The 144179-nt window shown below is 38.5% G+C and overlaps 6 protein-coding genes across 12 annotated transcripts in view; 5 read left to right on the top strand and 1 right to left on the bottom strand.

Annotated features, from left to right (window-relative positions):
- clcn7 (chloride channel 7) overlaps positions 1–15780 on the top strand; it is a 19364-nt gene extending 3584 nt beyond the window's left edge. For 2 of the 3 annotated variants that reach the window (XM_017458057.3, XM_017458048.3), the window contains exons 5-25: positions 21–153; positions 1816–1925; positions 2201–2281; positions 3266–3328; positions 3674–3757; positions 3858–3951; positions 4872–4936; positions 5536–5652; positions 6731–6785; positions 6884–6944; positions 7037–7175; positions 7309–7402; positions 7952–8127; positions 9105–9156; positions 9292–9419; positions 9539–9624; positions 10308–10440; positions 10573–10632; positions 11657–11833; positions 11933–12013; positions 14497–15780. In XM_017458057.3, the coding sequence (XP_017313546.1) occupies positions 21–153; positions 1816–1925; positions 2201–2281; positions 3266–3328; positions 3674–3757; positions 3858–3951; positions 4872–4936; positions 5536–5652; positions 6731–6785; positions 6884–6944; positions 7037–7175; positions 7309–7402; positions 7952–8127; positions 9105–9156; positions 9292–9419; positions 9539–9624; positions 10308–10440; positions 10573–10632; positions 11657–11833; positions 11933–12013; positions 14497–14586 (2079 nt within the window). In that variant the 3' untranslated portion in view covers positions 14587–15780. Of the gene's footprint in view, positions 1–20; positions 154–1815; positions 1926–2200; positions 2282–3265; positions 3329–3673; positions 3758–3857; positions 3952–4871; positions 4937–5535; positions 5653–6730; positions 6786–6883; positions 6945–7036; positions 7176–7308; positions 7403–7951; positions 8128–9104; positions 9157–9291; positions 9420–9538; positions 9625–10307; positions 10441–10572; positions 10633–11656; positions 11834–11932; positions 12014–13016; positions 13122–14496 lie in introns of all 3 variants that reach the window. The other variant, XR_008393058.1, reaches the window with a different exon arrangement.
- A 5288-nt stretch (positions 15781–21068) lies between these two features.
- Positions 21069–46769, top strand: arhgdig (Rho GDP dissociation inhibitor (GDI) gamma). Of its 2 annotated transcripts, none has more exons than NM_001200990.1 (6): positions 21069–21088; positions 32412–32588; positions 36836–36919; positions 41295–41371; positions 42549–42612; positions 43950–44518. In NM_001200990.1, exons 2-6 carry the CDS (start codon positions 32417–32419, stop codon positions 44153–44155), a joined length of 603 nt encoding a protein of 200 aa, NP_001187919.1. In that variant the 5' UTR covers positions 21069–21088; positions 32412–32416; the 3' UTR covers positions 44156–44518. The 2 variants fall into 2 exon arrangements, with proteins under 2 accessions (NP_001187919.1, XP_047015258.1); XM_047159302.2 differs by lacking the exon at positions 21069–21088 and adding an exon at positions 25437–25584 and having other exon boundaries at positions 43950–46769.
- Positions 46770–47250: 481 nt separating this feature from the next.
- Positions 47251–54043, top strand: eci1 (enoyl-CoA delta isomerase 1). Its single transcript, XM_017450876.2, has 7 exons — positions 47251–47380; positions 47875–48000; positions 49653–49780; positions 49947–50093; positions 50244–50365; positions 51344–51522; positions 53750–54043. The coding sequence occupies exons 1-7, from the start codon at positions 47338–47340 to the stop codon at positions 53914–53916; spliced, it is 912 nt and encodes a 303-aa protein (XP_017306365.1). The 5' UTR covers positions 47251–47337; the 3' UTR covers positions 53917–54043.
- A 7541-nt stretch (positions 54044–61584) lies between these two features.
- nat15 (N-acetyltransferase 15 (GCN5-related, putative)) lies at positions 61585–75563 on the top strand. 3 transcript variants are annotated; one of them, XM_017450890.3, is made up of 7 exons: positions 61586–61809; positions 63798–63913; positions 64050–64179; positions 70623–70719; positions 71325–71559; positions 72129–72281; positions 73349–75563. In XM_017450890.3, exons 2-7 carry the CDS (start codon positions 63804–63806, stop codon positions 73350–73352), a joined length of 729 nt encoding a protein of 242 aa, XP_017306379.1. In that variant the 5' UTR covers positions 61586–61809; positions 63798–63803; the 3' UTR covers positions 73353–75563. The 3 variants fall into 3 exon arrangements, with proteins under 3 accessions (XP_017306388.1, XP_017306379.1, XP_053529535.1); XM_053673560.1 differs by lacking the exon at positions 61586–61809 and adding an exon at positions 61826–61951; XM_017450899.3 differs by lacking the exon at positions 73349–75563 and having other exon boundaries at positions 61585–61809; positions 72129–72285.
- Positions 75564–76502: 939 nt separating this feature from the next.
- On the top strand, positions 76503–106381 carry carhsp1 (calcium regulated heat stable protein 1). Of its 2 annotated transcripts, none has more exons than XM_017450922.2 (4): positions 76503–76747; positions 100180–100410; positions 102329–102451; positions 105885–106381. In XM_017450922.2, exons 2-4 carry the CDS (start codon positions 100220–100222, stop codon positions 106045–106047), a joined length of 477 nt encoding a protein of 158 aa, XP_017306411.1. In that variant the 5' UTR covers positions 76503–76747; positions 100180–100219; the 3' UTR covers positions 106048–106381. The 2 variants fall into 2 exon arrangements, with proteins under 2 accessions (XP_017306411.1, XP_017306419.1); XM_017450930.3 differs by lacking the exon at positions 76503–76747 and adding an exon at positions 91292–91464.
- Positions 106382–109185: 2804 nt separating this feature from the next.
- Positions 109186–142786, bottom strand: abat (4-aminobutyrate aminotransferase). The gene is made up of 16 exons (XM_017491760.3): positions 142626–142786; positions 132305–132454; positions 131953–132050; positions 131701–131730; positions 128947–129064; positions 123850–123899; positions 123648–123728; positions 120745–120837; positions 120062–120124; positions 118369–118432; positions 118070–118218; positions 117541–117678; positions 116231–116398; positions 115538–115684; positions 114717–114828; positions 109186–114219 (listed from the first exon to the last, which is right to left on the bottom strand). The coding sequence occupies exons 2-16, from the start codon at positions 132366–132368 to the stop codon at positions 114098–114100; spliced, it is 1497 nt and encodes a 498-aa protein (XP_017347249.1). The 5' UTR covers positions 132369–132454; positions 142626–142786; the 3' UTR covers positions 109186–114097.
- Between the last annotated feature and the right edge of the window lie 1393 nt (positions 142787–144179).

Below are 144179 nucleotides of genomic sequence, written 5' to 3'. Positions count from 1 at the left end.
CATGATCTGTATGTGTTCAGAGCTTTAGATGTCTGGAGATCAGTCGCTGGTTCATTTGCGGGCTCATCGGCATCCTGACGGGACTCATCGCTTGCTTCATCGATGTCGTGGTGGAGAAACTGGCTGGATTGAAGTACGACGTGGTCAAGGAGAGTATCCTTATTCCTACAACATGCAGAGCAAAATAATCTAATACATATAATATAAACTAAATCAAGGCACCACGATCAAGTGGATCATTTAAATGCTAAAAACTTTGTGATTTAAAGAAGCAGTCTATGAACATTTCATAACATCATAAATTAGCGTTAATGAATTAGTACCTAATGTGAGATGAACTCTGCTGGTGATGTGAAGTATGATCACATTTGTAAATGGCTGCAGTTATTTAAGCTGCAACCAAAAGGCAGTGCTCACTTGGACTCGTATTATTTTATAGTATTTATGCCTTATTTTTTTAATGGATGTTTACTTTTGATCATAGAGTTTTAATTAGATATTACAGATCTTACTCGCACTCTATCAGCGCGTCTATGCTGCACGTGATCAGCAACGTGGCCTCTTTACTAACAGATCACTTCAATTCAATTTTATTTGTATAGCGCTTTTTACAATAGACATTGTCTCAAAGCAGCTTTACAGAAACACTTCCGTTATAATAAACGACAGAATTTACACTGCAAGCACGCAAATACAACGTATAATGACAACAAACTGGAATTAAACCAAACTTTTTAGCCACTCGCACCAGTTTCCCCTGACCCTTACACACAGTGGAGCATTTTGGATATAAACATGAGTTTTTGCTCGTGCAGCACAGAGATCTCCGCAATATTTAATATAAAATGCTGTCCTGCCTTAGAGGACTTGCTTCCTCAGTCACTTGATGATTTCTACTCCGTCTGATGGAGACTGAGGTCGTGTTGGGAATAAAAGGTAAAGCTGACAGAAACAGTAAACTGAATAAAGTCATTGTTGGTGACTCGGGTGTCTGCTAATGCTAGCGTGTGTATGACTTCATGCACCGTCATCTGCGAAGCGGCTTATAATTCATTTATATTCGTTATAATAATATAGTTAGTAAAAAAAAAAACCCGCTAGTGATAAATTTGAGATGATATTACCTTTCTAAAATCCACACACTAGACAGTAGAGTACATAATGTACATAGTGTAAGTGTATAGTACTTCATTTGGGACACAACTTTAGTATTTACTCTCCGAAGCTAGTTTTTGGAAGAGAAGTAACGTAATGAGTAAACGCAGACCAACTAATCGATAATGAGATTCGTTGACAACGATTTTCATAATCGATTATTATCGATTAGTTGTTGCAGCTCTACTTGCAATAATAAATTTCTAACAGAGAGGTTTCCAAAAGTTTCGTACTGCCACTCTAATGCTGTATTGTTTAACACAAACAAATTAAAAATAACCCTAGGCAAAAAATACTAGATGCTCAACTCTATCTGTCTATCCATTTATTAACTCCTTCATTCATTCTTGCTTTAGGTTCATATGCAATTGGTAGAGCTGGTATAAATCTACGTTTGTATGTTTAATAGTTTAAGCAAAAAAAAAAAAATCATAATATGGTTAATTGTTTAGCTGAGATTTTAAATCTTGAGTAAAATGTTTCTTCAGCAAATATGGCACCCTGGTGCTTTAATAAATATTTACTAGCCTCTGTGGAGTAATTAGTGAATAAATGAACAAATAAATAAAATAGTCTGAGAGTCAGCTTTCTGAATCTGGATTCTGGGCGTCTTTTTTCAGTGATTATGCATATAAATGTTGTCATTAACTGAACAACCAGACATTGAGAAATTCACCGAAGATGGAGGTCTGTCCGTCTCTCTGATCCTGTGGGTGGTCCTCAACTCGGCCTTCGTCATGTTCGGAGCAATCATCGTCGCTTTCATTGAGGTCTGTGTTTATCTGTGGTTCAGCTAAATTTTCTCATGGTGGGAAAAAAAAAGAAAGCAAAATGACCTCAGTTCAAACAGTTGCAATGATATTTCAATATTCTTAAATAACTTCTATGTCCACTGTTTACCTTTGTAACAGCTGATATCTTCTGAACAGCTTTTGTATCATTCAGAATCTGATGTTAGAATATTTTCTACTTTTTAATCCATTGTTTTTACTTGTAGATTGCGTTTGTGTTTCGCTGCGTGTGACGTGGTTTTGTGTGTTTTTAGCCCATCGCTGCAGGAAGCGGGATTCCACAGATCAAGTGTTACCTAAACGGAGTCAAGGTCCCACGAGTCGTCCGGCTTAAGGTGATCACTAACTGTAACTACGGTTACATCCAGAATTATTGGCACCCCTCGGTTATGTTTACTCATCTATGACATGCTGTGTAGTTTAAAATGTAACCCCCACCCACCCACCCCCCAAATCTCTCAGCATCTTCCTGACTGCCTGGGGGAGCAGTATAATCACTTGTATAATTTCTGGCAAATTTACAACTGCATGAACCAAAAAAAAAATTGATGATGATCCTAATTGTGCTAATTTAACTGCTTATGTATTTTCAAATTCATTGCCTGGCTTGTTCAGATCACACTCCTAAACGATGCCAATACTTTTGCAGTAAGTATACAAGCAGGGTACTGTTCAAAAACCCAATTTGTTTCCTCCCATAATCATGGAAGGTGAAGGGATTTTTCATCATTGTAACATCATGTTTGGTCAAAGAAGTCAATACAAACAAATTCCCCAAATACAGATAATAACAAATAAAATCTAGGTGTTTTTAAGAACATTCTGTAAGGGTGTCAATATTTTTGCTAATATATTTTTTAGGTAAAATAATAGAACAAAAAATACAATTTATCATTTATCACTGTTGTTCTTCAGGGGAGTCAATAATTTTAGCACGTACTTTTTAAGTGAAGATAAATCTATAAAAACAAAAATTCATATAAGAATTGTTTTTAGTTTGAGAAAAGATGAGTAGTTTTTGTTTGCGTGAAATTGATTTATTATTATCCTATATTTTATACAGTCCAACAACATTTTTTTTGGTGGCTCACCTAAAGGGTGCCAATATTTTTGCAGGAAGTATACAAAGAGAGCACTGTTCAAAACTCTAATTTGTTCCTGTAAATAAGATTGTGCCTGAAAAGAGGAAGTGAAAAAGACATACAGTTTCCGTCTCAGACATTGTATTACAGTGGTCTTGGAGTAATACAATATCTGACAGGAATTATTTGGTCATGCCAGCTGTGTGTGTGTTCGTGTATTTGCATGTTTTCTTGCAGACTCTGCTGGTGAAAGTGTGTGGTGTGATCTGCTCAGTGGCTGGAGGTCTCGCTGTGGGGAAGGTAAGACAAAAAGCAGGTCACATTTCCACTGCAAGTGAAAGTATCACGTTGTGTTGGCATTGTTTGTCTATATTATATTATATATAAATGAAAATTATTGTATAAATTGTTGTCATTGGCTTCTCATGATCTAATACGGTTTGTTTTCATCCTACAATTTTATCAAAATATTATCCCAGGCTACGACTGCTTGCTCGGTCTCATGATCCTGCTCATGAGTGGCACCAGTCTGAACCATGCCATTTCTCTTTCTATAATAAAGACTGGGAAAATATCTGCAAATATTATGACAGTTGCATGGGAATGCCTGAAACTTAATTTTTCCGGTCATCTTTTTCTCACCAGGAAGGGCCAATGATTCACTCGGGAGCCGTTGTAGCAGCCGGAGTGTCCCAGGGCAGGAGCACGTCTCTCAAAAGAGACTTAAAGGTAAAAACATAATGCGCAATCTAAAATTTTTGGGTTCATGTACAATATTCGTACGTCGTCCATATTGCTTGTGATGTCATAATCGTCTGACTGTGTGCAGATCTTCGAGTATTTCCGCAGGGACACGGAGAAAAGGGATTTTGTCTCCGCCGGAGCTGCTGCTGGAGTTTCTGCTGCCTTCGGAGCTCCTGTCGGTGAGACGCCTTACACACTTCGGGTCTCATTTATACAAATAAATTTACTCGTAAATTGTTCGCAGGAGCATTGACACAGGAAGTGAAGTATTTATGAAAATCCGGTTAGTTTGGAAAAACGTTCGCTTCTGAGTTTGTGTAAGTTTACATAGGGACACTATTAATGTGAACCTTGATCGGATTCAAATCGTATAATTGGTGATGAGTTTCTGCGATTTTATAGTACGCTGTCTAGTTTAAATCACACACACAGATCTAATGCAAATTTTGCAAAACTCATATTTGTCGGTTGATATGAATGACTTGAAAGAAAGAAATCCATAATTTAAGACAAGCCATTCAATTAGGACAAAATTAATGGAACCCTATAAAAGGAGGAAGCGTTAGTGTGTGTCTATGGTAGCTGACACACTGCAGTGGCTCAGCTGCATTGCTGGAAGATTTGGCACATTCTGCGCTTACAGTGAGCTCTTTCTTTGTTTAGTTGTCATTTTGTCATTTCTAGCTGTTTACCTTTTATGGAGCTAAATGGTTATCAGCTGTGCCATGAACTTTTGGTTATTTATTGATGATTTTTTTTGTTCAGTTTGGCTGCTGAAAACATTTACACAACTTTAATCACAACTTTTTAACCTGATTGAGCAGGTTGATATTTACATTGTCCTAAAGGACCTCTATGATATATGATTAGAAGTTTTCCTCTCAGACAGATATAAGAGAAAGAGATCACAGTTTTTTGCCGTCAGTAACAAAGCTAATTTAAAGACGAAGTTATTGGTCTAAAGCCGCATCACTCCATAGACTTATGCTGGCTTGCAGTAGAATCTGGACCTTCCGATATGGCACATCACCAGCAGTAAATGCGATATCAACTGTTTCCTTATATCTCTGGTCAACATGTTTTGTCCTCTTTTATACAGGTGGAGTCCTGTTCAGTTTAGAGGAAGGGGCATCTTTCTGGAATCAGATGCTCACCTGGAGGATTGTGAGTGATGTGCTGATCATTTATGATTAATAATGTAGATGATAATTGTTTATAATCTCAATTAGTCTTCTATACTGTGTCTGTATAGCGTACTGTATTATCCACATAAACCTGCCGAATTTGTCAACACAGCAGTTGCATTTAAAACAGACTTAAATCCAATCAACACTCAAACCACTTTGAACGAATATTAGGCACCAGTTATACAACGCAAATGTAACTCGATCCACACACTGGACCTCACATGTCAGTGATGCAGCGGTCATCTTTAGCATAGCTCATAATCCTTGACGAGAAGAACAACACTGAAAGTTAGTTAGTAGGAAGTCAGACTTTATGATCTAATTTGCATTTTTACAGTAATCAGATTTCTAGCCACTTAACCAGTGACACATAGTTATTATATTCTCATGATCCAATCCAGATACAAGATGCAAACAATATCCAGGTATAAATGAGGTTTTATTATGCCGACCCTTGTGACCTGCACAGAAAGACATGTAAAAGTCATGTATTTAATGTGTCAGATTTTCAGTATTGACCGAGTAGGCCTCCAGCAGGGATATCTTCAGATTCTTAATTTTCTTTTTTGAAACTAGTTCTTTGCATCGATGATCTCCACCTTTACCTTGAACTTCTTCATGAGTTGCTACAAAGGGAAACTCGGCGAGCTCTCCAACCCTGGTCTCATCAACTTTGGCGGGTTTACCTTGGAAGTAAGTTCTCAAATTACTTTATTCTAACAGCTATTAACTTGAATATCTCTAACAATTCAAATAACTGACATAACTCTAACAATTCAAATACCTCATAGAATTAACAACTCAAATGACCCTAACTCTACTCTAACAGCTTAAATAACTAATAACTCTAACCATTTAAATAACTGTAATATCTAACAGCTCAACCCTAACCTCTAACAAGTGACAAAACTCGGATAACTAACAACTCAAACCTATATTAAGTAACTAACAATTCATATACCACTAAAAACTCTAATAACCAACAACTCAAATAACTAATAATTTTAATAATCTAATAACTCTAACTCATAACTGTATTAACTTTAATAACACTTCAGCATGTGGAGTCATGTCATGTGGGCCGGGAATCGAACCGCCAACCCTACAATTAGTGGACAACTCGCTCTACCACCTGAGCCACAGCCGACTCAATAACTAATGTATAATAACTAATAATACAATAACTAATAACTCTAAAATTCAAATAACTCTGAAAACAATGATCCAAATAACTCATAACAACTAATAACTAACAACTCAAATATGAAAAAGTCAATAACTAATCGCTCTAACTGAAACAAATCATAACTGACATCTTTAATATCTCTAAAAACTCAGTCCTCACAAATCAATTAACATATACAACTTGATTCTAATAATGCAGCCAACTCTAATAACTTGAACTCTAATAATGGTAATGCCTTTGTTTTGGTTTGGGGTTTTTTTTTACATTTGAAAGGTTAAGTCGTATCTTCCAGATCTGAGAGTGCACATCAGTTTCCCTAAAGCTTAAAGTTAGGTCATGTTTTTAAAAATGTATTTATTTATTTATTGTTTAGTTAAGTGATATTATGGCCAAAAAAAAGATGTTTTTGTACACATTGTTTTTTTCCCTTTACCCCAAATGGAGCTGATGTTTGATTACCGTACCAAACAAGTGAGGGATGTTTATGATGCCCAGTTTAGGATTAAATTGTGAACTTTTTTAAACAGTGCTGACAGATAACGTTTTGTTTTTTGGGGTGTACTTTTTTCTTTTTCTTTTTTGCAGAGTGTGCAGTATAGTATCTATGAGATTCCTCTGTTCATAATAATGGGAGCCATCGGTAAGCTAAAGCTATCCTATTGTTTAATTAATAGCGCTATTATTAAAAACGTGTGATCACTGACAGATTTTTCCAATTTCTCTGCCTTCTCTTGTCAGGTGGCCTTCTGGGAGCGCTGTTCAATGTCCTCAATTACTGGCTGACTATTTTCCGAATCAGGTAAAGCCTCAGGTAAAGGCGTCGCAAGCTGGAGATGTCAAAATTCATTCAAATGTAGACTTACGAACCATAAACCGAACGGTGTTTCTCAGGTACGTGCACCGCCGGTGTCTGCAGGTGATGGAGGCCATGCTGGTGGCTGCTGTTTCGGCCACCGTGTCCTTCACCATGATTTATTTCTCCACCGACTGCCAGCCACTGAAGGACTCATCGCAGGAATATTCTCTACAGGTGGATATATTATTTCAGATTAAAAATAATAATATTCAAATGCTCTGTTAATGGTGGTGCGAGATTAGAAGTAATAGTTTAATTTTAGTGAAAATCCAGAGTTCACAGTTTAGAGAATGCCTTTACTTTTTAGCTCTTTTGTGCTGATGGAGAATATAACGCAATGGCAACGGCGTTCTTCAACACACCTGAGAAGAGTGTGAGGAGTCTGTTTCATAGTCCACCAGGTGCGTGCGTGTGTGTATGTGTGTGCGTGTATGTGCGTGCGTGTGTGTATGTGTGTGCGTGCGTTTATGTGTGTGCGTGTGTGTGCGCGCGTGTATGCATGTGTGTGATTGCTCCTAGTGTAATGCAGTTAATGCAGCTTGTTACTGATTAACCACAAAGCGTCTTTCCTGAAATCCTCAAGTTACAGCTTTACCTCTGACACTGGAGACTCCTTCCGTAAATCTTAAATAAATGTTGCCATACAGAAAGCAGCACCCTGTGAATGAGTCGTTACTATAGAAACAGTAATGTTTGTCAATATAGAATGAGCGCTTTAATTTAAGCCTATGATTTGTAGCTGCACTATTGTCAGAGCTGCTGTTCTAGAAAATGAATCAACATTGTCTGACCAATCACTTGGTACAGCCCACGGAAAACATTTTTATTCCTTTTAAACATTCTCACTGAAAGCAGTGATGCATGAAATATTAAAACGTCATTCCTTTTTTATGTAATAATTCTGCTTCTCTGTCACTATTTTTAATGTGTATTTTTCCTCCTCCTCACAGGCACTTATAACGTGCAGACTCTGGGACTCTTCACCCTGACCTATTTCTTCCTGGCGTGCTGGACGTATGGCCTGGCCGTGTCAGCGGGGGTCTTCATTCCCTCGCTTCTCATCGGGGCGGCATGGGGGCGACTCTTTGGCATCCTTCTCTCCTTAGTGTTCCCCAGTAAAATTACAGTGAGTTTAAGCACTACATAAAGAGCCACTTTATTTATAATCATTCGTCCAAACGGAACCCACATCAAGGCATCTACAACTGACCTTTTTATAATGGAATATGAAATGAGGATGATTTTGTGTTGGAAATGTTACTTTTATACAGAAAGTATATCATGCTTCACGTTTCTGCAAGAAAAAAATTCAACATCTTGACTGATATTTGTTGTCAAATTGCCTTTGGAGGCATTATATCAGCTTGGAGCGTTGCCATAAAATGATGCAAGTACAAAAATAAAAATAAACTATATAGCGGAACGCTATAATCAACTAGATAGAAGTGTTTTGAAGTGTACCAATGCACAGCAAATCTTATTGTTCAGAAGGTATTGATTAATTTTCCATAACAGCAGCTGTGAGAGTAGTGCAGCAGCAAATGTGCTCGTTCTGATCTCTTATCGTTTCTTTAGCAGCAGCTCATTCACAGGGACTTTTACAGAGGACACTTCACATAAACAGGTTTTTAAAAAATGTATGTAATTGTTGATTTGTTGAAGTTTTCTATAAGGAGGAGTTTATTTAACGGAATCTCCAGTGTCAGCGCCTTGGCATAGGATGGAGGAGTTTCCACTTTGCGGTTTCTTTGTAACATGATAAGCTGTGGTTTGTCTTTTCTTTTGTCTTATTAACTTTGAGAGAGTATAAAAGAGGCCAGTAACAGAAGTGCTGTTTATAGCTGCTATAACATAAGTGAGAACAGGAACGAATTTGTTTCATGAATGTTCCACACATTAAATAACTATATATGGATCAAAAGTATGACTTTTTTTGGTTGATTATAAAAACCTGAATTTGTTTCTGTTCTGTGCTTTTTAATCACGTTATTTAAGCCTTCCTTTGTTCTTTCTAAGTGGATCCTGTTTTGTGGGTAAGATCTATGACTGCTCTGTAAGATCAGCTGAGCCTTGTTGTGTGACTGTAATCTGTTGTTTGTTAAGATTTGGACAGATCCAGGAAAGTACGCCCTAATGGGAGCCGCGGCCCAACTAGGTGAGTCAGAGATGTTTCAGTGACGTGTGACCTTCATGACAGCTTCTTTGTGCTAAGCTTCCTTGTGTTGTCTTATTGCCTTACAGTATCACATGAACATATGAAATGAAAGCTTTTTTTCATGGGGTTTTGCAGGAGGCATCGTCAGAATGACCCTGAGCCTCACGGTCATCTTGGTGGAAGCTACCGGTAACGTGACCTACGGCCTGCCCATCATGCTGGTGCTGATGACTGCCAAGATCGTGGGGGATTATTTCATAGAAGTGCATATTGTTAATCATGTCCTTCATACACATTTTGACTAAAATTTTGAATCCAAACTTTAGTTTATTCTAGTCCAAATGCGCATATTTCCATATCATTGTGGTTTTATCATTCACAGGGCCTTTATGACGTACACATTAAGCTGCAGAGTGTTCCATTCCTCCACTGGGAAGCCCCTGCTACTTCTCACTGGCTGACTGCCAGGTAGTGTACATTATTAGCCTCACTAAACCGGACTGTTTTGACGATCAGACCAAGAAAAACAAGCTTGCTTTTATATCTTCCTGTAATGCAACATTGCTTCAGGGTCCTCTTGGTCATTTATTTACTGATTAATTCACTTGCAGCCTTTAATGTCAGTATTCTGAACACGAGGACGAGATGCAATCCGTAGATGTTTTCTCTCTGTGCAAATGGGAGGGTTTTGAGTGAAATGCCATTTTAATGTTGCTTAGATATCTAATATAACCATAGTGTACTGTTTGTCCTGTGTAAAACCATGCTATTTCATATGTATTAATATTCCGAAACACTTCAGTATTCCGAGTACTTGAGTGTTCTGAACAATTGAGTATTCCCTACACATCAGTGTTCAGTGTTCCGTGTTCCCTACACATCAGTGTTCAGTGTTCCGTACTCACGAGTGTTCCCTACACATGAGTATTGCCTACACTCGAGTACTGCCTACACATTAGCATTCTGTAAACTTCAGTGGTTTGTGTCAGACAAGTGTTTTTACATTTTTTTGGCCATATTATTGATTTCTGGTTTCAAGTTTCTGAGACGCTGTACTTGGTCAAAGTACTCTACTTTATCAAAGTGAAAATGATGTCGTAAGACAATAAACAGGGCTGATGACATTTTTCATGTTCTTTTCTGTCCAATAGAGAAGTCATGAGCTCTCCGGTCACATGCTTTAGGAGAGTGGAGAAGGTGGGCACCATAGTGGACGTTCTCAGCGCCATGTCCACTAATCACAACGGTTTTCCTGTAATCATGCAGGCTGGCACAGATGATGAGGTACCTACCATTTCCTATGTATGCTCAGGATGGTTTGGGGACGGCAAACTGACTTTCCTCTATATTTGGCCACTTTGGATTGCTGTAATGTGTCCATCTGGAGCTGGAGTTTTTTTCTGTTTGTTTGTGCAGCCTGGGAAGCTCTGCGGCCTCATCCTCCGCTCTCAGCTCATCGTCCTGCTCAAACATAAGGTCAGCATGGCTGTTCAGCATACTTGCATGACACTTTGGAGTATATAACCTCAATAAAATCACAAGTTTAATTACTATATTATTATAAACCTGCAATTTTAAGCTGCACTACTATCAGAGCTGCTGTTCTGGAAAATGATTCAACATTGATCAGTGATCTTCTGACTAATCAGAAACAAGGATTCTGAGAACATCTGGAAAAAAGATTTTATATATATATAAAAAAAAAAAAATTAACTAAAAGCTCAGAGCAAGGTTTTACATTTGGTTACTGGTTTTAAGGTTTGGAGGAGGTGTATCATTATTTAGTAATACAAATGTCAATCAGTACGTTTACATGGACAACAATAATCCGATATTAACCTGATTAAGACAATACTCTGATTAAGAAACTACCATGTAAACAGCGATTATTGATTACCTTAATCTGACTTAATCCAATTAACACGTGGAGTAATTGCATTACATGCATTATAGACATGTAAACACCTTAATCACAATATTAACCTCGTGTGGGAGTTTTCGCCGCATTTTGCGACAGGACACGTACACACAAGGCAGTGCTCAACCGTTTGACGGTAAACAAGAGAGCACGCTGCGTCCGAAACCGTGTACTTACCTACTATATAGTAGGTGAAATGCATGTATCTCGGCTACTATATAGTAGGTAAGTACGCGATTTTGGACCCAGCCCATGGCTTCAAGCAGTCGTCTATTTGCATGTACAGCATGACAAATAACTGCAGTTGAAGCGTTCGTAAACTTAAAAATAACGAACTGTATATTGATACGTGAAATTCTGGAGGGAACGTTGGATGGCATGGCGTGGGGACGTAATTATGTGTGCTGTTAATCGATCTATGTTCTATAACATGTAAAACGGGAACATGAAAGAAGTATTGTTAACACCTTAATCAGAATATTGTCTTACTCAGAATAAGCTCAATAATTAGATTATTGCTGTCCATGTAAACATAGTCAGTTAAATGACCTTGTGTGTGTGTGTGTGTGTGTGTGTGTGTAGGTGTTTGTGGAGAGGGCGCACTCTCAATTGGGCCGGCGCAGACTGCGGCTAAAGGACTTCAGGGACGCGTATCCCCGTTTCCCCCCCATACAGTCTATCCACGTCTCCCAGGATGAGCGAGAGTGCATGATGGACCTGACGGAGTTTATGAACCCCACCCCCTACACCGTACTTCAGGTCTGCTCTGTGATTCTGCTTTCACTATCATCAGTGTAGTTCTGTTTTAAATAAGCTCATGCTAACCGTTTATTTATTTATCTATCTATATCTATCTAGGAGACATCCCTCCCTCGTGTGTTTAAGTTATTCCGGGCGTTGGGGCTGAGGCACTTGGTGGTGATTGATGAAGGGAACACGGTAAGGAACGAATGCCCTAGTTTATAAAAATGTTGAAGTGCTATGTTGGAAATGCTGCTTTTGTTTTTGTTTTTCTCCAAATCTTCTATTTGTATTATTTTGAGTAAGTGGCCACAAATTTCCTTTGGGATCTTCTACCATCATTTTGCAGTTTTCTCCATACATAACTGCTATTTCAACTTTAATGTTTATTATAAATCATTATAATTAAGTAATTACAATTATAAATAGTTATAAAAAAAATTATGAATTTAAATAAAGCTTCAACTAACAAATATTATTCCTAACTAGTACTATAAACCTTATTTAAGTATGAAAAATCTTGCGATTAAGGGCAAATTAATAAAAGAATCAATTGTAATTAAACATATCACATCACAGCATTAGATTTGCTGTTTTTGGCAACAATATTGAGGTTGGATAAGAACACACTTAGGTTTTGGATATATGTAAATCATGTATATTCTTCCTTATTTATTCATTCACAACCTGCACAAACTGAACAAAAAAATTAAATTATGAACACATACACTAGTTGCTCAGAATGTCAGTTTTACACATGTTCAGCGCCATTCTTTTTATATATATTAATTTGTGCTCGTTTTCACGATGGGTTCCAATTATTCTGGACCGCATTGTATCTACAAGCTGTATACCAGATTACCACACAGTTAAGCACTGGGTACATGTCACATTGTAAACCAAACATTGTACTTTATCATTACAAATACATTTACATTTACATTACATTTATTCATTTAGCAGATGCTTTTATGCTAAGCGACTTACAAATGAGGAAATACAAGCAAAGCAATATATCAAGCAGAGAACAATAAAATTATTGTATTAGTGCTATTATACAAGATCTTTAATTGAGTTAGAAGAAACAAAGTGTGCAGAGTAGAGGTGTAAGAGCCAGCATAAGGTGGTTATTTATTTATTTATTTATCTATCTATCTATCTATTTATTTATTATTTCTTTTTCTTTCTTTTTTTTTTATAGGGTTTAGTTAGGTGTTCACAGAAGAGCTGTGTCTTTAGCTGTTTTTGAAGATAGTGACAGATTCTGCGGTCCGGATTGAGGTTGGAAGTTCATTCCATCACTGAGGTACAGATAGTGTGAAGGTTCTGGAAAGGGACCTTGAGCCATGCTGAGTAGGCACTACTAAGCATCGGTCATTAATCGATCGCGAATTGCGTGAGGGAATGTAAGCCTTCAGGAGAGTGTTGAGGTAGGGGGGTGCTGTTCCAGACAAGGTCTTGTAGGTGAGCATCAAGGCCTTGAATTTGATGCGGGCGGCTACAGGAAGCTAGTGGAGGGAGATGAAGAAGGGTGTGACATGGGTCCTTTTGGACTGGTTGAAGACGAGGCGTGCTGCTGCATTCTGAATTATCTGAAGGGGTTTGATGGAGCTGGCTGGGAGGCCCGAGAGTAGTGCATTGCATTAGTCCAGTTTTGAGATGACAAGGGCCTGTATTAGTAGCTGTGTAGCCTGTTCAGTGAGATAGGGTCTGATTTTCTTGATGTACAGAATGAACGTACAGGACCGTGCAGTTGTTGAAATGTGGTCTGTAAAGGTCAAGCTGTCATCAAGAATCACCCCAAGGTTCCTGGCTGTCCTGGTTCGCTTGAGTGTAGTTGAGCCAAGCCGAATACTTACTTATGAAGTAAGTATTCACAGCCAGAAAATCTGAACATGGTATGACAGAAACTAGTACAGATTTATTTTTGCGTTCCTTTCTCAAACACCTCAGCGCATTAAATTTGACAAAGTATTTCGGCAGATTGAACCCAGCACAACCGAAAAATACTGTAACAGAACAGATAAACGTGTGAAAAGATAGGGACATTTTGTAGATGTAAACCATCATGGAACCACCATCAAAAACAATTCACTGAAAGGGAAAGGACATGGGATGTGAAAGAGACACATTTGCTTCTGATAGTGCTTACCTTCACTTTGTGCTGACTGTGTACTGACTTTAAAAATTTAACTCTAGGTTAACTTTGAACTTTCACAAAGTTTTGTGAGCCATTAGGAAACAAGACGGCGGGGCTGTGGTCTCTGGTCAGTAAAAGCACAGTGTAGAATGTGCTGCTTATCGTTTATGCTGTTTGCATGGAACTGCTGACCTCCGCTTGGGTTTTTGTGTGTAACAGTGGTTTCTTTTTTCTCTGTGTTCTAGGATTGTAAAACTTGTTTACAAAACTTTTATCACAGACTTTCACTGATTTATCCACTCTTCATTAATTAATGAAGTGTGTACGTGATTTTGTAAAGCTGTTACTACATTTTTCGAACATGACAAGCTGCAGGGTTTTTTCTTCAAGAGAGGAAAAAAAAGTGATGTACAAGTATAATGTTTTTTAATAAATAAACATTTGAATTATCAGGGAATTGAGAGGAATAAAACACTTTGTTGTTAAAGGACTGTGTGGAATGTGTAATTTTCTTACCATGTGCCGTGTATTTGTGTTAAAGGTCATGGGTCTGGTGACCAGGAAAGATCTGGCGCGTTACCACCTGGGCAAGCACGGCCTGCTGGAGGAGATGGACCTGGCTCATCCGTGATCTTCACCTTCTTTCGAGTGGGAAAGCAGCTCCATCACGTCGACTGGGTCTCAACAGTCGCAGTACAAATACTCCAAGTTCTGTTCCAGACTTGGAACGATCTCAGATGTGACCAGTAGTCACAATGTATTTTAGGATTTGGTGAAGGAAATCAGCACATTGTCACATCTCCTGGGAGTATCTTCATCTCTCGCATCATTATGAAAACTACGGCTCAGGTGGAATTGTGAAATATATGCTTGTCCGTTTACCAGAAAAGCACACGTTTGGTTTACGTTTATGCTTGTCTTTATTTATTATGTTCTTTTCAAAATCTAGACATGATGGTAGTGTGCCGTTTAATGGATGTAGACATGTTTTTCGTGTTTTATGTCTTTCCTTAATTTCAGTGTGCCTTCTAGGTTGCTCCGCGGCGTTAACACTGGATCTTTGTTAAGGGTTCGGATTCAGGTAGCTCTCAAAGCCTTAAGATTTATTAGATGTCAAATTGCTGCTTTTTGTTTTAAGAAGTTGTAGATTAAAATGCCAATCATTTTGAGCGTGAATGTAGTCGATATCTACTGTATCCTAAATCCTTTCTGTTCATTAGAAAGCTTCACATGATAAAAAAAAATCTTATTCATTCCGGCCCATAGTGTGCCAATCAAAATACACACTTTTTAAAATATATTTTAAATAAGGTACAAAGTTTAATAATAATTCCACTTGTTCTTAACAGTTATTTTGCACATGTTGCGGCCTGGTTTTTAAATTTCACCATTGTGAACTTTTGCACTAAAATAAATAAATGAACCAAATTTAATAAAAGCGAAATTGCTGCTTTGAGGTCTTTGATGTATCATGAAAATTTTATCTTGATATTGAACAGATATATTTCAAGCAGTGTTGAATTATAGACCTACCCTTTCAAATACTTATTATTATTATTATTATTATTATTATTGTTATTATTATTATTATTATTATTATTTATATTGTTATTATTTTCATATGTTGACATAAATGTGACTAGCAAGTAGTGCATAATTATTTTCCATTTTGTACAACAAACCAAAGGACAATTAACACAATTTTCATCATGTACAGCATATGTTTTAAACATAATATCATTTCCTTGGTTCATTGACAAGTTTTTACAGTATTGAAATATATTTGTGGACTAATAATTTGTTGCAAATAAAATGTTGCAAATCAGATGTGTAATTTCTTGCTGATCCTCGTTATTAGGTAGCATTAAATAATTACCGTCATATCTGGTGTGTCCTAGATGGTTGATTAGTTTTCTGTAACAGCAGCTCTGGCAGTAGTGCAGCTGCAAATCACAGGTTCATATTAATGCACACATTTTATAGCAACAGCTCATTTGCAGATGCGTCGCACAACCGGATTAAAGGTTTGAAAAGGTTATGCTTTTTATGAAGGAGTCTCCAGTGTCAGCGCTTTGTAACAGTCAGAGGTAAAGCTGTAACTTCCACATGGTCAGGACAGTGTTTGGGCCTTAGTAACCAGGCTAGTGAAGAAAAGTAGGACTGAAGTATGATGTGTGATTCTTTTAATAAAAAAAAAAAAAGCAGTAATCAAAGGAAAATTGCTGTGGTATAAGATAAATAAAACACTTGGTCCTTGGTTATTTTCCTATAACAGAACAACACAGTGTTTTATTTCTTACATGGTTACTTGAGGTTATGGGTTTAGACCTTCGCCATCACACATGGAGGTAATAGTGGAATGACTCACTTTCATGACCCACAAATGCATTTATTTTTTAATTTTATAATACTGAGAAGAGGATGAGGCTGAACTCAAGACACCCTTTTACACCTACACACACACAAGCAAAAAAAATGTGACACTATAAAGATATTTATGATGAGATTTTCTGTGGAGAAATGGATAACAATGCTAATAGCGCTTCCGCCTATGGCTAGTTGGCTAGCATAATCTATTTACATTTATTAACAAAGATTAGATTTGTTTTTGCGTGTGTTGTGAGTTGAAATATCTTTCTATGTCTACAGGTAACTCTACTGAGGATGTATGCACTGTTAATGTCGTGAATCTATAAGTACATTTTATGTAAATACACTTTACATAAAACATACATTTCGGTTTTGCCTCATGTATAACTACGACACAGGAGCTATTATTTTTAAATAACTGTCAAAGAAAATAGTACGTTTTTCCAAATAAATACAATTTTAAAGAGAAATATGCCTGAAAATTACAGCCTAATATTAATTTATAGCTCCAGATAAAAACATAACGGAGACTGTTCCCCCCTTTTCTTTTCACGCAGAACCAGACGCGAGTGAAGTCTCCAGAAGGTTCTCTAAGATGGAGGAAAAAAGGAAGCAGACGATGTACCTGATGCAGTATTGAAGGCAAACGCCTTTTTTTTTTTTTTATGTTTTCTACTCTTTTTTCATATGTATTATTAGGAATTGTTTTTCAAGGCATCTTTGCTTTACATAATTTCCTCACGATCTTACTCGTTATAGTTCTACATTATGAGTGTCACTACAACATATAAGACAAAATGGACATTTTTAAACTTTAAACATGTGTGAGGACACTTGGTGCGATATTAAAGTGCACCTATTATGCTTTTTAGATATTATCTAAATGTAGTGTGTTATATAGCTGTGTGTGATTGTAACAAGTCTGCAAAGTTTCAAAAATCAAAGTGCACCACAAATGGAGTCATTGACTCCCAAAAGAAAGAACCGATTCTGAACAGCTGAAATGAGTCCTCAGTAATAGAGTGGCGTAGGGATGATGTCATTTTGTGCAGGAACTAGGAAGTTAGCATTACACCGGTTCCAACGACAAAAACCCAACAGGATTTTCCCATAGGCTTTTGGATTAGCGCAAAAAATAAGCTCAGTGATCAACAAAAGTTTACAATAGTAACACGTTTTGCCATCAAGATAATTTTCACAAATGAATACAAGTTTTATGTAGTTTGAAGTCTAAATACAATCGCCAGAAATAAAAAGCTAACCGTATGCTATAAACAAACTACACCACGGTCGCTCGACTTCAAATCACCATCACCAAGCTTCCGACAACTATTCCAAACTTGATTTAAAACATTTTCCATAATACAGATTTATTCTGTGGATGAATCTTCATCCAGTTTTTTTTTTTTTTTGGGGGGGGGGGGGGGGGGGGTTGTGCACAGCACATAGGAACCAGTTTATCTGCAAAGTGTTTTCCTGTTCGACATGATGACGTTTAACGTCTGTAGTGCCATTTAGCAACCTGTTAGCAATCGCCTTTTTCAATATACGTAAAAGCTTTTACAAAATCATGAGTGGGGTATTTTATGTTGTAGAATAAAATGTGAAAATATTTTGAGCTTGTGTTCACCACAGACCTTTTAACCAAATCCCACTGACTTCAGGACGATGGAACCGGAAGGGCTAAAATGCTAACTCGTTTCCGGGGTTTGGCATAGAAAATGATGTCATCCCTGCGCCACTCTACTATAAACTTACTTCCTGTACAACCCTACGTAGGTTTGTAACAAAAACCCACCTCTGGTCTTCATCGCGAACAACGTGTATTTTGACCCACCCTCAAACACTACAGTTGAGGTTGCGTCCTGAAAGATTTAGGTTCATGTTATGAAGACGTTGTTTTCTGCGCTGCTAAAACAAAACCACTTTGCATGGATTCCCAATGGATGAGGATATAAAGCGTCAGTGGTTAAAATTCATTTTTAAAACGATACCAAAGCAGTTCAACTTCGACCTTCGCTTGTGTTCCCGTCATTTCATATCTAGCTGAAGTCAACGCTGGATTTGAGAAAAGATTATTCATTAAAGATTCGGCCGTACCTACTTAATTTGAACCATCTTGCGCCTCTGGATCACAACCTGTAAGTATGATTAATTATTTATGTATATATTTTCTACCAAGTGTTCCAAATATGTAGTTTTGTGTTGTATACGTGTACAGCCACTGCACAGCTGTTAGTCTGTTAACTGTTAGCCTCTGCTAACTGGCTAACTCACGTTATTGTCAAACTACATATAAACTTTCCACTGAGAAACGTCCTGTTCTCGTCGTGCTTGCGAAGTATCATTATCAGACTCAGGCTCAAACTGATAAGGTAAAACCGACATTCAGTGTGTTTACATCGACAACAATAATCCACTATTAACCCGATTAAGACAAAACTGTGATTAAGAAACTACCATGTAAACAGTAATTTTTAATTACTTTAATCTGATTAAGGTCATACTCGAAGTAAACACTAATCGAATTAAGACGTGTAGAGTACTCCTTTTTTAGTCATGGACGTGTATTACAGATATGTAAACATCTTAATCACATTATTTACGTTGTGTGAGAGTTTTCACCGCATTTTGCAACAGGACATGATCACACATGGCAGTGCTCAACATTTTACGGCGAGCCAGAGAGTTCGGCTGCATCCCTAAACGCGTACTTGCCTACTATAGGCCTGTAGTGGGGAAAAATACATACATCTCTGCTACTATATAGACGGTAAGTACGCGGTTTGGGACACAGCCTACGGCTTCAAGCGGTTGTCTATTTGCACGTACAGCATGACAAATAATTAACTGCACTTAAAGCGTTCGTAAAAAAAAATTAATAAAAACACCCAAAACTGTATGTTGATGCGTGAAATTCTGGAGGGACGTCGGACGGCGTGGCACGGTGACGTAATGACGAGTGCCGTTAATTTAATTATGTTCTATAACATGTAAATCGGGTACATGAAAGGAGTATTCTAAAATCAAATCATGTAAACACCTTAATCACATTATTATCTTACTCAGAGTGAGGTCAATAATTAGATTACTGCTGTCTATGTAAATGTAGTCATTATTACTGAGCTGAAATTCAGATACGGTAGTGGGCGGTTCCTTTCCGACACGCACTGTAAGCGGTAGACCAGTCACAACAGACTGGGACATCTGACCAATCAGAGCAGAGTAGGCTCTCTGAAGGGAGGAGTTTAAGTGAATGGATCATGGAGTGAGTCGTTTGTGAGAAAAAGAGGTGATGCTGTAGTGTAAATTAAGAGAAAATTAAAGTGTTTTTGACCTTGGATGAATGTAAAGCTATTGTATGAGACCTCTAAAACAAAATTAGGCACGTTTATATAGCATAATAGATGCTCTTGGATCACATTTGGTTGTACTGTATAATACTGTAGTGTATACAGTACAATACTGTACAATTTGAGATGTTTAATAATGTGACCCCTAGATGGCAGCAGCACAGAAAGCACCTGCTCAGAAACCTGCTGTTAAACAGTAGACCAGGGGTGTTCAAGCTTATACACAAAGGTCTGGTGTGGGTGTAGGTTTTCATTCCAATCAAGCAGGAACCACACCTGATTCCACCTGTTTAATCAGTTGAGATTGGCTTTCAATAGATTCAGTTGTGGCTTCTGCTTAGTTGGAATGAAAACCTGCACCCACACCGAACCTTTCTGGATAATATTGGACACCCTTGTGCTAGCTAGCTAGCTAGCTAGATCTCTCACTCACTCACTCAGTCACTTTTCATAAGCTGTTTATTCTGGTCAGGGTCATGGAGAATCTGTAGTCTATCCCAGAAACGCTGTGCATGTGGTGGGAATACACCCTGGATAGGACACCAGTTCATGCATACACACAACTAGGGGCAATTTATCATAGCCATTCCACCTACTGGCATGTTGTTGTTTTTTGCGAGGTCAGAGAGAACATGAGAACCCAGAGGAAACCCCATGTGAACACAGACAGGAACCTGAGCTCAGGTTCGAACCCGGGATACTGGAGCTGTGTGGAAGCACCGTTCCCTGCTGTCTCACTGCATAGTTAAATAAATGCATTTTATCTGATCATGGCTGAATCAGAGGTGTTTTCTGTGAAGCTCTGCACTACTGGATGTTCGATTCCATGAAACTGTGATAAATAATTTGTGGTGAAATTGTATCAGGAAAGTATGAGCACATTGCTATATAAAATGAATAAATATATAAACATATATATTTACATTTACATTTATATTTACATACATATACATTATTATTATTATTAATTTGCCAGATTTCAATATTGTATCAGTAGGTGCTTTGATCTGAGGAGGTTAGAGTGGAATATGTACAATAAATGAAAATTACAAAATGAAAATAAAATGTAGTTTAAAAAACCCACCAAAAAAACCAATCAATACATGAGTAAAAATACATCAAATAAAATAAACAAACACATGAGATTTGCAAAAAGACTGAAAATTAAAATCAAATAAAAACCATGAAATCTGCATGCGTGATCTGATTAAGATCAGAGCTAAATGAAAACCTGTCTTGCATTAATTGCAGTCTTAAATTCAAATCTGTCACTTGGTCTTGCAACAGGAACAGAAGTTGTTCAGCAGTGTCGTTCCGCCCTGTTACAGAAAGCACTACTTCCTGCTGTGTACAGACCCATCGCTCTGCTATTCGAGCTATTTGAGATCTGCAAGTCTCAACAGGACGAAGGTAAGAGATTTTTGGTCGAATTATATGCAAAGATGTATCAAAAATCTATGTATATAAAATACTTATTATATGCTGTGTGCATTAAATGTTATGCAAATTTATTTAGGACTGAAGAGGGGAAGTTTTTATTTTTATTTATATGGTCATTCAAAGCCAGTGTATGACAGTGACTTCAAAGTTTGAGCGTAGAGAATTATCCTCATAGTTTTTGCATGGATGCATGCTTCTACACGTTTAATAATCATACCTATTTTATTTATTTATTTTTTTGCTGTGTTAAACTTTAGTTTTTAATTTCTATCTTGAATTATAACAGATTTATAATAATTATTTTTGACATGTATAATATGAATGTGACTTGATTATGATGCAGTAACAAAGTTCTACTACTGACTGTTAATATTATTGGTAACATATCTGTATATTTTTACAGTGTTTAAAGTCTTAAAGTCTTTTTTAATCAGCAGGATGAAACTGTCTTTGCTGAATGCCAGATCAAACCACATCCGCTTTAAACTTTTGAAACTGCTAGACTGAGATCCTGTTTTGACACCCCACCGTAATTTCTACATAAAGTTTAATGCAGAGGGATAAAAGTAAACTTAAATAAAAACACTTCAGTTGCTGAGACTAAGACGGTTTTTAGCTATTCGAAAAATCCTAAGCAGGAAAACACTCTATGTGGTGCTGTTATAGTAAAATTGAAAATTGAAGCAGATTATTGATTATTTGGCTGATTATTAACAGCACAACCTGAGGTGCTTTATTCCTCTTCCACCAAAGCCATATCAACATGTTATAGTTTTTGTCCATGTATAGTTACATTAAATGCTGTGAAACATCTGAAAAACAATTTAGTTTCGGAAAACTTACAAAGCTCCGACACTGGAGACTCCTTCCAGGAAATGTTAAATAAACATCTCCTTGGTGAAGAAATACTTCTCCATATCATTTTTAAAAATATATGTTTATACAGAGCGTCCTTTTGGACTTGATTCTGTTTCCTAATAGAAGAACAGATTTCATTACGATACTTTCTCTTCTTGAATTTGAGGCTTAAAACCAAACTCCAGGATTGCTCAAAGTCTTGCATAATGTATGTCTTGTATAATAGTTTTATTGTTTAGAACCTCACTTTTACTATCATTAATAAAATGTTTAAGATGTCAAAATTTCCAAGTAATATAATTAAAACTTGTAAATACAATATAACTATGTAATACAGTTCTGTTGCATGGCATGACTTTGCATATATTTGCATATATTTTAAGATGCAATATCACTTGCCTTTCACAGTGAGATATTCAGCTTTGCTTGTTTCTTTAATCCATTTAAAAAATGTCAACTGATCATAATTTGGTGTTAATTTTCATTAATTATGAAACCAAAATCCAGTCTTTTATAGCATGCTCCTTGACAGTTTTGGTGGCATCTCTGCTCACTGACCTTTTTGCCGATTGTCGAAATTCGAATCTGTAGTGCTTCTGCTATCCTTCTTCATTTCATTGTACTACAAATGTCTACAGTTTAAATGCGTTCATGATGAAGCACCAACATTAATGCAACACCAGCTGGTTTGTTTATTCAAGCAGAGATGACACATTTGTGATTGTCTGAATCACATTTCAATATGTTGGCAACATCGTATTTTTGAGATCTAAATGAAATGTAATATTCTGTCAGAAGCCATCCTGTGTGTGAGAGGCGTTTACGGCTTTATTACAGCCTCGTAATACAACGTTTTATGAAAGCTCATTTAACACCCGATGTGGTTTAAAGGGCTGGGAGAAGATATTGTCTTTTGTAGTGTTATATTCATGAGCTGGTCATGGTTCATTACATTAACAAGCCTCAACCTCATCCTCAGCCTCAGCCTCAACCTGCTGTTCATGTTGACCTCTGGACTTGCAGATAACTAATTCAACTCAAGTTCCTCTCTGAACACTCTGAAACTTCTCCTTTGAGCATTTTTTCACAAAGCCTGACTGCCTCTAAACAGGAAGCAGTTGCGTACCAAACAGGTTTATGGTTGTGCAGGATCTCTTAAAAACAGAAGGGGCGTGGCTACATAAACCTCACCATCCCGGTCGAGTTACTTTGCACGTCTAGCCCATCCAAGTCAAATACACACACATTACTGTATTGAAAAAGATATCACCAGTGTTATCAGCAAAGTTATCAGCAAAGCGTACAGCCAGAATCGATGTAGCTCTACAGTGTGACAATTTCATTTGCAGCACGAGTCATCTGACTTTTCACTGCACTGCTACAGGATGTGGTGTCAACATTGGTAGAAGCTCATGTACACCCCCCCGCCCACACACATGCACACACACGCACACACACACGCACACACACGCACACACACGTACACACACACACACATGACTGTGCGCATCCTTAACTGCCGTTAAATTTTTCAGGCTGTGTGATGGTAATGTTTTTCATCTCTACAGGCAAATACATGTCTAATGGTATGTGAAAGAAATACACCCGAAGGAATAAAAAACAAAAACCCTGATGCTCTGTTCAGCTCAAAATGACCAATTTATTTATATATATATATATATATATATATATATATATATATATATATATATATATATATATATATATATATATATATATTTTAATTTATTGCCAAAAATCCTGTTTGTATTTGTTTTAGGAACAAGATGTTTAATTGGTACCAAATCAGGGGTGGAGATTTCATTAATGAATTCACTATATATTGAATTTGAGAGAGAGAGAGAGCGAGAGAGACTATAATTCTATGTCACCCGACATCCTTATTTTCTGTAAATATACACCCACAACACAATAAATATCCGTCCCTGATTGCATCCAGTTCTTCAGAACCCATGTGGTTTAGGATACAATGTGTATAAACATGAACGTGGGCTCGTTATCAGGGCGGCCATTTTGGAGCATTACCTTAGCGCTGTTTTATATCACGTATCACTCGTTCACACTAGCAAGTGACAATCTCTTCTGGGTGTGACCTGTCCTGCTTTTTTTTGTTCTGATGAGAAACAGTAGTAGCTGTATATTCAGTAATATATATCTCCTATATAAGCTCCTAAATAATTTGTTGCAAAAAATTTGTTTTTGATATACACACTCGGCTACATAGTAGCTTCATTCTCAGATTAGATTAGCAAAATAAGGTTTGAGCTCTGCTACTTCTTTCCAAGCTTTATTTTGCTTCGTAACATCTCTAAACATATTTAATGAGAGGTTGTATATGACAGGATAAGACAATGTTTTTTTAAAACAGTAAATTGGAACTAGTTGCGGGTAAGAACTAAAGTTGTGAGCAGGGAACTGAAGAAACCTTGGACCACATGCGCCATAGGATGTGCCATGAATTTTCTGCTTGCCGTTATCGCTGCTCCATCCCCTGCCGCTCGCGTTAAATTGTTAAAGTAGGTTTAAAATAAAAGGTTCCATAGATTCAACCTTAACCGTTCTTTGGCTAGTTCCTCTTAGGAACCCTTAAAGGTAGACTCTTACAACAGAGGGTTCCAGAAATTGTTCCAAGGAAACCAGAACCTTTAACCACCCAAAGTAGGTTATTAAGGTCATGTCAAAAGGAGGGGCGTTTCCATGGTTCCCCCAGTAGGCGGTTCTGACAGGTTGATAATCCCAGAATGACAGACGACACAGGCGGGGCTTAAGAAGAAGAAGGAGAAGTCAGTTTTATATTCCGCACAGTGCCTCAGGGAGGGAGAGAGAGATAGAGAGGAAAAGGAGAGCAGAGATGGCAAGATAGAAAAAACAGGGAAAACACATAAAGGAGGAAAGGACCAGAAGTGGACATGCAAAGCAATGAGAAATGAATAAAGAGAGAATGAAAAGAGGCAATAGGAAGCAGAAATGGATGAATAGGTGGAAATATGATCAAATATGAGAGAGTGCAGACGGCATACAGAGGCTCTGGAGAATAGAGATGTGCAGGCAGGGTGGAGCAGACCTGAGGCTAAAGAATGTCAGAGAGAGGAGGAGTGTGTGTGTGTGTGTGAGAGAGGGAGAGAAAGGGAGGGAGGGAGGGAGAGAAAAAGGATGAGATCATCGCAGTCTAATGAGTGATGTGGCGGAGGGTTTGCTGGTGAATCGATAGAGTCTGCAGACGGGAATAGCATTAGCACGTTTGCCGTTTGCTTTTCCTCTTGAACCAACCAAGCAGATCATTTGTGTAGCTGTGCATCTGTTCACTTTGTCTTCCTCCTCTTTTTCCTCTTTCTTTCTCACTCTCTCCTCCACACCCAAAGCAAGGAGTCTCTTACGCTCAGGTTCAGTGGCACTACCCAGGGATGCTTGCTTGATTTTTTTTTCTTCCACCTTTCTCGATCACTTTTTTCACTTTTCTTGCGATCGTTGCTCTCGTTTGTGGGGGAAACCTTGCGAGACATTCATTGGCGAGATGTTGGGCTTGGACGTCTGCGAGTTTGGTGGACAGTTTCTCGAACTGCTCTGGTTAACGGTGTGCTACAGAGGTGAGCATCTGTTATTTCTTGGGCATGTCCAGAATGCTTTAATATCTTGTGTTTCCTTGTGTGATCTTTGGGTGAATGTGCAAACGCCTGATTTTTCCTCTTGCTGAGCAAATGAAAAGTGCACCTGATGACCCATGGTCACACCTGTTTTCTTAGGCAACCTGGTGGTAAAAGTCTTGGCACGCTTCGATCGAGTGTGACCACTTCCCCTGTGTGTCGAGACCCTTCCCTTTTCCTCTCAAAAAGTGGTTAAGGCAAGCAAAAGTGTCCTGATCGATAGTTTATTGATCTAGTAGCAGCCGGTGACATCACCGTCATGTCTCTTGCTTGCTTATAATCACATGTTAGATCAGATCTTTGCTCCGCTGAGCTTCTTCTGCTTGCTCTAAAAGCTCAGACTCGTATCGTTAGATACATCTCCCTCTTCTCTCTCTATCTCTCCTCTTGGTCTCATTTTCATGCCTGCAGTGTAAAACGACTGTGCGTGGGAGGTAATGATGCGCAAAAAATCACCGCCTGCATGCATTAGGGTGTAAGTAGCCGTGTATTTGATTGTCTATTAGACAGCTGGCGTGAGTGTGTATGTGGAAGAGCGCTGCAGGTGGCAGAAGGGCGATTCCCCCCCAACACCCCTGTTCTTGGTGACACAGCCGTTGATGGATGACTGAGCCTCCGAAGCCTGACACATGTTCAAGAGACTAAATCAATTAAATGGCATGTCGGAGGGCAAGGGCGCTTGAAAATACGGTGCGTCCTTCCTCCCAGAGGGGAAAGCGCTATAAGCGTACGAACTGACGTCGCCATTTGATTTGATGGACGTGCCTCAACCTCGATTCAAATCCTAGAGTTGCTCTGAAATTTGTGCTTAGTGTTGCAGAATCCATTTTCCTTGAAAAGTTGAAGACATTCTACAAATATAGACTCGCAAAGAAGTGATATGGCTTTCCTGCCTGCTTGGTTTTTTTAAAGTCCATTCTTCTCTTTTTGACTGACAGCTCCAGATTCAGTGAAACCCTCCAAAGCAGTCCAGAATGCTTTGTTCATTCATCAATAATGCAGCATATTAAACGTTTATCTGGTCTGATGGATTGCTGGAGCTGATGGGAATTGCATCCTGGACGGGAAGTAGTAAGGGATCGTTCACCATACCGTAGCACTTGATATGATATCAGGATTATAGAGGAAATGCTTCCAGTCAGACCAGGCTTATTTGCTTTATCCGGGGTCATACCTACTCATCTATTTGAAATGCACACTGAACTGCAGACATTTAGACTTTTATAAGATATGATTCTGCAACAAATGTAGAAGAGCAAATACTATATGTATCAGACTCTCTATTAGCAAACTCAGAACTTTGGGTCACTAATTGCTTTGGAAAAATTCTGGTTCCTAGCAATAAATGAAGCCTTGATTTAATGTGATCACAATGTAAAAAGCCTAATTCATGCTAAGTTGTGAACACAGTTAGTGGACATGTTGCAGATGTTGGGCAAATTTTTCAAATGATGTTTAAATGAGGTGCTCATTCCTCTCGATAGCTCGTTAGAGTTTGTGTCCCAAAGACGCTACAGTACATGTATGTGCAATTATGCATCAGGTATAAAAGCAGCTTTAAACAGGCTCCTTAAATGCTGTTGCTATGGAAGGTGTAAATTTGCAGCGGATATCTAATAGAAAACCGACATTACAGCTGTCATATTAACTAATAATGTTAAGAAAATAAAATAAACTGGTTTCTACAAATTTAATACCTGCCCTTCGGTCGTATTAATTTACACATCATATCTGTTCTGGAAGTAATTTTTTTTCCATGTTGAAACTATTTCCATTGTCTCTTATACACTTTTACTTAGAAATACACCAATTTGCATATTATTTATGGGAAACACTCAAAATGGATAAGATGTGTTATTGGACGCAGGTGAAAGATGCAAATCCTCAATAGACTTTTTTTGTCTTTTTTTTGTTTGTTTTTTTGCAAGTGTTATCAAATTTGCACATATTTTGAAACATAACACTTTAGGAAACCAATGTGTGAGTGTGCTACCTTTCAAAGATAGAACAAAAATAGTCAAATCGTGGCTGAGAAGCTATTTGCAAAACCCCATTTCCAATTATTTATCTGTTGATTTTGCTTCATGCTTTTGATTGTGGTTGTTACAACACAGACTCGGAGCGGGATGCAAGTGCAGGTAAAGTGGCAGTTTATTAGGAACACAGCCAAATCCAAAATGAAAGGCAATAATCAGTGTGAGTAAACAGTCCAGATCACCAAACAATAAGGGAATAATCAGATACATAGGCAAAGGCAAAGATCAAAACTAGGAAGCAGAAAACAATAACAATGACTTGGTAATGAGAGAACACTAGGGAAACTGAGAAAATACTTCGCAATGAGTGAGTGAACTGGATGTCCTTATATACAGTGAAGGTGATTGAGTCCATGTGTGTGTAATCAGCAATCAGGTGAGTGTGACCGTGACAGTGTATGTGTGCTGTGGGAAGTGGAGTCTGGGGCGGCCATGTTTGTAGGCCGCTGTGTATGCTGGGAAATGGAGCCCGAGTTGCTGTTTAACCTAACAGTGGTACTTTTGCCTGACACGAACATCTTTCATTTTCAACATTTCGACATTATATTTATTGGTCGATCATTTGTAAAATAGAGGCATATTTCATCTTATCCATTAAAAAAACACAGACACAGGGGTGCAAACTTTTGTACACTGCTTGTTCATCATTAATGCAAAACCTCTGCAACACTGCTATTGCAGAACGCTGCGCTATGCAAATGATTTCACTTAGGAATCTCTGAATGTTTTATTATTTGTCGTCGTCTTGCTGAGTCTCAGTAGCTTCCAGTTAAAGGATTCTTAAAACATTTTACATGAAGATTTGGTTATGAAACTGTACTATATCATAATAAACTCAATCTCCAGATTTTTTATTTTATCACGTTTGATCAAAGACTCCTTTGAAGATCATGGTCCAAATATTCAAAGTGAGCTGATTTTAAATGCTGTGCAGATTCTCAAATGTATTTGCTTTGTTATTTAACTTGGCAGCCACTGCATAATTTATGTTGCTGTACTTCCTCATTAATAAAGATGATGCTTGCAGTGTGTGTGTGTGTGTGTGTGTGTGTGTGTGTGTGTGTGTGTGTGTGTGTGAGCATGCCAGGCTTTGCTAGCGCCAGTTACATCTCTCTGGAAGACTTCAAACAGTTTGTACACTATCTAGCGAGCGACAATACAGTCCAGCATCACTGTTACTACAAACATCCACATTTTCACTGTGCAGAAGTGACAGTTTCTCTCCGTAAATTTGCACAGCCTGTCCTGCGCTTTGTAATTTGTGACAGTCTGCCTTGTTAGGAGCTCATGAGGGGGGTAAAAAATGGTTTCGACTTTCCTCCAAATTGTCCAATTATCCCAATAGTCTACTCAAGAGGACATGAAGCGGTTCATCTCAAACAGTTCACATCTGCAGGGGATTTTATTTTATTTATATAAGAGAAGCTGTTTCATTGCTTTGGTTTGGCTTTGGCTGAATGATGTGTTACGTCCCTGTGCTTAATCCACGTCCTTGTGGGTCTTTGAGAAGTGATCGATAGCAAATTTTCTAACAGTTCTCCAAGCTCGGACGCCCATCACTTCCCTCATTAGGATGTTTCGGTAATGAGCACTGTGCTTTAGGATTATTCAATCAGCAATTTTCTGGACATTTAAACATCAAATCGTGAAGAATTTCCTATGTATAGGTGTAATTTAACATCTTGATTTACACCACAACGCTGTTGAATTCTGGACTCTGACTGGTCAGGAAGGAAGGTGTTCATGAATTTTCTATAGCATCAGCTCTAACAATAGTGCGTCTTGTTCTAATATGCAACAGCTAAGGAGTTTCCAATGTCAGTGCTTTGTAACAGTCAGAGATAAAGCTGTAACTTTTTTTCAACATCTTCAGGACAGAGGAGTTTGCATTTTTTTTGTAGGTTTCTTTGTAACACAACAAGCTGCATTTTTTTCCTCTTGTTTAATTCAAGAGAAAGAAAACAGAGAGGCTGGTGAGGAAACAACTGTTTAAAGTTTATCACTGCTATAACATAAGCGATAAGAGGAACTAACTTGTTTCCTGGATGTTCCACAACATTAAATGTAACCATAAATGGATAAAATGTACAATGTGTCATTCTTTAATTAATTTAAAAAATATACAGATTGTCATGGTATAAGGGGAGTAAACCACTTCAGGAGGTGCTGATATAGTAAAATGATCAACTTCAAGGTGGTAGTGATAACTCTGTTATAGTAATCACACCACCCTGTTGTTTTTTCATATTAAAACATTTTTTAATATATTAATATATATTTTTGATAATAACCTTAACAACCTTCACTCCTGTTCCAAAAACCCAAAATGGCACCACGTTCTTTGCAATTTAAACAGAACCCACAAGTTTTTCCTCTTTCACTTAAAGTATATTAACTTCTCTGGTTTCAGTTAAGATACTTTCCGACATTTGTATGATATTTTCAAGCTGACTTGACTCTGCAGCAGTGTGTGTACGCAGGAGTTTGTAAGCGCTATCAAACCCAGAGGAAGGAAGTTGAGGTTGAGAATGAGATTCGTGTCTGCCAGTATCGATTCAGGCAGATCATATTTTATAACGTTGGCCTTCCATTACTACATTTGGCTTTCCATTACCGAGCTCGGATTTTCTCCCCTTGCACACTCGGTCTTAATGTAGAGAGACTCTCTCATCTTAGGACACAGAGGAAGGACAAAGCTTTTTTTAAATTATTATTATTTTTATGAATTATTTTCAGTTGACAAAAAAAAGAATCATTGAATATAGACAAATGTATCTATCTTATTAAGATATTACGTATTTATAGACGTTTTATATTTGTAACATTTTTGTGCTAATTACAAGTGCTTAAAAATGACAAAAATGTCTAAACACAAGTTTAATAATAGTATTTATTTTATAATTATACCTTAATAAGAACTATCACATAAATTTACCTACAGTATATTCAAGATATTTTTATTTAATATCAAGAGTAAGTTCAACAGTGGGTGTGGTTTACCCCGTTACCATGGTGACAGGCACCGATGTCCTTTTTCACGGTGGTAAAGTTTCTGTATTCTTCATCAAGACAAAAGAGTCAAAGCAAGACCAGGCTGTCTACTTCCTTTTTTTTCTTCTTCCGTTTTTATAGTAAGACTTTACTTAAGAGCAATGATCTTAGTGACACTTACACAAGCCCTTTAAGACTAAGTAAAGTCTTATTCCAAAGAATTTTGATGTTGAGTTATGTGTCATACACTTTGTTAATATAATGTAGTGTTATTACACTTTCTGGGCTGACAAATGCTATAACACGTTACGTTATAACACATAAGGGTTATGATGTGACATAGCTCACCATGTGAGGGTTAATTAGAAAATTTTACATATGTAAATTTGTATATATACAAATAATGTACTTTAGAGTCAGGGAAAATATATTATGAATCCTACATTATGAACTCATCATCGGTTAACTCTTATAGCAAAGTCCTAGCATTGCCATAGGTTTTCATAAGAATGTTATAAATTGACGAATAAAATTTGTTAATTAAGAGCTAGAGAAAGAGATCACATATATATATATATAACCCTGTTATTTCAATGTCATGGGGTTGTCATGGGTGCTCCAGGAAATATGCATATCTCATATCTCATGAGATATATGCACATCATATATGTTAGAACAGTGCCATGATTGTTAGTGTTCACAGCTCTACTATGTCATGGTGTTATAAAGCAGGTTTTAATATCATTAATTCCACCACATGCTGAGTTCAGGAGTGTAACCTTCATTCCAATGAACATTCCTTTGACATGCTATGTCACTTCATAACAATTATATGACTTTAACATACCAGAAGTGCACTGAGCTGCAAAGTCAGTCATAATGAACATGCCATAACCTTATGTCAACAAGAATCACTTGAAATCGAAAAAGACAAAAACAGGCTGTATGACAGGTACGATTGCTTGAATACAACTTTATACAGTAAAAGTTTATGTAGACTTGCATTGGTTGTTATGAAGGGCTTATGAAGCATTATGAACATTTCTGAAGTAAATCAGTGCTACAGTTTTTATGTTTTTGGTTATTTTGTCTTCATGTGGCAAGGACTACATTTTAAGAGGTATTTCCATTGTCCTTGTTTTGAAAATTATAACGTCATATTAATATAACTTTAGCAATTTTTATCAAAATGTCATACATATCCTGAAGTCCATTTTTTCCAAAAATTACATATTGTTGTGCTCGTTAATCGACAGTGTTAGCCCCTTCTGACTTTTTAAAATTAACAATTCAAAACAGATTTACTATGGTATGTAATTACGTAACTCCTGGTCCTTCAAATCAAATGGAAATCTGGAATGAGCGATGCGCTGAGTGTGCAGCTGTTATCCAGAATGTCATGCACCCGGATTTGTATTAATTGCTATGACAAATGAACGCTGTTCTGCACCATTACGCCGGAAGCAGTTTGCTGCGTCTTCATTCCTGTCTTCCTCTAGAGAACAATGTAAACTGTCATAGCGTAACATGATTACCAGAACTCTTAGCCGTTACATCCAGCAGCTGGGGATTGTTCACAGTAATAGTTAGCTGTGTCTCACACCACAGTATTAATAAAGCCACTCACTCATAATGAGTGAGTTTAGTGAAATTGAATTAGTTTAGAAAATTGGGCAGAAAAGTCCACCATATCAACAATTACACAGTTTTTTTTCTGTTAAATAACATGTTGGTTTCTTTCAGGCCTCATGGCAGATAAGGAGAGCACGGTTCCTGTGACTGAGGAGGAGGACGAGCGTGATCTGAACTACCAGCCTCCAGCTCAGAAGAGCCTGCAGGAGATCCAGGAGCTCGATAAGGATGACGAAAGCCTGAACAAGTACAAGCAGACTCTGCTGGGATCAGGACCTGTGGTGTTAGGTTAGTGTGAGAGCTACTGTAAAAGACTTATCTATCCATCCATCCATTCATTCATACATCTATCCATCCATCCGTCTATCCAATGATCCCTTCATCCATCCATCCATCCATCCCCCAATGCATCCATACATTCATCAATGAATCATTCCATACTCCCATTCATCCATCCATCCACCCATCAATGCATCCATCCATCTATCCAACTTTCCATACAGCTATCATCCATCCATCCACCCATTCACCCATCCACCCATCTATCCAACTATCTGTTCAACTATCCACCCATCCATCCATCCAGCTCTCTATCCAGCTATCCATAAAACTATCCATCCAGTCACCTATCTATCTATCCATCCATCCATCCATCAATGTGTCCATACATTCATCAACTTGTCCATCCATCCATCCAACGATCTGTTCATCCATCCGTCCTCCATACATTCATACACTCTACATACATGCATTAATTTATTCCCCCATTTATTTTATCCAATTTCCCTCCATTCTGTATATATATATATATATATATATATATATATATATATATATATATATATATATATATATATATACTCCAATCTGTATATTAATAATTCCCTTCCACCAGTTCATCCTAGCATCCATTCATCCATCCATCGGTCCATCCATCCATGCATCCACCATCCATCTATCTATGTATCTATCTAGCTATCTATTTATTTATTTATTTATCCAGCCATCCTGTCATCTCTGCTGTCATGCTTTCATTGATCGATCCATCCATTTCATTCAATTATCTTCCATCTGTCTGCACATTGATTCATGTTATTTTTATTCATTCAACTATTACATCCTACAATCATCCACCCATCCCTCTATCCCTCCATCCACCCATCTTATATTTATTACACAATAAGCATTCTATTTCTATCTCTAGCTCAGACCACACTTAATCCCTTCCTGATGCTTCTTTTTTTCACTCTCTCCTGCATTCTGTCTCTGATCACTCGTTCACCGCCTACATTTATGCAATAGACGTGATGTTCTTTACAGAGGAAGGCAGCCAGTGTTCTCTGTTCTGACTGCATATCAGATGATGTATGTTCTGTTTAAGAGGAGCAGCAGGAGTACCACTCTCCAGAGACTGTTTCCTAACATAGAGAGAGAGAGAGAGAGAGGGGGGAGAGAGAGAGAGAGAGAGAGAGAGAGAGAAAGGATGAAGTTCTGCTTGCTAAAATGAATATTAATATTTTTCCCAATCTAAAAAATAAAGAGTGTGGGTAGAGGGACATACTGTATTTCAATTTCTACAAGGAAAACTGAGAGCCTGCTTTTATCTATTGCCTAAAGCCACAATATAAATACTTTAACCGTATATTCTTGTTGGCACGAGACATCCATCTCACTTGATTAAGTCCCCATAATTTTTTCAGGCTATCAATTGGTGCACAATGTGTTTTCTCAATTGCAGCTTGTGCATCAAGGGCATTTACGCAGCAACTCCACTGATTCATAAATGATTCACTCGTTTATTCTTGGCCAGGTTAATTATAGCGCTCGTTCAGTGAAATGACCTGCGGCATACGGTGATGCTCGTCTCTGTTTGATGGTTCACTGTTTTGCATGTTCGCTCTGGAAAAGCTCATTATAATGACCAATCACGCTAAAGATGATTGAAGTGTGGACTGAATCAATCCTTTCCTCACGTCATGATTGAGCATTTCAGTTGTACCCCAAGGATGCCCTTCATGTAGTATTGTGAAAATGGTGTGTGGGATTTTTATTTGATTCTTTTAAAGCTCAAGTACAGAACGTTTTGGGGTAATTGGAACAGTCTTAAGACTGGAAGTCTGGAAGACTGGGGAAAAAAAGTTAAAATTGACTCCAATAGACAACCAGATCACAGAATAATCTTGGTTTTAATCTTGTCTCTGGCCAGAGTGGGACTTAATTCAGTCTCGGAGTTATAAGAGGCAGATTGTCCCATACCAATTTAGGAACAGTAAACATCTGAACAATAAACCCAGTATTGGATACAGCTTAACAAACTTAACAAAAAATGGGATTACAAAATTGATGAAAAAACAGCTTTCCCAAAGTGAGGTGGAAAACCTTCATGGTGTCCGAAGGACATTTGTGAGAGTCTAACAGAGATATGCAGGAATAGGTTATTATCGGTCTTTTTATTTAATTAATTTTCCCTTTTCATTCATTCCAATTTATTACTGTTTTACAGAGAGAGGGACTAAATCTGACAGGGAATATTTGCCATTTTTATCTATTTAAAAAAAAAAATTCAAGCATCTTTGCACCTTTAGTGAACCAGCTAGGAGTAGACATTCAAAATGAATGGGAAGGCCAAGACATCAAAAGATGACAATTATAAGACGTTCACAAAGATGTTAATAATATGTTAAATGTGATTCAGCGACAACCAGTTCACTGAATAATCCTGCTTTTAATCTTGTCCATGGACAGAGTAGGACTTGTTTCATTCTTGGAGTTTGGTCTTTTTTTTTTCTTTTCCATTTCTGGTTGTTTTAGCTAATGTCTGTTTTCACCCTGTGTGTAATTTTGTTTTACTTTTAAGAGACCTTGGGTATGAAAAGCTTTATAGTATCCAACAAATAGTGCCTAAAGTTGTTGCATCAGTATATTGACATATGCAACATATGCAAGTATAAAACTTGCACCAAAGAGCTCAAACGCTCTTAGTTTGCTCTCAGTCATTTCCCTGACGAGTGACAAGTCCCTGCAAATTCACCACATCTCTTTTTGAAGTCTATTAATTTGTCACCCGAATTTCCTAGGAGTAATATATGGACTGTGACAGAGCAATAAATCATCGTGGGTGGCCGATGCCATGTGCTTTTGCGTATGAACATGTCTGTAGCTAGGTCTAAATATCGCTCACATCAATAATGCAGCATTAGTGTGAGCCTAGACATTCATTATGAGGGATTTAAACCTCCTGGAGGTCATATTGGCTAAACCGTACCACAGGTCCCTGTAGAAAACAAAATAGAAATAATCCAATAGCTGGAAAGTAAGCGTTGCAAAGTGCCCAATTAAAGCGACACACCAGCTCTGCAGGCTCAGGATGCTCTTTACAAGGAACGGGTCCAGATTTAAAGATTTGACTTTTCCTAAGAGTGGAATGATTCTAAAATAAAAACAATAATGCAAATTTATTAATTTTTTTATTTATTTACTAAACAGAGCTTGAGTGAAGGGCAGGTATTAAATTTGTGGAAGCCTGTTTTTGCCATTTAAGCACACAATTGTACTTTATTTCAACAGAAATTTATTGATCTATCTCATCTCATGGTCTTCAATGTTGACTACATCTCTTTCCAAATCACTGTGTGTATAAATCAGTTCCCATTTATTTCCCGTATTGTGCTCCACACACAATTTGAGGCTTATCACAGCTGCCAGGACATTGTGATGAATGTATGGAGGAGTTTAGGGAACTCCCATTGCAGCAAAATCACACCCGAGTGAGCTGCGTTACAGCTCTGTGTGCTTGGTTGTTTTATCACTATTCCTGCTCAATCTGAGCTGATTTGGTGATTTCTAAGAACATTAAAGGAATACTCTGGCCCTACCTTTTTCCTACCTGAACAATATCTACTGTATCTGCAGTGTGTGTGTGTGTGTGTGTGTGTGTGTGTGTGTGTGTGTGTGTGTGTGTGAGATAGACCAGAATCTCAGCATGTTTCTCTGCACGGAAAAAAACCCAGAACACTCCAAACGTACTAATAATGGAAGTCTAAGGGGAGTGGTTGAATTTTGATGGTAAACCTTATATGAATTATGCGACTATTCAAAACTACAGCTGTTAAACCGGAAACAATAAAAGGTGTGAGGATGAGACAGACTTATGGAAATTTGTCCTTACTGACTTTTATACAGCGTTCCAGCATTGGAGCGATATAGTTAAAAACTACACATAAATTCGTTCTTTCCATAGGATAACTTTATAAAGAGTAATAATTTCACTTATATACATATACATTTGACTAAAGCATTCAGGAAACTGCTCTGAGCAAATGTTTTAACAGAATTCAACAGCTGCTCTTAGACTTCCATTGTTAGTGATGTTTGGAGTAAACAGCTTTAATTTTTTTTGCACATGCTACATATGCTGTGGATAGAGAGAAGGTTAAAAATTGCTGGAGTGTTCCTTTAATATGAGTCGTTAATGTTGATGATCAGAAGATGAAGAGTGATTCACTATCTGACATGATCTTTTCTTTCCAACGCAGACCCCAGTGTTCCTAATGTTCAGGTGACGAGGCTGACGCTGATGTGTGATCAAGCTCCTGGACCCATCACTATGGATTTAACAGGTAAGAAAGTCTTGATTATGTAATGAACTCTGTGTTTTTTTAAATACAAGTCAAAAGTCTTATTCTTATTGACTGAACGTGACAAGAGATATATGTGTTACTTTTTGAATAGAAAAATATGGCAAATTGTCAGAACTATTTGAAAAATGGATATTTATGATAAATAAATGAAATCACAATCCTGGAATTATACAGTTACAGAACTATTATATTTTTTTTTGGCTAAAATAAGTGGAATTTAAATAAATTCAAATATGTATTTAAAGGAATTATGTTGACACTAAATATATCTGAGACTATTTACACTAAAATATCATCAGTGGCATATAATACACATACAGTATGGAGTTGTGTTTATCTTAATTATAAACAATAAATCATTGGATCAATTACTCCAAGATCGTATTATATATATATATATATATATATATATATATATATATATATATATATATATATATATATATATATATATTACAATTTTGTTTATTGCTATATAATATTGCTAACAATTTTAAATAATTCTTTTTTCGTATCAGCTGAATAAAATCTTGTCTTAGTATTTGATAACTGTCCTGGTGGTGAACCTATAATAATAATTTTTATTTCAAAATATCTATATGATGATTTGATTCCATTACCCACCCTGATTTGCATCAGCACACACACATACCAGACGTCTTGGGGTGGCTCAGGGCCTTACCTTAGTCCATTTGATCAACCGGCACTATCGACAGAACCCAGCAGCTCGACAGGGCATTTTAATGAGAACTCTGGAGGGATGAGGTCATTCCTCAGGAGACCAATCCCAAACCTGTAAGTCATGTGTGGGCGGAGTCATGCACCACAAATCAATCACACACCCCTGTGGACTGCTTTGTACCTGAGGTATAGCAGGGGGCAGATAAAGGATTGCTGACGCCCTTCAGATTTAGTTTTTGGCCCCCTCAAGGGAGTCCTCGGCAGGTGAAAGGTCATCTGGTTGCTAGGCAGTCATGTTCAGGAAAGACAAGCACTATACCATCTATACCAGCAGAAAAAATTACGGCGAGGATTTGAGATTTCAGCTGTCAGTGAAAACAAGAAGTGAAGCTATGCCTGGCGCAACACTTACGCCGGAAACACAGTAACACTCATCTGACTTCCTCTTCAGCTTAACTGTCACTGCTACACTAGAAATGAAGGTCATAAAATTTACCTTCTGCATACAGATGTGAGAAAAACAACAACACAGTTTTTACTTTATAACGTGTCACTTTGCCCAAGGATGGATCTGTTTACACAGGGATGGGCAATATGACAATATAATATTTACAGTATATCATGATAAATTATGTTCAGTACTTTCAGTACTCATAGTAACAAGTAGCTGATTGGGTGTAAACAATATATTTTTGTATCAAATGTTTTTTAATGGCATTAAATAAAAATTTCACAGATTGTGACACAATGACATATACTGTGTTAAGGAAATCTACAATATTTATACCATTAATTCATTTTTAAGTTATAATATTTGGTGAAATTTCTCATTACATTCTGGCTGGTACAAACAATTATCTGGATATTGCAGAAAACTTGACTCTAAAGACTTTTAAATGAATTACCCATCGTTAGATGTATAAGTGTCAATTGAATAATGCTAACACAATGTATAATCTCTTTCCATTGAGTCATGGGCATGTCAGAAAAGTGCACTGTAATATAATTTATGACAGTATGGATTATATAGGTTGGTGTTGCTTTTTTAAAAGCAAATGCCAGAGGGCAGAGTGAAAAATAAGCAGTATTGTGAAGTGAGCACTGACACACGCTCGGCTGCTTGTCACACATTAAACCCTCCGTGTGGGATTTCCATCTCTAGAAGACGGACTACATTAGTAAGCCGTGATCCGATGCAGTCAGACACACTGAGAGCGTTGCTCTAAGTGACAGCCGATGAAGGGGGCAGCTGGTAGAATGGAAAACAACCGCAGGCATTCTGACAGATGTGGCTGAACTGATAGTCGGAGTGTGTGTCCACAGACGAGGTGTGTGTAGCTGTGTGTGTCTGTGTGTGTAGACAGCGCCACAGGCTTCACGGACCCTCACCGCTGCGATATGGCCTTGGCTCAGCTGATGTACGGATTACAGCAGCTGGAAGCATGTCCTTATCTCACGGCCCTTAATTGAATCCTTGGAGCGAGTCCACGTCTGAACACCTGAATATTTCACGAGAATAAGGGCAGGAAAATCCACTGTGACGACGCTCAGTGCTCCAGGAGTACTGTTTTTATCATTCACATCTTAGGACTCCTGAGGACACATGGCAAAACTCTGGATATTTGCATGTGTATCTTATTTTGCAACGAGTTCCTGCTTTTCACTTAACTCCCTACATTTCATGTGGTTCTGTTTTGCACAAGTTCCTGCTTTTCACGAGTTCCTGCTTTTCACAAGTCTCAACTATTCACGAGTCTCTGCTTTTCACGATTCTCTACTTTTCACGAGTTCCTGCTTTTCACGAGTCTCTACTTTTCACGAGTCTGTGCTTTGCACGATTCTCTACTTTTCACGAGTTCCTGCTTTTCACGATTCTCTACTTTTCACGAGTCTGTGCTTTGCACGATTCTCTACTTTTCACGAGTTCCTGCTTTTCACGATTCTCTACTTTTCACGAGTTCCTGCTTTTCACGTGTTGCTACTTTTCACGAGTTCCTGCTTTTCATGAGTCTGTGCTTTTCACGATTCTCTACTTTTCACGAGTCCCTGCTTTTCACAAGTCCCTGCTTTTCACAAGTTCCTGCTTTTCACGAGTCCCTGCTTTTGACGAGTCTCTGGTTTTGACGAGTTCCTGCTTTTGACGAGTCCCCGCTTTTGACGAGTCTCTAGTTTTGATGAGTTCCTGCTTTTCACGAGTTCCTGCTTTTCCCGAGTCTCTACTTTTCCCGAGTCTCTACTTTTCACGAGTCCCTGCTTTTCATGAGTCTCTGCTTTTCACGGGTTCCTGCTTTTCACAAGTCCCTGCTTTTGACGAGTCTCTGGTTTTGACGAGTTCCTGCTTTTCACGAGTCCCTGCTTTTCACAAGTCCCTGCTTTTCACGAGTCTCTACTTTTATGAGTCTCTGCTTTTCACGAGTCCCTGCTTTTCAGGAGTCCCTGCTTTTCACGAGTCTCTGCTTTTCACAGGTCCCTGCTTTTCACGAGTCCCTGCTTTTCACAAGTCCCTGCTTTTCACGAGTCTCTACTTTTATGAGTCTCTGCTTTTCACGAGTCCCTGCTTTTCACGAGTCCTTGCTTTTCACGAGTCCCTGCTTTTGACGAGTTTCTAGTTTTGACGAGTCCCTGCTTTTCACAAGTTCCTGCTTTTGACGAGTCTCTGCTTTTGACGATTCTCTGCTTTTCACAAATCTTTGCTTTTTGAAAATTCTTGCTTTTCACGAGTCTGTGCTTTTCACGACTTCTTGCTTTTCACAAGTCTCTGCTTTTTATGAGTCCCTGCATTTTATGTGTTTCTGTTTTTCATGAGTTCCTGCTTTTCACGAGTCCCTGCTTTTGATGAGTCTCTGCTTGTCATGGGTCTCTGCTTTTCACGAGTCTCTACTTTTCACGAGTCTTTGCTTTTCACGAGTCCCTGCATTTCATGTGTTCTCTGTTTTCCATAAGAGTTCCTCCTTTTCTTAAGAATCTTATAAACAGAAAAAAAGAATTGTCACTGTAAAAAATGTTAAAAGAAAACAGGTTTTCATGTCATTGTTCCCAATAAGTGCAGAGTTCTGGATGTTATGTCACATCATCACCATTACAAAGTCACGTGTTACGGTGTTCTAATGTAGATCAGCCTCGAAAGCATCATAACATATGACACTATTGTCTTAACAAGTGTCCTTATGTCACCTGACTCAGGTGTTGATAGCAAAATTGAAGAAAACAGGCTTTATGTAACGTAGCTTCATGTCAGTCGTCATTAAGGGTTTAAATATGTGTCATGTAGCCCTATGAACACTCCCCATAAGTACAATGTTACCATGTTTTTTTTTTAAATAAATAACATTACTAGATCGTCTTCCATGATATCCTCATTGTTTCGCTTGCAATCTCTTTATCATTCCTCTGCCTCTATTTTCCAGTCCATCTCAGCTCTCTCAGAATCCATTATAAAGCACTTAGAGGCAAATTTGAGTGATAAATTGATAACAGCAGTCGCTCTGTTGGAAGGAGGCTTTTTACTCTGAACCCGACTGAACCCTGAGACACACTCACAAAGTCGAAGCCTAGCGTTTTTTATAAAGCTATCGATCTCTGATCTCTGTTCTTTTCGGCTTAAGTTACTACAGATGGAGTTGGACTGATGGCACTTATAATCTGTTTTTGTTTTTTTTCTTTTTTAATTCAGGTGACCTTGAGGCTTTGAAGAAACAGAACTTCACTATGAAGGAGGGCGTGGATTACAGAGTGAAGATCCACTTTAAGGTGAACTAGAATGTTGCTTAAATCCTCCTCAGTCCTTAAAGGAAAAATCCACCCTGAGCGACTTGCATATTAATCTTTATAATTAACGTGATCATTAATGGCATACAAGATTTATTCTTTATTTAATTAAATTCTGCCTTTTTTAGCTTAAAACTCTTTCATGAACAAGTCTATTATCAATTCAGTCAACAATTTTCTTCATTACCCGCAATGCCCTTCTACCACAGTGAGATTTAGCCCTCGATTCATTTCTACCTAAAGAGATTGATGCAGGGGCACTTTAGCCATATAGTCTGTTCAGCTCTTTCACTTCCTCCTCATCTGTAAACGCTGCTCCAACAAATCAACTTCCAAAGCTTCAACTTTCACACTAACACCTCAGGGCAGGATACTGCTGATAACTTCTCACAGGAACAACAAAAACACAGCACCAGTCACTAAACACAATCGAAATATTTTGCTATAAACATATTAAATGTGTTTCAAGGATTCCTTTAAAACTTCTCCTGTCCAAAAATCACATTACATAAAAATTTCAGGTTGCAAAATTAGACACAAATCCTGAACATACAGTATCTCCGAAATAGAGAAAAAATTTATTAAATTAATTTGAGAGATATTAAAGTGAACAAGAAGAGCCTTGGTTTGCCAGATTGGAAATATTTATCATCAATTTCCAACCTGAGCATAAATAATATATACACTATATTATATTAACCAACACATTGTCCTATACTAGATTAATAATTTAAAAAAGGGACCAAACACCAAAATAAAGGTTGCCACCCTTATGTTAACATCACCTCACAGTCGTTTTGGGAGACAATCCTTTTACTAAGGGTTTATATCACTGGACAAGGGTAGCACTGGTTTACCCAATTGGATTTTTTTTGTCATCTTTTTTCAGCCTAGTCTCAGAATGAACATGAATAGTATCTATACAAAATGATATCTATCATCACAAGCCCATCTCCAATTTCAGTTTGAAAATTGGTGGGAGGGAAAATAGACACTACATTTGGCAACCCTGGAGCATTAGGATAACTGTGATTGAGGCCCCCTGGTGGCTCATCTGCAATAGAGTGTGACTGGTAAAGTCTTTTCACCACAACTAGCAGCGTCGAATAACCATAAATAAGTGTCAATAGTTCATGTTACTTTGTATTTGCCCCATCAGGTCAACAAGGAGATCGTGTCTGGGCTGAAATACGTGCATCTAACCTACAGGAAAGGAATTCGAGGTAGGAGCATGAACATGGATTCCTGCAACAGGAAGATTTTAGTTGGAGCCGAATTGTTAGTGTACGGAAAGGGCTATAATTGTACAAGTATAACGTTTATTAATCAAGTGCTATTATTCTTTTGACTTTAAATATGCCAAGGCAAACACATATTGTAATAATAATTATTATTATACTTTTTTATTGTATTTTGCATATCTGGTGAATATTCTAATCGTTCATCCTTGCATAAATGTCATTAGACAATGGAAAAAGGCACAAAAAGCTGCTCACACTTTTACCCTCACCAAGAAACCCAGATGCTGTGAACACACAAATTCCAAATGCCCCCAAAGCTATATGCCCTGCCCTAGTCCTTCATTTTACTAAGCTGAAGTTATAACAGGTGGAATACATTTACATTTTTGTTCTTATATTTTGTGATGCGATAAATCTTGTGTAATAACACACTAACTGAGAATTTTCCTGAAAGTCTTTGTTTTGTTTCTTAAAAAATGTGGGGAAAGTTTTTGCACTTTCTATATTTTGCATATTCAAATATATTTCCTTAAAATGTTATAAATAAATCTTTTAAAAAAATCTTACAAAGTTTACATAGACTCCCACATATGGACCAAAAAAACACCACCCACGTTTCCATTTTAAGACACACCCACTCTGAGGTGCTAACTACACTATTTCTCTGCCAGAGCACACATACACAGAGGTGCTCCAATTTTCCATATATGGATTTGATGACACGCCCACATTCCCACCCCAAGGCACATTCACTAAGAGCTGCTCTAATTTCCCTATATGGACTAAAAAGACAAGTCCCCATTTCCACCCCAAGTCACACCTATTCAGAGCTGCTATCAGAGGTGCTATCATTTACATATATGGCCTCTATGACACACCCCATTCCCAACCCAAATTACACCCACTTGGTGGTGCTCTAAATACCATATATGGATTCAATGACAGGCCCCCATTCCCATTCCAAGCCACACCCATGACCATGCTAAAGTTCATATTAGGATTCAAAATGCCCACATTCCTATCCCAAAGCACACACACATACACACACACACACACACACACACACACACACACACACACACACACACATACACACACACACACACACACACACACAGAGGTGCACTAATTTCCATATATAGATTCCAAGCAACACCCACTCATAGAGACTCTAAGTACCATATATGTACCCATAGACACGCCCACATTTTTGTACAGGGCCTTACTGGCACTGACCACCCCCTTTAATTATACAGTTGTGTACACCATAAATAGGAATTTTACAATACTTTTAAAAATAATTTTTCTTTTCCTCACAGTGGATAAAGCCGTGTACATGGTGGGCAGCTATGGGCCGCGGGTCGAGGAGCACGAGTTCATCACTCCGGTGGAGGAGGCTCCCAAAGGCATGATCGTCCGAGGTACCTACCACATCAAGTCCTACTTCACGGACGACGACAAGACGGACCACCTGTCCTGGGAGTGGAATCTGCAGATCAAGAAGGATTGGGACAGCACCGAGTAAAAGGGCTACGTCCCAAACGCACCTGCGCCACACGCACAGGGCCTAGCGCATGTAGGAAAGGCGCACGGAGAATGGGGGTTGGATTAGGGTTGGGTTCAAAAAATGACCAAGAGTCAAATCAGTGCAAACATACAGTACTTCAAAGGGATGTTCATGAAATACAACACAACACAAAGCAAGACATTAATGGAGGCTCATTTGCTAAAGAACACGCCGTATAAACGACAGAGATAAATTCCTTGTGCCCGTACGTACGCTCAGGTTAGTCCGTGTCTCTTTTGAACTGTAAAATGTGTGTAATTATGATGTCTGTAATTCTTGCAATGCATTTAATAAAGTTCCTGCCGGAGCTTGAGAGCAGAACCATGCATGCCTCAGTGTGAAGCGATTGTGCAAGTGGCTAGAATTCTGTCCTGACGCTGTAATCAGACATTCGTGAAAACCTGCTGGGTCCAGACTTGCGTTCCAATACTGGCTTTAACACGCCCATGGCGACTTCCCCTAGCATGTAGGGGGGAGCGGAATTTTAAAAGCAAAATGCACTTGACCTTGAAGCACAATCTAACTGAACTATGACCTCTATATGTACTGCTAAAGGGACTTGCTAGTAAATTTACGTCAGGTGTCAGGTATAGATGGAATATTGCGCTACATAAAACACAATTTGTGCGGAAATCTGATATATGGCCGTAAATGAACATTCACTCTGAGGAAAAAAGTTAAATCTAGAGAGAAACAAATGCCTAAAGTGACCCGACACGCGAGCGTCTACGTTTTAAGAATTCCTTTAGAAATCAAGAAGCATTAATAATTCATAGAACCCTTAGTACATCATAAAGTATGGGACATTTTACATACGAGTTATGTCCAAGTGATAGTGATGTGTCATTTGCGAACAAGTCAATCCAAAGAATCGACCCTTTTAGCTGAAGATCGAGAGTCGACCCAAACATATGAGCCATTTTTTCTTCTGTTTTTGTATATGAAGCCACGACATTACTTTTGCGGCGCAATGAAATTTCTTGGTAACATCTGAGCCAATTGTTAGCGTGTATTCATCTTCAGGAATGTGGTGGATTTGTTAATTAGATCAGGTATAACTTCCATGCATGTCACATACCATGTGAGTGTTCGCTCAGCTACATCATTTCCAACGTCATCATTATGTTTTATTTAAAAAACTTGTTCTGAGTGGCCAAAATATTTAGGGAGCTGAAAGAGTCAACTCTTTTTTCAAATGATCAAACTATCTGACTTGCTAAAAAGAGACAGAATTTGCATCACTAAACTTTGAATCCCTCGAAGGGAAAACCTCATTGATGTTATTACATAGTGGTACATAGAACCTACTGGAAAATTCCATTGGAATTTTTCCCCCCCAAAATAGTGTACATACAATAAATGTTGTTAACATAAATGTAGATACAATTCATGTATACTGTATATATGAATAATATAAGGATAATATATAGATGAATACAGTTTATACATATTACTCATCTTCCTTTTTTATTAAAATCATTAGACATAAGGGGGTGCGGGGGTGGGGTGCAAACGTTTGCACTCCACTGTATGTGTCATATAGTGGAACTCCATATATGGCCATAGATCAGGTTTCCATGAGAGGCATCAGATATTATATATTTTAAATATTATATACTCTATTGCTCCAGTTTATATTCATAACCAACTTCATCCTCATATTTTACATGACATCATGTCTCAGTGCGTTCTGGGTAAATTCTGTTCCTGAATCCGACACCGACGACCCCTCGGCTTTCAACAGTTGAGAGTTCATCGGACAAAGTATTAAATGTGAGGAAGTCTCCGAGGGCACATTAGAAACAATATTGGAACGCAGCCTAAATTTCACTTGTGCCAGAGTTTTTCCAGGTTTGCGTGCAAATAATTAACGCTATAATTAAATCCACACAAAATCATTTGTTAAAATTCAAAGCTTTTGTCTGCCTTCTTTGCTCATGCAGCATCTAGGAGCTTCTTATAAATCTTCACCTTGATGATATTGTTTAATAAAAAAAAAAAACAACATCCCATTATTCATTAAAGTGATCATGTACCTCTATGTGGCCTCTTCATGTAATAAATCATTAAACCCACTATGAATATAAATGGTCATGTGCCAAGCTGTGAAATATTACATGCAAAATCAATCACATGGCTCCAGAGGACGACATTTTAAAAAGAGAAATGTTAAAGAATATATATAATGTGTAATGATATGAATCACACTTTTTTGTAATTGTATCCACAGTCAAAAAGTAAATATCTCTTCAATTAAAAAAAAAAAAAACAACTCAGATTGTTCCTCACATGCTTTTCTAAAATGGCTGTAATTACTTCACTATTTTCATAACTAGATGTAATCCTGAATATCTGTAAACTGCATGTTCATTTTTTAATGCAACTTTAAACATTTTCCCCCCATTCTCATCTGTAGAAATATTGAAAGCAGGTATTAAGTGATGGTATGAGTCTGGTCTTTGGCTTGTGATTTTGTGGCTAAAAGATCAACATTCAAGATTTACTGTACTTCTTTTCATGCATCTTGCATTTTTACAATAAAGTCAACAAATAAAGCTTGGCTTCATCCATGCATGTTGTATTTTTATTTTTAGCATGGATAGATAAAAACAAAATTTGACAGCCATGTGTTAGAAGAGGATTGCAATGTCTAAGAAATAATAATAATAAATAAAATTATCTAAGAGTTTTTCATTTTTAAGAAATTGTAAGAAATTATTATTATTATTAGTAGTAGTAGTAATAGTATTTTTCTTACAGAAAAAATATATATTTTCAATACAAATTAGGTATAAATGTTTTATTATTATTATTATTATTATTATTATTATTATTATTATTGTAGCACTTAGTGCTTTAATACTATAGTGAGAGGCCGTATTCCAAATAACTCCGTAGTCCCTATATAAATGCCCTACAATAACAGCGCCTACGATTCATCTACTGCCTTTTATGGACAATCTGAAGCTGTTGAAGACTGAACCAGATACTTCGATAACGACAGTCCCCTCTCACTGCGATTGGTTATTTTGAAAAAACGGGTTTTTTTGTCCAATCGGATTAGGAGTAAACATACGGGCACGCCCACTTTACAGAAGTTAGAAACGTCAGATTTGTGGGTTCGTTATAAAGAAAAGAAAATGGCCGCTGTGCTGAGGCGGGGAATCAAGTTCATCTCCTTTGGTACTGGTGGTTGTTGTTGTTGTTTTTTTTTGCAGCGTGGGATTTAGCTGGTCTGTTTTCACGTGTCTTTTGGTTACAAAGTCTGTTTGCTAACATTTAATATGGATTTTAAAATTCGAGGAAAGGAAATTGTCCGTAGTGTTTGCAGGAGAATTGGAACAGAGGGCATGAGACTTTTAGCAAACAAGCGAATGTGCGACAGCTATAAATAATTTTATACTGTCACGAAATGTAATGAAATTAATTCCTGAATATTTTTTTTTAGATAGACCTGCTAAGAATACATTGAATTTATATTTACTTTCCCAAAGTCACTGCAACGACAGTGGCTCAGTCCCAAATGCCCTTCCTTAGACATCTAGTGCATTACATAGGGTATAGAGGTTATTAGTTCACGCCCAATGGAGCATAGTGATTCCTGTTTCAGAACTATGTCAAAAAATATTAAGTCTGTGTTCATATTCACGTCATTCCCTTTCTCCTGAATTTCTCAGGATCTTCTCAGCTCTTTTCTGGAGGTTGTAAACATGGCAGAACCTCCACTCTGTCCTTCTTCAGCTCCAGCAATAGAAATTCATCATCTTCATCCAAAATTAAAGTGGACCTGGACAGCAGCACTGGTACGAATCACTGCCCAGGGTTGTAGTAATAATAATAAATAATACTATATATATAATTTCGTATTGCACTTTTCATATGTTTAAAATGGAGCACCGTGTACTTTGCTGTGTGAATGAGGAAAAACCCAACAATAAATAAATAACCAAAAGGCAGTTAAAGATAAAATAGTAATAGCAGTGACAGGAAGGAAAAAAATATGTACTACAAAATGTAATAAAAATTGCAGTGAAAAATGCAATTATTCAAATAATATAAACTAATGTAGTATGAAGTTTAAAAAAAGACAGTTAAAACAAGAGTAAAATGTGTTGTTGATAAAATAGCAGTGACAGAAGAAAGTACTAACAATACAAAGTAAAGTAATTAAAATAATCTAAAAGTAATCATGTAAACGTATAGCAAAAGATATTTATAAGCTAAAGTGGAATATAATATGAAAATTATATATCAATTCTTCGTTTCTAACTAATGTTAGAAATGTTAGATAAGTAATAATTATTTATCTAATTAATATTGAAGGATTTATGTCAAAACCTTTGAAAACCTGGCAGTCGTTTATGAGTCTTGTAGTAAAGTTCGTACGTTTGGGTAAGCCAAACAAACATAAAGAGGTTTCTGAAATGCTGATTTTCTGCATACTCCCATGTGCATGCTGATCGTCTGTAAAGTGCAAACCACGTTCCCCACACAGCTCATTTGCATGCTGTGACGCCCACAAAACTCCATAAAAGTGCAAGTGCACAGACAGCTGGGAGCACGAAATGAGCAATCAGGGTGAAGGCTGAAAAACAGAAGTGGAAGTTATTTTGACTCACTTCTATGCCAGTAAAATGTTTAATAATATATATGATAATAATAATAATAATAATAAGCAAGCATTAAATCCTCTGTCAGCTGAGGTGTTTGTTTGAGACAGACCGGCCCGTCCTCTTGTTTAAATGCCTCCATTTCTTTTGTCATAATTGAACAATTAGTTTTATTTGTCTTAATTTATGGGCATGTCAACTTTCTTTATTTTTTATTTTCTTTAATTAATGGCTATAAACTAAAATGACTGGTTTACACTAAATGTTCTGGATGGAGCTCTGAGTCCCTGAGCGAGTGATCTAGCACGAGGATGTGTTTTTATTCGAGACTCCAAAGCTCTTCTGTAAGTGGCTCTAGATAAGAACATCTGCTAAACGCTATAAACGTAATAATCTTTTAAACAATTTAAACTCGACAGTATATCTCAGTTATAAATGTGCAGTAATTCAATCAAATTATATTATTTGAAGTCGATCAAGGTGAAGCTTACTTTAGTTAGTTTTCCTGTGCATAATTGTACACACACTCAGGAGCATGAGTAGATAGATGATCACTGTATTCATCCCAGAGTTAAATTCACCTGTTACAGCAGCACAGAGATTTAGAAGTATACTATAACTGATTTAACATTATAGATGAAACAAATAAGAATAAATATACATGTGTATACATAGAAAGTTTTTCCTATTTGACAGTATTTTCATGAGAACCAAACTCGGCGTGTAAACGCTTTACGAATAAATGAGGCCTAACAATCGCAAAAATAAGTTTTAAAAAAGTATATTTTGCATGTTAGCATTTTTATATTTCTTCTTATTACTGATATTTGAATGTTTTTTTGCAGGTATTGCTGTGATGAAGTTCCAGAACCCACCGGTGAACAGCATGAATCTGGACTTTCTAACCGAATTCTCCATCGGTTTAGAGAAGCTTGAGCTGGACAAGAGCTGCAGAGGAGTGATTCTCACCTCGGTTGGTACATGACTGCACACAGGATTTCAGTAGTCATGATGATTAGAAGAAATTATGGGAAAAAATAGGGCGGGAAGTGTTTTTAAACATTCATTAAGAATGTTCAAGATAACAGTGTACTGTTACGAGTTTTGCAAAAACAGTAAATCAGCCTGCCTCTTTCTAGGCTCAGCCGAAGATTTTCTCCGCAGGCCTGGACATCCTGGACATGTACGGTAAGACTCCGGAGCACTACGCCGAGTTTTGGAGAGCGGTGCAGGACATGTGGCTCAAACTGTACAGCTACAGTAAGATCACCATCGCTGCCATCAACGTGAGTCTCCTTTAACTTTCCCCAGACTCTGTGTGTGTGTGTGTGTGTGTGTGTGTGTGTGTGTGTGTGTGTGTGTGTGTGTGTGTGTGTGCGTGCGCGCGCGCTTGTTTTTTTTTTTTTTTTTTTTTTTAATGTTTATTTTATTTTTAGGGTTCCAGTCCTGCAGGAGGTTGTTTGATGTCCTTGTCAAGTGACTACAGGATCATGGCGGACAATCCTCGTTACAGAATCGGCCTCAACGAGACGCAGCTTGGCATCGTCGCTCCCTTCTGGTGCGTGAGTGGATACACAGCGAGACACTATTGTTTTTGTTATTTAAAGGTGCAATAGTCAATATTTTTCATTTCTTACTAGTACAAATAATTTGTTAATGTTTATGAATATATAGATTTTTGTATAAATGTGCAAAGCCAAAAAAAATTGTATGTAAATTTGAAGTAGATCTACTGTACTGAAAGTATATTAAACAACAAAGCTGTGAATACTTATTTCCTTTCACTGTACACATTATATATATATATATATATATATACATAATATATATATATATATTGTGATTAGATGCAGCAGCAAATAAGATTAAATTCTTGACCATAAATCTGTCAATAGAGCCATACCTGTATCAGCGGTTACTAAGAAGTATTATAATACTTCTCTTTATATTTCCATATGTTATATATATAATTTCCAAATTAATTAATTTTATGTCTTACTCTTTCTCTCTGTCTCTGCCTATGTTTGTCTCTCACTCTTTCTCTTTGTCTCTCTGTCTGCTTCTCTCTCTCTCTGTCTGACTTTGCCTATGTCTTTCTTGCTCTTTCTCACTGTCTGTCTCTCTCTCACATCTTTCTCTCTGTCTCTCTCTCACTGTCTGTCTGTCTCTGCCCATGTGTCTCTCTCACCCTTTCTCTTTGTCTCTCTCTCTCACTGTCTGTCTCTCTCTCACTCTTTCTCTCTGTGTCTCTCACTCTTTCTTTCTCTTTCTCCCCGTCTGACTGCACTTGCTCGGTCTATCGCTATATCTCTCTCTTTCTGTCTCTCTTGCGCTCTTGCTGTCTATTATATAAAAAAAATTGTAAATAATTTTTGCTGAGTTTCTTACCTTATTAGTTACTATTCTATCTTATCAAGTTTTTATTATCTATTGTTTGTTAAACATAAATATAATGAGCAGTACGCTTTATAAGGCTCAGTTTTGCATGGTGTTGTGACATTTAAACATGCAGAGCTGAAATCTGTGTGGGTATCAGGTTTAAGGACACGATGGTGAACACAGTGGGTCACAGAACAGCAGAACTTTCTCTCCAGTTCGGTCTGATGTACAGTCCCTCTGATGCCCTGAAGATCGGCCTTGTGGACCAGCTGGTTCCTGAGGAGAACGTTCTCAGCACGGCTACTGACACCATGACCAAGTGGCTGGACGTTCCGGGTCAGAACCTTCCTTTATTCTGATCTTCACTGAGTACAGACTGCCTTTCTGTTTTCATCCCACTCTTTAAAAAAGAGAGCCAATATTTAGCTGTATATATCACGATACACACATGTTTACTGAAATGCAGCTTAAAAATGACTACTGAAATGAAATCAGACAATTTAGAAGAATCTTTTAGTCAACTCCAGAATTATTGGCACATTTCATAAAAATAAGCAGAGATCAGTGTATGAAATACACACAATAAATACAGTGGATATAAAAAGTCTCCACACCCCTGGTAAAATGGCAGGGTTTTATGATGTACTTTTTTTCCCTACCTATTATTGAGACATTTTAACATAGAAATTAAGGTGAAAAACAATCATTTTAGGGAGAAAAAAAAGACAAATAAAAAACTTCCAATACCCAGCTTGCATAAGTGTGCACACCCTTTTATAATCGGAAATATGGCAGTGTTCAGAATCAACTCAATTAACATTCAAACACGTTAAATACTAATTAGTTTACACCTGCCATCAATTAAAGTGACTAATTACCCCCTAATAAAGCTGTTGCTTTAGGATTTTCCTGACTAGGTACTTGATAACATCCAACTGGAAAAGCCATGGGCTGCAAAGAGCTTAGAAAACAGGTACGAGATCTCATTTTTGAAAAATATCAATCAAGAGAGGGTTACAAATTTTTTACAAGGCATTGGGTCTACCATTGAACACTGTAAAGACAATAATCAAGAAGTGGAGAAAATATGGCACGGCAGTGACACTACTAAGAACAGGACAGCCCTCTAACATTGATGAGAAGATCAGGAGAAAACTGGTGAGAGAGGCTGACAAGAGGCCTACAGCAGCATTAAAAGAACTGCAGCAATTTCTGACAAGTTCTGGTTGCTTCCTACACGTGACAACAGTCTCCCGAATTCCTCATATCTCTGAGCTATGAGGCAGGGTGGCTAGACAGAATCCTCCTTTAATCAAAAAATAAGTAATAAAAAGCCATCCAGTCTCTCCAAACCATGTGTAATAATGTGTTTATGATCTGATGAGACCACATCACCTCACCAAAAGACACGATGAAGCATGGTGGAGGTAACATAATACTCTGGAGCTGTTTTTTTTCAGCTGGAACCGAGGCTTTATTCTGGGTGGAGGGAATAATGAATAGCTCCAAATACCCGTCAGTTTTTTCACAAAACCTTAAGTCTTCTGGTAAAACAATTAAGATGAAGAGAGAGTTTTTAAGATGAATTTCAGCTTTAAGAGAAATGACTCGAAGCAATCCTCCAGATCAACAAAGGAATTTCTTCACCAAAACAAGTTCAAGGTTTTGAGTCCAGACCTAAATCCAATCAAAAATCTTTGTGGTGACCTGAAGAGGGCTGTGCACAGGAGATGCTCACCCAATCTGAGAGAGTTCGAATGATTTTGCAAGGAAAAATGGCAAAATATTGCTAAGTCAGGATGTACCAAACTGATTGACTCTTACCCAAAAAGACTGATAAAATCTAAAGCTGTTTCAACTAAGTAATTCACCTATGCAACTAGGTTAGGGTCAGCATAAAGGTATTGGTTTGTTTTTCACTTTTGTCCCCCAAAAATGATTCTTATTGTTTTTCACATTAATTAATAGGTTAAAAATTCACAATAAAGGTAGAAAAGGTTCTGATATCATTTATCACAAAAACCTGCCATTAACAGGGGTGTGTAGACTTTTTATATCCACTGTATATACTTTAAAATATATATATATATATATATATATATATATATATATATATATATATATATATATATATATATATATATATATATATAATATATATAATATATATATATATATATATATATATATATATATATATTTTTTTTTTTTTTAACCTTAAACAGTGTAGAAGATATGTAGTTTTATTCTAACAAAATATTGTTAGGGGTGATTTTTTTTACCCTATAATTTCACCAATAATTTTTGAGGATACAGATCATGTAAAGACTTATGTTTTATTTATGTATTATTAATTATTTAAGCAGTCGTCTAAACTCAACTGCATTTGAACAAATCAGAAAATAAAGATCCAAAAAATAAGGTCTATAGCGAACAACCTGATTTTGAAAAACCGTGTAAACTGAAATGTTTTTAATATCATGTGTGTGTGTATAAAGCTGTTAAAATGCAAAATAGATGTATAATGCTGCATAATTAAGCTCTGATGTGTTTTGATCCACAGATCACGCCCGCGAGATTAGCAAATCCATGCTGAGGAAGCCGACAGTGGACCGACTGCTGGCCAGCCGAGACGCCGACATTAAAAACTTTGTGAGCTTCATCGCTAAAGACTCGATCCAGAAGTCTCTGGGCCTGTACCTGACCATGCTGAAGCAGAGGAAGGCGTGAACACGGGACTGACTCACTTCAATGTCTTCTGTTCTCTTTACGTGTTAGGGTTCGATTACCTCGTTCAGTTTTGCCTGTGATTCTCTTCTTGCAGTTGTTTGTAAATTAAACACGAACAGCACTGTGATATCAGCGTGTGTGTTTCCAATGCTAATAACATCGTAACGCTCCATGTGATGGAGAACTGCCTGTTTATTTATCTTTGAAAAATAATGGCATATCTTCATTCATCTAAAAAAAATAAATTCACATAAGGTTTTTTTTTTCATTATATAAATAGTAATTTATTTAAATAAAAATATTATTTTAAGTAATAATAAATTATTGAAACAGTAGTATTATTAATCTTTGAAATAGAATTTTATGGAAATACAGTGCCCTCCACTAATATTGGCACACTTGTTAAATATGAGCAAAAAAGGCTGTGAAAAATGTCTTTATTGTTTAACCTTTTGTTCTTTTGTTCAATACATTCACAAAAATACTCTGCTCTCATGGGTCAAAAAATTGCAAACAAGACAGGTTTATTAAAAAATTTAGCTTTGTTAAATATAATTGTGCAACAGTTATTGGCACCCCCATGAATTCATATGAGAAAAATATATCCGAAGTATATTCCCATTGATATTTTACTTTTTTTTTTATTTTAAATACACCTGGGTGACTAGGAACGGGAAATTGTTCGACCATGACTTTCACAGCCTTCTTTGTTCATATTTACCAAGGGTTCCAATATTAGTGGAGGACACTAGCTATAGTAATTACAACAAAGAAGAAAGGAGCTTTATAAAGTTTTATTTTAATGAATAAGCAGGACAGCAGTTATCCATGTGACTTTAGGTCGGGCGTTTCTGTGTTTCCGTCTGAGAGAGAGCGTCGATGCCAGAGCATCTTGTTTGAGCTTGTCTGGACCTCAGCTGAGACTGAAATCATTGATGATTGGTACAAGACATGACTTTGCTAGCACAATGCTGCTTCGACTACTTTGAGGGCGGTGGTAGCTCGATGGTTAAGATGTTGGTCTACTGATCAGAAGGTCGTGAATTCAAATGCCAGCAAAACCAAGCTGCCACTGCTTGGCCCTTGAGCAAGGCCCTTAACCTTCAACTGCTCAGTTGTATAAATGAAGTAAATGTAAGTCGCTCTGGATAAGGGCGTCTGCCACATATATAAATGTAAATGACTCACTTTCTCTCTCTCTCTCACACACACACATACTGTTTGTAGGTTGCAGAAGCAATTAATTGTCAGTGCTGTGAAAAATCAGCTGCAGGGTTTAAGTGTCAGGACTATATATGTGTGTGTGTGTGTGTGTGTGAGAGATGCTGTGATTCAGTCGTTGTCCGTGATGTGGATGAAACCTGGACAGGGTTCATACAGAGTGCAGGAATTCAATGTTTTATTAAAAATACGCAAGTGATAGAAAACCTGGAAAATATCCCGAATGTTCAAACCTTTTTTTTTTTTTTTTTTTTTAACTTTTTTTGTTTGTTTTTAATTTTAGAAAACTCTTCCAGGTGATGCAAATATGACTATGTACATTTGCTTCACACCGCTAGGGTTATGGGTTCGAATCCTGCACTCACCTACTGTTGGAAAGTTCATGTAGAGTCCTGGAATTTGAGTACTGATTATGTTTTTTTAATGGCTAACATTTCCATATTAACTCTTACATGTAGAATAAAGAGGTTTGAAACCTTGATTGATTTTGTCTGTGTTACCTGATATTTATACCCCTGTGACCTTTGATTCAGTACACAAACTGACTAGAAACATTTACAGCTTTAATCTTTAAATCTTTGATTCGAAGATCAGAGCTGAGAAGCAAATACATCACAAAGCCAACATCATATATGCAGGATGCATCTGTTCACTATTTGTCCATATCCATTTTATTCTATACATCCTGAGAGTATCACTGGAGTATATTTCACACCGTTTCACACGACTACGAATGACTGTTTGAATTCCTTCTTTTATTTCCATTCACGCATGACCTGAGACTGCATTAAGTAAGGAATAAAACATGATGAGGTGTGCTGTTATAGGAAAAATAATCAACAACAGACAACTGTTTCATTAAAATCTGCTTATAAAAGTTTTGCAGTTAATGTACAAATGAATGTTAGGAATCTTTATGCAATGTTTACGTGATATATTCTGAATTTTATGTAGACAACCTTCAAATGAAACATCAGTTCAGCTGTAAGTTTGAGCTTGGCGATACACAGGAATATATCATCACAATGAATTCTGGACTGTTATGTCATAAAGAGGTGAACCAAAAAATACATTCTGACAGATCGCAGCAAGATTTCACAGCGACAACCAGCGAGAAAGAGACGGACAGCGAAGGAAGAAGATTGAGGACTAAACTAAGGACTGATTTCAGTGAATAAAAGAGATTTATCCTGCTTGGAGAAAGGTCAATTGAAATTAATATCCTCTTTATGATTCAAAAATTATTAAACTTGATTCCAGTGGTTACAGAACGTTAACATGTTATTTTTGTTAGCTCCCGTACTACTAGCATATCTCTAAATAGCCTCAGGCGTTTACCAATTAGCATACTATTAGGATTTGTAAATCTATATTCTGGAACGAGACCCCAGAAAACTGTTAGGATTTGTGAATCTATATCCCGGGACAGGTCCCCAGAAAACTGTTAGGATTTGAAACTAGAGAATCTCCGGGTTATGATCCTTAAGAAGAGAGAAAGTGGAAATACAAGAAGGAGGTGCCCTCGCCTTGCTACACACTTCCCACACCAAGGCCTTGGGAGAGTTTGCCAAATGACACACAGACACACAAATTATCAATGCCATCTTAGGTACCAACAGGACCTGCACACATTCTCTCCATAAGCGGCGAGGAACGCCCAGGGATCCTTGAGCCTATGACAGCTCCCACCATTCCCATGCTCCCTCCAGACAGGGCATGAGACGTTGTTTATACATGTATGTGTTAACACGACTAATACAATAAAATCTATATGGGTATGTGTTAAGGTGAGATGCGACGAGGCCCCCTAAGGGCTGTTTGATTGTGAATTTTCTCCTTTCTTGAGTGAGCTGTTTCTGGTAAGACACTGTTTCCATCTACTAGCGTGAATCCACTGGGGTTGTGAACAACGGCTATCACTGATGTGTGAGGTCCAAAGGCGGATTTTCCCTACTTCCTGGGGTTGAGGCTTTTCTAGTATTGTATCACCTGGGAAAATGGGGAGTAGGTTTCTCTGCAGATAAAGGGAGAGAAGCAAATACATTACCATGCATATTTTCAATTAACACTTGAGTGCAATTGCTGACAATCATGTCCAGGTCTCCTGTAAAAGAAACACCAGGGTTAGCTTTAGTCCACAGGGTTGGAATTGGTCTGCCCATTATGATTTCAAAAGGAGTTAACTGAGACTCGGCATGAGCAGTTATAAGAGTTAGAGGGTCTGACGGTAGTGGAGTCAGCTGTACTTCATGAATAATTGTCAGTTTGAGATCACTGATTTAGACTGACCACTTCCACCCACGCCTAATGATTTACATACAGAACAAATGACGCACAACAAGGACAACATACAATAAAGGCAGTATGAAGGTGCAGCGTGGTGGTAAAGTATGTTCAAACAGAAGGGGGAACAGAGGGGGAAAAAAGAAAACAATATAGCGCACGACTGAGACGGACTCATGTTATCCTCCTATTTCAAAATTCTTTGACAATAGGGTAATACAATAATGCAGAGAGAAACTCTACTCAGCAGCCGGAGCCAAATAACTACATATATTTACAATAATGCTGAGAGAAACACTACTCAGTGGCCGTAGCCAAAATAAAGGTTCAACTTACAGCTACAATTGCTTCCATAGAACACCATGGAATATCCATGTAGTACAATTGGGATACATGAGATATCTACTTCAAGGCAGAGGAAACAAATTAAAATTATTCCTCACCCTCAATACTTATCCCGTAACGAGCCCCCAGAAAACTGTTAGGATTTGAAACTAGAGTGGGCGTGGCAGGGGAGGAAGATGGGGCGAGCCTTCAGAACACTCACAATAAAGGCAAAGAGGCAGAGGACTTCTCTCCTCCTGAATCTCCAGGGCTAAATAAAGACACAATAGATAATGGTGCAGATCCTCTGCCCTGTTTATTTGAGCCATTAGCCCCTGGTATGACTATGGAGGAAAAGAAAAATAAAACCGGAGGCAGCGAGGATGAGAGAAGTGTCAGAATGGTAGCTGGCTAATAGGCTCCAGCTTTTCACGATTAAAAAGGCGAAGGCTTTTCCCTTCAACACGGACTCTCATTGTACAATTTTACGGCCTGTGGAGCTTTAAAATAATATATATGTTATTATATTATATATTATATGTACAGTTTTTTATAATATTTTATTATATTGTTTTCCTTGAGCCTGACTCAGCGTGGATGGGAGAAGTGTTGGAATGGTAGCTAGCTAATAGACTCTAGCTTTTCATGAATAAAAGGCGAAGGCTTCAACACAGACTCTCGTTGTATAGTTTTGCATGTGATGGCCTGCAGAGCTTTAAGTGGTTTAATTAGCTCAAAAGGCAAGTAAAACTGTTGGTTAAAATTAGACACATGGCTCACTTGAAGGGATGGAAAAGTCCTTGGGACTGAGTACCATGTCACCGTGTAGACGCAAACTACTTTCATGAGCAAGTCCGAAGTCCACCTTCCTATAATTCTCATAGCGCTCCAGAATAAACACACTCAAACTCTTACACCACTGAAACAAACACTTCTGACCCATTTGAACAACTCTCTCATCTACTACATCTGTAGGAAAGCACAGTGCTGTCATGAATAATTAACAGACAGCATCTTCTCATAGGATAAGAACACGCAGGCTCATGAATAATTATGAGACACCGATGCATCATCGAACTATAGTATGTTGCCACGTCACTACCTGTGACGTGTGAGACGACGAGATTTTAAACTCGGAAGACGAAATAGCAGAGAAATGGTTCAAATTAACCAGTTCTCTCCTACAATTAAAATGAATGGATACTAAGATTGTCTTTTATGATGTGTGACATGAACACCTCTGTTAAAATATCAGAACATGTAGTTTAGTGTTTCACGATGCTTTAATAACTGTCTGATTACTGAATGATTTATCACTGGAAAGTGTTAAAGCCCACAGTTCTAACTTAGTTGCAGAAGTTTTAGTGCTGTTGCTTGCACTATTACTTTATTTTAATGTAGAAACATTATGATGAGTTTGTTCTCTCTTAAACGTGATCATAGAAGGCAGGCTCAGCTTCCTTTCTGCATTCTGCCAGTGGAGGAAGACCAGCAGAAGACCGAGAAAGCTAACACGCTGGTGAAGAAAAGCCAAGCCTCAGAACAGGAAGCATTCACTTTCATAAACGAGTCCATTTCTGCCTCACTACAACCGACAAAGAACAGGAGGAGGCAGAGACACCATGCAAGCTGACGGGGTTTGTAGAACCTGCCTCAACATCTCTGCAGTAACTAATCCTGACACTATCTCAAATAAACATTGCATTGCACTCTAAAACATGTCATTTATTTTATTTATACGTACTCTACTTACATACGTATATCCCATTGAATGTACATTAAATAATGCTTTAAAAATGGGACAAACCATAATTTTTGATCAATATTAATATAGCTTTAATTAATAAGCTTTAACACTCTTTGCTCTGTGGGAAGATGCATTATCATCCTGAAAAATGACTTCATCATCTTCATTTTTTTTCTTTCTTTTTTTTTTGCGCTTTCTTTCTTCTTTCTCCTCCTTATTCTCTTCATACTCTCTATGCCATGAATAGATTTTATTTTAATTTGTATTTTGTTCCTATTTTTTTTAAAACAATAAATAAATTTAAAAAATGAAACCTTGTCTCATATCCATCTTTTGATCTCAATGCCAAATGTCTTTGGTGCAACAAATGAACTGGCCTTGCGGATCCAATAGTTTCAGAGGGGACTGTACAGCATATGAAGTGCAAGGCTGTATATCAGCCGTAGCCATCATCAAAATGGCCAATTAAATCCTGCAGGATCGCACACCTTACTCTCTAACCTATTTTCTATCGATGGAATCAGAAAAGTGTCCAAAATTTGAGAGTACATCTGTGCATTGACTGTTGAGGTCTCCGCTGGTCCTTTACCTGACATGCAACCCCATATCATGAATGAGTGAGAAATTTGATTGTTTTCCAATGTTTGTTGGCCAATGCAGGTTTGTGATTCGTCACTGAATATCACTTTCACTCAATCATCCACACTCCGTGATTGTTTATCTTTAGCCCACTGTAACCTTGTTTTCTTCTGTTTAATAAGAAGAAGCCTTTATTTGTCACATACATTACAGCACAGTGAAATTCTTTCTTTGATATCCCAGCTTGTTAGGAAGTTGGGGTCAGAGCACAGGGTCAGCCATGATACGGTGCTGCAGAGCAGAGCGCGTTAAGGGCCTTGCTAAGGGGCCCAACAGAGGCAGCTTGGCTGTGCTGTGGCTTGAACCCCTGACCTTCTGACCAGTAACCCAGAGCCGTAACTGCTGAATTTAGTTGTTAGTGCTGGTTTTCATTTGGCTTTTCTATCCTATTTCATTCAACCGATTTCTTACAATTCTGTCACAAACATTGACTCCTGTTTCCGCCCATTTGTTTTTCATTTGTTTTGTTGTGCATTTTCTATTTTCAAGGCATATAGCTTTGAGTTTTCTATCCTGATGCTTTGACGTCTTGCTTGGTGTACCCGTATATCTTCCTTTTAAAACCGTCCCATTTTGTTTATACTTGCACCAAATTTTAGACACAGCTGACTGGAACAACCAACATCTTTTGCCACACTCCGTGTCAGATTTCATTATTGAAGGTATTTAATAATCCTTTCCATTGTTTCAATTGACAACTCTCTTGTTGGTGCATGATTTCCTTTCAATTAGCCGAGTGGAACAGCTCGTTAAGGTCTGTAAGCACTATTTTAAGGTATTTAAGCACCATTTTAAAGTCTGTAAGCACTATATTAAGGTCTATAAGCACTATTTTAAGGTTTGTAAGCGCTACCTTTTAACTGCAGACTAATTTGCATTTTTAGACTTGTGCTGGTATTTGTTTTAAAAATGCAAATTACAAGGTGACTCCTTAATTTTTTTCCTCTACTCGATTTGGGAAAAAAATATAATAATTTAATTTGTTTGAGATATGTTTCATGAAGCCAGAATGCTCAGCTATTAAACAAAAATTGTTTTGTGTTATATCTGTGATTTGCTACGAAGTGAAAAATAAAATAAAATAAAAAACCGGGTGAAAATCTAAATGTGGTGACTCCATACTTTTTGCCAGGGGTTGTAATAAGCAGGTAAACAATGTATTGCACCCTAAAATTCTTATTTTCTTTTTCTTTTACTTAAATACGTAATCTAGTTGAAAGTACATTAAAACAATTAATCATAATAGGATTTTTTCTGATAGATTTATGTATTGTACTAAACGGCGTAAATCCTATTCGCTTTGGCTCACTCCCAAATTCCGCCCATTATCATATATAGTGCACTAAATAGCACATAACGATTATATTTTGTAGTGCGCCTATAAAGGGAGTAAGTTGCCATTTCGGACGCAGCCACAAAGAGCGTAATTAATACACATGAAGCCCCTCCTCCCGGAAGAGGCCGAGCTGTTGCTAGCGTTTGTGGACGCGCTAGCCTCGGAAGCTAACTTGCCAAGACGCTAACAGAGCAAAACCGAAGTCACTAACCGAATGTCTCATCTCCGTTCTGGGGGCAAGTCTTCTCTCTGTCGCTACCATGATTCCGCCGCTGTGAATATTTTGCGCGGACGCCGAGCCGAGTATTCGTCAAGACTTCCGCTTTTCCGACCGCCAAATAAGGCAGGTTTAAAACAAAAACAACAACATCAACAACTACAACAACCAAATCTTATTCTTATTGTCTAGCCGGCCTGTTAGCGTGCTAGCTAGGTTGGCTAGTTAGGTTGCTGCTGTCTAAACAGACAACTTCTCATCTGTCCTGGTACTAATTATACACATATCGAATGTTTATTATCCGAGTTTACTTAAAAGTTTTAGTCTTTTCTTTAACGTGAAACATAAACGGGAGCTAGCTAGGTGTCTTTAGCTAGTCATTTAATTGACATTATTGCTAATTAGCTATCTTTGTGTTGTCAGTTCTTGGGTATTTACATTTTCTTTTAAAGCTATTTTTTTTTATTAAGAATAAGCAGCATAGCTTTGATCCTAGTTCTTTATCATTAATACTGATCAGTAGGTGGTTATGGCAGCTGTCATATCTGTTGTTGAGGTGATTGGAAGGTAATAAGACGGTTATAATGCTTGTGTGCTGTTTTAATTAGTAAAGCCATGGCTTGGGTGGGTGATGGCTGTCACTGAGAATTTATCTTGAGTTATGACTGAAGCTGCTCGCTCCAGATAAATGCATTTTTCATGTGTATTTGCGTACATCATATTGAATGTCAAAAATTTCCACTAAGTTTAAATTTGATAAAATAATACAGTAGAACATCTAATCCTGCATTTTTATCTTCAGTAAAATGGCGAGCTCATGAGGTAGCTACGGATCGAAAGTTATGAAAACAATCACGACTGAACCTTGTTATGGTATTAATTGACCATGTAAAAACGCAGAAGTTGGTCATAATCTCCCATATCTCACTGAGCATGCCCTTGTATACACCGATCAGCCATAACATTAAAACCAGCTGCCTAATATTGTGTAGGTTCCCCTTGTGCCTCCAAAACAGCTCTGACCCATCCAGGCATGGATCCTTTAAGTCCTGTGAGTTGTGATTTGGGGCCTCCATGGATCAGACTTGTTTGTCCACATCCCACAGATGCTTGATAGGATTGAGATCTGGGGAATTTGGAGGTCAAGTCAACACCTTGTACTTTTTGTTCCTCAAACCATTCCTGAACAGTTTTTGCAGTGTGGCAGGGGCATTATCTTGCTGAAAGAGGCCACTACCATTAGGCAATACTGTTGCCATGAAGGGGTGTACTTGGTCTGCAGCAATGTTTAGGTAGGTGGTACGTGTCAAAGTAACGTCTACATGAATGCCAGGACCCATGGTTTCCCAGCAGAACATTGCCCAGAGCATCACACTTCCTCCACAAGCTTGCCTTGTTCTCATAGTGCATCCTGGTACCATCTCTTCCCCAGGTAAGCGATGCACACGCACCTGTCCCTCCACATGATGTTAAAGAAAACATGATTCATCAGACTAGGCCACCTTCTTCCATTGCTCCATGGTTTAGTTTGTAGGAGCTTTCGTTTGCAGACAGGGCTCAGCATGGGCGCTCTGACCAGTCTGTGGCTATGCAGCCCCATATGCAGCAAGCTGTGATGCGCTATGTGTTCTGACTCCTTTCTATCAGAGCCAGCTACAGTAGCTCTTCTGTGGGATCAGACCAGAAGGGCAAGTCTTCGTTCCCCATGTGCACCAATGAGCCTTAGGTGCAGGTTCATCGGTTCTCCTTCCTTGGATCACTTTTGGTAGGTACTAACCACTGCATACTGGAAACACTCCACAAGACCTGCTGTTGTGGAGATGCTCTGACCCAGTCATCTAGCCATCACAATTTAGCCCTTGTCAAAGGGGCTCAGAACCTCAACCTCGAGAACTGACTGTTCACTTGACGCCTAATATATCCCACCCCTCGACGGGTGCCACTGTAACGAGATAATCAGTGTTATTCACTTCACCTGTCAGTGGTTTTATTGTTATGGCCGATCTGTGTTTATTAAGAGTGTAATGTATTAATAACGTATCAAATAAGTGTGTCCTAATAACAGCATGAACGTGCGTTCGCATATGAAACTGAAGCCGTTTATTTGTTTTTAGGTGTGAATGACTGACGTGGTGCCGCCCACTGCGCTCAGCGAAATCAAACTCCGCCTCCTGTGCCAAGATGACATAGACAGTGTTAAAGTGCTGTGTGGTGATTGGTTCCCCATCGAGTAAGTACGCACTATTTTTATCATGGAATCTGCAAAAGTGATCCCCAAGTGCTCCATTTGTGACAGGGAGACCAATATTGCCTTTTTTGTTTTTCCAATGTTTCCTATAAACAGCATCTCTTCTGCACCTCCTCAGGTATCCCGACTCGTGGTATCATGACATCACGTCGAACAAGAAGTTCTTTTCCCTGGCCGCTACCTTCAAGGGTGGCATCGTGGGGATGATTGTGGCTGAAATAAAGGGCAGAACAAAAGTGCACAAAGAGGTTGGAAAGCTTTTGTCGATGTCTGAGCACGTTTAGGTCCTCGCATTAAAACAGCGGTTTGTAATGAAGCATTGTCGAGCCTTATTTTTCTGACCCATACTGCATTGAAAACATGTACACTGTGAACGTTAAGCAATAGGCGGTGAGATAAACATTTCTGTTCCAAGATCAAGATTCTCTTCTCTTTTTATTTTTAGTAAATCAGTGAGTCTTTTGGACAAGACTGAAACACTGAGCGATTCACTTCTTTCTTCTTCACCAGACTATTGTTTAAATCTTTAACTCAAGACTGAAATTCATTCTTCCGTTATTCAGCAGGTCAGTGTTCAGTGAGTTAGGACGATGATTCTCTCCAATTGGAACAGTGTGTCAGTGAATAATTTCAGTCAACACTGAGATTCACTCCTCTCTCATTCAAGGAATCAGAATTTGAGTCAGTGACTCATATGGTCAAGCGCAAGAACCATTCCTCTGTTTTTCTGCAGATCCAGTGTTTGAATCAGTGAATCTTTCAGTCAAGACTAACAGTCAATCCTCTCTCATTCAGTGAATCAGTGAACTGTTTGATCAAGACGGGGATTTGCTCCTGTCTTGTTCAGCGAGTCAGTGTTTGAAACTGTGACTCTTTCAGTGAAGAGAATGATTCATGCCTCAATGATTCAGCAGATCAGTGTTCGAATCGGTGAGTCTTTGACTAAAAACTGGGATTCACCACTTTCACGTTCAGTCAATCAGTGACTCAATTGGTCAAGGTCTAGAATCGCTCCTGTCTTGTTCAGTGAATCAGCGATTGAATCAGTGAATCTTTTGTCAAGAGGTAGCTTCACAGCACTCTCATTCAGCACATCAGTGTTTGAATCGGTGAATCCTTTCCATCATGACTGAGATTTTCTCTTCTCTCATTCAGAGAATCAGAATTTGAGTCAGTGAACCATTTGGTTAAGAGCAAGATCCATTCCTCTCTTTTTTTATCAGATCCAGTGTTTGAATCAGTGAATCTTTCAGTTAATACTGTAATTCAAGCTTCTCTTGTCAAGCACAGAGAGTTGTGTTTGAATTGTTTGGTAAAGTGAGAGATTTGCTCCTCTGTCTTTCAGGGAATCATGTGATCAAAAGAATCAACAGAATCTTTCAGTCAAGACCCAAGATTCGATTCTCGTCAAAACGTATATATATTCACTACTCTCTCATTCAGCAGATCACCATTTGAATTGGTGAATCATTTTGCTGAATCAAAACTGAGATTTGCTCCTCTCGCCTTCAGTTAGAGCTCAGACTGTTTGAACTGAAGATTGCCAGTGTTTCGGTGCCTACAGTAGTAGTCAAAAATGTGACAAATAATTATTTTTGCACTACTACTTACTAGGGATGCACCGAAATTAAAATTCTTGGCCGAAGCCGAAACTGAATATTATGAAAAACTTGGCCGAACGTTTTTTTCGCGTTTTTTCCATTTATTTTGCCATATTTTTCACTATCGCATAAATTAAATAGTCAGAATGTGCTTTTTACTATTTTGTCTTGCTTTTCAAAGAAAAAAAATCAATTACAAAAACTACAATTTCAAAATATTTATTTAACACTGGACTTTTTTTTTTTCATTTCACCAGACATAGGCTACCAACAAGGTACAATATAACTTTAAATTAGTAAAATAAAAACATTTTTATGTGGTCATCTTTGAGCCCCCCTTGAATAGCCTATGTTAGGCCTATAAGTGACTGCTGAAAGAATGTAACACTCTGTAGCCTACAATAAAAAAGTGCATTAAAAAATGTATTGACAAGAGTGCAAAAAATATTTCTATTCGGTTCTATATGGCTGATTATATTGGGGATATATACCGCTCGTGTCCCTGTACACCTCGCAGAGTATTATAGTAGATATAGTATAGTTAGATTTACATTTACATTTATTCACTTAGCAGACGCTTTTATCCAAAGCGACTTACAAATGAGAAAGATACAAGCAAAGCGAGATCAAGCAGAGAACAATACAAGAAGTGCTACCATACGAGATCTATTAATTGAATTCCAGAAGAAGCAAAGTGCAGAGTAGAGGTGTAAGTGCATTTTTTTTATTTTTTTTATTTATTTATTTTTATTTTTAAATGAGTTTGTTAGGTGTTCATAGAAGAGGAGGGTCTTTAGTTGTTTTTTGAAGATGGTGAGAGATTCTGCGGTCCGGATTGAGATTGGAAATGCATTCCACCACTGAGGAACAGTTAGTGTGAAGGTTTTGGAAAGGGACCTTGTGCCACGCTGAGTTGGAACTGCTAAACGTCGGTCGCTAATCGATTGCAGAGTGCGAGAGGGAACGTAGGCCTTCAGGAGAGAGTTGAGGTAGGAGGTGCTGTTCTTGACAAGGTCTTGTAGGTGAGCATCAAGGCCTTGAACTTGATGCGGATATGTTGTTAATCTTATGTTCCTTGATAGATTTAGTTAGTTTAAACTATAGATTAGTTCATTTAGTCCCCGCTGGTTTTTCAGCTCCCAGTCCATAGTACTAGTGCATGTTTCTTGTTTTGTGTTGTGACCCTGTTTTCTGTGACCGCGACTTTGATTCCTGGTTTTCCTCCGTTTATACCTGTTTGCCGATCGCCCGAAACCTTTGCCTGTCTTGACTAAGTTTTTTGGATTACGATTTGGATTTGTCTGCCTGCCCTTAAATAAATACGTCTTTACCTGCTTTCGTACTCTACTCCCTTACGTCTCGCGACGTGACAGAAAACTCCGGAACAGAAACAAAAAAAGAAAACATCCGAAGAGCATGTAGCTCGTGCACGCACGCACCCCCTCATCGAGGTCATGACATTCGCGCGTCTCACTCTGGTTGCTAGGCTATTTGGTTCGCGTCATCAAACACCCTTACGTCTCGCGACGTGACAGAAAACTCCGGAACAGAAACAAAAAAAGAAAACATCCGAAGAGCATGTAGCTCGTGCACGCACGCACCCCCTCATCGAGGTCATGACATTCGCGCGTCTCACTCTGGTTGCTAGGCTATTTGGTTCGCGTCATCAAACACCCTTACGTCTCGCGACGTGACAGAAAACTCCGGAACAGAAACAAAAAAAGAAAACATCCGAAGAGCATGTAGCTCGTGCACGCACGCACCCCCTCATCGAGGTCATGACATTCGCGCGTCTCACTCTGGTTGCTAGGCTATTTGGTTCGCGTCATCGGTCAAATTAATTCGGCATATTCACTTATTCGGCCGAACACCGAAAATGCTTTTTTTGCTATTTTCGGCCGAATAATTTCGGTTGCCGAACATTCGGTGCATCCCTACTAGTTACCAAACTCCTGCATGTTTGATGACACATGCAATGAATCATTTAAATATACAATCTCAAATGACTCAAAAAACCTAAAATTATATATAGTCAGCAAACAAAGAAACAGAGACTGTAGTTTAAAGATAATTTTATAAAATCCAAATATGTTTGGATTTTATAAAAAAACGATGTTTTTCATGCTTGTGCAGTGAACCATAAACAATTATTGCACATGCACCTTTTAAATGGTGTTTGAACATAAATGTCTTTTGGCAGTTTGTGTATACAACCACCCTACAATGGTAAAAATCCACCCACTCCTTTTTTAAAATTTATTTAAATATTCCCAATAAATCATAAATAGTCAGTACGTTTACATGGACAATAATAATCCACTCTTAACCCGATTAAGACCATACTACGATTAAGAAACTACCGTGTAAACAGGACATGTTGAGACAGGACACGTACACACACGGCAGTGCTCAACCGTTTTACGGCAAACGAGAGCACGGCTGCGTCCCAAACCGCGTACTTACCTGCTATATAGTGGGTGAAAAACATGTATCTCGGCTACTATATAGTGGGTAAGTACGCGGTTTGGGACGCAGCCCATGGCTTCACGCAGTTGTCTATTTGCACGTATAGCATGACAAATAATTAACCACACTTGAAATAAAAACACCGAAAACTGTATGTCAATACATGAAATTCTGGTGGGGACGGCGTGGCACGGTGACATAATGACGTGTGCCGTTAATCGATCCATGTTCTATAACATGTAACACGGGAACATGAAAGGTGTATTCTAAAAACGACTAATGTAAACACCTTAATCACAATATTGTCTTATTCAGAGGTGGTCACTAATTAGATTACTGCTATCCATGTAAACGTAGTCAGTGTCTCAAAATTAGCCGTTTTCATTTTCGCCCTATCGTGACGTGACGTTGGAACAAGCTCCGCCGAGGGACTCTACCCTATTAGTATAGCTCCTCCCCTGAGTGAGCTGCACACAGTCCGCCATATTCTCTGCGCTGAGGCAGCTACAGTAACCATGTTTCCGTCCACCTATTTTTATACGCATTTTGGAATATGGCATGAAAAAACGTTGGATGTAAACTCCAAGATGCGCATAAAAAATCTTTATGTGCTCAGTTGAGTCAGATAAATTCTTTATCTGATAAGATGTTGCGCATAAATTACAATGGAAACACATTTACCAAATAAATTTTTCGATGCGCATCAAAAAATTCCTGTGATTTTGCCTCAGAAAATCATGTCATTGAATAATCGACTGACGTGATTGGATATTCAGCGCATGTGGCCAACTGCATGTGGCCATGTGGCCAAAGAGAGCGGACTGATCTCTTTGCACAACATCTGAAATGTTGTTTTTGTCATTCTAAAATGTCTTAGCCAAAGTCTGTCGTCACGACTGCATTCTCAAAGAGCAGACTCGAGCCTCTGAACGCAAGATAACATGAATGCGTTTATTGCTTTTCTTCTGCGCGCTCTGAGACGCAGGTAATTTATTATATTTGAAAAAGGCCCACAGGGGCTTCTCCTACTGCAGCAAATTCCATTTTTCTTTTTGATATTTGGCGGTAGTTTATCAGGAAGTGATGCATTTGCTCTTTGGGAAACGGTGCTTTATTTGCGAATGTTTTGTGCGACGTTCCAGTTTTGCGCACAAGGTAAATTCGCAACTTTGGATGGAAACATAACGAGTGATGAGAAGAATGTCTCAGATTCATTAGCTTTAAGTTTCTGTTGTTGGCTTTAAGAATGAACATAAGAGTCTTCATGTACTCCTGGCATCAGAGCCACTGAAGACGCAGTGGAGTAGTTTTATTTTTGAAGGAAATGTGCCCCCCAAAAATACCGTAAATCATTTTACACCAGACTGCTTTGTGATTGAGCTTGTCAACAGATACCACGGCTAATGCAGCTCAGATTACCATGGTCTCCGATTGTATTCACAGAGACCATTTTTATTTTTAACCCGAAAATGCTTACTGGCTGCTGGTTTGCAGTTAAAGAAAAGCACACAAAAACAGCGTGTTTTTGTCTCCACCCAAAAAGGGGCATTTTTTTCAGTATAATAAATGATCTGTCAGGTATTTTGAGCTCAAACTTCAGACATATTCTGGGGATACCTGAGACTTATATTACATTTTATAAAAATAGGTCTCCTTTAAGATGCTAACAGTTTACAGGCGGTAGGCAATTAAGGTCACAGTTACAATAACTTAGGACACTAAAGAGACCCTTCTACTGACTCTGAAAAACACCAGAAGAAAGATATCTAGGGTTCCTGCTCACCTGCGTGAACATGCCATAGGCCTGCTGCAGGGAGGCATAAGGACTGCAGATGTGGCCAGAGCAATAAACTGCAATGTCTGTAATGTAAGATTCCTAAGACAGTGCTACAGGGAGACAGGAAGGACAGCTGATTGTCCTTGCAGTGGAAAATTACATGTAACCGTGTGTCCCCCTAGTCGTGATCGAGAAGAGTGGAGTAACATCTCACAGCAAGAAATGACAAATCTGGTGCAGTCCATGAGGATGAGATGCATTGTAGTACTTAAAGCAGCTGGAGGACACCACATACTGACTGTTACTTTTGATATTGACCCCACCATTGTTCAGGGACTCATTATTCCATTATTTCCATTATTTCTCATTATTTCTGTTCCTCAAATGTCTGTGAAACTTGTTCAGTTTATGTCTCAGTTGTTGAATGTTTTTATGTTCATACAAATATTAATGCGTTAAGAAATTTGCTGGAAATAAAAACGTGAGAGGACGTTTTTTTTTTGGCTGAGATTATATTTTAAACTAAGTGTTTATCATTCTGAGAACATTTTGAAACATTGCAATATTCACATTTAGGACTTAATTCCTGTGCTTTGATGCAATTTAAATGGAGCACTGAGATGTCAAGAGGCTTTTTATAGCATCTGAGTAATTAGACTGCACACTCCATGTGTCCTTGATTGACTTTTGACTTCAGGACGAGATGTGTCTTCTGTCACAGAGGCTTCGGTGAAGCTGGTATATGATGGTAGAAAGATTTATGTAAACTGTTGTGTCAGTCTTTCTCCGTGTTATGATGTGGTGATGTAAATTTTCCTGATTTTGTGCTATATCTGTTTCCTGTCAGGATGGGGACATTCTGGCCTCCAGCTTTCCTGTTGACACTCAGGTTGCGTACATTCTGAGCTTAGGAGTGGTGAAGGAGTTTCGAAAACATGGAATAGGTAAGATGTGAAATAAAAACATGCTTCACAAGGTAGTGGTGTCATGTTCTGAACCCTACCTCTGAAATCCACTCGTGCTGATCAGATCACACCCAGAAAATACTTCACCTCTCATTAAGAGTCATTAAGAACACTTTAGCATGATCTCACGCTAAACGATATGACTTAAAGCTGCCGTATTCAAATAAGATCATTGAATGCATCGTGAATGTTTTATTGTTTGTAATTATGATGTTGAGTCTGAATCAAGTCTTGGATCAGCAGGTCCAAAAGTCCAAGACCGTTTTTTTCACTGCACATTCAAAAACAGGAACTGGCCCAAAGCGGAACCAGTAGATCTTGGAGGTCTAGTTATGTTTCCATCAACTTGATGAGGAAACCAAGATGATGATGATAAATGTCTGAATTGCATTTCAAGTGTGTCAACTATATCATTATTTTAACTACACCGCACTGTTGATGACAATTTAACAAATCCAAAATAACTCGAGGGAAATTATTACTGCAATCAAAACCTCATAGAATCAGACATCAAAAGTATTTCTGTTCATTTGTTTTTATTTGTGAGTTTGAGATTAAATGTTAATATCTTTCACACCTGGAAGGCTCCCTGTTGCTGGACAGTCTGAAGGAGCACATCTCCACTACGGCGCAGGACCACTGCAAGGCCATCTACCTGCACGTGCTCACCACCAACCTCACGGCTATTCACTTCTACGAGAACAGAGACTTTAAGCAGCATCACTATTTGCCCTATTATTACTCCATCCGAGGGGTGCTGAAGGACGGCTTCACCTACGTCCTGTACATCAACGGGGGACATCCGCCTTGGACCATCTTATATCCTTTTGTGAATGCATATATATACGTGTGTGTGTGTGTGTGTGTGTGTGTGTGTGTGTCTTAGTCTTAGAAGCAGGGGCTGTGCAGTGTGTCCTCAATTTCATCTTGATTATTCCACCTCAGAATCTAAACATACAGCTCGTCTCTTTAATGTTACCTCCAAAGCCACGCCCCTATTGCACATCCGTTTGAATGTTAACGCAAGATACTGAGCGTTTTGAATTGACAGACGAGTAGAAAAGCCTTCTCGTCTGGATTGGTCGAACGCTGCATGCATCAATTTCAAAATAACTGTTTACCTTCACAAAACTATGCAGTTGATTAGGTAAAACATCAAATACCTTGTGTTTATACTTTTTTGTTTAAATATAAGTCAAAATACATTTATAAATCACTCCTCTTTGTTTTTATTAGCATTTTCCATACCGTCCCGACTTTTTCGGAAATGGGGTTGTACTTTGCTAAATATTACACACAGTGTTCTGACTTTAAACAGACTTCACACTGTAATTCTTTAAAAAAAAATTCCTTCTGATTTGTTTAGTTCTCCTTAACGCGCTCCTCACTGATTATATTCATCATATAGGATCAGCGCTGGCCAGCTTAAGCCCCTGTTCCATTCCACAGAGGATCTACCGGCAAGCACAGAGTCTCCTGCGCAGCTTCCTGCCGTGGTCCAGCATCTCATCCAAGAGTGGCATCGAGTACAGCAGAACCATGTGAGAGGCTTGCTTTAATACAGCCTTACAGGAACACTCCATTAGTGTTTCAACGTAATCTGTATGTATTGTGTTTGTCATCTGTGTGCGTGCGTGCGTGGGTGTGTGATTATTACAGATGAAAATTCCAACACGTTTCCGTGGATTGAAAGGTGGGAGGGACTTCTTTAAACGTTAATATGGAGTCGGTCAATACGTGTTTAAAATACGTGACGAAAACTAAAATGCTAATTCATAACTACATCAGTGAAGATGTGTGGATGACATGGATATGTGCTTTATGAAGATTTACACCACAGCACTGTCAGATTCTGGATCCTGATTGATCAGAAAAGGAGGTGTTGATTAATTTTCTATAACAGCAGCTCTGACAGTAGCGCAGCTGCAAATCACAGGTATATATTAATGCGCTCGTTTAAATATAACAAGTTATCGTTTGTATAGTAACAGCTAATTCACAGGGACTCGTCTTAGCCTAATCCTCAAAAGAGATTTGAGCCGTTTAAGACCGTATAACGTACGTCATAACTTGTTTCGTAGACAATCCACAACATACAATATAACTATAAGCTGATTTCAAAAAGTGACATGCGCTTATGTAAATAAAAATTTTAATTGTTGGCAAGTGCTGTGGTGTAAGAGGAATAAAACATTTTGAGTCGTCCTGTTATAGGAAAATCACCATCACCACCACCATGTTGTTGATTATTTTCCTATAACAGCATAGAGCACGGAGTGTTTCTTTCCGTACTTAATCAAGACTGTGGAGCAATATAGTAAAAAATAAAATTCTGGTTACGTTCATGAGGATTTTGTATTGTCTCTGTACGCCAGACCATAGATTCTTCCCTCAAAAAAATGATCCATCTCTGAAAGCACCATGCTTTCTGTTCTTCTTATCCATGGCGCGCACACACACACGTACTACAGATGCTGTAAATGGAGATGACACTGAAAAATAACGTTTGCGTATCCCTTTAACCCCTTGGTGTACATTTTATTATAAGACTTTGAAGCAGTTTATCTCAGTAACCCAGAACATTTGCTGTTTTCTTTTCATCCCGCAGGTGAAGGAAGGACAGAGCTCTTTCCGTCTTACCAGCCCGACACCTGAACCTCAGCGTCGACGATTTTTACGCAAAATCCTTCTCGGCCCTTTACAGTGTTCAGGCCGTGTGTAAAATCTGTACATAATATATACTCATGATTAATATATGCATCGTCTTTATCCCACTCTCTTTTTAAAGTGACAGCTTCATGCCTGTAATTGTGCTGCTACCTAGAAAACATTCTATAGTTTGCTTGTATTTTTAAATAATTTTTATGTGTGCCTGCACTGGGTAAGAAGGTCTAAGGGCGCTTGTTCTGCACATGCACGTATCGAGCCGTGTTTCACACAAAGTATTCGTCTGTTTTGTTTTTTTTTAATTGTGTGTTCGTTTATGCGAAGTTTTAAGTGATGGTTTTAATGCACAGCGACGGTGCTGTAGGTCATCGTTCAAGATGTCACTTCTGACCTTTTTTTTTTTTTTTTTTTTTTTTTTAAAAACAAATCTGTAATGATCACACCTGTAAACACAGTGCGTGTTTGATTTTATACGCATTAAAATGTGAACATAACAGATAGTCGATGGTGTAAGCAGGTGAAAATCAGGGATTTCCAAAAACGAATAAATGTTTGTAAAGAATTGATCGTGCATAGCATGTAGTTCAGTGGATTTCGAACCTGGGTTCAGGATTCATGGACAAAGATTTCTTGATAGTTTGTCTGTTAGGAAAAGAGGCGAGGCATGTTCCTGTTTTACAAACACTGAAAAGAAGTATAATTTTTCACAAAATGTACAGTCGTGTTAAATTAAAGGCGCTTTTTAAAACACTTTTTCAAGTCCCAAGCATGTTCTGAACATTTTGTTTGAGACCTGAAAGGTTTTTGCTGTTTTTTTTTTTTCTTTTCCACAGTCAAATGAAATGAGGTGAATCGTGTCGACGCGATCAGGCGTCAAATAACATGACTGGTATTTTAACTTCCTGTTTCAGGTTCCACTATGGCAGGAAAGAGATGTTCTGTAGTGGTCTGTAGAGGAGACAGGATGCTTTCTCCATATATAGACAGAAAGAAGGTATTCAAGTACCTTAAAAAGCCGCTGAATTTTTTACTTTTATTTATTTATTTATTTTTAGCACATAAACGAGCAACTTTGAATTCTTGAGTAAAAAAAAACACTAATTAAATAAAACCTACAGACATAACTTAGACGTGTGGAAATAGACACAAGCAATCTGACTTGACCCAAGTGTTACAAAAAACAAACACAAACAAAAAAACGCATAAATCTGAGTGCGAAAGTTTTCGTCCCCCAAGGAAAAATGAAACCAAATCCATGTATTAAATTTCGTATCCTAATAATAATCATAACTTCCGCTGTACACTGTTACGAAACGTAAGGCGATCGCCACTGGAAAATTTTCCAGACCTTTAGACAGAGATGTAATGCTGAATATTACATCTTAGATTATATAAAGTCTATGATAAAAGGATTTAGTTTTAGATCATAATTAGGAATCAAAGGAGACTGAACTGACATTGCTGTGTTTTCCCCCTCACTGTTATAAACATTGATGTTCTAACCATTTTTGGTCAACACCAAAAACAGCTTGTTGCTATGAATGACATTTCTGCCATGCTCCTTTTTTCTTTCTTTTTCTTTCTTTTTCTTTCTTTTTCTTTCTTTTTCTTTCTTTTTTTTCTTTTGGCCTTGGGGTGTGTAAATTTTGCACTCATGTGTAACCCTATTGAATGCTTAAATGCACATTCTGAAAAGGGAAGCTAGGCTCTGTGTGTGGGTGTGTGTGCATGTGTGTATGCGTGCGCGTGTGTGTAGTGATATGTGTGAGATTCACATGAAAGCCCTGATCCAGTTCTGAACCAGTAAACAGCAGAATGTTGATGTCTAGTTTTTAAGAGTATGAAGCCCTGTGCAACGTCTCCCTCAACTGCTCAAGATTTGTAATGACACAATTGTAAAGTGATCAGCTCTATTATTTATTTGATTTCTTGATCAAATGAAATGTCTTCAGTGTGTTTGCGGCATTTCATTTGTACCAAGACTGGCTTATACCACTTTTTTTTTTATTTTTTTATTTTTTATTTTTTTTATAAATCTGTGCATCTGTTTAAATTTTTGATCCAATCATCCATCCATGCAGTAGTGCATTTCAAGACGGCGTAAGAGGAGTGTGTGAGAGAGCGAGAACACGAGGAAATAAAAGATACCAAAACAAGTTTGTGTCACTCTTTTGTTGTTTTTTTTCCATGTTACATACACTGCTACATTTCACAGTGAAGAACTGTGTATTATACAAACCTTAACCAGATTTAAAAACGTGAAGGTTGAACTCGCATTGTCAATCTTGATTGGTCAGGAAGTGTTGATTAATTTTCTGGAACAGCATATTTAACAATAGTGTGGCTGCAAATCACAGCTTTATATTAATTTGCTCGGTTCTATTAGTACTTTATCGTTTCTATAGTAACAGCTCATTCATAAGGACTTGTACTACAGACGCTGCACATAAACAGATTTAAAAAAAACAAAACAAAACCTTGTGTAAATGTTGATCTGTGAGGTTATTTAACCTTTATGGATGGAGTCTCCAGTGTCAGTGCTTTGTAACATTCAGAGATAAACCTGCAACTTTTTTTGACATCTTCAGGACATTTTGTGGTTACTCAGCAATATGATAAGATGTTTTTTGTGTCTTATTAATTTTAAGAGAGAGGCTGGTGCCTGGTGAATGAACGACTGTTTATAGCTGCTATAATGTAAGTGAGAACTTGTTTTGTGGATATTCCACAACATTAAACAGCGTTCTTCTGTAATAACTTGTAATCAACGGCAAACTGCTGTGGTATAAGAGGAATATAACGCTACGGGGTGGAAACAGTGAGTCTGCTTCCTTCATCACACAAGGTGTTATTGCTGATTATTTTCCTATAACAGCACGGCATGACAATGTTTTATTCATAATATTCCTATGAAACTGCATGAAGGGAAGTGTGTAGGCGCATCTCAGAGCTGATGTCATTTGTATGATGATTCACGCTGTCACAGTGTGCGCGCACGTATCTTTATTCACAATATTCGGATATTTACGGTAACTTGAATACGTGATGACGTTTATCTGAGCTAACCTGGTGGAAACGCCCACTTTGGGGCGCGCGCTCAGTCTCCACCGCCACCAGGAGGTTCGTTAATCAGCAGCAGATGTGAACGCGCTCACTTTGTAACGGAGGTCTGGGGTGTTTTTTGCACGCACGAGCGCTTATAATAGTAATAATAATAATAAAAAGAAGAATAATAAGAGCAATTGTAATTCGAACTAGTAAACTGTAGACGCGTTTTAAACCTGTATTCGGTGTCGGGACTGAAACCTTCATCTGTTTGCACCAAGGAAGTAAGTTAAAGGTGAGTCAGGGGCTTGGCTTGTTTGCTTCTTTTGTTTGTAAAATGTGTTGTACAGGATAAAGTTGAATCAGAGCTCTAACAAGGTTTATGAATAATCGAGGAACCAGTGTTTTAAAAAAAAAAAAAAAAATTAATTAATTTGTTTGTTTATTATTATTATTATTTCAAAAGTTGTTGTCATCAGGCTGCATCAGGCGAAGTCTGTTTTTGTTTTTCTGTGTTATTTAAGCACATTTTGAATGTTTTAACATTTCACCTAATCTCACGTGTGCTGTTTTTACTGCTATGTGTCGTGAAGTCGATTAATCGACTGGCTTTTGGCGCGAGCATTAAATTGTGTGCATTAAAAATGACTTTTTAGTTGAGTTCGGATTTGAGCTCAGGGAGGAGTCGAATGATCCGAGTGGGACAAAAACAATGCATGTTTTGCATATCTGGCTTTATCTCCAAGCTGATTATACACACACACACACACACATATATATATATATATATATATATATATATATATATATATATATATATATATATATATATATATATAAAACTAAATAATGTGTGTATGTCTGTGTATATATGTATGTATAATGAATGTAGAGTTCTTATGCAAATGATGTGCCATGTAGTTTGTTTATATGTGTGATTTTTTTTTTTTTTCTTTTTGATTGGAGTGCTGGTATTTGGTGATAAATAATTCCGCCATTATTAATAATAATGCTTTACCAGAGAACATACTGTGTTTTTATGAGTAAAATGTAGTAGGTCAATTCAATGTTTGCTGTGGTGTTTGTGGAAAGCTTTTCATCTCTTATCTCTTTTCTGGCTTATCAGAAATTGGAGGTGGTTGGATTACAGGCAGGCTGAGAGTTTGTTTTAACTGAGAAAATATCAAATGGAATCTCATGACCAAACTGTTCATGATTCTTGAGCATGATGTGGCAAGTTTAGCTTTTTCTGTAATCTTTCATCAAAGTGTAATGACTTGTGCACGTGATCTGTTGCTGGGGGTGAATGGAGTGAGGGTGGGGAGATTATATGAAATACTAGCATGTCACTATTCACACACTTTCAGAAAAAAGGGTAGTAATTCGTACTGTTTTCCTCGTTGTCACTGGGGTGGTACTCTGAATGGTATGTAATTTTTACCTTTTGTGTGTGTTTTACCTGGAAATTTCCGTTAAGTGAACCTTTTTAAAGCTTTACTCTAAAACAGCGGTCACCAGCCCTGTTCCTGGAGATCTACTTTCCTGAAGACTTTAGCTCCAACCATAATACTGGTCACCGGACCGTCTAGTCATCATCACCTTAAGAAATTCTTGATCAACTAAAACAGGTGTGTTAGATTTTGGTTTGGAGATGAAACTTGCAGGGAGGTAGATCTCAATGTTCTGCATATTAATGGTGCAAAATCCACAACAATGAAAAGTAAAGGTACAGTTTGTTACTGCTGTGTCGGAGATATAATTGAATGCATGCCTGTTTTATATCAGGGATCTGTTGCATCAGAATAAAGACCAAACTATTTCTGAATTATCATTTACATTTCATTTTGGTAGATTTGTGATTTTTTTTTTTTTTTTTTTTAAATCCTCTCCCATGTTTTTTTGTGCTGTGAATTTTAACTTTGTATTTACAGCCAGTCATTGGGCAGACGCTCTTATCCACCCACAGCCGAAGGCGCAGTGATTCATAAAGCACTTTAAGAAATTGTAAGGATTCGTAACCAGCTGGAATAGAGGCTATTGAAGGAAAGGCGTATCCAGACCTTATACAATGCCGTGGCCAGTTTATACCCAGTGATCTTATTGCAGGTGGCAGTCAGGGCTTACACCAATCCACATGCATAGAAAATGACCTAATGTGACGTCTAATTGTATATGACCTGAGTACGATCAACACACACACCTAGGCAACATTTAATTGTAATGCTACAGCACGAAGTCATTCTAGATAATTGTGTGCTTTCAGCTTTGTGTTCACAGTTTGGGGGAAAAACCACGAGTAGGTGTGATGGTCCGCTGTCCATACATTTTTAACTATATAGTGTGTTATCTGACCTACCCAGTGCTTCAATCAGACTTCACCTCACAACGCTTCTGCCAAATAAATACATGTAAATCAAATACACACGTCCTTATCAGCTTCAGCATACTTTAATATTTCCTGGTTGTTCAGTAACTAGTCTGGCAGTGTAATGTATATTGGTGGCGCACGGCCATGTGTTTACTGGCTCAGCGATGATTGATTACAAGCTGAAATCGTCTGCTCTACTCGAGAGTTGATTACATCCACAAACACACAATTTCAGCATGTTAAGAGTAACTCCACTTCATCACACCATCCTGTGCCTCCTGGTGTTTGGAATTTCTGCTGTTTCTTCAGCAATAAATTTGTCTACTGACTTCGTATCGAGTTTAGCTCTATTTAAATCCGAGATTGTCGTTGCTTGATCTTCCCTTTCCCTCTAACCAATAAAGCTGGAATGTTGTCTGATGCGGAACAGGTCACAAGGTCTTGTGCAATACACGACCAGAGCTGGCTGAATTTTTTTTAAACATATGTATATTTGTACACCCTGCTGCAGTATTTGGCAGCTTTAACGGGGTAGAAAGTTAGAGAGCCCATGAGTCATGTTTGCACATGAAGAAAAGGCTAATTGGCATCGACTTAATCATGTTTATGGAGGTTGTGCATGGTATAGTTGCTCATTTTTGTATTGTTCTGCAAGATGTTTGTACAAACACTAGCACTGAGGTTGAAATGCAGAAAGTTCAAAGCATTTCCTCGAGTCAGAAAACAGACACACTTTTTTGTGTTTGATTTCTTTGAAGCTTTAGCTTTCATTATTCTGCAAAATGCACTCTGTTTTGCATTCACAGCACAGATGATGTGGAATGTTGAAATATGAAAACATGACAGAGATGACCATGTAATATTTTGTAAGCAAATACACTATTAGGGCCGTCATAGATTGTTGTCTTAATCATCGCAAAGATATTTACAATGATATCTTGGACTGTTTTCACAGTAGATGTCAACGTTAATAAAAATGTATAGCTGCTGTAACATAAGCGAGAACAGGAACGAGCTTGTTTTGTGGACCTTCCGCAGCATTGCTGTAATTATAACTGGATAAAAGTGTAACATTATTAAAAAAAAAAAAGTAATTGTAGTTAATTGCTGTGGTATAAGAGGACATTGTGTGCTGCTGTTGTAAAATAATCACCTTCAGGATGGTAACAGTAACTCCCCAGATATCATCACCTTTATTGCATTGTTGTAAGAGAATTGTGAACATAACTCATATCACGCTCTCTGCCACAGAAGTTGACCAAGGTAAATTTAGAAGTGTGATGCTAATATCAGCATTAAAAGCCTCATAGGAGGCATCAGAGGAACATCGGCTTTAATCATCTTTATAATCATTTCTGCATGCCGTCTGTCCCACAGTGAGCTGCTGAAATAACTGAATGTGGCTTAGATGTATTTCCTGCTCCCGATGAAGGCCTGGGATTACCTGTTATTTCCCTGAACGATGTTTTGTCTTGAAATCCTGTGGAAAGATTTTACGTTTTAATGTTTCCTAATTCCTCCCCAGCTTAAAAATCTAGTGTCTTTTAAATCTAGTGTCTTAACCTGGTTACAGTGGCCTTTTAAAGGAGACCTATTATGTCCCTTTTTACAAGATGTAATATAAGTCTCAGGTTTCCCCAGAATGTGTCTGTGAAGTTTCAGCTCAAAATACCCCACGGATCATTGCACCTTTACAGATCGTGCTTTGAATACTACAGTAACAAGAAGTCAGGAGAACCAATATGACCAACATCGTAAATACTGGTGTTCAGCCCTATATGTATGAACCAGAGTCAGACAGTGATGAAGGAGAGACTTCGGCAGAAGTAACAATTGTGAGAATGAACGAGGATGTTTGTGATTGTTTACTTCGTGAAGACAATCAGAGACCGTAGTAACTTTAGCCACATTTGCTGTGGAGTCTACAAACAAGCTAAGTCACAAAGTCTAGTGTAAAAAGATTTGCACAAAACGTACACAGGTTTCAAAAAGACAATCGCCTTACTGAATTGTGCGTAATAAAGGTGCGGTTATGAATTATACAGGCAGTAAGCGTTTTTGGGTTAAAAATTAAAATGTCGTCATAGCTCTGGTCTCCGTGAATACAATCTGAGACAGTGATAAATTTAGCCGCATTAGCTGTGGAATCTGTTTACAAGCACATTCGGGTTTACGTTCACAAAATATAAAGTGCGATACTTGCGTCTTCTGGATCTGAAGCTGGATCACGAGCAATTGGTATTGGTTTGATCTTTTGAGAATCAACTTTTCAGCAAATCCTGCATTGTATTGACCCTCGTCCACAAAGCAGTCTGGTGTAAAATGATTTGCACAAACATACATGAGTGTAGCTATTTTTTCGGGCACATTTCCCTCAAAAACAAAAACTACTCCACTGTGTCTTCCCAATGTCAATGAAATTTAATTTCTTCAATTTACTGTTTGCCAGTGTTGCATTTTATGCCCAACATGACCTTTTTGCCATTCTGAGCAATTTGAGCTATTGTCGGCACCTGGTAGCCCCACCCATCCCGTCCATCTTCCGCTATGTGAGCAAAACTGTGACCACTGAGTGCATGAAGTGCCCAACATTCCACACTTAATTTTTTTGTTGGATCACCTGTGTACTACTAGTTGTTGGAGTTTTCATTGTGAACACACTACTCTCACTATTTATACTACAAAATGGCGTAGAACAGTATGTATGTGATTTGGGACACACCTTGTTTAAAGAAAATGACTACTTTCTGTGTAGTTTATGCCATCAGCCAGCGCAATCCTGAAATCAGAAGATCTTGTGCAGAAAACTCTTGCATAAACACTAAAGTGTTTCAGTAAACCTGGGAAAACAAATGATTTTTTTTTTTTTCAGTCCATGCGCATGATTCGGTGACGCTTCACCAGCACCACAAATGTATTTGAAGCTATCCTGTGAGTTTGCTGTCCTCTTATTGGTGGGTTTTAGACACGCGTTATGGCACTGAGTTTTCATTCCTAAATTTCTCACACTGAGAATTATTGTTGTTGGTGATTTTGGTCACAGTGACTCTGAATGTTGTGTGTCCCGTAGGGCTGCAACTCACAAGTATTTTGATAATTGATTAATCTGTTGATTATTTCTTTCAGTAATCAATTAGTTTTTTTTTCTCGTTTTTTTAGTTTTTATTTTCTGTATTTTTTTTCTGTATTATTTTGATTGTCCACACGCTTTAAAGCAGAGGGTGAATGTTCTGCAGTAGCGCACACATTCACTCATCTGAACACAGTAACATTACTCTATAAATGTGACACTTCTTACATTTATATACAATTTCATGTTATAACCCCATTGCTGTTACTGCTCTCATAAAAAACAACACACAATTACATTTTTTTTTACTCAATAAAGGTTCTCTTCTATAGATTTTATTTAGATTTTTTTTATTTTATATAAATACTTATGCTGTGGCCTGATGAACAAAAGCTTCTCATGAAATCTGTGGTTTAGTGTGTGAGAGCGAGAGAGAGCAACAACGTCATGAGTATAGTTGTAATAAACAGACCATTTTGTGGTTTATTTGATATAGAGTCTTTCATTGGTCTCTGCGTGGTTGGAGACCCTGAGCTTCAGTTATCAAACTGGATGCGAATGGATTTATTTGTTAAATCCTTTGCAGGAAGGTGTTCATGAACATCTATTTAGCTGGAAAAGGGTTTATATACTTATCTGGACCTCGGTTGATAGGATTCAAGTCAATAACAGTTAACGAGCTGCTGAGGTTTTCTGTTTGCCCTATGCTATCAAATCAAAACTATCAGGGTTTTTTTTTTTATATCCCTGTGAGGACATTTCATCCTGACCAAGATATAAAAACCTGCTCTCTCACACACTGTATTTTTGAACGGTAGGAGGAGTCATGAGTGGTTTGCACCTTGCAGTTGGGGGGGTCTGGTGTGATGTTGCAGACAGCAGATCCTAGCAGGAGTGTGTGTGTGTGTGTGTGTGTGTGTGTGAGCAGGTGTATTCATGCTGCCTCACTATAATTCATGTCAGTGATGTTGAACCGCAGCACTTGTCTCTAAATATCAAACTCTAATAAGGATGGCTGTATAATTTTGTAAAAAGAATGAAAAGCTTTGACATTGCCATGCCTCCATGTGCAAGACAGCAGGGTTGTTACGGTAACCTCGTCCCATGTCAGTAGTGCCATCTGAGTATAAAACACCAACACTTTTAGAACAATTACTGATAAGTAACTGCTGCTGATATAGCTTATATAAAGTCTTATACAATGTATTTACTTTGTACAAGATGCCTTTTCTCATTTATTTGTAGCTTAACGTCTGGGTAGCTGATCATTTCCTGACAGAACAGCATTGTTTATATAAGCAGTCCCTCCAGGATTTCGCAATTGCAGAAATTAAATCAAAATCATGCAAACTCTTTCAGTTCTTCGAATTTACTGCAGATTTGGCCCAAGACATCACAAAGAAACTGTGAATTCCTATGGACTCTCAAGCCTAGTTGTGAAAAAAGAAAAAAAAAAAACTTGTTTTTTTTTTAATGCTTGTTCACACATTTTATTCCGTTTGCTGAGTCTGAATCAGATTGAAATCAGATTACTGGTGGTTTGTTTTTGTGCTCATACCCATCTCCAGAACGTGTTCAGCGCCGCAGCTCTGTCCTTTTGGCTCAGTTAATCAACAAAAACGCAGTTTGATTCAGTTGATGCAGTCGGATCACTAAAGCACCACAGAACACACTAGGGTTCCTTTTAAAACACACTGAACGCTGTACATTTCACTGCATCCTTAATGTTACTTTCATTTCCTTTTTTAACTTTCCTAAAATATAATATGGGTTTAACACAAGAAACCAAGCATTAGAGTAGTTCTGTTTAACTGTTTAATAAACCCCACTGTCATCATGTGCCATTCACATGTTAACAGTACTCATCACAACGTTTCTGCTTCCTGAACCTGGACCAAAGCAGCATGAGAGGTGAACCGACTCTTTTGTGCTCCATCTGCTCCACATGGGGATCACAGACGCAACAGCAGCTTTTAAAAACAATGCCTTGCTGAAATGAAGCCCAGACATTTCCCCAGCCGTGTTTATAAAGTTCTGTGAGTGGGATTTGTCGTGGCCGGTCCTCTTTTTTTATTATAATAGCTGTATTTCGAGGCCACCGTCTTCCCTCGGCTCATCTTTATCCAACAGCTGTGTAAACTTCCTGGGTTTCCATCATGCTTTCCCTTGGCTTAGTAACAGAGATGTTTCATCTCTGTAGCTGCTTTCCTGTGTGGGGCCTCTGGGACGTCATCTCACTCACTCTCTTTTGGAGTACTTGGAAAGAGGGGAAGTAGGGAGCAGGAAAAATTGCTCAGTAAATTATCTGCTGTAAAGCTCTTTAATTTTCTTGTTATTTTAACTGCTAAGTGAGATGTGGATAAGGTCCACACACACATATACATATTTTCCTTCTGCTCTAGTGCCCTAACACGCCTCCCATGTCTGCTCTGTCTGTATCGGTTGTGTCTCCTGAGGCAATGCTGTTTGCAGAAATGCTCACTCACATCACGACGGTGAGGATTTTACACACCCGACTCCTGCAAATCCTCGAGTTACAAATGTGACCCATGAAACAAGAAATATTGACTTTCAAAGTGTCTGATGGTGCATATGAGCTCAGCACCTATGTGAAGTCATGTGAGATTTGTTTCTGCATTACAGAATTAAAGACCTTTTATACATCAGGATTATGGTTGTGACATCACAGTTCAGGAGGTGATGACATCATATACATATGCAAAAAAGAAAAAACATGATGGGTATTGTTTTATAAATATTAACGGAAATAAAACTTAGAGATATAAATGTACTGAATGAGAATATCCCCATGGTAAATGTCTGAATTTTCTATAAATGAGATGCTGCTACAAATGTTATTCAGTTTCTTTTTAAAGGCAACCTATTATGCAAAATTCACTTTTAAATGGTGTTTGAACATAAATGTGTGTCGGCTGTGTGTGTATACAACCACCCTACAATGGTAAAAAGCCACCCACTCCTTAAAAATAAATAAATAAATAAATAAATATATATATATATATATATATATATATATATTCCCCATAAAATCAAACAGCGTCTCAAAATTAGTCGTTTTTGTTTTCTCTCTAATGTGACATCACATTGGGACAGGCCCCGCCCACAAATGGTGACGGACTTTGCCCTACTAGCATAGCTCCTCCCCTGAGTCCACCATGTTTTCCATGCTGGAGAAGCTACAGTGATGAGAAGAATGTCTCTGCTTCATAAGCATTATAAGTTTTCTGTTGTTGGCTGTAAAAATAAGCATAAGAGTCATGTACTCCCGGCATCGGAGCCACTGAAGACGCAGTGGAGTAGTTTTTATTTTTGAGGGAAATGTGCCCCAAAAAAGAGCTACGTTTGTGTATGTTTGTCTGAGTCATTTTACACCAGACTGCTTTGTGAATGAGGGTCAATACAAAACAGGATTTGCTGAAAAGCTGATTCTCAAACATGGATCCGTACCAACTATTCGTGATCCAGCTTCAGATCCAGAAGACGTAAATATTGCACTTTACATTTTGTGAATGTTTCTTTGCTAATCGCCTTTGTGAATGAGCAGATTCCATGGCTAATGCAGCTAAAGTGTCGTTGAAATTAGACAACACTCACAGACTCGTCCTCTGAAGGTAAAAAAAAAAAAGGTTTATTACAGAAAGATGGTTAATACAGGATGGAATAAAGCAGGATACAATAATGAGAGCTCTCTGAAGCGCTTGTACTGAACCACTACTATATATATGAAATACAGAGCATGACTTACTTCTGTGTACCGATAAGAAGCGGTTTGAGGCAGTTCAAACAGGCTTTGTTTCAGGGTCTTAGAAGATGTGCAGACGAACCTTGAACAGAAGAACATGTTTGTGTCTCTGTATAGCAGGTAAACATTCTGTACTGATCTAAGTGACATGGCCTTTTTAGGCGTTATCCTCTGATGAGAATGAAACAGAACAAAACTATTACAAAGTAAAAATGAATAATTTCCCCCATTTTATCATTACAAAATATGATAACTAAAATTAACAGATAAATTACTATGCTGTGAGTACTTCAGAAACCTTTCACGGTTCAAATGAATTAATCATAAAACAGACATAATGAAGGCGCTAAGGCTGTTTTTGTGGATATAACGTATCCTGTAGTCAAGCAAGCTTATTTTAGAGTGAAATGAGAGTCGTCATGGTCAAAGGAATATTTACAATAGGTGTGAAATGGATGTCAATGGGTCGTCATCGTCAGTTGTCGCTGGATCTGATACCCAGTCAGGTTTAGAATACAAGTCAGGTTGGTCATCACAGGGATCGTGATCAGTCTTTGTCAACATCAGCGTTTGTCATTAGTGATTTCACCGAGCGTGAGAGACTGCTCCGAATGAGAGAATCAAAACAAGGCAAAATGAGCAAGACAAAAAGAATTATTGCACCTATTGGTAGACAGACGGTTAATACGAGCCCCATCCCCCGAGTACTGAGTTTAGCCAATCAAACCCCATCTCGCTAGTCTGCGGAGGGTTGCGTATCGCAGACCGCATGTGTTCAATGATAGAATAACCAGTATGTGTCTGCGTGATGAGGGGACGTGTGACATTGTGTGGGTAGCACAGTTGGCAATGATTCTTATGACCAAAGGTGATACAGAACAGTTATAGAGGCGGCCAATATCTTGACATACGGGCTTTTAACTACTAATTGTCGTCCAATCTGCAGCAATAGTCTACTAAAGAACTTCGCGGGCTTATGTTGGACCTATAGAAATCACGTCGCCTTAGGCACTTATTCCCGTCACCACGATCAGCTAAATACCAAACTTGGGTAAAAGTGTGTGTGGCATGCACTCTTTCTTCTGCAGCGATGTGATTGTTGTGATTGATCATGAAGTCTTCCACCCAATGAACTTCAATATCGTGTTTTGGTTTATCTTTCCAGCTTAAGGGTCTACCCCCGGCCCCTGGGTGTTGTCGGGAACGGTCCCAGTGATCTGTGAGTTTAATTCTATGACCAGGCTTACTTACTAACAGATATCATTTATACCAGGAGAAGGATGCACGATTAGGAGTAGATTTGTATGTATGAGTGGATGCGCGGGTCGACATCTAATGATTTGTGTCAAGTCTGCAACAGTAGTCTGTGGTCAGGGAGCTTTGGGGCTTAAGAGGTGAGGTATCAAAGTCACGTCGTCTAACCTCTGTCCTGGTCACGTGGCTATATAGTACGCGCTAATGAAGTTCATTCCTCCTAAGAGTACAGTTTCGGTGTCGTCAACATTTTCTCCAAAAGCTACATGTCTGTGATTTCGCAGGCTACTAGATACCACTTGGTGTCTTGTGTTGAGTAACCACAAGGAACTGGTGTGAGAATGTGTGTTGGAGTGCAGTGTGTCATGTGTGTGGGTGTATATGCAGATCGTCGCTAGTGAGCGTCGGTCCTCCTAGAGGCCTCTTGTTGAAGTCCTGTCTTCTCCAGCTCAGTGCTCGGCTCGGGCACTCTCCTACAGTGGTTCGCATGCATCTACATGGCTCTCTGGCTGTCCGTTACCACGGAGTGAGTGACAAAAAGGATCTAGAATGGCCCAGACCACCGTGGCTTGTTCCACCTGGTCCTGCGGAAGTCCTTGATCACGATCCACTCTCATGGCTTCAGGTCATGCAGCGGGCCCATGTCTGGAGCTTGAAGTGCTGCCTTTACCTGCTTGTGGATAGAGTGCAGAGCAGAGGACAGGGGTGCACAGTAATTTAACATTGCATCATCATATGCTGTAGTGTCGGGAAGAGGAGCGGTCACAGGTTCATTTCCTGTGCATGGAGGTCTCCTAAACAGTATCCCAAAGGGGCTAAGCCCATCCTAAGCCTGTTTCAGATCAGCATTTCTCAATCTGTTTTTTAGTGTCCTATTTTCTCTCTCTACCACCCCACCACTAGCTGAATAGATTTGTTAGTGTGTGCATCACATTTGCATACTGCAGTAGTTTTGGGGAGTAGGACTGCGTTCAGCAGCTCAGAGACTAGTTTGTGGTGGGCTATGTGTGTTCCTGAACTCGTCAGGAAGTTCATGTGTTTCCAAATTGTTCCAAAATCATGTACTACCTCAAAGCCATATCTACTGTCTGTGTAGATATTTACTGACTGTCCCACAGCATGTCTTCATGCTTCTATGAGGGCATACAGTTCAGTTGCTTGTGCTGAAAGGTTTGAGGGGAGACTTCTTGACAGACCATCTTGTGTGCGGTTACTACTGCATAGCCCACTCGATTTTTACCCATCTCTGGGTCACGTGACGCTGATCCTTCCACAAAAAGGTCAAATCTGGGTTTTCCAATGGAACATCCTTCAGGTCGACTCTAGGGGAACAGAGTTTTTTAGTCAGTACGACATAATCATGTGGTTCCCTATCTCCCTCTGTTGGAAGAAGAGCAGCAGGGTTAAGGACAGTACATCGTTTAATAATGACATTCAGCATGTCTAGTAGTATAGTGTTATGGTGCAGGCACCATTGGGTGAACAAGTCTTTTGTTCAAGCATGAGTAATGACACTTCATGTGGTACCAGGAGGGTCAATTCCGAGTAACCTACCAGGTCTCTGGATGTCACCACAGCTTTCTCAGCTGGAAACCCAAGAAATCTCACTTCTTCTTGTACATAATGTAATTTGGAGAGACTGGCTTTGTGGTCTTCTTTGGCAAGATGCTGTAAAAATTTAATGGTGTCAGTTTCACACTGTGCCCTGGAGAAAGTGGTAGAGGTGCTAAGCCGTCCATTTGCATTTGGTTGTATATCGTTAGTGGCACTCAATACCCTTAACACAAGCGAGTGAAAGTGTAAGGACGTCCGTCAAATATGAATGCAAACTGAAACTGGCTATTTTTGTCCAGAGGAATATTGAAAAATGCATTAGCTAAAGCTACGACTGAAAACCATTTGCTATTTCCTGAAACCTGGCTTAATATAGTTGCAAGGATTTGGCGCCTCTGGAGCTCTGTTTTACTGCTACATTAACTGCTTGCAAATCTTGTACAAATCTCCATTCATCATGTTTCCCTTGGGCCCACAGCCCGAGAGGCACCTTCTTCAATTGTGGGTGTATCTCTAGGGGTGTGGGGCTTGTCCCAAGGTTCAGAAACATTCCCTTGTCATGACATATTACATCCAGGTTAACCTTGTACATTTCCTGAAAGAATTTTTTATAAACTCCCAGCGTCGGGCTGTACCATATGCTGGAGGTGGGTTTCTGTTCCCAATCTGTAATTTTTCCACTCTCGCATAATCTGACCCACGGTCGCACGTCTTTCTACTGTTTGTTCGTTATTTTGGCTAATGAGACGTGAGGTGCTGATTCCGGGACAAAAAATGCACGCAATTGAGTGTCACTCGATTTGACTGAACATGTGCAAAATTTGTCACACCGATATAGGTACAGATCTTCGCTTTCTGGGATATCCATAAACCATCCTTTCTCAAAATTAAGTGTCTTCCTTCATGCACTTGTACTGTGCAATGAAGGGCAGAGGGCAGCATAAAATCAATATAGTTGTCCTTCATCTTATCATGTGCCAACGTCAACAAACGAGCACAGGCTCTAGGCTTGTTATGCATGGACCATTGATAAACACACAGCTCTGTTTCTTTAACAAATGGAGTTCCCAAAGATGAGCCATCAGTTATTGTTACTTCCTGAGGTGAGGAGATCAAATTTAAGTGTAAAACGCACATTAAGTCCCTGCCCAGTAGATTTACTGGACATGAAGACCAAATTAGGAATTGGTGGGTTACTCTTTTCCCATTTTCACGTTCACAAACTAGCGGTTCAGAGAAACGTTCTAATACTGAATGTCCTGTCACACCCATGGAGTGCAGTGACCGTGAACTCATTTTCAGGGATTCTTTTCATTCGCAGTGTTTTATTACTGAATACGTTGCTCCTGAATCTACCAAAAATATGACACTTTGTCCATTAACTACAAGAGATAATCATGGTAATTGTGTAAAAGGAGAGGCATTATACTTTAAAAGGTTAAGGGTCATGACTGGTTCAGACATTTGTGAATTGTCAGTCTGACTAATGTTGGATGTGCATATATTACTGTTCTTTGTGAGCTAACTGATAGTTTGGGTGTCTGATGTCACCTCTTCTGTTCCCAGGTGCCTCACCCTTCCCTTCCTCTACCAGTCAGTCGGCTTCTGCTCTGGACAGTCTCTTTCAAAATGTCCAAATTTTTCCGCAGATAAAACATGTGAAGTTGTATCTATAGGGGTTGCCACCTGGCCTTCCCTGTCCGCGTCCTTTTGGTTTTCCTCTCCATGCCACTGCTCTTCCTCTGCCCCCCGGTTGTTGTATCCGCTGGGGCTGCACGTTAGCAGCTTGTGACATTGTTAGTGTCCCTGTGTGTAGGTCTTTTCCCCTCTTCTGTGTCTTTCTGTCCTTTGTGTCTCGTAAGAGGTTTCCGGTGTCCCAGGTGATGCATTGTTGTTTGACTATAGCGCCAATTTCTGGTTTCATGCCTTTCATAAAGCTGTTTCTGAGATGTGCCTCCCATGCTTTGACGGCCGCCTGCCCATCTGCAAGATCGTCGGGTTTCTCAAAGCCTGAGTTTGCGAAATGGATCTCAGTGAGCCTGGATACGTACTGTGATACAATTTCGGAGTCTTGTTGTTTACACTTTGCTATTTTTGTCATGTCCATTTGCACAGGAAAGGTGTTTGTCGGCTTCTGCTGGAGTGCTGTGATTTGTGCCATGTACCTTGTGTTGATTCCATCATCCCACTGTGGGTTGATCAGGCGGACATCGTTCTCTGGGAATTCATGTGAAACCGTGACCAAGTCCGTGCCATGTTTCGACATGAGCAGTCGTCTTAGTTCATGAGTGGTGGGTCTGAATTCTCTGCAGAATATCTGAAGTTCATCCCCAAATTTTCATCCTCCTACTTCGTGGAGCGCCGGCAGATGTGTCATGCTGCTCCTGATGTCTTCCAATGTCCAGGGTCTGTGAACTAGCATAGGGCCTCCTTCTCCGGCCACTTCTAGCATTGGGGCATTTACCACAGCGTGCATTGTCCCTTCTCGGTCCGATTTTGTTATTCTGAAGCCCTCAGTCAGCACTGTTGTTGGTCCCTTCACTTGGGATCTCGTGTGTATTGCCACCAGTGAAGATAGGACGGCTTGTGTCTCGAATCTCTGATCTAAGAAACACATATATCTCTGCCTTCGCAGGGGCGAAGTTCCTGGAACTTCTTATAAGAGATCGCTCCATGTAATACTTCTCTCAATGTAATCCGCGCATTTCTTATTTCATTGACTCCCTTCCATACAGACAGCAATACACTATGACTTCATAAGATTCTAATTCTAAATTCTTGATTATTCCTACCAGTCAGTGGTAAGGCTGTATCAGTCTTTCGCTTTGCACAACAAAGGGCAAACCGCCTGTGTGTCAACACTGTCATCAGGGTGAAACTTTTCCACAAGCGTCCTCCAGTTTGCTTGTTGTTCAGAAAAGCTGAAAAGACTCACGCAGCCCAGCCAGGAGACGCCAAATTGTCGTGGAATTTAGACAACACTTGCATACTCGTCCTCTGAAGGTAAAAAAAGGTTTATTACAGAAAGATGGTTAATACAAGATAGAATAAAGCAGGATAGAATAATGAGAGCGCTCTGAAGCGCTTGTGCTGAACCACTACTATATATATGAAATGCAGAGCATGACACACTTCTGTGTGCCGATAAGAAGCGGTTTGAGGCAGTTCAAACAGGCTTTGTTTCATGGTCTTAGAAGATGTGCAGATGAACATTGAACAGAAGAACATGTTTGTGTCTCTGTATAGCAGATAAACATTTTGTACTGATCTCAGTGACATGATATGGCCTTCTTAGGCATTAACCTCTGATGAGAATGAAACAAAACAAGAACAAAACTATTACAAAGTAAAAATGAATAATTTCCCTCACAAAAGTTCCCACTGTCTCTGTGTTCACGGAGTAAACATTCAGAAACATCATGGTTCACTCTCACAGTTGTTACTTCTGCCAGAGTCTCTCCTTCATCAGTGTCCGACTCTGGTTCCTGCACACAGGGCTGAATAGGTATTTACACTGTCAGTTATGTTGGTTCTCCTGATTTGTTGTTGTCGTAGTATCTGAAGCACGAGCTATAATGAGATATGAGCTATAATGAGAGTTAACATCTCATTATAGCTGCTATGACATGTGAGAACAGGAAAGAACATGTTTTGCAGACATTAAATGTTGCTATAAATGGATAAAATGTATTATGTCTTTCTTTAAATAGTAACAAAATGATAATTGTTGCAAAATTGTTGTGGTATTAGAGGAGTAAAACACTTCAGGATGTACATTTGTAGAAAAATAATCCACTCCGGTGTGGTAACGGCACAACATGGAGCATTTTATTCCTTTTTGAATATACTTTCATTCCAAAATGTCATTTTTGCCTAATCAGAACTGCATGGGTGTGTCAGATCACAAAATGATTGACAGCTGCATCCCCCTGGCAACATAAACAACTCGTGAACATTGCGAGTGCTAGAAAAGCATGCACAGTGTTTCCACACTGCTTTTGTCTTTATACACAAGGCATGAATGTTGTGTGGTGTATTGATCTATTTTGTACATAATTCTAGCCACATGACCAGCCAAAGTGTGTGTGTGTGTGTTTGTGTGTGGAGGGGTGAGGGAGGAGGAAGGAAAGGGAGCAATTTCCTTTTCTGTGCTTCTGACAGTATGTTTGGAATGCGGCCGTCTTGGGTGTTCAAATAAATTAAAAAAAGTGAAGAAACCCTGTGCTGGTGTGTGGATTTACCGCATGAGACGTGTTACTGTCCCCTCAGTCCGGATCCGTAACCGTTTGCTCCATGTTTGTTTTTCTGTTCTGTAGGAAATTGGTTTTGCCTCATTGTCCTCTCTGTCTCTGCACTGTGGCGTGTTGACACTGATTTAGGGCTCCTATTGTGTTGGAGTATAACTTGCTGGGAAAGCAGAATCATCTGCCCCCAGAGGCAGACTTTAGAGGTTAAAGGTTGGATGTGTGAAAACAATGGAAAGTTCTATTGTGGTGAACCGTGATGAACTCATCCCAGAGGTCTGAATACCATTCAGGACTTTTAAATACCACAAAAGTCAGGTTAGGCTATAAATGTTTGTTAGTTTGCATGTAAAACCAAAAGGTTAGTGACGAGTTGATAAACCAGAGCTCAGAATAGTTCAAATGCTCATGTTGGTGGTGTTGGTTATTTTTTTGTGTGTGTGTGTGTTCCAAGTGAAACTGGAATACATGCTGCTTTCAGATTGGGTTGTAGGTTGTGGTATTTATGAGGAGATATCACACGAACAACTCACTTTGGTTGGATTTAACAAATAAAAAAAAAATAAAAAAGTTCATTTGGTGGCTGTAAATATGATGCGAAAGTGGTCAAAATCAAGAAAACATTGTTGCAAGACAAAAGCAAACTTGTTAGAAATTTATCCTGTGTGTGTGTGTATAAAATAAAATATAAACCAGACAGAATAGTCATGAATATTGGCAGATTCCTGTGGAACACTGCTATTCATAGATAAGATACGATGTACCTTTATTGATCCCCCATAGGGGCAATTCAGGTTGACACAGCAGCACAAGTAGGACGAGTAACATCAAAGAAAAGAAAAGAGAATTTCCATAAGTATCTATACATCAGATGTAGTATAATATAAACAGGATAATACATCTATTGTAGAAACAATAAAATAGATCAATGTTTATGTACATATGCAATATTTTTATTTGTGTGCATAATATATACCTCTGTGGAATGACAATTAACATGATTAACAATATGACAACATGGATGTTGTGAAAAAGGGCCACTCCTAAGAAAAGACATGGTATGACAAAAAATTGACACTAGTTTAAGCTTAACTACAATTCCATAAGAAAACGTACTATGAAATGGTGAATAAAACAGGAGTAAGCTGATGATATTGTGTAAACATGTTGAAAACTTCACCTCTTGAATGAACCATATTTGTGAGATGTGCTGCGAAATTATTGTTTCTTAAACTGGCGGAGGCCTCGGATATTTATCTCCAAATAATGCAGGTTATTGATTGAGTGATTAATTGGTGATTAGTCAGATTCAAAATTCAGAGGCGTTTTGGTGGTTGTCAGAATTTAACAAACATTCCACTGAAAAAAAAAGACCTTTAGAAATGTCTTCCCCAAAATATTTTCCTTTATGAAGTGTAGAGCAGCAATAACTAATTGATAAAATCGATAATAATCAATTATGAGTTGTCACTGAATCTCATTATCGATTAGTTGGTCTGCAGCACCGGGCACGTTTACTCCCTACGTTACTTCTGTTCCGAAAACACGTTTTGGAGAGTAAAATACTATAGTTGTGTCCCAAATGCTATACACTTACACTATGCACTGTATACTCTACTTAGTCTGGTGTATGTGTTTTAGAAAAGTAATATAGTCTCAAATAGAACACTAGCGGGTTTTAAACTAACTGTAAGTTTAAGCCGCTTCCTAGTTGATGGTGCATGACGTCATACGCAAGTAATGTGACTCCGCTAGATTTAACAGATCTCCAGAGTCACAGACAATGACTTTCTTCAGTTTACTGTTTGTCAACGTTACAGTTTATAAATAGTAATGCATAAATACTGTTATATAATATAAACTTATATTTTAGTTTATATTATAAGTATTTATGCATTATTTTTTTATGGATGCACAAAAAGCACTGAATTAAACTACAGTCCTAAATGAATAATGAATATTCTGGTGTGTGTCTGTGTGTATTGGGTTCTTTTCAGTCTTATATAATTGGACAAACAGTTGTGTAAAGTTTATATTTGTAACACTCAGTTTGTGGATTTTATTTTTAAATAAACAAAAAAATGGTACCCCCATCCTATTAACCGATTAATGGGGAGGGGGGGCGAGGGGGTTGAGAATCATCGGTCAACTAATCGATTAGGAAAATAATCGTTAGTTGCGGCCCTAATGCAGTGCACACAGTGTGTTTTTGTTTTGACCCGTTTGCCAGGACGAGGTCACGATGGACTCATTTAGCACTCGGAGTCAGAGAAAAAGAGAAAAGCTGGACAATAAGAGATACTGTGTAATTGGAACAGACGTTATCTCCAGTTTATGAGCCTTTTATTCAGATCCTGACCATGAAAAGTGAAAGGTAATTGGAGTGAATGATGTAATCTGAAGGTACAAAGGAGCAATTCTCACAGGGTGTTCTGTACCACAGTATTGCCATGGCAATAAAGACCCTGGTGCCAGTTTTGTAGGTTATTTGGATCAGGCTGTACTATCACATAACAAACACCAAGAACGGGCGGAAATGCTACTCAAGTCATTGTTAAAAACGATTGGATATGTGGGAACTTGCAGTTCGGGGATCATTTGCAACTGCAGGCAAAAGCGGACAATTTGATTGTGATTTGATGTTTAGGATGAATTGCCATCCATAGTTTATAAAGAATCTTAAGTACTGTGTTTCTGATTTGTTTCATAGTGCATATGTGAATTTAAAGTAGCTTAGAGGATTATTTCAATAAGGAAGGGCTACGGAGCTAGATTTTCCTTTTCCTTCATTCCATATGCAAATGAAGTCATACAATAAGCCACACCACTAACCTTAGCCTTAACAGTGACATTTGTAACTTTTGCTGTTACGAATGTCTATACTACTACTATAAGTAGTGTATAACACAAGATCCCCTCCACACCCTCCAATGACTGTCACTCACACACTCCTGCCATCTGTCTCGATGTCACGGGCAGCTGAAATAGTCTGATATATGTATTAGTGTATTAGCCTGCAGTCACTTTAGATTTGCGTGACTGTGTTCTCTGTGCCTGGCTCTTCTTCCTAATGAATAACGGCTTTAATTTGATAAAGCGCACGTTAAAGAATGGTTTATGACTGATTATGTTCTGCAGGTTTTGCCAAGTGGAATTAATTTTCCCTATAAAAGTGTTTCTCATGCGAAAAAGAAAAAAGCAGAGAAATCCTCAGGGTTTAAAAACACTACACCTTTCTTCCTCATGGTAATATATAGGAAACCCCGAGTAGAACATATTTATTTATTTGTGTATTTGTTCATTCATTCATTCACTTGCTTGCTTCCTTTTCTTTTTCACCACTTCCTTGCACTACATGGAGACCCGGGAGAGAAGCACCCCCTTGCTCATCGTAAGAGGAGACAAATGGGGCGATTTGTTTGCTGTAAGTTGCAACCTGTGCTTGTGGTGAAAGAGGTCCTGGCACTTGATCACAGGAATGTAGTGTGCTGCAGCTACCATAATTCCAACAAAGTAGCTCCTACTTTGCATGGACAGGAGGTTGGGAGGGCCCGTGCCAATCAAGCAGCTGGTCAAGACTTGCCCTGGGTTGTACCTTTCTGGTGTTAAGTGTTGATTAAGGGTCAATTGAGCGACGTAGTTACTTGACATGGTTGCTTGTGTATACCATTGCTATATCCCTAATGCATATCTGCAGGCCTGTGCATCCCTTTGTTGGGCTCCGAGGCGGGTAGAGGTGATGAAAGAAAATACATATGGACATGGTCACCAAACACCCAACGCCACCCAACAGATTTAGATCTTGATTCAGTAACTAGAGATTGTCTTTATTTGATAACTGGCAGAGGTTTGTAATCCTAGAATCTCTATCACCAGACATGCCCCTTACCAAGCTCCTCCTTTTGACATACAAAAAGGCATCTCAGGAATGGCAGGGACAGTCAAAGAAGTCAAAAACTTTGAGGGTTGGCCCGATTCTGGTGGAGTTGTCGAAGAAGACGCAAGCAACGAATCTTTACGTGCCACTGAATTGGCTGGTACTCATATAAGGGCCTTCCCTCAACCATCTCTGAAAAGCAGTAAAGGAATAATTTACGCTAGAGAGCTAGGTGAAATTAATCTGTTTACAAATAGATGAGGGCCTTCCTTCATTTAAACCAGAGAGATCAATAGCATTCATAGTAAGGTCTACATAAACAGTCGAAAGCCAGACAGACTTGACCTGGATGACAAACCTCAACCAATTATTAGTAATATGTGTCGTTCCCCGCCACAGAAAAAGATCCCAGGATAATAAGCACTCAGAACTCAACCAGACTCAACCTGATCCAGACCAGCCAGAATAAAAGCTCGAGAGAACAATCTAATCTATGTAACAGAAAGAGCAAAAAGAAATCAACACTATAACAACCAAATAGAAGCCAAGAAAACGGCCTGAACAAAACTGAACACCCAAAAAAGTTACTGAAATGGCACAGACTGTGGCATCTTTCAGCCGGAGCCTCTCACCCAAAGGCAGGAATAATGTGCGAGTACATGTACTGCCTACCTGATGCAGAGTAATATTATTCAGTGGAACTGCAGGTGTACTACTACAGTGGATGACGAGTGTACAAATTTAAATCTTGGCAAAGAATATCAATGTGAATTTTGTCTAGTTGCTACTTTGTGTTTGGAACTGATTTAGACAGAATAATGGGATTTTAATGAGAGTAATACATTTTTAAACATATTTGAACTTGGCAGGTAAAATCCGTGTGAGTAAAATCTTTATTAACAATCTAAAGCTTGAGAGCAGAAAATTGCAAATTGATAAACATATTAACATGGTGTGAAAGAAAAAGTCATGAGAAATCATTTGGCAGGTAACTGGCAGCAGGTGCACTAACCCTAGGTGAGTTCAGACTTGAAAATATGCGGATTGGTATTGGGAACGGTGCTCCTGCATCGATGGTGGCGTTGGATGCGACAGTTTGTTCACTCTCTGGTCAGACTCGATCATGATTTCTCATGACTTTTTCTTTCACACCATGTTAATATGTTTATCCACGTAGTGAGAACTTTATTCCTGCAGTCCACCGTGGTATCCTCAAAACCCACTTTGGGATCTAAACCTCACATTCATTCCCTGGAGATTTACACACCCCCAGCGCAGAGTGGGCAGCTTTACCTCTTCCATGTGATGGGTCATATAATTTTATAAACCATCTGCAGGTGTTTGGTAATAAATAGTTAAATGGTGGTGATGATTACTGAATGAGTCGAGGGGAACGTCTGAGGCTTCCTACATGATAAAGTTTAAACAGTGTTTGTATTTTACTAACCTGCTGTTTTGGAGTTTTAAAACGTCCCTTTCTTTATTGTCTTGCATTGATTTTTATCTTCAGCCCTGCTTTATATTGTGCCGTGTGTTTAATTAATTATCTGATTATTATTATTACGTACATAAATCTTGTGTGCATACAATTTTGACAAGTGACCTGCTGGCATTAGACATGCACACTTTTCTTTATGTATTTACTCAAAAATAATGATCAAGTCAACCTGAAAACTAAACGGACTTTTGTTAGCCTGAAGTTGACTGTCACAAAGCGCTGACACTGGAGACTCCTTCCATAAATACTATCATCTCCTTATAACAAAACTTCAGCACATGAATGAATACACACTTACAAAAACCCCCAACTCTTAACATCAGGGCTTTGCTTCCTCCTCCGGAATAGACAAATTATTCTTTTTAGCAAAACCGAACGCTCAGGTTCAGTTCTCGCTTTGAAACGAATCGATATCATTTTTAGTCCCAGCGTCATCCGGCACAGAAAAGAGTAATGAAATATTTTCCCAGATCCGTATCACTTATTCTCTGCCATTCTGAGCATCTCATCAGAAAACAGATTGATCACGGCCGGTGTGATGGAGGAGTGGAGGTCATCACGCCGCTGTCTACACGCAGTGGTATTCTTTACTCAGGGTTGAGGAATAACTCCATTTAAAAAAAAAAAAAAAAAAAAAGAAGTCCGTTATAAATTGTTCATAGTAGGGATGTCACGATACCAAAAATCTAGTAGTTGGTACCAATACCACCAAAAGTACATGATACTCGATACCAAAGTCGATACCACGGTGTGGTATAAAAATGAAATAAAAAAACTCTCCTGGAGGACATCCTCCTCTGGCTGAAACTGGCAAAGAGAGGGAGAGAGGGGGGGGAGGGAGAGAGAGGGGGAGAGAAAGGGAGAGGGTATTTTGGTTATCAAACACTGTCTGACAATGAGTCTCTGTAGGTGCACTCCTAAACATGCGTGCACATACACACATACACACACACACACACACACACACACACACACCTTATACTCTGAATGCAAGCATTAGTTTAAATTCACTGATATGGGGGCAGGCCAGAAAGATTTATGAAAAGCATGAACATTTGAATAATTATTAGTGACATTAGGCTACATTTAGCTGACAGGACACGGGCTGAATGGCGATGCATGGAGGCCCATTCGGAGGTAGTTTATAACATTGCAATGCTTTAGCGTCTTTAACAAACATTACATGGAGCATAACGTTAGCTGTTTTCACGGCTACAATGCCAGCTGCCTCAAACAAATATAATATAGGACCGTCTTTCAGGTGCTTCACTAAATTCCAGGTGTTTCCTCGCTTTGTTTGAAATGAACGATAGCATCGGTTGCACACTGGAAACTGATACTAGCTTTTCTCTCAATGAGTCGGGCGGAGCTAAACTTGTTAAGCTAAGCTAAACTTCTGTAGTTTTTCCCGTGTGCTTGTAGGCGTTCCTCTTCTTCTTCACCACTTGTGGACCGACTAAAACACTTGCGCGTATTTGCTGCCCCCTTCAGGTCCGGAAGAATTGCAACCTTGGTACTTTCGTTACAAATGGTGATAACGCTACTGCAGAAAAACAAGTACAGTCACAGTTTAAGAATGTTGGTACCGAAGTATCGGTTCTCGTGACATCCCTATTTCATAGTAAACCATACAGATGGACCAAAAAAAATTCTGAAAACATTTTAATTCCTGTAAGAGAAAACAGTGTAATGTTTGCTAAAATATTTTTGTTGCATTTTAGTTAATATCTATGGCAATAGTGTACAAGTGTAAACTATTAAGCATTCTAGCATTTACATTAAAGTTTGTGAGGTCAGCTTGATTTACCTTTGGTTTAAACCCACTACCTATAAGTTAGCATTTGCCATAGCATGTCATCTGCTTTTACATGGACTATTTTATGTTTCACGATCTATAGCATTGGTGATCAGATATGTTACACTTTAAACATTTCTTAACACCAAATCAGCTAGCTGGTGTATTTTCTTGCAACTTTTATCCTGTACATGAGTAATGCTTGCTAGTTAGAATGCTAATCACCAAGCCTGTTTGCTATATAACGATTTCTGACAGTGACGCACTTCAGTCAGACCGAGCTCTGTTTGTTTTCCCCCCACAGTTCAGTGTGTTTGCTGGCAGAGCTGCAGTGTCCTGCACACATGTCCTCCGAGGCCTCATCCCCGGTGCCCGCGGCTCCGTCCACAACCCCTCCGCTATCCCCTACTTCTCCGGTCTCACCTAGCTCCCTGCATCTGCCCCATTGCCGCCAGAGACCCCGCTCACCCTCTCCCATGAGAGGGTTCCTGATCCCCAGCCCGCTACCTACCCGCCGCAACCGCACCACCTCTGCGTGAGTACACATCAGCTGAAATTTGCTTTGTGGAATTATGAGGCTAATGTAGCTAAGAATAAAGGGAATGTTATAGCTACCAGATTAGCTCTGAACGTGCACAGTGGCGTCTCCTGAATCTGGTTTGTGGAGGGGTTCAGTGTCTCAGACTCAGTGATGTTTCTTACACACCCTTACATAAACATGGACAGAAGGACAAAGTCTAGGCTTAGGGTGTATCAAACAGTTGAATCGCACAGAACCAAAAGTGTTCGATTTGACGCTTCATTCTGTGCCTATTTAATCTTTTCATTTCTCTCTTTTTTTTTTTTTTTCCTCTTGCAGCTGAAAACCAAAAATTTGCTCAGCAGCTTTTTAGTAATTTGTGAATATTAAATGTAGTTAATGTTATTGCTAATGATCTGATTGACACTAATAACATTAAACAGGATTATTGTGTTTTTATAGGATAGATTATAGGATTATAGGTATTATATATTATATATTTTATATATATATATATATATATATATATATATATATATATATATATATATATATATATAAAAAATATGTATGGCAGGTTTGGTAATGTATATTCGGCGTAAATCAGGGCAGTGGTGGCTTGGCAGTTAAGGCTCTAGGTTACTGATCGGAAGGTCGGGGGTTCAAGTCCCAGCACTGCCAAGCTGCCTCTGTTGGGCCCCTGAGCAAGGCCCTTAACCCTCTCTGCTCCAGGGGCAGACCCTGCGCTCTGACCCCGGCTTCCTGACAGACCGGGGTATGCGAAGAAGACAATTTCACTGTGCTCTGCCGCATATGTGACCAGTAAAGACTCATTATCATTATCATTAAATGTCACTGGATTGTGGCAGTGTAAAATAGTGCAAAATATATTGCGCAAGCCTAAATAGTTACAACTCGATCTTGAAGCTGATTCAGTTTCTTCCTCAGCTCATAGTTTGGTATCAGACTCAGGCGTAGCCTAAAGTCTGAAGTGGTTCAGCTGATAACGTTCCAATCCATTCAAGGACATGGGAAGTGGGCTTCCTGAATTCCGAGTCCTTACACTTCAACTGCTATAATAATTCTAACATAAAGATCGAGCACATCACGTGTACGTTGCTTAAAATCCCAGCACCTCCAAAATGTAAAACCTCTTCCCATGTCCCTGAATTCACTGTTAATTTTTTGTCTTAGCATTATCACCGTGATAAAATTTTAAACTTTCAATGCCGGTATTGTGAGGTCTTGTGACATTTCAAACAAAGTGTCACTCCATATTGTCCTACTCATTTGTACTGCATATGTACTTTAAACACTGTATTTATACTGGTACAGTGTTTATATAATGCTTTCATATTGCAAGCAAAGAGGACAGCACGTTTCATGATTTTCTGCTTTTATTTGGACAGATTGTGGGGCTGCATGGGATAAAAACCCTCAACATGCTAGAGAATCTTATGCCACTGTGCAGTAGTGTTTATTTTATATTTATTATAAATGTTAAAATGCTTTAATTACAATTTGACATGCATCCAAAATATTTCAACTGGACACATCAGTGACCTGAATCTAAACTGTGAAAATGAAATGTTTTCGTCTGGTTCGTATTCTGAAACTGTAGTTCATTTTTTAATAATGCAGTTCGCATGCTACTGAAATAGAGGCGATACATAAGCTTACTTGTTACCTATAATAGCCTTGGTTTCACATACAGAACCAAAAAAGGAACCGTCAAACAACGAACATGTCTTACCCAATAGATTACATTTCAGATAAGAAGACCCAAAATCATTCTGCACGCAACAAGCTGTTGAGCACCATTTAGTGACATTTTCTGTTTCAGCTTTATCATTTAAACTTTTTATCATGTATAAGCCATTCAGAAGCTATTAAAAAAGAAGTAAAAACTGTTGCTTTTTGTGTCCCCCTACAGGACTGCTCGGGCAGCTGAGGGTCCGGTCTTCACCGGGGTCTGCAAGTGCTTCTCCCGATCCAAAGGTCACGGCTTCATCACACCATCGGATGGCGGTGCTGACATCTTTGTGCATATCTCAGAGTGAGTGAGATAAAGCAGTCTCTCACACACCACTATCGAGTGTCCGGTTAAACTAACAGACTGGTGTAAATGAGTGGTGTAAATGAAATGTAGAAAATACAGCACGGAAATGATAAATGAAATTATATAGTATAAATTTTATATAAGGAATAATGAATGCAACAAGGAGTCTGTTTACTTGGCAACAACATTGTCTTCTGTTACATGATGAGTTACTATGTCCCAGTACTTGCATACTTTTGCTACACACTCAAAAGTATGTACTTTTTCTTCACAAAAAGAGTACATACTTTTGCATAGTATAAGTAGGTGTAGGTCGTTGTCCAGTCTTCAGTTGTCCGGTTTGGGCGAGTCTGTGCCTCAGATTCCTGTTCTTGGCTGAGAGGAGTGGAACCTGATGTGGTCTTCTGCTCTGGTAGCTCATCCACCTCAATGTTTGATGTGTTGTGCATTCTTGGATGCTTTTCTGCTCACCACGGCTATAAAGAGAGATTATTTGAGTTGCTATACCCTTGCTGTCAGCTCAGACCAGTCTGGTTATTCTCCCCTGATGTCTCTAATCAACAAGGTGTTTCAGCCTGCGGAATCTCCGCTCGCAGGATGTTTTCTGTTTTCCACACCATTCTCTGTAAACTCTAGCGATGTGTGTGAGAAAATCCCAGATCAACAGTTTCTGAAATGCTCAAACCAGCCCATCTGATACCACAGTTAAAGTCACAGAGATCAGACTTTTTCTTCCTTCTGATGTTCGATGTGAACATTTAACTGATACTCTTGACCAGTATCTGCATGATTTTATGCTTTGCTTATGCTTACATGATTGGCTGACTGCATAAATGAACATGTGACCAGCAAGTGTATATACCATATAAGCAACTAAAGGCAAAATTGAACACTAACACAAGTAACTGAAGAACCTGCTTACCCCCAATTTTAAGGGCACTTGGTAAATTCTGTCAAACTTTTTTAAACTCTACAAATATAAAATGCATATTCAAAACTACAGGTGTTAAAATTTTAACAACAGAGGTATGAGAATCAGACAGATGCGAGTGAAGTCTTACTGAAACTATTCTTGTTCAACTTTATCCAACTTTACAACACACTATATGGTTAAAAAGTTGTTCTCTTTATTTCTATTTTTAGTTGCATGCGTATGCCACCAGAGCCACACAACTATCTAGGAAACACTGACAAAACTGCAGATTCTTCACTGTGGAAAATACTTACAACGTTATATTTACAAACACCTCAGAAAAAAATAACAAAGGTACATTTTCAACAGCTGCCCTTAGATTTCCATTATAATTGGAGTTCGAGCAAGTGGGTTTCTTTTTCCCTCTCAGTGCAGCATGCACTTGTCTCTGCTAATCACCCAAACACTACAGATACTATGGATAGAGTTTATGTTAAAAAAAAATGTTGATGTATTCCTTCAGCTAGTCCCCACTGAATGTTTTAAATAGTACTTACTGAAGGTAAAACTAAAAGCTACAATAATACAGCATGTTGAATTCCTAGGGCAAGGGTTTAATTATATGCTTGTGAATGCATCAGGACACAGCAGGTGTCCATGTTGAGAAGATGCTCATGGCTGTGTGTGTGGGTGGTTGAGTGTTCTATGGATCATGTGTGTTTGTTTTTTTTTGTTTTTTTTTTTCTTTTCTTTTTTTTTGGGGGGGGGGGAGGGGGGGGGGGGGTTCGGTTCTCTTGCGTGGGAGACAAGCAGTCCAGTGAAGAATGACAGAACTGTGCAGAAATACAATAAGCTCTGGACGTCAAATGGTAAACCTTGGAGAGACGCGGCTGCTGTCGCACGTCATTCCATTGCTTTTATGTGCGTTGGTGTAATCAAGAATGGTCCGTCTTCTAGCTTTTACCTTGAGAATGGAAAAACCGATGAGAAGTGGAAGGCTTATTGTTTTGCCTCACCATCTGAAGAGAAAATGGATTCGCATGACGCAGAAGAAGAATTAATGTGCAATTAGGTGTGTTGTTTTTGAAAGCCTTTTAGCATAAGTACCAAAAAGTACATTTAGACTGTGTTTTAGAAATACTGTTTACAGAAGAAAATAAACAAAACCCTGATTCTCACAAAGGCTTGATGATTATTTCTTAGGAGGTGATAAACAGATGTGAGACATGGCAAAAAACTGAAGAAGTAATAATTCTTTTATTACTTATATTGATATATTTCAATTATTTACTATACTATCTACTCATTTTAGTTGCCTAATCTATGTCTGTAGAAACACATTTTTTCATCCGTCACCTGACAGATCTGGGGAAAGGTTGGTAGGCCACAGGTGGATCTCTATCTTCATGCAAAAAACTGACTGTGTTGACGGTGGTTGTTCTTGGTGTAGCTGAACAGTCCACTCGGTCAGGACACACTGGTTCAAGATTGGCCGTACTGTCAACTCTACACATTGCTGAATTCAAGGCAGTATGGGCAAAAGCAGACCACAGAGTTCTCCTGTATGCAAGAGCCCTTAATATGCTTTTAGGTGGATCACCTTGATCTAGTGCACTGCTTGCTTTCTAAAGCACAAGCCTTTCTATGGGGATTGCCAGACAGCACAAAGTCTACGTTTAAGGCGTATGCCATTGCAGCATGTCACAGCAACCTGTCTGTGTGAGGGCATAAACTTTTCACAGACTTTCTGAGGGGAACAAGGTACCTTTGGTCTGTCACACTCCCCCAAAAGCCCAGCATGGGATCTCAGTGCTGTACTAAATCCCTTTAGAGCCCATGCAGGATGCTGAACTGAAATGGGTCTCTCTAAATGTGATCAGTTCAGCAGAAAAAAATGGGAGAACTGCACACCTTTGCGATAAGCTCTCTTGGTGGCTGAATGTCTCTGGAGTGACATGGTTTGATCCCTAGGTCCATTTCCAGCATCATTCCACGAGAGGGAATCTGCTGAGCATTCCTAGCTTTCCCCAGAATGTGCCTTATGGTACCATTTGGACCGGACATCAGTGATTTGATTGGTTTGATGGTCAGATCAAGTGTATTATCTCTGTCGTGGGGGAGAGACACAAGGAGCTCCCCCTGTCTAAAGAGAGACTGACTCACTGGCTCATCACCTCAGCCGTACCTAGAGGATGTGTTTCGATAAATCATTACCCAGAATTTTCTGTTGATGCTTTTAAAATGTGGTAAATGACAGAAAACTCTTTGGAACACAACTCCTGACCCTACCTTGAAATGGTACTTTGCAAAGATCCTTGAACACACGCCACACAAGGAAGAACATACCCTCTATGTTCTACAGGGGGAGTAATAACATTATATACAATATTCACATGCATTCAAAATCTTTTAAGGAATTTAACTGCCTATGGATTAAAAAAAAAAAAAAAAAATCATTACACGTCTCACGATCAATATTTTAACCTTTTGTGTACACTGTCTGTGTTTTTCCTGCAGTATCGAGGGAGAGTACGTTCTAGTAGAAGGGGATGAGGTGAGCTATAAAATCTGCTCCATTCCACCCAAACACGAGAAGGTTCAAGCTGTGGAAGTGACCATAACTCACCTGGCACCTGGCACTAAACACGAGACATGGTCAGGAACAGTGATCAACTCCTGAACAAAGCTATTTCTGCTCAATGATTTTGTCCCTTTGCTGAATTTGATGGGAGAAAAATGGTGCTAGATGACGGCTGAGTATGTGAGAGCAGTGTGACAGCTGATGGCAGATGGAAGACTATGCTTGCCTTGATATGGTGGTTTTTTGTGGGGGTTTTTTTTGTGTGATTGTATCCATTATCGTTAATGGGTTTTTTTTCTTTTGATGCAAAAGGAGAATTCTTTGCTGATCAATATGCTTACACTAACCGTTTGTAGTTCTGTAGGATTGCTTTTGTTTATTACCAAGTTTAATGAACTGCAATGAAAAAAAATAAAGCCTTAATTCATATCTATATCATTTTCAAGATTTCATTTCAAAAACCTTAAAACACATTATCATACAATTGTTACTTTAGAAAACGCTAGCTGTTATCATGATCATGCTATCTGACCCATGGTGGCTTTCATTTACTGTTAAATGTTACCAAATACCACAGCACTGCTGAATTCTTTAATATGACTGAGTGAGGTTACAGCTGGATTTACTGTCAAAGCTGCCGTTCTTGAAAAACAGTCGATCGCACGTTTATATTACGTTACTGTTACTATAGTAACGGCTCATCCACAGCACAGCCTTTGAGAGAGAGAGAGTTGTGCCAATGGAAGTTCAAAACGCTTGATCGTCATGTGATTCATGTAGACTTCAGATAGTTCCAAGAAGTTATTTGCGGGCAGTTTGAATCCATAGAGTTAAAGAGACAGAACTGCGATATTAGTTACATCAATGTTTTAAAAAGTAATAAAATCCTCTAATATTTGAGGATCAGTGTGGTCAGTTAGCGTTACCTGCCTTCTTAACGCACCATGGTTAAAGACCATGTTGCTGTTGTTTTTAATAATTAATTTTGTTCTTAAACTTGTAAGTTAGTCAAGTTTAATCACTGTCATTTTTATGACTCTCTGATAGGACAAGAGACTCAGTGATTGTCAACTCACTGCACAATGGGTCAGTGGATTAGCCGCAGCATGATGTTAAGTGAAAATCCATTGCAAATAAGTGAAATGTAAAATGAAATTAAGTGAAATTAAATTAATCTTATTCTTTACAATTCTTATGCACCCCTGCACTTATTTAAATATATATTAATAAATAATATATTCAACTTAAACACATGTTCAAACACAATCGTATATATTTTATGTATTTTGACTTTTGCCATACACTTATTTGCAGCAATGGATTTTATAAATACATTTCTAATAAACTGAAAAGCATGTCAGGCATTTTGTCTGTCCTTTCCTGCGATTGTACAGGCATCTCTATGATCCATCCATGCGGGACCATAGACATACAGGCACAAAATTCATGGAAAGGTTTTTGAAAATAGGGATTTCGATTTGCATTGTACACATCATTGAAAGAATAAAGCCAAAGCTGAAAGTTTTTTTTTAAAGGGGTAAACCATGTTTTCATGTTAAACCGTGTCTTCAGTCATTACACTACACCTTCAGACACAGTGATTAAACCTCATTCTGCTGTCTTTATACATAGAGACAGTTACTTTGATGGGTGAACATACAGAGTGATCATTCGGTCATAACTTTCTTTTGTCTCTATACATAAAGAGACATTTACACTGATGGACGAACATAATAATCACCTGATTTTTGTGAGAAATTGCAGGAAGCTCCCACTTTTTGCTTGTCTACAGTAATTGCTAACATTTAAAAATGAACCTACAATAAATAAGTCTATTTAATGAAAGTAAAGGTCCATGTTTAACAAAAAATGTAATGAAATGAATAATTAAAAAACCAGTTCGCTCAGTTTTGTTTTATACATGTTCGCATATTTATATCTATATTTTGTTGTAATGTGGAGTGATGATCTCAAGGTTTACTGGGTTTTATATTATTCTTAGCTCCCTTTTTCATACTGTGGGTTTTAGTGAAGTTACTGAAAACAAACAACAACAAAAAAAACCCAATTCCTGCTCAATATTCAGCAACTCCAAGCCAGACGCCATGTTTGTAAGCGTTGCTATGGTTGTTCCGACAAACTACTACTTCTCTTAGCTACTTCCTGTTGGTTTATAGGACGATTACTCAGAGTCGCCCCCTCATGTATTTATTTTTCACACCAAATTGTTGAGGACCACGGGCGCCCCCTGGCGGCCCCCACTTTGAAAACCACTGACGTAGAGCACCTCACCACAGCTATAATTGAAGGAAAAAGGTGAACGTCAAATAACAGCAGCAGACATTTGTGGAAATGTATGAGAACTGAATGAGCCGGGGACCTGGCTCTCCATCAGGTGAACGGTACAGTAAGTTTAGAAGAATGCAGTGTATGTGGAGAGAAGATGCAGGTATGAAACATAAAGAAATGTAAAGTCCACTAAACACCACATCCTGTACAACACTGATAAACCACCGAGTGACGAAAGCAAGCGTAAACAAGTGTATACTGATACGTTACTTGTAGCGTTCTCCTATTATCTTTGGGGTCAATTTGACCCCATTCAATGTTTAACGTCTGTAAATAAGCTACATGATTGACTTTTTTTTCTTTTTTGCTTCAGCTTTAACAACTCTGTAAACATAAAATTAACATGATTATTTTTTTTTATATTATAATTTGACCCCAGGCTCTTTTAGCTATACAAAACATAAGAAATATCAACATTTTACACACATTTTTTGGTTGTTTTATTGAGGATACTATAACATGCTACAATTTGATAATGTTCACTATAATTTTATATATTCAATATACAGTTGCAATCAAAATTTGTGCTGTTGTGAGGGATTTTATTCAAGGGGTTGAATAATTTTGAGACTTGAGAAAACATAAGTTGTATTTTCAGTTGAATTCAGGGAAACCACTTGAACCAGTCACTGTGTTGAAATATTTCACTTGCTATTGTTTGAGTTGTTCATTGCAAACAGCTGAAAGTCTGTAAATTTTGATTGCAATTTATATAAAGGGTTATTTAAGTAGTCAACAAAGACATGTAAATTACCTGAGACAAAGCTTTAAAAAAACATATTCGGGAGCTTTAAATTGCTGGGGTCACCCCAGTGGGGAAATAAATGTTATTAGATCTGAGGGTAACAGGAGGGTTAAAAAAAAAAAAAAAAAAAAAACCCAAGAAAGTAAAAAAAAATTATTTATTACTGAGTACATTTATATTGCTTAGACAATATTTAACTAGGGAATAATTACATTTTACAGCCTATTTCACACAGTAGTGTAAACAAACATGGCAATGATTTTTATTTTATTTTATTGCCATTAGTGGTTCACAGATAATTCACAACTCTATACAATACTTACTTAGTCAAAAACAGACGGGCACAGAATCGTCGCATGTGTCGGGATTTTCTTTCTCTCTAACTGAGCAGTTTTAAGCATTTTCTACTTCTGTACACTCCATCTGTCCACTATATTAACAAAACAAAACTACCTTTATATACTTTACATGGACAAACAGGACACTGTTCAGCATCACCAACATTTATCTGAAAAATAAGCTAAACACCATGTAGTTAAGTTTAGACATTAGTGTCTCAGTGATGCGCTCCACTGAGTGATGAAGAGCTGAATTCCTCAAAAATAAAAGATGACTGGACGGGAGAGAATTATGCATGAATGGTGTTCTGCCGTCTATATCTGTATCGCACTTTCTTTATTCTCTTAAAAAAAAAATGAAAATAAGAGCAAGTCCCTGAAACACACAGGCATGAAGTTAAGACACTGAGCAGTTTGGATTGAGGAAGAAACACAGGAGAACGTGAGCTATATTTCTGGTCATTAAAATGAACCCTGATACACAGATTGTACATTAAAATCCTTTTTGGTTTTGTTATGGAGATCAGTTGTTTGAGTTTGTAGAACAAATGTTGTGTGTGACCGTGATCCTGGAGTCAACATGTAGTGTGCACACTGTAGTGTTTTCCGCAACCTGAAGCCATTTTTCCATTACCGAAACTATTTTTAAGTCCCTTTATAAAAATAGGTTTTTTCTAAAGAAATGTCTCCAATGTAAACAAACAAGGCTGAATTATTAGTGGAGAAGAACTTGCTGTACACTCTTAGCAGCGGAGAAAAAGGCATTAAAAGGTACCACAGTTTGTACGCCTGTCTTTTGACCTTCAGTATGGATATTATAAATCCTTCATTTATAATGTACCTTTAAAACTTATGTAAAGTTCTACGGCAGAGCTAAAGATCTAATTATGTATTAAATTAATAAAAGGCACACTAGTCACTTTACCTGGTGGAAGAAATACCAAAAATTAAGAAGCGTACTGCTCCAATAACAAACAGTGGTACAGTTCAGTACCCTTTTTCCAACCACAGAGTGTCGGATACTGATTGGACAAACGCACGTTTTACAAAATGGCCGACGCTACGTGTTGCTATGCTTCTAGTCGCTCGTCACACAAATGTAAAAAGGCTTTTTGTGTGAAATTGTGCTTTGTGCGTGTGCAGCTAGTTTAAGACGCTCGTTAACGTTAACATTCAAAACAAAATACAGAACACCACAGCAAGTTCAATCTTGGCCTCTTCCACGTTTGATTTGTTGCTCTTGAACTTGTTAGTTCTTCAAAATGTTGCAATGTTGCAGAAGAACGATGGAAACACACCTTACAGCACCTGCATGGACTCAGGAAAGGCCTGAAGTGGTCTAGCTGACTACAATAAAATAATATGGACATATAATACTGATATGATACTGTGTGTGAGGTATTAGGGCTAGTATTAGTCTGAAAAAATGTATCAGATCTGGCGCATCTGGCTACCCAGAAGGATTCCGTGATATTTTACTTTCTACTCCCTTGTCCTGGATTTACATCTATGTAAATCCTAAATTTATTTATGTGCTTTTACTTCCTAAATTTATTTATGTGCTTAAGTCTGACTCTGAAACTGAGGCATTCAGTCATCATTTAAAGGTGCAGTTTATAATTTTAGTGTTCTTATACTACTACTACTACTAATAATAATGTAATTAATAAATATAATCATTTATTTACATTTTTCTGGCACAGAAATGAGCTCCCACTGGATCTATATGTACACAGTGCCCTCCACTAATATTGGCACCCTTGGTAAATATGAACAAAGGCGGCTGTGAAAAATTGTCTTTATTGTTTAACATTCTGAGATTTTGTTAAAAATATTCATAAAAATACTCTGCTCTCATGGATATCAAACAATAACAAGCAACTTTCTGCAAAGGCTGAAGAAAGCCCATCTCCCACCTCCCATCCCCACAACATTCTACAGAGGAACTATTGAGAGCATCCTGAGCAGCTGCATCACTGCCTGGTTCAGAAATTGCACCTCATTGGATCGTAAGACCCTGCAGCGGATAGTGAGGACAGCTGAGAAGATCACTGGGGTCTCTCTTCCCTCCGTCAGACATTTATACCACACTTTACACCACACGCTGCCCCTCACACACTCGTCATCCTCCTGCCGTCTGGAAAAAAGGTACCGAAGCATTCGGGCTCTCACGGCCAGACTGTGTAACAGCTTCTTCCCCCAAGCCATCGGACTCCTCAATACTCAGAGACTGGACTGACACCAACACACACACACAAACACACACACACTATCTCTCTCTCTGAACTGAATACCGTCCCACTTCCATTGAAATATCTGCACATTCCTGCAGTGACTCTGTTGCATTTTTGCTGTTACTGTATTTATAAAAATATAGTATTTAATTTCTTGTCACTATTACACATTTTACCTGGCTGCTACCACAATAACTGCTATGTCCATATATGGTATAAGCTAATCTGCTGAATACTCTGTCATAGCAGGTTACGTTCACATTTTTACCATTTTCAAATTATATTGTTACTCTTTTGCACCTATCTTTTGCACTGTTATCTGTTATATCGGACACATGCACACTAGAACTGTGTATTGTTCAGCGATACACTGTCACTTACTGTGCCCACTGTCCTGTTTTAGTAGTTGTTGTACTATCTTGTGTTGTTAGCACACGTTTGCATGTGCACTTTGTGTAGAATGTGTAGATCTTATTTAGTTCTGTGTCGTCAGTTATTTTTTTTCGTCTCACAGTTTTGTGTAGCACTATGGTCCTGGAGGAACGTTGTTTTGTTTCACAGTGTAATGTACCATCTGTATATGGTTGAAATGACAATAAAACCACTTGAACTTGAAAACAGGTTTATCAAAAAATTATCTTTGTTAAATATAGGTGTGCAACAATTATTGGCACCCTTTGTCAATACTTTGTGCTAGCTCCCTTTGCCAAGATAACAGCTCTGAGTCTTCTCCTATAATGCCTGATGAGGTTGGAGAATACATGGCAAGGGATCTGAGACTCTTGAGACTGAGAGCTGTGATTCCTCCATACATAATCTCTCCAGATCCTTCAAATTTCAAGGACCACACTGGTGGACTCTCCTCTTCAGTTCACCACACAGGTATTCTATGGGTTTCAAGTCAGGGGACTGGGATGCCCATGGCAGGACCTTGATGTTGTGGTCAGTAAACCATTTTTGTTTTGATTTTAATCTATGTTTTGGATCATTGTCCTGCTAGAAGATCCAACCACTTCCCATTTTAAGCTTTCTGGCAGAAGCAGTCAGGTTTTCATTTAATATCTATTGATTATTATTAAATATTTGATTTGAGTCCATGATGCCATGTATCCTAACAAAATGTCCAGGTCCTCTGGCAGAAAAACAGCCCCAAAATATTAAAGAGCCACCACCATATTGAACCGTGGGCATGAGGTACTTTTCCATATGGCTATGTCTCTGTCTGCATAAAAACCACCTCTGGTGTTTATTACCAAAGAAGCTCAATTTTGGTTTCATCTGACCACAGAACCCGATCCCATTTGAAGTTCCAGTAGTGTCTGCAAACTGAAGACGCTTGAGTTTGTTTTTTGGATGAGAGTAGAGTTTTTTTTTTCTTGAAACCCTTCCAAACAATTTATGGTGATGTAGGTGACTTCGGATTGTAGTTTTGGAGACTTTCAGACCCCAAGACACAACTAACTTCTGCAATTCTCCAGCTGTGATCCTTGGAGATTTTTTGGTCACTCGAACCGTCCTCTTCACAGTGCGCTGCGACAATATAGACACACGTCCTCTTCCAGGTTGATTTATAACATTCCCAGTTGACTGGAACTTCTTAATTATCACCCTGATGGTGGAAATGGGCATTTTCAATGCTTGTGCTATTTTCTAGCCATTTCCCATTTTGTGAAGCTCAACAACCTTTTGCTGCACATCACAGATATATTCCTTGGTCTTATCCATTGGTATGAATGGGTATTGGGAATTGGGCCTATGTGTTATCTGACATTTATTCCCCTGTGAAACAGGAAGTCATAGTTGAACAATTTCCTGTTCCTAGTCACCAAAGGTGTATTAAAAAATGTTAAATATCAGTGGGAATATACTTTGAATATATTTTTCTCATATGAATTCATAGGGGTGCCAATAATTGTTGCACACCTATATTTAACAATGATATTTTTTTTGCTAAACTTGTGATGTGTTTGCAGTTGTTGAGAGCAGAGTATTTTTGTGAATTATTCTTTAATAAAATATCAAAAGGTTACACAATAAAGACAATTTTTCACAGCCTTCTTTACTCATATTTACCAAGGGTACCCATATTAGTGGAAGGCATTGTAAATGTGTGCGTATTTACAAACTGCTCCTTTAAAAAAAAAAAAACCTTACTTACCAAGAAGGCAACTGTGTGATTTCCTCCTTAATCGATGACAACTGATGCATCAATAACTAGAACCACACCTCAAGCTACTTAAACACATGTTTTTGTAAATAAAACTTAAACGTGTACTGATACTCATCCATTGTAATACTCCTGATCACTTTGTGCTCTTTACAGTGAGAAATATATTGACTGAAATTAAACAAATAATTAAAAAGTGAAGTAGATGGTTAGAAGAAAAAGGTGAGAGTGAGAGACTGTGAAGGGGAGGAACTGCCCATTTCGAGGGTTTGGACCCTTGTGCTCGTTCTCCTCGGCTTATCTGAGCTCTGCAACTCTATTTGTACTCGGAGAGCACGTCGTTGAAGATGTTGAGGAACTGATGTGCGTGATACTCTTTGAAGATGAGAGCGGGACGGACGCGGATGGATTTTTCACCGCAGCCGCCCAGGAGAACACCTGAGGAGAGAAATGGGGTGTGAGGAGAGCTTGCATGACAGAGCATTCTTGCATAAAACTAGCATTTAATGATGTTTCTCAGGTTATGTATCATCCTGTAGTGTAGCATTGCGTCTCCCTGCTTCAGGAGTAATTCGGTAATTTCTTGCACTTCACACAAGCAATGATAAAGCACTTACTGCGATTTCAGGAAAAAACCTATTACTGAAATTACAATATTATTATTATTAATTAGGTTAATTTGGTCTATTTATGTATTTATTAAAGACAATGAGCCTCATTCATCAATCTTTTAGTAAAGTTGTGTGTAAATGTTTGTGCAAGCCAAACCGAACTAAAATTTGCTTTACAGTTGAGTCTGCAGTATCTTAAAATATTACTTTTAAGCCAAAATACTCATTTAGTGGCTAAACACACAACTTTCTAAGTGAAGAAGTGCAGTGTGTAAGAAGTTATTGTAATTTAACCCAGTGTGTGTTCGCTGTGTTCCTGCTCACCCTTGTCCCTGATTTTGACCAGAAGGTTGTCTCGAGTGACGTCATTACAGGCATCAACGGCACAGAAGGTGCCCTGACCACGGGCTCGACTCAGCAGGTGAGGATACTGAGACTGAGAGGAGGAACAGGGGAGAGAGAGAGAGGTAGAGAGAGAAGGGTTTTTTTTCCAGGTCATCTCCCATGACCAAATCCACTAAAAGGCAGGTCTGAGCTAACCTATCACTGTACATTTTTAAACAAAATTAACATAAGCACACTTAAAAAAATAAATAATAATAATAATAAAGCATTCCATGCAACATTAAAGAAAAGAAATTTTACTATAAGAAGCGGATAGCATGATATACTGAAAACCATGATATCATGGATTAATTTTTTCATGAATTATCAACACTGTTCTAGCTGTGCCTCAATCTCGAGATTGCAGTGTTTTTCCCCCTCTATTTTTAGTCCCGGGATGCAGAAATTTTCACAATTTTCAGAAATCACAGTTTTTCCCCCTTTTCTCCCAATTTCAGCACAATGTTTTTCAATCTCAACACAAATATTTATTTTAGTCTCTGAATCACAATTAAAAAAAAAAAATCTTGCATTAAAAATAAAATAAATAAATCAAGATTATGATTTTTTTTGGTATTTGTTTCAATTTAGAAATTAGTTTCTTTTTATTTATTTATTTCAATATCACAATTTCTTGCTAATATCATGTCTAATTACTTTTAATTAATTGAGGAAATGATTAAAGCTTCTTAGTTAAACCAAAAGCCACAGTGTATAAATTCAGCCATCACAAGGTTAATTACAGAAGCTGTACGAGTTACCTGCAGTTCATAAAGTCCCTGCAGCAAAGCTTTCCCACAGCGAGTCACTTCTTCCAGAAGATTCTCTCTTCTGATGACGTTCAGCACCTCTGAGAGGAACAGGTTCTTTGACGGGTCTCCCATCCATGTGTTGAAGATTCTGTAACCCTGTGCCACGACACACAGAAATGCATTACTTCATTATCAGCTCAGTAAAAGCAGTCCAGTGGCATTTCATAATAAACGCACAAAAGTGTGTGAACACACAAGAACTTTCTCACAGCACTAGAGGGCACTGTTTGTTCAGATGTAAGAGGTGTGCTATGGGAACGCTATTACTCAGAAGTGTTAATTAAGGCTTTTCAGTAATCCAGGACAGTTTGAAAGGTTGGCAACGGTAAGTAACAATGATTTGATCTTGAAATGTGAAACAAAACTGTAAGTACTTTTGTCTTTAAAGTGATTTTAAAGAAATAATGTTTCCTGACTTATCATTTGCTATTTTACAACAAACTCAGATATCGTTAAGACTGTGGGCCACAAAGCAGCTATAGATGTTTACATTTATAAACTGGGACCCTGTGACTTCATTACAACCACTAAATACTCACATGTGATTGCAAATAAACCATAAGCCATGGAGGAATATAAAGAGCCATGAGGCACGCACACACACACACACACACACACACACACACCCACCCCCACACACACCTTATCAGGCTGCATCTCGTCTGTGTGGTAATAACCTCCCGTCAGCATCTTCTTGCTGAAGGAGATAATATCGGCAGGGTCGTCCGTGCCCCAGTGCTCATGAGCCCAGAACTTTCCGGTGGCTCCGCCCCCTGTTTGAACCTCATCCACGTGGAAGGCGCATCCATGCTGAAAGAAATTGGCAGAGCAAATAGCATCAGGTTCATACCTCATTCCATTCACATACTAATACACTGGGACAACACGTCAGATCTCCAGGACTACTGTGAGAGAGACATAAACTTACAATTTTTCTTTCCTTCTATAAACTGTTTTTTTTTTTTTTGTAATATCAAAATCTCCATGCAAATTATAGATACAACTCAACAGTTCTCCCAGAAGTTTATAATACTTTATAACTTTACTGTTTTATAATGTTTTTGAGTATGTAAATTCTGCTCTATTGAAATCCAACAAAGTCACAAGTTTAAACGTTCAACATTATTAAATGATTACAATTAAAAAAGTGCCAACTGGTTTACTATAATTTAATTACTTATAGTGTCACCCAAAAAAATAAAAACATAAATAAATCCACAATGGCAATTTAATGAGACCTATGACTCTGTGTACGGACTGTCCAGATCATAATCTGACTCTAAAACTATACATAAAAGCCAGAGACAGTGCTACTATAAATCCATTTTAAGATAAAATATATGTAGTGTGCCTAATTACAAGTGCATAAACAGAGTGATCAGGACCTAGAAACGTTTCTCAGTTCACTTACTATGTATGTATTTAAAATGATCCCAAACATTGTGGACTCTGTACACTCTCAAAAAACCATCACAGTCCTTCATGTGAAAGTCACCACTTCAGCTATAAACCACAACAAGGTGTGTGCCCTTGAAACTGATGCACACGCCACCACAGATAGTCTGACAGACATGAGTGAGTTCATCAGTCACACAAGGGCAGGGTATTTTTGAGGTCGTTGTCTAGCTGTTGTTCCTTTCGGTCTAATTTGAGATGACAGAAATCGGGAACGTGGGGAGAAATCGCCTGAGGAGCATCGTGTGCTCATTTGCTTCCTGCACTGTGTTTTTTTTAAAAAAATATCTACTTCATTAGATCATTTATACATTATTTACATCCTCAAGATGATTCAAAAGCGAGCCAAATATAACCATAATAAACTATTAAGAAGAGTTCTTGCAGTCTATGCAGGGTTCTTAGAATTTCTTTAGATATATATAAAAAAAAAAATTAAACATGAAAATAAAGGAAGCTCTAAACACGTCAGATTTACACCCTTATGGTCTGGGTACCTTGCGAGCGATGCTGCGCAGTTTTATGAAGAAGTCAGGTGATGCATGGTTGTCTCCTCCCTCTGCCTGGATGGGCTCGATGACGATACCTGCCACAGGTTTGCCCTTCTGCCTCCACTTCACGATCAGGTCCTCCACCTGAACCACACATGGGGGAATATTTGACTTAGGATAGTGTGGCTATTAATAAACGTCCTTATAAACTCAATATATGATTTTAAATCATTTAATATACATTACGGGGCTACGCATGATCTACGTGTGTGATGTCACTAAATAAGTTCTAAATAATAATCATGGTTGCTATAGTAAAGGTAAATAAATCACTGATGATTCAAATCGAGACTGAAAATCCACTTGTGACAAGCCTACTAGTAGTTAACTAGCTGACTAGTGATATTAGGTGATATCAGGATGAAATCTGATTTGAATATTGGAAAAACCCCCTTGTCATGCATATTCATAAATCCTTGCATATATTATAAAGCTAAAGTGTTTGAATGCAGGCATTAATGAGGAGAGTTCTGACCTCCTCGAGACAGCGAGCCTCCTCTCGGGCGTTCTCTTGAACAAACTCCTCCAGCGGATACTTGAGCCTGGGGAAGGGCGCGATGGGCCAGTCCAACGATGGGATGTCCAGCTTGTGAATAACTTTGGAGTGTGTTGTCGCCAAGCAACCTGAGGACGAATCAGAACAGCTGTAAGGACAAAGTAACGACTTCAACTGCTTTGCGATTCAGTGGAGTTATTGATCTAAATGTTTTTGGATATTCCTGAATGCGCTTTGCTGTTTCTAAAGAAATTCGACAACACACTTGCCAGACTTACCGAAAGTTCTGCCGTGAAATGCTCCCATGAAGGACAGGATGCTCAGATCTGGACATCCAGGACTCTGCAAACACACACACACACACATACAGACAAAGATAATAGTGTGTTAACTGTTTGTAAAGCTTATTCCTTTATGAAAGTTTGATTAGGGTAATCATTCTAAACATGTGAAGTTTAACAGTGAGCAGGACAACAGTTATGTTTATCACAAACATGTTTACACCTACATGGCAAAAAAACAAACAACAAAAAAACCCAAAACAAAACAGATCTTCAGCAAGTAAAACATTTTGAACATAGACGAGTTTATCTAATACTTCTCCTAATGAGATTATTCTAAAAAGTAAGTACATTAATGAAATCTCTATCTCTAGACAATAAATAAGAACCTTTTCTAGCCATTTTACTAATTTTAAGTTTGAAATGGTCTCAATCCATTACAATTCTTAAAAGAAATAACTGCTTGAAACTAGAAAAAAAAATTATCTGCCAAAGCAATAGTACAATTTAAACATTGCAGTTTATTTTGATCCAACCTCACAAATGAGTTAGTCAATTTTTTTAAAAATCTGATTATGTTTTTACACTCAGGTGCACAGGGGCATGTTTGGGCTTCTTCGTTTCAGTGAAGGGAAATTGTAATGTGTTGTAAGAAGAAATGTAAGACATTCTATACAATTGTGTGGCCCGAATCGAGGCTTGCTGCTACTGACTTTTTGTCCAAAAATCCCCAATTGTGTGGTGTCATTACAATTATTTTATTGCTCTGGATCGAGTCGGAGTCTCCCCGATCCCAAATGGTACATATCAAACATGTTTTGACTCTTGACCAGGCTGTCGGAGGCGGGATACCCGCAATAGCCAAGGAGAGCGAGCAAGTGTCACCAACTGTGTTTCGTGCTTTTATAGCGGAAACACTGCAGCCACAAACATGCCACAAAAGTGGAGTATGGTTCTGCAACAAAGACAAATGATGAATTTTTTAATAGTATGTTGAGCCTAGGGTACTGCACTCTTTGGTTCTTGAGAGAGAGAGAGAGAGAGAGAGAGAGAGAGACAGAGAGAGAGAGAGAGAGAGAGAGAGAGAGAGAGAGAGTATGTGTTAAATAACTTTCTGCTGTGTGAATGAGGCAGCTGATATGAGGTTAATAAACAAAATAAAGTGTGAGTGGTTTGATAAAACACGAGTTTCTGTGAGATCACATGTCTGTGAAATCAGTACTACCAATCGACAGGTGTGTGATCTAGTGGTCTGGCCAAATCGTATAGTGTATGCGTTCAGAGGATTAGAATGTTAAAAATCGGTTGAAACTGTCCTTGTCTGTGGTCTCCCACGGTTTTAAAATCGGTTAAGATAAAAAAAAATCGTCTAGTGTGTCCCTGGCATTAATCAAATTTGAAATGTGCTGAAACGGAAAGAAACCGCTGGTGTAATAACAACCACACATGGACAGCCAAGGACAACAACAGCAGTTAATGATAAAAACATTGTTGTTTTGGGATTTGTCTTCACAACTCTCACAGTCAGTGACATCACAAACAACTTTTTAACCAACAATTTTGATGTCAAACCCAAACGTCTTCAGTGTATAGCAAAAACAAAAGAATTGACCTTGCCGTTCCAATACTTTCAGAGGAGACTGTACTTAAAAATAATACTTATTATGATTAATGTGTAGTGGTGAGATACCTGGTTTATCATACAGGAGCTCGTTTCCTCTGCTGAAGGATTATTGGTGCCTCTCTCTTTGTTCTAGAGATGAATCACACACAGAAAATAAATTCTTTAAATCTGTAGTCTACTTTAATATATTTTTATAGACACAAGAAAATTTGGAAATTCGGAAATTAGATGCGTTGCTTTGTCTGAGTGAAATATAAAACAAGATTAAAAATGCTATTATATGGAGAAACATTCCTTTGATAATTATTGATAAATGCATCATGATCCATCTGTAATAAAAATGTTTCCTTATCCACAGACAAAGGTTTTTGAATCTATATTTTTTCATTAATTTTTGCTCATGCATGTACAAACATCACAGATATCCAAAAAAATTTTAGATTTCATTATGCATTTACATTCTGTGAAGGAAATTTCAATCTTCTCTATTATTTTTGGGAGACTTCATTCAATCAGAGCATGCATGGATTGCCCCACCTACTTGAGCACAGCCAATGAGATGGCGGCATTAATAAAAAAAAAACAGCACTAGCATACAAATTTGGTTGATAGCAAACTTACAATCCGGGCTGTCTGCCTTCCAAGATGATTAAAAAAAAAAAATACTGTAATTGATGGACCATGCAATGTGTATGTGTGTGCGTGTGTGTGTGAGAGAGAAAAATGTATAGTATTAACCGTGCACTCACTTTGTACCAGATGAACATAGCCTTGAAGGCATTCTCGTTGGAGCACGAGCCACACACCATGGTTTGCACACGGGTCATTCCAATGGGAGCGATCTGGGGGGGGGGATTAGACACATCATATAACAAAAGCAATACTTTAGAGCAGTGACTCTATAGCCAGGAGGTCTGTAGTTGTTTTTAAAAAAAAATCACAACCCATATTATCAAAGTTATTATAGTTAGGGGTTAGGGATGAAACAGTTACCGGTTTCATGATAAACCAGGATAAAATTCCCCCAAAGGTTAGTATTACCGTGTCACATTTAATTATCATTAAAACAGTGTGTGATTATCGTGATTTGTAAAACTCGCAGTAAATGCTGTCCACGCACACCCAGCATGTGTACACACCCATCCCAAGTGTGGTCATATTTTGGATTTTATAAAAATGCTGAGGGAAGCTTAGTAGAAGATGGTAACCCTGTCTGCAAATCGAGCCAGAAGCAAGTTGCTGTGATAGGGGGCTTTGGCGCTTTTTCCTCTCAACCCCCTCGCTTTTAAATCGCTTATGAATGCCCGTGCGGCCCTGCAAATTTCACTTTCACTTTTGAATGAGCAGCAATTCGGGGGCAATTGCTTGAATGGTGGGTGCAGAGGGGGGGGTTCTCTGGGGGCTCGAGCCCCTGCCCTTTTCTACAATATTTAAAAAAGTGTCCCTCTTAACATTAATTAATGAACAATTATATTATGTAAAAAAGCATTTGAATTCAAATTAACACGAGAGTGTGCACAAAACAGTAGCAAATTATCAAGACAGTCAGAGAATTTTCCTGTTTATTTGTCTGACTGGAGTCTGCTGTCAGATAGTCTTGTTGTTATGATACAATCGTGATGTGTCTCTCTTCAACAGGCAGACAGGTGTGCTGAAACCATTAACTCTACTGCTAACCTTTTCGTATTAGCAGCATTTTATATCCTTATGTCGGTAGTTGATTGAGAGGGAATGTGTTGGAAAGTACTAGCTACTCAAGTTCGTTACATTTCCAGACATGCAAGTAATCTTGTTATATTATATGCATCTTATATAGTCGGTGAAGGCACGATGCCAAACAGAGATGGCTGAAAATGAAAGAAAAACTGAAGGAGGAGGCATTGAAAGGGAAAGCTTAAAACTTTGAAACTAAAAAGCCAGTTCAGCAAGCAGTGCTGCAGTTTTATGGAAATTGACATTTACATTCATAACCATGACGCCGCGGTTTCAGCGGCCTCAGATGTGTTCTCGCAGACATATCATGACTTTTCTGTGGAAGGGTGATGTTAACCTATGACTTTAGAGAATTTCTTTTGGGTTATTCTGCGCTACGCTAGAATAAAAGAGGGAAATGAAGGAAACTCTCTTATATCATGTACTCTCTTATATCATGTATTCACTCAATCAACTGCCATCCTTTATTATAGCTGACACATGTATTTTCCATACCTTGAGAGACTTATTTTTGTGGTATGCCTGCGTGCTTGGCGTAACTGTCTGAACCTTTCTAGCACCCTGCACAAGCAGAAACTGCCCACACACTGCTGCTTATCTATGTGTATAAATACTCCTGTTGTGCACGAATAAACTCGGATGTTTCTGTGAACAGCATGTGTCAATGTGTGTTAATTCAGACTCTCCAGGCCCGAATGCTCTGCGGTCAACCACACTTTCTCAATCATAGCACAGAACTAAGAGTTAAGAGAATTAAAGGCTGAAGAGGCTGACGGAGGACGACTGAAAGACATAACCTGAGATTCCTTTTATCTAACACTGACTTTACAGTAAGTGACACACAGTGGGTGTGTCACTATATTTGTGGATGGTAGTACATTTCCTAATGTTTAACTTTTCTTTTAATGATTCTTTGGATTCATCTCTCCACTAAAAGTTGCGGTTTTGCTGTAATTATTTCTATAAATGTAAAAATAAAATATCGTCAGGTTATATTAGTGTCATTCTCATATTCATTATCATGAACACACACAGTCTGTTTACAATGTCTACCAGGGTGATAAGAATATGTAGTTAAATTAAAGTTAGTAAAGTAGTAACACTGTAACATATCATCGTCACACTTTTATTTGTAGTTTTGAATTATCGTTTTATATTCATGTATTTCAAAACATCTCGTGAGGAATCTAACACCTCCTCTTTGACTTCCATTAGCAATGAGTGTTGTTTTCTGGGTGTTGTTTTCTCAGTGCAAGGAAATATGTTGAAATTCTTGTATGTAATCACCACACACACTAAAGATCCTTTAGACATTAGATTAAGCTGCTAAATGGCAGAGTATCTCTTTAATCCATTGGTTTAGATCAATATGTTTACAAGGTGGAGATTTTAGAGATGGTCTTGAGGTAGTCTCAGGATCAGATGCTCGACCCATGGACTTGTGTCTTTTGTACACTTTTCCAGCCACAAGTTTCAGAATCCTCAGAATTTGATTGACTCTCTGCACTTCAGTGAACTGGTTTTTAGGAAACTAGGCAAACACTGTGGCAAAATTAGCTTTTTGATGCAAGAATGGTGTCTCTCAATATTACTAAACAAGCTAGGGTTTAAAAATAAATCTGTGGTTGATCTTTTTTGAGTAAATTTGCCTCTTTCTGGTTCGTGGCCATGTTTATCAACAAAATGTACTTACGAGAATAGTCCTGAGGTGATCACGCCCTCTGAAATGAGGTCTATTGCTATGATTATTGTGTTATTTTTGTCAAAAAATACCTTTGAACCACAAAGGCCATTTCAGCAACCGCAAAAGCTGCAGGCGATTGCTGGAATTATTCCAATTTTTCGCATTTTAGACACATACAAACTTGAATGTTTCCAACGTGGCTGTTCCTTTGCTATAGACATTAGAACTCAAGCTGTGTTTTAAATAAGTTCTCACCGATAGCAGACTTTCAGTCAGCTTTTCAGGAAAATTCTCAGGTGGCAGAATTCCAAGGGCTGGCCGGTTGACAAATGCACTCTGAGAAAACAGAAAGGGGGGAAAAAAAACCACACAATCGGATATGAGGATCTTCATGTTTGACTACATCAGCGCATGCACACACTATTTGCGTAACAAACATAATGCAATGTCGTCTTACCAGATTGTTGGGGTTGGCAAGCGCTTTCATCAAAGCGGGATGATTATAACCTGCACAGAATCACAATAAATGTTAAAACAACGAAAGGGTTCAACTGTAACCCTAACCCTTGGCTTTTTTTGGTTTTTCGAGCGGGAACGCCAGATCAGGTAATATTCTATATATCCATATGCTGCGTACTGAACAAACAATCCTTGTGCTGCAGTAATCATATTTAGTCTGGAGGCTGTGGAGAATATTAGATGCAGATAATGAGAGTCTAATTGATTCAATGTGTCACACTCGTGTAAATACGACAGTAGCGATGCCTGCTAAGCAGCGCCTGAAGCAAATCATGTCCAAAGGTCAATTCTGCAGCGATTCAACTCATTTTAGACAGATAATCATCTCTATTAATTCAGCAGCTTGCTTTCTTATTAGATTCCCAAACAAATGCAGAGTTCAAATGTGAAAATAATGTGCAACAAATGTAATGCAATTGTTAATATTCATCATCTTAAAAAAAAAAAAAAATTCAGAAATTTATTAAATTCTGTACTTTTCTAAAATGAGAAAGAAACAAAGTATGCTTATGTCGTGGCAATTTCAAATAAATGTTAAAAGACAAAATCCCACAAGGAAGGTTCTTCTGTATTCACAGACGCAAATATTTGATCGACAGCGATTAATGCGGTTAAATCATTTACGATATAAGGTGCAGTTCATTTCCTGCGTGCCCTTCCTTAATAAAATTGTTCTTTTTCTGTAGCTGAAATAGTATTTTATGGTGCACTATGTAGGGCCAGGTTGTATCCTAGGTCAGACGTGGACCATGCAAATTATTGCACAAGCAGAATCGATTAAACAACGAGCTTGGCTCCGGAAGCAGTCCCCTTCTTGTGGTTTATCCTGATCACTCAAGTTTATGTAAATTATTTAGAAGAAGGTAGCTCACCAGATGAGAGAGAGAGCTGACAAATGGACAGAGATGTAGACATGACATCCTACGTTAGCAAGGAATTTTTTTTTTATGTAACCGGTAAACAGGAAACCATCTGGGATTGTTAAGACTGAATAATTTAACACTGTTATGGATAAATAAATAAAAACATACCGGATACATTATAATTATGATATTTGCTCGAGTGGGCATAACCTACTGCACTTTTTGGGACGTGAAAGCAAGTTATAAATTAGCTTAAGTTATAGGCTCAATGATTTTCTATTCAAATACTAAATGTGTTTTATGTAATTAATCTTCAAATGTATTGTATAATGTAATGAATACTCCTAATATAGCTGATTCAGGTTTTCACGGGAATGTGCAACGGTGTGTGAAAAGCAGTGCTGTGAACCAGATGGAACTGCCTTTTTTTTGGACTTTGGTTTGGATTATATAAGCGCTGGTCCAGCAGTTCCTCTACCCACCAGCAGAGACCGTTTCCTCTACACAACCCTCTGCCAGAATGATGTAATGAGTTCTAGAAGTTCTTCTAAAGTCAGTGTGCTGTGAATGGCTGCAGGTGTTTGATGCCACTGCTTCCTTTCTGTATTATCATCAGTGCTGTTCTTGTGCTCATTGCATCTGTTCAGATATCTGTTAAAAATTTAAAAGGACAGGAACCGATTCTGCTGCAAACAAATTAGCAGTAAATTCAAACAGTTACAATGTCCCTCACTAACATTCTATTCTGAGCGCCCTGATAATCTACAGTTTTAAAGGTGCAAAAGTCGATTTTTTTTCTAACTTATATATAAATAACCTGAAAAATATGTAGAACATGGTCAAAAATAGTAGTTTACATCATGGCCTCAGCACGAGTATACAATGTGAGTGAGAAAATCTGTTTGGAAAAACCATGGTACAGTCCATGATTGTGTTTACATGGTACGTTTGTGTCAGTCCTTCTGTAAACAGTCTTCAAAGCTCCGTCACTCCGTCTCCATCTGAAATCGGTTAGCACCCAGCACAGTCAGATTATTCTCCTGTGTGCAAAAAAACAATGCTGGTCTTTGAAAAGGAGCAAAAAATAAATAAATAAATAAACTACAAAAAAAAAAAAAACAACCAAACAAAAAAAACATTTCAAATCCTATCCTAATCTTCACAAACTTTTAAATACATGGCTAAAAGCGGTGGAAATAATGTTGATACTTGTCTCCATTTGGTTTAAAATCATGCTATCTTGAAGTTAAAAAGGTAGAGTGATGATTATAATGCTTCAAATAATGAATGGTTCTAGATCTTCTTAAAGTCTCCAATATTCTAACGTTTTGATTGTTTTTCTTAAAAAGAAAAACGGTCCGAGTCCATGGAACGTTTGTTTGTGGAACAATTATTATTATGATTACTGGTTCAGGCTCTCTCACTCGCCTTTGTACTCGTAGTTTTTTTTTTTTAACTGAAAAGAGAGGGTTGCTCAACTAGGAAATACAATAATCCAAAAAAAAAAAACCAAGGAGTAAATAATCAGCTGTCACGAGAGAAGAGGAAATACAGAGCAATAACTCCAGACAGATGAGGATGGGTTCTCTTCTGAGTCTGGCTCTTCTCAAGGTTTATTCCTCATATCGTTTCATGGTGCTTATCCTTGCTTTGAGAGGGTGAAGACGTAGAGAATGTTTAAGCTAACGGACGCTTTAGATAGCTATATAGAGAAGGTTTAAGCTAACGGACGCTTTAGATAGCTATATAGAGAAGGTTTAAGCTAACGGACGCTTTAGATAGCTATATAGAGAAGGTTTAAGCTAACGGACGTTTTAGATAGCTATATAGAGAAGGTTTAAGCTAACGGATGCTTTAGATAGCTATATAGAGAATGTTTAAGCTAACGGACGTTTTAGATAGCTATATAGAGAATGTTTAAGCTAACGGACGTTTTAGATAGCTATATAGAGAATGTTTAAGCTAACGGATGTTTTAGATAGCTATATAGAGAAGGTTTAAGCTTGGGGTGAACGGAGGTTGTTGTGATCACGAGCACACAGCCTTATCTGGAACACCAGACCTCTCTAGGCCCCACACATACCCCCTCTGGGGGTCAGAGAGCTTTGCTCTCATATTACATGCACATGTATACACAGCGAAGTGCACTGACCTCTTTCTGTGTGTGTGTGTGAGTGTGTGTGTGTCTCTGTCCGTCTGTATGTATGTGCATGCGCGTTTGTCTCTGTCTGTCTGTGTGTGTGTGCGTGTCTCTGTCTGTGTGTGTGTGTGTGTGTGTGTGTGTGTGTGTGTGTGTGTGTGTGTGTTTTCCCTGTGCATGCAGTTGAAGAAATTCTCACAGATGGATGAGCACTTTTCATCTGCAGCATTGGTCATTGGAACATGCAACATACAGTCACCAAAATTATTGGCACCTTTACAAAAACAAGTACTGCAGGAACCTACACATTCTGTACAATTATCTAAATTATTGTTCAGCCTCTACAAATTAATATTTACTGAGGCCGCTTCTAGAGATAATAACAGCCCTTGACTATTTCGCTGGATGTTTAAGAGAGACAAGAAATCACAACAGCACGGGCTATAACGTCGGCTAGCACTTTAAACACCCCATGTAGTGCACCCTACGCTTACTAGGGAGCTTTGTAAAGCTTGTAGAGCAGTGGAAAAATGTAAAGTCTGCTCTCGTGTTTTGCTCCGAAACAGAGATTTCTTCGCTGAGAGCGTTCTGTCAGCACGACTTAAGTGCTCAGTCTCTCGGATAACAAGAACACAAATCAGCGTTCAGCTTGGTCGTAATAAACATCACAGTGTGAAGTGGCTGGATAGTTCTGGGGCAGTGCTGTAATAACGCAAAGTCATGATTACGCTCTTCATTTCTGTCTGTTATCATGATGTTGAAATAGAAATGAATCTCATCATATCTGCAGGCATCATAGGGAGGTAGTGGGAGAGACAGACAGAGAGGTCTGAGCTCACTCAATTTGCCAGAATTGATAGAATATTAAAAGGATCGTTGCTCAACCCGATGACCATGTGCTGTCACGGAGATCAAACTGTATAGCGGATGCTGTACATACTGGTCATAAGTGCAGTGTAGACAGAGGAGAGGAGAATATTCTGCTGTGCAGTGCCTCTCTAGCTGTCAGTCATGCTTCATTAGTCAGCCTCAATTCTCCCAGCTGGCACGGCTAACGTAAAGGCTAACGTAAAGGCTAACAAACAACGTGCTCCAGCATGGATCGCCAGAGAGGAAACTTCACAAATGTATTATAGTGTGTGATTATAGTACTCTGGGACTTTTATAGATTTTTGCTACAGTTCTCACGATCAAAACAGGAATCATTTTTGGTAGTCTGAAAAAAAATTAAAATCTTTTTCCAAATCTCCAGATGCTTTCTTCAAAATATATTCTTCACCTACACCTAAGCTATTGAGTTTGTCTAATCGTAAGGACAGCCTGTTTATCATATTATCATTAGCTTTCGTCCCCAAGGTAATCTTTTCGCATTTTTTCGCAAAATGATAGAAAACTCTGTTCATCCAAGATGTCTGCTCTCATACTGTTTCTGTGGTCAGTTACACGCTTCTGGTCATGTTTTCTGATACTGATCTGGAAAAGGATTCAGCTATGAGAGCTGGAGAAATGGGTATTTATAGAAACTGCTGTCTTTATGCGCTCCCCTGCCGCCCCTCTGCTATAATACTCGTATCAAAAATACAAAACATTCGGATTGTAAATATATCATATTTATTGCAATATTGTAAAAAGGCAAAAATTGGCTTTTCTTTTTGTGTTGGAAAGAAAATCATCATATGTTTTCATAAACGTTACCGCATTTTGTATTTTATTTATCTATAGTAAATCCTTCTTGTTACTGGTATTAAGGTAGACACACTATACACTCCCACAACACCATTTCAAAATTTTATTAACATCCCCTCTCTCAACAGTCTCATGTAGTGTGAACTTTACTTTTAGATGCATTTTTGCTCACTGACATCCACTACATGGAGGTCAAACCGTCCTAGCATAAAAGAGCACCATTCAGAAACTCATAGAAAAGTGTGTTGAAACATCTGACTAATCACAGACGCTCATAATGAGTTTAGTGTTTGAGTTTGATGTGCAAGTGTAGTCTGATGTACAAAACTGCTATCACAGAACGTACCCAGAGGAACAGAGGAGATCTGTGTGTACAGATCCAGCATTCGGTTGCCATCAGCATCCACCAGGTAGTTTCCCCGGCTTTCCTCGTAGTTACAGAAGAAATTAATTGCGCCAACGTTCTGTGAAATGAAAAGACAAAAAGAGCACGAAGATGGGATGAGTGCTGTGGTGTCCTGAAACTTGTTTTTGCATCTCCTCATAAATATGACATCTCACGGTGTGTTTAAAAGCCATACGTGATTAAGTTCTTCGTTTGCTACTTCTCTAGCTCTGTGGAAATTTTTCCAAAGATTCCGCACAGCCTTTTAAAGTATCTGATGCGTCAGCATTCTTCTACACTTGAGGATACGTTTAAAAGGACAGCCAAACCGAACAGGGAGATTTTTTCCCACATCAGCACTGTGCAGTTTAATTACAATACGTCAAACTGATTTTATGGCCTAATGACACACACGGTGCTCAAGAGCTGAGTTTAACGGCCATTAATAGCAGTGCTGCTTTATTTTGTACTCAAACACAAAATAAATAAAAATGAGTGAGTGATTACTTAATATTTACAATGTCTGATACTTCAGTAGAACTATTTTTCTTTATCTAACACAGCCATAATTAATAGATCATAGATTCACAGACTTACATTTAGAAACTCGACATGTTTTGATAACTGTTTTCCCCTTAGCGCAGATTAATTTTATGAATAAAATCCTAAACTTCTGAAATATTACACACAATACTTAAATATTTACAGTAATAGTCCAGATATTTATTGAAACCATAGAGCTTTTTATTCTTGAACTTTCCACCGACAGAGCACATTAGATCTTAGGTGTTCTTTATGATTTAATGGCCGACTTGTTTTTGAGTTACTGAGGTTTGGATTAAACCCATTCAACTCAAGTGTCAAGTCAAACAGGCAAATAACTCTAACAGCTCAGTAATACATGTAATAATAGATAGTGGGTTGCGATTCACCAGTATAAAAAAATGACCAAATCTCAGACCCTCTGCGTGTCATCCCTACAGGTCTCCGGATCCCACTGTACGAATCACTGGTCTAGCTGTACACAAACATTTTTCTTATACTCTAGATACCTTGTCTCGTGATTTATATCGCACATTGTACTGCAACTGACAGGACGTTTCATACATTTTTATTTGTTTACAGTTACATGAGTTGAGTTTTGAGTGTTTTATTGAGTTTTATTGTATGTATGTTATGTAATTTTGGGAGTGTAAAGCACTTTGGTCAACTTGTGTTGTTTTTAAATGTGCTACAGAAATAAATGCTGATTGATTGATTTATATGGCAGCAATGTGTCCTATAAACAGTCACTTCTTGACCAGCATTTCTTCTTTCTTTCTTGAAGTTAATGAGACAAAATAAAAAACCAACAATGAACACAGCTAGAGAAACTGCACGTGTAAACTCAGGAAGATTTGCAAAACTTAAAAGTTTTACCTCTGACTGTTACAAAGTGTTGACACTGGAGACTCCTTCCATAAATGTTAAATCAACATGTATACAGAAAATATCACCATGTCAACGTTTTAAAAATAAATTATGTTTGGTGTCCGTCGTGCAATGGCATCCCTGTGAATGAGCTGTTGTTATAGAAACGTATTAATACGACGCATTGAAACAAAAGCATTAATATAAACCTATTCATCAACACCGTCTGACCAATCAGAAGCAACCAAATTAAACAGAGTCAAGTAAATAAGGGTGCTCGGCTGTTGCTGTTTGGTTTGACCCTGCACATTATTAAACAGACGGCGGGGAAGGGGGGGGGGGCTCGTAAACTGCAAAATGTCTCAATAAGGGGTGGAGACTTTTATGATGAAATTCAGCAGTGCTCAACTACATTTCTCCTGACAAAGAGCAATAGTGTCTGTGATAGCATTGCTATAATAAACGCAATCATATTACAATTAAACAATTTGCACCTTTGAAAGAACAGGCTGAATCAGGGTTGTGTTGCAACATGCCCATAACCCGGACACACCAGTTGGAACCAGTCTAAACCGTTACATCACACACACTAGTGTACAAAGGCTGCTTCTTTGTGCTCCCTTTCTCTCTGCTTCCTGCTGGCTTGAATATGTGAACGTTGAGAGCTTAGCGCTTCACAGACCTCACACACAGTGGTAAAGAACATCACTATACTGTGAGTATACAGTTGAAATCAAAATAATTCAACCCTGATTGCAAATCAGATTTGATTCGCAATGCCAAGTTGAATTTGGGGAAACCATTTGAAGCTTTCGTTGTTCTATTTCAATTACTTTTGTTTTGATTTGTTCATTGCAAACAACTGAAAGTCTGTAAATTTGAACAATAAACCTCATTTGCAATGGGGTGGAATAATTTTGATTGCAACTGTGTTACAGAAACAATCATGAGTGCATGAGCTGCACATGAGCACATTTGTGCTGTTAACTTCATCCCTGACTATCAGCTCAAAACAGCCTTCGTATTCACACCGCGGAGACCTGGAGAAAGCCGGATCGCTTTTGCTAAGGTGAGAAAAACAAATGAGAAGTCCTGAGTTAGACAGCACACACAGTGATGAACTGTGAGCTGGAGTAATGAGGGGTATATTAAGGTTATAAAAGCAACAGAGTTTGTGACCCGGATGACCTCTAGTCTGGCTGCCAAACTTCCACAGAAGAATCTGCTGACTTTATAACTCCTCTTTAAACCTTATGCAATAACAACGTACATGATTCAGCTTTCTGAGTGAAATGCAGTGCTGACCTGAATTTCTCCCAGCTGTCTTGTCAGCTCCTGTTCAGAGAGGAAGAGAGAAAAACAAAAGCAAAAAACTGTTGGATATTGCACAATGCATTGTAGGACCAGCAAGCAACAAACAAACGATTTTAATATTAACGTGAAAGGACGACTGACTTATTAAAAAATATATATATATAAATAAAGATGCAAATATTTCCTCTACCAGAGTGAAAAACAAAATGCATTAAAAGAAAGAAGATGATGATGAGATCAAACCTTTGACCTGGGCCCTGGAACAGGAGTCTTCATGGATGGAGCATCATATTCAATCTCAGACACGGTCTTCGTAGCTGTCTGACTGACATATCGGCACCCTGGGGGATAATAAATTACCCTAAATGTCTGCTTTACGTTTGCTCACACATTTGATTTGGTCTTCGTGTTATAAAAGTATGGAGTTTCACTGGGAAAAGTGCTTGCTTGATAAACCATCATCTCTTTAAATTACATTTGTGTTGCCTTAACAGTCAATCCAGACCATAAACTCTGTTCAAGGAAATTTTGATTTTATGATGCTTTATGACTCTTGTATCAGTCCGCATGCTGTCTGATATGTTCTGTCTTTTACCTGAAGCCACAAGGCGCAGGTTCCGCCGAAGGGAGAGTGTCAGGTGGTGGCTGAGGAGCGCCATGTAGAGCTCTTAGAAAAGGAGAGAGAGAGAGAGAGAGAGAGAGAGAGAGAGAGAGAGAGAGAGAGAGAGACAGGGGCCCAGAGCAACTGTGGAATAAAGCAAAGGAGACCAAGATCAGAAAATAAATAAGTAAATAAATAAATAAAGAAATAAATCACCTCTGCACAAATTAAAAGATCCTATTCCTGAGTTGCATACTACAAATGATTAAATTATTAGAAAATGCTGCTTGTTTCCATTTTTTTGTGAGGACTTTGTTTTGAAGAACTGAAACCAAAAAATACACCTTATACAGTAAAGTCTGTACGTTTAGCTTCCCTTACTTTTGTGATATGGGTGACAACAACAACAAAATATCCACATAACCGATTTTCTCTTCATTCTTTTGTCTCAGCAAATCTCATGGTACAAGATCTTGCTCTTTTAACGCACCAGAGTATCCTAGCAAATACAGATGCAAAGATTTAACTAAGAAATGTTCTTGTGTTCTTAACGTATCGATCTAACCTAAAAAAAATTATTAGCCAATGAAAAACAGGGAAAAAACAAACAAACAGGACTGAATCACCATTTTCATTACTTACATAACATTTTAAATGCACCACATAATATTTCACACACAATCTGTTGGAAAGAAATGTCTTTCTGAACACATTTAAAAGTTCTGTATAGTGTCAGGATGAAAATGTGAAGACAATGTATTCACTTCATAAAACAGTAGCTTAATTTGGGGAAAAAAGTCCTCTAAATAGATGGTCCAGGTGAAACTAAATGCAGTAATAATGCGGGCTAGATTTTACTTCTAGCTTCCGAACAAGGTAAAGGAATATCCAACAATGTGTGAATTTTATTTTTAGCATGAACTGAATGGGTAATCATAAGCCCTCATTACAACTCTGCAATGTAACCCCAATAAAAGAAGCAAATTTTTTTCTTTACTTGAATGTGTGTAAATTGGATTGATCCACCTTTAAATGAATCCATTTCTTTTAGACGCTGCGCTTTTCTTTGCTGAATCAATAACAGCTATTGGTGATGAGTGTATTCAAGGAAAAAATGTCAGTAAAGCTTTGATTTATTATGATATTTTATTATTATTGATGAGATTTATTTTTTATGGTACAACAAGGAACGGGAATCGTCAAAACAGACAATAACGTGCTCATTTCTAGAATCCAAAATGATTCACTTTACTGAAAACTTATCTTCGTACAATATACAAACCATACTCCATTTATTATATACATATATTCCACGGTCATGTTGCACATATCAAATTTTAACCAGTCAGTTAGGAGCCACTTTTAGCCTTGGGAAAGTCTGTTTATACGCATCTATTATTGGAAAGCAGAAGACTCCTCAAAGAGCCACGTCACTGCTGACACTTCACGATGGTGACTAATGCCAACGCTCCGAGGTGCCACTAAATCTCCCAACATGCGAGCGCACACCCACCGCCATCTGGGTTAAACAAGACGGACTCAGCACTTGCCTCATGATGAGGGAATCCTGATTCCTGCCATGTCTACCATATGCTTACTCGGTGTGTACTGAGGATAAAGAATGGCTTTATGGAGAGCACTTTAAGCACTTTGTGTGGCTTTTGTGATGAGTTAATGAGGCTGATGATTTCTTTCCTGCTTCCTTATAGTACAGCAAATAAATTACTCTCCTAATAGCAAGTCAAGAACTAGGCTTTGACTGAAAAACCTTCTCTCTAGAGCGTTCTATAAAGTAGAGCAAAGAGTGGCCGGTTTATCACTTGTGTCAAATTTGAAATAAAAGTAATTTTAATTATGAATGTGTTTGAAAATTTTTTGCTCCTGCAGAAAGTTTATAACCAATCCCTCATCCTCCTGCTGAAGGTTTAACCAATCCCTCGTCATCCTGTCACCATCTCCTGAAGGAATTCTGACCAATCCCGCCTGTCACTCTCAATTCGTCATCATATAAATGTGGAATTAGGGAATGGTGTTTGAATTCCATAACGTGGAATTAGACACTGTAGGGGCCCTGTCACTGTCGGCATCTTTATTCTCGATCCCAGCAGGAGGCACTGAGTGTGTCTTCCTTCTGCTCCACATTTGGGGGAAACAGTTACGCAACAGTGCCGGCTCAGGCAGGAAATATCTAGTTGCTCGTGTTATCAGAAGCCACCTCGTCTGGACTGGATAGAACCAGTTCTTGACAGAGGCACTACACAAGCCCCAGTCATTTATATGGCTTAAGATGCAGCAAGTGTCTGAACTGGTTTTAAATGAAGTATTTGAGTGACAGCTGAGACTGCAGAGACTGCAGTATAACTGGAACAGTATAGCAGTGATCAAACAGAAGTTACAAACATTTTCACCATTGCAGATATGTCAAAGATAAATCAGTCATCAGTCACATGACCCTGGAACAACCCAGAGTAATATTAAGTGTGTCTTCTGTGATTTATAGCTTGCAATTATTCACTGTAGAATGGCAAATGGAAATTAATTTTTTGTAGAAATTACACCAGAGGGTATTTCAGTAGTCCTTTGAAGATAACTTTTCTTTAAAAATGCATTTTAAGATATATAATGATGTAGGGAAATGGACTGGTCTTACCCTGTAGTCAAGTGGCTTTTTATTGTCATTTCAACCATATACAGCTGGTACAGTACACAACGAAACGAAACAAAATTCCCCCAGGACCATGGTGCTACACAAAACAACACATTAACTTCATGTGACACAGAATTAAAAAAGACCTACACATTCTACATAAAGTGTACGTGCAAACAACACAAGACAGTACAATACTACTAAAACAGGACAATAGGCACAGTAAGTGACAGTGTAGTTCCGAACAGTACACAGTTCTAGTGTGGATGTGTCCGATATAACAGGTAGTGCAAAAAGATAAAAACAATATATATATTTTTAAAAATGCTGTGAATATAAACATTCTATGACATAGTATTCAGCGGATTAGCTTATGTGGACATAGCAGTTATTGCGGTAGCAGCCAGGTAAAGAGTATAGTGCTGACAAGAAATTGAAGATAACATTTTTTGTAAAGTATATTAGCAGCAAAATACAGGCCGTCAGTACAGAAATGTGCAAAAATTGGAATGGTGTTCAGTTCAGTATGAGTGTGTTTGTGTGTGTGTTTGTCTGTCTGTCTGGTCTCTGAGTATTGAGGAGTCCGATGGCTTGGGGGAAGAAGCTGTTACAGTCTGGCCGTGAGAGCCCGAATGCTTCGGTACCTTTTTTCCCAGATGGCAGGAGGATGAAGAGTTTGAAAGGTGTATGGGATCGTCCACAATGCTGGTGGCTTTGCGCCTGCAGCATGTGGTGTAAAAGTCTATGGCGGAGGGAAGAGAGACCCCAATGATCTTCTCAGCTGTCCTCGCTGTCTGCTGAAGGGTCTTGCAATCCAATACAGTGTAATTTCTGAACCAGGCAGTGATGCAGCTCAAGATTCTCTCAATGGCTCCTGAACTGAAGTTCTTATTTGCTGAACTGAAGTATATGAACAGCATTCGAACGTAGGTGTCCTTTTTGTCCAGGTGGGTGAGGGCCAGATGTAGGGTGGTGGCGATGGCATCATCTGTTTGGTGTTTGGGATGATACACGAACTGCAGCGGGTCCAGTGAGGGGGGCAGGGTCTTGATGTGCCTCATGACGAGCCTCACGAAGCACTTCATGATGATGAGTACGAGTGCAAGTGTCATTGAGGCAAGACACTGAAGATTTCTTCGACACGGCGACAATGGGGGTGGAAGCATGTTGGAACTATTATGCTGCTCAGGGAGATGTTGAAGTACTCTGAGCACTCTGCCAGGAATGTTGTCTGGTCCAGCAACCTTCTGTGGGTTAGACACAGCACCTGGTCGTTGGTAGGTGGTGTGGTCTTCCTAGTTGTCCCTTCATTTTGCTCCTCAAACTGAGTGTAGAAGTTGTTCAGTGCATCTGGAGGGACGCATCACTGTCACAGGCGGGTGATGTTGTCCTGTACTTGCTGACTGCCTGAACGCCTTGCCACATGCGCCGTGTGTTTCCGCTGTCTGTGAAGTGACTGTGGATTTTCTGGGTGTGTGCGCACTTTGCCTCTCTGATGGCCCGGGACAGTTTGGCTCTCGCTGTTCTTAAGGCCGCCTTGTCAACTGCCCTGTCAACTGCCCTGAAGGCGGAGTCACGGGTCACATACCCCGCAGTCATCCATTGCTTCTGGTTGGAGAGTGGGGTGATGGTCTTGGAGACAGTTATGTCATCAATGCACTTGCTGGTTCAGCTGGTCACTGATGTTGTGTATTCCTCCAAGTTGGTGAAGTCATTGTTGGTTGCAGCCTCCCTGAACATGTGCCAGTCAGTGTGTTCAAAACAGTCTTGAAGAGCAGAGATGGCTCCTGCTGGCCAGGTTTTCACCTGCTTCAAAGCTGGTTTAGAGCGTCTGAGGGGTTGGGGAACTGGTGAATTCCCATGGTAAATAAAATGGCCTGCATCTAACAGTCACAAACTCCACCAGTAATGAGCAGTACTAGCACGAGTTCTTGAAACATTCAATGCTGATGCAGACACACAAGCCACCACTGCTAGCCTTACCGCACAGAGCTGCATTTCTGTCGGCATGAAATGAGGCGAGTCCGTCTAGCTGAATGGTGACATCCGGAACTCTGAGCCACGTCTCTGTGACAACAAAGACACGGCAATCTCTAAACTCACGCCGCGTTGCCTGCTGGAGTTGGAGGTAAACCAATTTATTGTCCAGAGAGCAGACACTGGAGAACCAGTTGGCTAGGGTTTTGGATGGACCCCTGCCCTTTTGCCGCACTTCCACTTCATTGTACACTGCTTACGATGTCTCCTCCCCCAGCCACCTGCATCAGGCAACACCGTATTCTGGAGGCCCGGTCTACGCAACACGGCAAGATTGCATAGCTTCTCCAGCAGATCACAATGCAGGTTGGATGTTGCATGATTTCTGTATTTTAGCAGTGTCTGCCGATGGTAGATACAAACACCGGTTGCTCCAATGTCATGTACTGTAAAATAAATAAATAATAAAAAATTTTTTTAGCAATTGAGCTAGGAGACAAAAATAGCTCCATTTTGGATCCAGAGAGGCCTCAGCGTGGTACTGCCAAGCCACCATCATGGACGTGTCACACTAGCAAGTGTCAGGCGATCATTTATTTTCTATGTATGTGCAGGACAAATGATTTCTGTGTTTTCAGTGATATTTGAGAAACATTCTCAATTCCATGCGTATTTGGTATGATGTAGAAAAACAACTGGTTCGAATGATTCCTCGGACCAATCCTATAGCGCGTGTGATGCAACACCTCGAACACTTCATTGCTTGTCTTGTCCAAGTCCCTGGATTAGGCCACATGAAACCATTTCTTTCTTTTTTTACTCCTCTTGTTGTTGCTTGGGGAACTCCAGTCCAGTGAAGCTCATTATTCTGCAGATCTCCACTGCACCGGGGAAACATTTCACACTGATCGAAAAAAGAAAAAAAAAAAAACAACTCATATACCCTCATAAGTGATTGCTTATGCTCTGAGACGGTTTTCTAAACAGAGCATGGAGGAGGCTGGCACAGCTGGAGACGCGAGTAGTCAGAGGCAAAAGCAACAACACAAGCACATTCTCCCCTCGGTGGAGCCATTACTGAGGTTCATTAAGATGCTAATCACTGCTGTATTACACAACCTCATCTCACAGGCTGATCGGAAATGGAGCAAAGAGGCAGCATGATTTTAAAACACCTGCATTACCTGACAGACATTCCTCTTACACAAAGATTAGGAAGCTTTATTGTGAGCCATGTTTACAGTGGTGTGGAGCTTTTGTAGTTCGTGGACTGGGGCATGGGGCCATGGAGGAAGTGTTCTTTCATGGCAGAGCTCAGAATTTTCTGAATGTGGGCAGAGGTAGGAGTATCCAGAGATTAAGTAGGTCAGTCTGAATACAACAAGTAGTTACAGTTAGTTCAGTATTTGAGAAACTTTCAGAAAATGTTTGACCATTTTGGGACAAGGAAAATAAAATTTTAAAAATTATTTTGACATAAATAAATAGACTGGCAATATCTAGGATTTAAAAAATTATTTTAATGGTAATTTTTTTTATGTTAGAAATTATTACTTGTATTTTTGTTTAACTGAAAAAATATTTGAATAAAATGGACATATTAATTGCAGAAGTTATTATTTATTGGTAAATTAACCAAAGGAGTAATCGACTATCCCAAAATAACCTAAAGACCAATATAAAAAATAAATCATTAGATTAATCGATTGCAAAAATAATCGACAGTTGCAGCCCTAATTCCTTCGAGGCTTAAAAACGTTCTTAGATCATAAAACATTGGCAAACTCCTATACTTGAAAGTTTATTCATCTTATAATGAGTTACATTTTTGTCCAATTGTACTGTGAAGCCAAACCAAAAATAATCTTTAAGATCATCATGTCCTTGTGATTAAACACCCAAATGTTCGTCCATCCAGCCAATTTCTAAATGTTGCCAATTTTTAAATGGCAATCAGCCTACAACGCATGTCTTTGGACTGAGGGAGAAAACCAGAGTACCTGGAGGAAATGCCCGAAGCACGGGAGAACATGCAAACTCTGCGCACACACACTGCAGAAAACTCTCAACCCTGAAGGTGCAACGCAAATGAGCTAACCACTAAACCACCCTGCCTCCAAGTGTCCATCAGCATATGACTTTCCTTTTAGATGCTTTAGAGCAGTGGTTCTCAACATGGGGGGCGCGGAGAGATCGGAAGGGGGAAGCAAATTGATTTCAAGAAAGAAAAAAAAACCAAAACAGACAGGGCATCATTTGGGTATTCTGTGTATTTTATTGCTATTCAAATAGAATGTGCATAAATGAAAAAGCATTCCCTCTGCCTCTATTTTCTTTTTGCTGGGGAGAGGCAGAGCTTAGCCTGCCTTTTATCCAGCTGTCAGTAGAGACCAGTGTTCCCAACTTAGTGACTTTTTTTTTTTTTTCAGAAAAAAGGTGCCTAATCACAAATCTAGCAACTTTTTGGACAAACCTTAGTAACTTTCCAAATGTCGCCAGAACTGTCCTGCAAGCGTGAGGTCTTGCTTTCCCACTGCACTAGCACCTCTCTCTGTGTCTGCTCTGTTCAGTGAGGGGCTGAGATCTGGAGCAGCACACGTGAATGTAAAATGAAGCAAGCGCAGATGTCCCACTGATTGATTTAACAATGTCATGGATAACGAGACGCGACCTTTGTCCCAAATTACATCATTCGTATGCGAATGTTTTTAGAACGCAAGACGAATGTTATGCAACACGTTCTACATGTAAAATAGGCCACGTTATTACAGCCTAGTTCTCTTGTTCAAAATAGTTATAGTGTTTTTAATCATGTCAAATAAACATTTTTGATCATTCATGTTTCATAACGGTCTGTTATATAGCTTTATGAAAGTCATAAAAGTTCTAAAAAAAAAATCTTTAAAAAAAGTTATGAAAAGTAATTTTTTTAAAGTACAAAACAAAAACAAAATCAAAACAGATTATTATATAGATATATTTGATATAGAATAGATAATTATTATACCAGTCTCCTCCAATATGGGGGTGGGGGGGTGGGTGGGGGGTGCCACATGATCACATGATAGGGGAGGCAAAGGTTGAGAACCTCTGCTTTAGATGTAATCATTATTGATAAAGAGCTTGGGGCCTAATTAGTTTTTGGAGCAAAGAACACACTCTGATAAAATACTTCCTAATTCATAGAGGTGAACGTTACTCCGCCGTTGCCACAGAAACCACATCGACAAGAACCCGAAACGTTGGAGGTAGTCGTGAAGCGTAAAAAGCTTTAAAAGAAAGTTTTCTCTGACAAAATTGTAATACTGTGACAAATTCCTACTCCAAAAACAAAACCAAAAAAACAAACAAACAAAAAAAACCAAAACAAAAAGGACTAAACTTAAACTTCTAATTTGGTGATCAGAACGATGGACGTGTCTTCACCAAGATGTGTGCACAACATACTTGTGCAAAGTCCTCATCGAGTTAATATGTAACTAACAACAGGGCTGTGGATTGAGCCAATATGGTTACGCATGATCTCTATGCTTCATCCTATGCAATGAAGCCTTATGTTTAGTCATGGTACAATCAGACGTTAGCTCACCACTGACTTACTGATTAAAGTTACAGATTAATATGTATTTCTGACTATTACTGTCTATTTTTTTTTTTTTTTTACCCAATCAAGTTCAGTTTTCATGTCTTCTCTATCCAGCTGCAACTCAGCATAAAATTTGCAACTTCGTCCCTCTGGACCTGCTCCAAAACACAATACAGCACCTCTGGTTCTCAGCGCAGGGCTGCTGCTTTTCCCACACTGTCCTACGTTACATTGCAGCCTCTGCTGCATGCTCCTATAATAAAGTTATCATACAAAATAATGTCAGTGTGTTCTGTTTTTGGCATACTGCCATACTAGTTAGGTTTTCTTTTGGCTCAGTTTGTAACGACAATGTGATAAATACGGACAGTTTTGGAGATTTTTACAGTCATTTTCAAAAACATCTAAGAAAGAACCATTAGGGGATTTGATCTGTATTTTTAGTCAATGGCAGCTCATGAAATTTTGCATTTGGATGCTCTCAGCTCCCTACACAGCAATTTAGCAACGTGAGCTGATGTAAAACAACAAAGCTTTGCAGTCATTTGTAGGGCTATTGAAAACAGGAATTGAGGAAGTATCTCAGCAATGGCTTCCTGTATAGCCATCAAATTTATTGCTTCCTTTTATGAACAAGCGTTGATGGTCCCAAAGGCTTCTGGACTTCAAGGTGTGGGGATGGGTCAAAAAGTGCCTGGACCCCTTAATCGTTGCTTGTAGCTGTTACCACACAGTGAACTGTAACTGCCCTCATTAAAACCACATAAAATTTGTGACTTATTTTAATTTCACTTCCTCGAATAATTGAGAAATGACTCATCCCTTCCATGCACTGCAACTTTTCAAGCAACCTCTTGAGCTGCCTGCTCAAAAGGTTAACATGCAGCCCTGAATAATAAATCAGAAAATCAGGATGGAAGCGGTTTTTGAGCAGTTGTTAAAACGGGGAACACATAGACACTCTTTCACGTGCAGTACGGTTCTGCAGACATGAAGCAAACACAAACGGCATGCAATAATCCTGCTACATAATACATACCACTCGGCGCTGGTAAAAATCGGTCTATGAAAACATACACAATTCTCTGCTGAACCATTTAAAATGGACAGATCTGTGCAAATCGAGGAGGAGGCCACAAAGCAACGCGTTTGTTTTTTCACAGTATTCTGTGTAAAATCTAGAGACTGTTGTTTGTGAAAATCCCAGGAGACCAGCAGTTTCTGAAATGCTCAAATCATCCGGCACCAACAACGATGCCACGGTTAAAGCCACAGAGATCACACTTTTTTCCCCATCCTGATGTTTGATGTGAACATTAACTGAAGCTCTTGACCTGTGTCTGCATGATTTCATGCATTGTGCTGCTGCCACATGATTGGCTTAGATAACTGCATGAAGATGCAGGTGTACAGACGGACAGTGAGTGTGCATCTTCCAGGTTATGATGAGCATCACTTTGGATGCTTTACTCTTCTCTTCAGGTGAATGTTTACTCACAGAAACATCTGCTCAGTGTAGATGCAGGTTTATATAAACACACATCACACCGACATCCTGTTCACTTATTAACAAGTTGATATTTTATCTTTGTTGAATGAATGACTATAGTTTTGTCTCATTTTCTAAGCAAACAGTCTGAGGAGAATAATAAGATCCGGTTCCGACCGGATTCATCCTGTCACTTGGCAGCTATTCTGAAACAAATATCTATAATGCTAGCTGACTAGCTGCAAAAAAAAAAAAAACAGCTGTGTCGAAACAGGACCAGTTAATGATCAGTTTATTACAGTTCTGATCAACAGACAGATTTACGAACATGTTCAACTAAACGACTATAAACCACGTTATTTAATTTCATCGAGCAAAAAAATGTCCAATATTTATTTACAAAATCGGAGTCGATCAACTATAACGACAAAAGGAAGCAGCTCGCGACTCGCTGCGCGAGCACAATCTATCCTCTCTGTACAGTACTGCTTTTCCAACGTATACGCTGCGTTTGGCAGCGCGAGCCCTAAAAATCCTAACGATGGAGAACAGCTGTACAGTTAATGCTGTCAAAAGGGAGGGGGAGAGGGGGTTACGAAACAAACAAAAATCTCACCAAGTACGTTTTCTGCTCTCCGGAAAGCTGTCACGTTTAGCTGAAGCGGAGGAAAAATAAAGAAAGAAATGAAAATAATAAATTCCGGCTATTCAGATAAAACAGGGAAGCTCAGAACTCAACACGTCGCTAGGAGACTGGCTTCTGCTCAAGAGGGCAGGTTGTCATGGACCAGTTGATAATCACCAGCCAATAAGAAAAGAGAGGTGGCCAGCAGTTGACCAATAGGAAACGAGGAAAGTCATCCTTACCGGTTCCCGCCCACAACTGAACAGGTTCATGGAAAAGCGACATCTCGTGTTTCCTTCACGCGCTCACAGTTTACCACTTTTTTTTTTTTTTTAGCTAGTTAGTTTCATTTTGGTAGTCTCCTAGCATAATTTCCCCTACCGAAAAGGTACGAAAGAAACACAAAATATGTAAACATATGACCACTTAGATATATTTTCTGAAGAAACCCCCACCCCCAAAAGTAAGGTTTACACTGCTTTTATGTGGTATCAGGATGACAACAAATACGGCTGCCTAGCTACAGCTAGGCCTCTCTCAATCATCACATTTGGTCTCAATTAAATAATTGCGATTTTACCACATTGCTGTTGAAATCTTAATTCTGATTCACCTGAAGGATGTTGGTAAATTTTCCACCACTGGTTCTTTTCGAATCAGTTTTGCGCTCACTTTAATACGTTATCATATGCATACTGACCCCTCATACAAATGGACTTCTAACACCAACGCTAAACAAACGAAGATGGATCAAATGTGTTATATATATAAAAAAAGGGGGTGACATATGACAGTTTAAGTTTTCTGTAAGGAGATGTTGATGTGATTTATGGAAGGAGTCTTTAGCACTGTGGAAGAGCAGGTTTTCTGACAAAATTAAAGTCTTCAGGATAGAGGATTGTTTTTGTCTGTTTTGCAGTTTCTGGGTAACATGAAACTCTTTTGTCTAACTTCAAGGGAGAGGGAAAAAAAGAGACTCGTGTATGTAGCTGCCATATCATAGGTGAGAACCAACATTAAATGTAGCTATAAACAAACAAAGAAGTTCGTTACAATTTGTTCGTTAATAAATAACTTGAAAATTGACAAATTGCTGTGGTATAAGAGGAATAAAACTCTTCGGATGTGCTGTTATAGGAGCAATCGCATGTCAAGCATAAAGCACACTGCCTGTCATGGATTATTTTCCTAAACCTGCACGACACAGTGTTTTATTACTTATATATTCACCGCCCCAATACATACTAGATAACATTATTACTGCACCTCATGTTGATCCTCATGTTGCAGTCACAGTGTCAAACAAACATCTTACTATTCTCACTAGAAACGAATCCAAAACATCATAATGTTGTGCCAAACAACCCAGATGTGCTATGATTAGCGACATTAGCTCATGGTGAATACAAAATACTTGTTAATTTTCAGCTAAACAAACAAACCAGGCTCTTTTGAAATGCTAGTCGCCTCCCAAGGTTCACATAAAAGAATCGGTTCAAGGAGTCGACTCATTCGTGAACGACATATCCCTGTGAAGCAGAATCC

This window comes from Ictalurus punctatus, chromosome 2 (assembly GCF_001660625.3).
Source record: "Ictalurus punctatus breed USDA103 chromosome 2, Coco_2.0, whole genome shotgun sequence".
Lineage (NCBI taxonomy): Eukaryota > Metazoa > Chordata > Actinopteri > Siluriformes > Ictaluridae > Ictalurus > Ictalurus punctatus.
This window is presented reverse-complemented; position numbering and strand designations above follow the sequence as displayed.

Bases quoted from the DNA above. Each gene is read 5' to 3' on its own strand.
- carhsp1 (XM_017450922.2), top strand. From the start codon at position 100,220: ATGTCCTCCGAGGCCTCATCCCCGGTGCCCGCGGCTCCGTCCACAACC. The intron at 100,411-102,328 runs GTGAGTACACAT...GTCCCCCTACAG, and splicing joins CGCAACCGCACCACCTCTGC to GACTGCTCGGGCAGCTGAGG. The intron at 102,452-105,884 runs GTGAGTGAGATA...TTTTTCCTGCAG, and splicing joins ATCTTTGTGCATATCTCAGA to TATCGAGGGAGAGTACGTTC.
- nat15 (XM_017450890.3), top strand. From the start codon at position 63,804: ATGACTGACGTGGTGCCGCCCACTGCGCTCAGCGAAATCAAACTCCGC. The intron at 63,914-64,049 runs GTAAGTACGCAC...GCACCTCCTCAG, and splicing joins GGTGATTGGTTCCCCATCGA to GTATCCCGACTCGTGGTATC. The intron at 70,720-71,324 runs GTAAGATGTGAA...CACACCTGGAAG, and splicing joins GTTTCGAAAACATGGAATAG to GCTCCCTGTTGCTGGACAGT.
- abat (XM_017491760.3), bottom strand. From the start codon at position 132,368: ATGGCGCTCCTCAGCCACCACCTGACACTCTCCCTTCGGCGGAACCTG. The intron at 123,729-123,849 runs GTAAGACGACAT...CTGTTTTCTCAG, and splicing joins TTGCCAACCCCAACAATCTG to AGTGCATTTGTCAACCGGCC. The intron at 117,679-118,069 runs GTCAGAACTCTC...TGTGTGGTTCAG, and splicing joins AGGCTCGCTGTCTCGAGGAG to GTGGAGGACCTGATCGTGAA.
- arhgdig (XM_047159302.2), top strand. From the start codon at position 25,512: ATGTTGGGCTTGGACGTCTGCGAGTTTGGTGGACAGTTTCTCGAACTG. The intron at 32,589-36,835 runs GTTAGTGTGAGA...TTTCCAACGCAG, and splicing joins ATCAGGACCTGTGGTGTTAG to ACCCCAGTGTTCCTAATGTT. The intron at 42,613-43,949 runs GTAGGAGCATGA...TTTTCCTCACAG, and splicing joins CTACAGGAAAGGAATTCGAG to TGGATAAAGCCGTGTACATG.
- eci1 (XM_017450876.2), top strand. From the start codon at position 47,338: ATGGCCGCTGTGCTGAGGCGGGGAATCAAGTTCATCTCCTTTG. The intron at 50,094-50,243 runs GTGAGTCTCCTT...TTTTATTTTTAG, and splicing joins TCACCATCGCTGCCATCAAC to GGTTCCAGTCCTGCAGGAGG. The intron at 50,366-51,343 runs GTGCGTGAGTGG...TGTGGGTATCAG, and splicing joins GGCATCGTCGCTCCCTTCTG to GTTTAAGGACACGATGGTGA.